The sequence below is a fragment of the Hyperoodon ampullatus genome, assembly GCF_949752795.1.
Source record: "Hyperoodon ampullatus genome assembly, chromosome: 11".
Classification (NCBI taxonomy): domain Eukaryota; kingdom Metazoa; phylum Chordata; class Mammalia; order Artiodactyla; family Ziphiidae; genus Hyperoodon; species Hyperoodon ampullatus.
Genome location: NC_136924.1, coordinates 25,044,367 through 25,188,545, shown reverse-complemented (window position 1 = coordinate 25,188,545; position 144,179 = coordinate 25,044,367). Strand labels below are relative to the sequence as shown.

Here is a 144,179-nt window from a genome sequence, read left to right as displayed (position 1 = left end):
GTCAATTAGATCAAGTTGGTTGATAATGTTATTCAAATCTTCCATATCCTTACTGATTTTTTTCCTCTGCATTTTCTATCAGTTACAAAGATTACAGAGATTACAAAGAGGAATGTCAAACTATAATTGTGGATTTGTCTGTTTCTCCCTTTAATTCTGTCAATTTTTGATTTCATGTATTTTGAAGCTCTATTATTAAATGCAGACTCATTTAGAACTGTTATGTGTTCCTGATGAATTGAGCCTTTTATCATTATAAAATTTCTTTATTTTTTGTAATCCTTTCTGGTAATCCTTGAAGTCTACTTTGATTTTAACCACACTGGCTTTCTTATCCTTTTCACTTTCAACATGTTCAATTTATCTGTGTCTTTATATATTTAAAGTATGTCTCTTTAAAGCAGCATATAGTTGGGTGCTGCTTTTTTACCTAGTTTGATGATCTCTGCCTTTTTAGTGATTAGTCCAATTTAGTAATTACTGATATAGTTAGGATTAAATCTACCATCTTGCTATTTGTTTTCAATTTGTTCTGTTTATTTTTTGTTCCTTTGTTCTTCCTTCCCTGCTTTCTTTTGGATTAAATAAGTATTTTATTATTTCATTATATTTCCTTCATTAGCTCTTTATAATGTCATGGTAAAATAACGGTATGACATACTTCTGTAATTTATCTTTAGTGGTTACAATATGCATTCTTAATTTATCAAGTCTACCACTATTATACCACTTCACGTGTAAGAAACTGTTATACCACTTCATAATGTAAGAAACTTACCACAGTATAATTCCATTTACATCCCCTCCCATCCTTTGTGCTACTCCTGTCACATATTTACTTCTACATAGGCCAGCATAATAGATTATTTAACCCTCACAATAATGCACTGGGTTCCAACTGTGGCTCCATAGCACCTATCTGTGTAAACTTGGACAAGTTATTTAACCTCCCAGTTTCCTCTATAAAGTGTAGATAATGATTTTACTTACCACATAGAGTTATTGTGAAAATCTGAGTGAATTCATGTCATGTACTTTGGATAGTCCAAGCATTTAATAAATGTTGAACAAATGTTAGGTCCTGCTTTATAATTATCCCCGTCTTACAGATGAAGTAACAAAGCCTCAAGGGAAGTTAAATGACTTAAGATCACACAGTGAGTGATAGAAATGAAGGCTTTCAAACCAGTTCTACCTGACTCCAGCCAAAGCCTTTTAACCATTCAACCAGAATTTGCTTCCTTATCTATGGAGTAAGACTGAGAACAAGCATGAGAACAAGAATTCGCTAATGGCCTTACGTCAAAGGGCTCTTGAGAGGTTTTACTGAGATAGCATAGGAAAAGAGTAGTAAACACACCCGACGGTAGCTATTAATCACACAACTGCTCCTATTTACCACACCTGGGACCTGCAGCCACCTGGCAAGTGGCAGAGCCAGGACTCAAACCCAGGTCTTTCCTGCCATGTCTGGTGCCTCTTCCCAACAAACAGGTTGTGTAAAAATTCTCCATAACAACATGGTAAATCAATTATACTCCAATAAAATTTTTTTTCAATAAAATTTTTTTAAAAATTTTAAAAAAAGGCAAGAAAATGAATTCTCCATAGGCTCTAGTATTTACTGTAATTACTGTAATAGCTCCCACCAGTGCTCACACCAATGGAGGAAACTCCTCTGACACAGGACTGGTAAAAAAAAAAGCCACCCAGCTCCACAGAGAGGCGGGGAGCCAGCAGATTTCCTCTCCTGGTTTCTGTGGAGGCGCTGAAGGAGTCCTGGTTTGTTAGTCCTGTGTTCAGAGCCATGACAGAGCCTGTGCAAGGGCTGTCTCTAGTCCTAGAACAGCTAAGTTCTGACAACCTACTGGTGTACCTGACTGCATTCTAGGCAGGCAGAGGTGAGCTAATCCACTGTGAAATTTTTATACATCTTTATCTGGAGCCCCAAGAGCAAGTATGCCTCTCCACTTCAGCCCTTCCAGCTTCAGAAGCTTCTGAACCTACACCATTCACTGGCCTGGGAAAGGGAAGAGGAATGTCTCCTCCCTCTTTCTGCGGTCATTATGCATATTTTCACTTTCTAGTTCACTAAGAAGACAGGCTTGCAAGTGATTCTGCTTCATCTCCAGGCCCTTTTGGCTAGGATTTTTTTTTTTTCCTAGCGATTTGTGAGTGGCAATTCCCTATGTTTTAACAAAATCAGTTAGCAGGGCAGATATCTTTCATTATGGAGAAGTGGCATCCCATTCCTACAGAAGTTAACTGGGTAGAGAACTGATAGGGATGGGGTGGGGAGGGGATTCTCTGAGCTCAGAATAGTTTGGGAAACTGACACATTAATGGGATCCCAAGTTACAGCTGTGTGCCTATAACAGCCTAGACGTTTCTGGTTCCAGTTACTAATCATCATGATATTTACAGTTTCTCTGTATTTAACTTTTATCAGATAACTACAATTAGCAATGAAAATACTCATTAAAAGAGAAATCTGTAGAGTGCCTTTGGTATGGTTAGAAAAGAGAGAAACCTTTCAAAGACTTTCTTCAAGGGGTTCTCAGTACTGTTTTGCTCCAGTTTTTTACAACTTTCCTATAATCTTCATTATAACCACCACGATCATATAACCTTATACTTTCATAAGATTCTGTCATTTCCAGCATTATCTCTGCTATAGTACTTTGCCAACTTTGGGGGGCAGGTGGAGGGAGCAATTCTTACATGTCTTTTGCTTTCCCACAGCAGGTGGTAAAACACTATAACACAACATAGGGCTTCAGTGGAGGTTGGATGGGTGAATGAGTACATTGTATCACAACAGCCCATAAGGCTGGCAGGGCAGGTGTTATTCCCATTTTGCCGGTGAGGAAACTGATGCCCAGGGAGATCAGAGGTCACTCAGTGAGTGAGTAGTGAGTGAGTGTTAGGTTTAGAATTGGTATCTCCTTGTTCTCAATTCAGCTTTTCAGATATCATCTCTAGGGAACATTGGCAGATACCAACTTTTTTTTTTTTTTTTTTTTTTTTTTTTTGCGGTACGTGGGCCTCTCACTGCTGTGGCCTCTCCCGTTGCAGAGCACAGGCTCTGGACGCGCAGGCTCAGCGGCCATGGCTCACGGCCCCAGCTGCTCCGCGGCATGTGGGATCTTCCCGGACCAGGGGGGCACAAACCCGTGTCCCCTGCATCGGCAGGTGGACTCTCAACCACTGTGCCACCAGGGAAGCCCCCAACTAACTTCTAATTCACACTTTAAAAAAAATTTTTGGGCACATATATACAATGGAATATTACTCAGCCATAAAGAGAAACGAAACTGAGCTATTTGTAATGAGGTGGATAGACCTAGAGTCTGTCATACAGAGTGAAGTAAGTCAGAAAGAGAAAGACAAATACCGTATGCTAACACATATATATGGAATTAAAAAAAAAATGTCATGAAGAACCTAGGGGTAAAACGGGAATAAAGACACAGACCTACCTGAGAATGGACTTGAGGATATGGGGAGGGGGAAGTGTAAGCTGTGACAAAGCGAAAGAGAGGCATGGACATGTATACACTACCAAACGTAAGGTAGATAGATAGTGGGAAGCAGCCGCAGAGCACGGGGAGATCAGCTCGGTGCTTTGTGACCACCTGGAGGGGTGGGATGGGGAGGGTGGGAGGGAGGGAGATGCATGAGGGAAGGGATGTGGGAACGGATGTATATGTATGACTGATTCACTTTGTTATAAAGCAGAAACTAATAAAAAAAAATAAAAAAAAAAAATTTTTGGCCACGCTGGGTGGCATGTGGGATCTTAGTTCTCCAAACGAGGATTGAACCCGCGCCCCCTGCATTGGAAGTGAGGAGTCCCGTAATCACGGGACCGCCAGGGAGGCCCCCACCAACTGACTTTTAAGTTTGTATTTTCTTAGGAAGCTAATATGCCAAGCGGAGGACAAAAACAAATTTAAATAGTTTTAATATGTAAAACTAGGTTTATTTTTAATAAGAAAAAAATGTTTTTAAAAAACACAAAGAAAGCATTACACAACTGCTTTTCCATGTCAAATTTTTGTTGTTGGGGTTTTTTAAAAATCTATTTGAAAATAAAGGAAGAAAAAAAGTGCATGTTATCAAAATATCATGAGACGCTAATGCCCAGATTGGATACAGCTGAAGTCACTCTGAAGTATTAACTAGTATACATTATGCTGTATAACGAATAAGATAATGCCAGTAAGAGTAGCAGGGTCTGTGACAGCTGCTTCCCACCTGGTGACATGGGGGTAATTGGGTGCTGCCATATGGACAATCAGTTTCTCATGGCCAAATGTTACAAAACTTTCAGTTTGGAAACAAACCCATCAACTTTTTTTTTTTTTTAAGTTATTTTTGGCTGCATCGGGTCTTCGTTGCTGTGCGCGGGCTTTCTCTAGTTGCGGCAAGAGGGGGCTACTCTTCGATGTGGTGCGTGGGCTTCTCACTGTGGTGGCTTCTCTTGTTGCGGAGCACGGGCTCTAGGCGTGCGGGCTTCAGTAGTTGTGGCTCGCGGGCTTAGTTGCTCCGTGGCATGTGGGATCTTCCCAGACCAGGGCTCGAACCCGTGTACCCTGCACTGGCGGGCAGATTCTTAACCACTGCGCCACCAGAGAAGCCCCACAAATCCATCAACTTTGACAGAAAGTTTTGTTCTGTTTTTAATGCTGTGGTTGAGATTAACAAAAATTAAGAGGTCTGACAATACCAACTAAATGAAGAAGATGTGAACCAGTGGGAATTCTTCACATTACTGGTAGGAGTCTAAACTGGGACAATCATTTAGGAAAATAACTAGTTATTAGGAGTATACACAAGAGATACTTTTGTACATGAATGCCAGGATATATGTAGAAAGATGTTAGCAGCCGTGTTAATAATGGAAAAGCTCTGCAAACAACTCATCTCTCTCTTTCTCCTTCAATCTATATACATATATATACATATATATATATACACACACACACACACACAGGATAGATAAATAATACATAGATATATACATATACATATATACACACTGACAAGAGAATGAATAAATTGAGGTGTGTTCACATAATGGAATAATATACAAAAGTGAAAATACAATAACACAGAAGAATCTTGAACACATAAAGTTCAGTGAAAAAATAAAACCCAGAAAAGCACTTAAAATATGACAGGATTTTTACAAGTTTCAAAAATAAACAACTAAACAATATATATATATATATATATATATATATTTTTTTTTTTTTTTGCGTTACGCGGGCCTCTCACTGTTGTGGCCTCTCCCTTTGCGGAGCACAGGCTCCGGATGCGCAGGCCCAGCGGCCATGGCTCATGGGCCCAGCCGCTCTGCGGCATGTGGGATCTTCCCGGACCGGGGCACGAACCCGTGTCCCCTACATCGGCAGGCAGACTCTCAACCACTGTGCCACCAGGGAAGCCCTAAACAATATATTTTTAATCAGCTTTTCTTTTCTTTGTTTCTATTTCTCACCTATGTATCTATGTATCTATCTATCTTTATATGGTGTGTGTGTAAACCAAGTAAATAATAAACACAAACTTAAAGACAGTGAATACTCCCGGGACGGGGCAAGCAGGGAGATCGTCTAGGGAGTAACACACCATTTATTTAAAATGTTTTAGTTTTTGGACCAGGGGATGGTTTTATAGGTGTTCATTTCATTAAAGTAAAAGCATACATATGCTTTTATGTGTTTCAAATAACATACTAAAATAGTAAACAATAGACAGAGGGAACAAGGGATTACAGAAAGGTTATCTAACAAAGCAAATGAAATTCTAAAAAAGAAAATTCTAAGGAAACAATTTTGCTTTGGGCAATGAAAACACTCATCAGTCGGTGTTATAAAATTACATTTTAATCTTTTTAATTAAAAGTTTTTTGGCCGTGCTGTGTGGCTTGTGGGATCTTAGTTCCCTGACCAGGGATCGAATCTGTGCCCCCTGCATTGGAAGCATGGAGTCTTAACCACTGGACCCCCAGGGAATTTCCCCAAATTACATTTTTAATTTTATTAAAACTCCTGCATGATTTAAATATAATCTATAAATTTATGACAGAAATAAAGAAGTATGGCAGGAATAAAGACGTATAAAATTTAGAAAACCAGTTCTGTCCCCCTCACCTCAGCCTCCAATCAATTCCTAGAGTTCTTTCTTACTTGAAGCCCTAAACTCAAATGGGAATAATTTTGCCACCAGATAACACAATACCTCACATATGAACCCCAGATTCATGGTTTTTGGCATGCTACTTTGGAAAAATATAAAAGCAGACCCACCTGGTTTTAAATACATTTGGTAAGCCATCTTATTTTGTTTAATGAGAAACCAAAGAGCTCGGTTATATTTCTTTTGCATTCATGGTGTGAATTCCCAATGTTTCTGTGGAAAAGAGGAAGTTAAGATTCAGTTGTCAGATCTTCAGTACTAGATGCTACTGTGCCAGAATGTTCATGAATTCGAGAGGATCATTATCAGCTGAGGTCCAAGTGAGAGTCTCCAGGAACTTGGAAAAGGGAAGATCTTGCTCCCATTAGGTGAAACAGCAAGAAGAATAAAACCAACCTCAAAGTCTCCTGAAAGAGAAGGGCAAGGTGGAATATCCAAAAGGAGAGTGAGTCATTCAGACGGGAGGGCTGCTACTGAAGGAACAGCCTATTCTAGAACAATACAAGACATATCCAGAAGGAGAGGTAATCCGCTTTGGGCAAAAGAATCGATATTGTGGTGATAGATGCAGGGCGTGGTAGCACATGAGTATTAGAATACTGCAGAAATCTCTAAAACCTCTTTGTTGTGAGTGCAGAGCCAGATTAAGGGTGGGCCAGGCAGGCAGGATCCAAGAACAACAACCTACAATATCTAAATCTAAAATAAGACCACAGATATACAGAGGTAAGGGAAATGTTTTTGGTTTTGTTTGTTTTTCTGGTTTTCAGCAAAATCTTTTATTTACCTCCTGTTCCCCAACTACATCACATGAACACAGGTAGCCAGGTACCTTTGTAAATGTAGAGTACTCAGTATGAATAGAAATCATGCACCTCAGTGATTCTTTAACAAGAAACTTAATGAGTAAAAAGACTTCAGGTGTGTTTGAAATGTCTGCCCTTTACTGTATTCCAATCACTGAATATTATCTGTGTCGAAATTTTACTCAAATGTAGACACGTTTTTTGTTTTTGGCCTTGCTGCGCAGCTTGCAGGATCTCAGTTCCTCAACCAGAGATTGAACCCGGGCCCCCAGCAGTGAAAGCACAGAGTTCTAACCACTGGACCACCAGGGAACTCCCTAGACACTTTTTCTTTGCACACTTGCTAGTAACTACCTAGTGTGTTTCAGATCGCGTTTACTTCTGACAGTTGTTCATCCCAGAAGCTGCTGGTCTTCTTGAGGACAGGATTGTAAGTAGTTGGGAAAAAAGGTTTAATAAACTGTGGGCTAGAGGTGAGAAGTAAGACCTCTGAGACACTCCCTCTTGTATCCATGGCGGTCTCAGAGCTGCCTTCATTTATTCCTTCACATAGATGCTGTTCTAGATGCCAGGATATATCAGTGGACAAAGCAAAGATTCCTGTCTTTGTAGCATTTCTGCAGGGGGAGACAGATAATAAACATGGGGCATGATGACTAAGTAAATTACATAGCATAGTAGACACTAAGTAGTTTATGAAAAAAAGAAAGCTGAGTAGAGTAAGGAGAAGCAGGAAGGGGAGAGGTTCCCCTTTTAAATAGGCTCATCAGCCATGCCATATTACGATGGTAGCATTTGTGTAAAGACTGGAAGGAGGTGAGGAAGTGAACTGCTCAGCAGCCAGTGAGACAGCAGGTCAAGGGCTGAAAGACAGGTTAGGACCAAGGGCTTCTTGAAGGAGGGAGAGTCACAGTTAATTACTGGGATTATATTGGTTGCTTGGGGACACTGAAGAAAGTCATCTTTATTCCACCTTTCTTGCACTCAGAACACTTCTAAATGCCTTAAATGTCACATTACTATTTCAGGCATATCGATTTGAGTGTGCACAAAATTGATATGCCTACTCAGGCTGCCCACTTGTTTCTCTCTCTTCTGATGCCACTAAACATTCAGAGTGGCTTGCTGTGGTGGTGGAGGCATAAGTTTTCCCTCTAGCTTTGGATTGAGAGCTCGTAAGCCTCTACACTGCAATTAAGTCAAAATTGGAAGTGAAATTACCCTGCTTGGAATTTTAGCCCAGTTTGTAGCTATCATTTTAATCCCTGAAATTGGATTTAGGGAATCCAAGTTGCAAATGCCCTGTGGCACTTTTAGATAGAAAATAACACAATGGCTTCTACATGGTTACTTCTACAGTGTTTCAAATATCATGCCCACAGGTATTAAAAAATCAGTAAGCCCCTAAGGAGATTAGGCAATTTGAAGGGAAATAAGTAGTAACAACAGAAAATAGAGGTAGCCACACCCCAGGACTTCTGATATTGGGGTTGTCAGCCACAGGCTTTAAAATAATTATGTTTGAGAGTGTTTAAGGAGTAAAACACAAGATTGAAAATCTCAGCAGAAAACTGGAAATTATTATTTTTGTTAATAGCAGAGGTTAGGGGCATGGCAGATGTGAAGAAAAACCAAATAGAAATTCTAGAACTGAAAAATGCAATAACCTAAAATAAGAACTCAATACATCCATTCATGTTTTCTATATTCTATAAAATACAACAAACCAAAATAATTTTGTTGACCTTTTGAAAAAAGTTTGACTTTGTTGATTCTATTGTATGCTTCTTTTCTTCTATTCATCCTCATCTTTATTATCTCCTTCCTTTCATTCTCTTTGGATTTATCCCATGTTCCTTTTCTAATCTCTTATTTGAGATACATGTCTTTAATGTTTGTTTGTTTGTGTTTGTTTTTTTAACTAATGTGAGCATATAAGGCTAAAAGTAGCTTTTTTTTTTTTTTTTTTTTTTTTTTTGCGGTACATGGGCCTCTCACTGCTGCGGCCTCTCCCATTGCGGAGCGCAGGCTCAGCGGCCATGGCTCACGGGCCTAGCCACTCCGCGGCATGTGGGATCTTCCCGGACCGGGGCACGAACCCGTCCCCTGCATCGGCAGGCGGACTCTCAACCACTGCGCCACCAGGGAAGCCCTAAAAGTAGCATTTTTAATCTATTCCACAAGTATTATTTTTTCTTTTCTTTTTTTTGTTTCATTTTTTTCTATTCTACAATAGAATTTTCTATTTTTTCTATTACAAAAGAATTTTCTATTCTTTTACTATCATTCTGTTCCAATTATTTATTAACTTTTCATTATTATTTCTTTTTTACCCTGGAGTTAATGTTTTTAATTTCTAAATACAATATCTCAAGGGCTTTTAATTTAAAAAAATAATAAATTTATTTATTTATTTATTTTTGGCTGTGTTGGGTCTTCATTGCTGCACGTGGCCTTTCTCTAGTTGCAGCGAACGGGGCTACTCTTTGTTGTGGTCCGCTGGCTTCTCATTGTGGTGGCTTTTCTTGTTGCAGAGCCTGGACTTTAGGCACATGGGCTTCAGTAGTTGTGGCACATGGGCTCAGTAGTTGCAGCACGTGGGCTTAGTTGCTCCACGGCATGTGAGATCTTCCCAGACCGGGGGTCAAACCCATGCCCCCTGCATTGACAGGTGGATTGTTAAACACTGTGCCACCAGGGAAGTCCTTTTAATATGTTTTTTGTTACAAATTTTTAACCCTGAGACCATGTTCTCTAATCATTCACTATTGAGTTAAAAATTAGTAACAAAAACAGAACTCAACAAACTTTCTCTGTAAAAGGCCAGGTAGTAAATATTTTAGGCTTTGCAAAACAATGTATAGTTTCTATGGCATATCCTTTTTTTTTTGGCCACACCGAGCGGCTTGTGGGAATCTTAGTTCCCCAACCAAGGATCTAACCCTGGGCCCATGGTAGTGAAAGCGCCGAGTCCTAACCGCTGGATCGCCAGGGAATTCCCTTCTGTGGTATATTCTTTAATGGAATGTTATGTACCCATTACAATGACTCATTTTAAAAATATCTATATGGAACTCTAAGCTACATTATAAAATAAGAAATGCAAGATGCTAGTGTATATATGATAATTCAATTTATATTTTAAAGGATATATTAAATATTATATGTACTTACATATGCATGGAATATCCTGGAAGGATACATAGGAAATTGTTAAAAATGAGCATCTCTGGGGAAAACTAGTGTTTGGGTACCAAAGATGGGAGACTTACTTTTCACTATATACTTTTAGGTATTCTGAATTTCTTTTTTACAATTTGTATTACCTAGTTAAAAAAGTATAAAACCTTTTAAAAATTATAGGCTGGCATTTTTATCATATAACATTTTTTAATATATACTTTCTTCCCTTGTCCAGAAGAAAATTTTCACAATTAGGAATAAAAGTTACTGTGCAAACAGCTAAGACTATTTCATTAACACCTAGTCTCAATAGAATAAAGAAACCCTCTTAGATGCTGACAAAACAGAAGAAAAACAAAAAAAACCTTAAGTCTGCCTTTAAAAACTGGCTGTTAGTTGCCGTTAAAAGTTATATTTTTAACAGAACTACTCTTGTCCCAAGTATATTGTTCATATTCCAGAAGAGTTTAGCTCTTTTAAACAGTTAAGTTGACAAAAGTTAAAATCTAGCAGAAAAAGTCGAAGAGTCATAGAACTTAATATGAGTTAGAAAAGTTAAACTTCAAAAGCATTATGAAAGAATCAGCAGAGGGTAGGGCAAGAGCATAAACTTTGGAAATCTTTTACCATGTAATAGCTACTGGAATTTGAATAATGGTTTACCTATTGGTTTGTTTTCTCATCTGTAAAGTTTATCAACTACCTGTCTCCTTGGCTGTTCTGGATCAACTGAGAACACACATCCCAGAGATGGAGTATTGAACAAGTGTTGATTTTCTCCCTCTTCCCTTGGTATGATGTCACATAGAAGGAAATATGATGATATAAATGCTGCTTCAAATTTTTTTTATAATTAGAAGAAAATGATAAAATAATACACTTGCTGAGCAATTTTATCTTATAAACAACTGAATGACTTATAAAAAGCAAATGATTATCAGGTGTCTTTAGAGTTGTGAAAGGAAAAATTAATAGAGTAAGAAAGGGACTAGTTGCCCTTTCATTTCTATCTCTTTACAGCAAAACCCTGTTTATTAAACATAAAAAAGAAAAAGGTATTCTAAGTGTTTAGAAGTTGGACTTTTAACATAGCAACTAGGATTGCTATTGTTCTTAGTTCATAGTTCAAGGTAGCCAGCGTTATTTATTTTTGCTCCTACATGCTGTAGACTAGAAATATATTACCAGAAAGAAAAAAGAAAATTGTGTGCCAACGTGGTTTAGAAACCAAAAGTCAGACTCTAATCTCTACATTAAGCTGAATATTGGGGAGGTATACACTCAGAAATTAAATTGTGAAAACACACACACACACACGATATTGACAATTTTCTAAAAAGATAAAAATTGCCCTATACTGATAAAAAAAGTTTTTTAACCATTCTTAATAATTTCTCCTTATTTATTGTTCTATCCCTGTTATAGACAGCATCTTCAAACATTTCCTAAAGTTTATCACAAGTTAAATATTACCTTGACATTTTTTTTCCTGTTTTTTTTTTTTTTTTTTTTTTTTGCAGTACACAGGCCTCTCACTGCTGTGGCCTCTCCCGTTGCAGAGCACAGGCTCCAGACGCGCAGGCCCAGCGGCCACGGCTCACGGGCCCAGCCGCCCCACGGCACGTGGGATCTTCCCGGACTGGGGCACGAACCCGTGTCCCCTGCATCGGCAGGCAGACTCTCAACCACTGTGCCACCAGGGAAGCCCTACCTTGACATTCTTAATATTAGTCTTCCTGTTCCACCATTATAATACTTTTGAAAATCTTCAATATTTTTCTTTCACTTTTTTCAATCATTTTCACACATCCCAATAACTTCTTTCTTAATTTCAGTCATCATTGTTTCCATTTCTTTTATTATTTTTTTTCAGATCAAGATCTGTAATTCTTTTGCATCTATGATTCAATGCCCATCCTACCATAAAAGGTCTCCTTAACTGTTCACTTCTGTGTTATATTCAGTTCAGTTTTTTAAAAAAATCAGTGTTGGGCTTCCCTGGTGGCGCAGTGGTTGAGAGTCCGCCTGCCGATGCATGGGACACGGGTTCGTGTCCCGGTCCAGGAAGATCCCACGTGCCGCAGAGCAGCTGGGCCCGTGAGCCATGGCCGCTGAGCCTGCACGTCTGGAGCCTGTGCTCCACAAAGGGAGAGGCCACAACAGTGAGAGGCCCATGTACCGGAAAAAAAAAACAAAACAGTGTTATTGAGGTACACTAAAAGATAAACTGAGGCACATTAAAATTTACAAGAGTTTATTTGAGCAAACATCAATTTCCAACATGAAAGTGGTTAGAAGATTGTTAGGAGCACTCTACCAACAGGAGCTAAGAGAAAGGTTCTTGTGGAGCAGACAAGGAAGCAAAGCAAGGAAGTTATTTGATTGGCTATAGCTTAAGCATTTGCTTGTTTTGGGAAAGGCTAGTTGCCTGTTTGTGATTGGTTGTTCTTAAATCTTGTCTTCTTGGATATGAGAGCATTTCCAACCGATTCTGGCTTAAGTTTTGGTTTGCTTATGGAGGCTACCAAGGCATTAGAGCCACCTCAGCATAAAATAGTCTTTTTGTTTAGCTATTTTAACAGATATAATTTACAGTCAATAAAATTTACCCATTTCAATATATAGCTCTATTTAATATTGTATTAGAGGTCCTAACAATTGTAATAAGGCAAGAAAGAGGAACAAAAAAATGTATAGACTGAAAAGGAAGAAGTAAAATTGTCTTTATTTGAAAATGATATGATCAGGGAATTCCCTGGCAGTCCAGTGGTTAGGACTACTAGGTTAGCTTTTACTGCCTAGGGCCCGGGTTCAATCCCTGGTCAGGGAACTAAGATCCCACAAGCCGCGCATCTTGGCCAAAAAAAAATGAAGATGATATGATCAGCTATTTATACAATTCTAAGAAATCCACTAAAAAACTGCTGGTACTAGGGAATGAATTTAGCAAGGCTGCAGAATATGAGATTAATATACAAAAATCAATTGTATTTCTATATATTGACAAGAAATTATTGGACATTAAAATTTTTTAAATATCATTTATAGGGACTTCCCTGGTGGCGCAGCGGTTAAGAATCCACCTGCCAGTGCAGGGGACACAGGTTCGAGCCCTGGTCCACGAAGATCCCACATGCCATGGAGCAACTAAGCCCATTCACCACAACTACTGAGCCTGTGCTCTAGAGCCTTGCTCCACAACGAGAAGCTACTGCAATGAGAAGCCCGCACACCACAACAAAGAGTAGTCCCTGCTCGCCTCAACTAGAGAAAGCGCGTGCGCGGCAACAAAGGCCCAACGCAGCCAAGATAAATAAATAAATAGATTTATAATTAAAAAATATATCATTTATAATAGCATTTTAAAAACATAAAATACTTAAGGGTAAATATGTGTAAGACCTGAATACTGAAGACATTCTTGAGAGAAATTAAAGTGGACCTAAATAAGTGGAGAGTTATACAAGGTTCATCGATTAGAAGACAATATTGTTAAGGTATCAAATCTCTCAAATTTAATTATAGAGTCTAGACAATGCTAATCAAAATTTCAGCACATGACTTGTAGAAATTGACAAGCTGATTATAAAATTTATATGGAAGTCCAAAAAATCTAAAAGAAAACAATTTTTCAAAAGAAGAACTTTTGTTAGAGGCATCATAAAACTACAGTAATCAATATCATAGTGTGATATTGGCATAAGAATAGGCACAGATCAATGGAACAGAATAGAGAGTCCAAAAACAGACTTACACGTGTATGGGTGATAATTTTTTTAAAAATGAAAGTGGAATAATTTCATATCCAGATGGGAAAAAAGTGAACCCTGATCTTTGCCTCATAACATACACAGAAATTAGCTGATTAGTTGATTCAAAGATTTGAAGAGGTAAAACTATAAAACTTCAATAAGAAAGCAGAAGAGAAAAATTTAATGCCCTTGTGTTAGGCAAAACAACACATGCGCCGTGTGGCATGCGGGATCTTCCCTAACCAGGGATCAAACCCACAACCCTGCAGTGGAAGCATGGAGTCTTAACCACTGAACCACCAGGGAAGTCCAAAAATTTCTAAAATAGGGCACAAAACACACAAAACCTAAAAGAATAAGAATTGATAAATTGAACTTCATCAAACTTTAAACCTTGGCTCTTCAAACAGTCCTATGAATAAAATTAAAAGCCAAGCCACAAACTGGGAGAATACATATGCAAAACCTATTTCTGATAAAAGTCTTATATCTAGAACATTAAAAAATTCTAAAACTCAATAAAAAGACTAAAATCCAAGTTTAAAAAGGGGACAAAATTTTTGAACACACGTTTCACTAAAGAAAATATATGAACGATAAACATGAAATGATGCTCATCAGCATCATTGTCATTGGAGAAATGCAAATACAAAACCACAATGAGCTACATCTACATGTACACTAGAATGGCTATAATTAAAAAGATTGAAAATTACCAAATGTTAGCAAGGATATGCAGCAATCGGAACTCTCATACATTGCTGGTGGGAATGTAAAATGGTATAGCTATTTGGAAAGTAATTTGTTAGTTTCTTATAAAGTTGAACATGCACCTCCTGTTATGACCCAACCATTCCACTCCTAGATATTTGCCTGAGAGAAATGAAAACATGTTCACACAAACACTTGTATGAAAATGATCATTGCAGCTTTATTCATAATAACCCCAAATCGGAAATAACCCAAATTTCTGTCACTCATAAATGAAAAAACAAATTGCTGTAGAGCCATCCAATGGAATTTTACTCAGGAGAAAAAGGAACAAATTATTGATATACACACGTTCAACATGGATAAATCTCAAGAGCTTTACGCTAAGTGAAAGAATCCAGACACAAAAGACTACAAATTTTAAGATTCAATTTATATGAAATTCCAGAACAGGCAAAACGATAGTGTCAGAGTCCAGATCAACAACTCTCTAGGGTTGGGGAGACTGGGAGAAGGGACTGGCTGCAAAGGAGCATGAGGAAAACTTGAGGGGAGGGGGGTTATGGAAATGTTCTATATTGTGATTGTGGTGATGGTTACACAACTCTATACATTTGAACCAATAATAATCAGAAGATATAATGAACAACTTTATGTCCATAATTTAAAATTTATATGAAATGGGCAAATTCTTTGAAAAACACAACTTACTGAGGTGACATCAATAGGAGGGTTTTTCTAAACTAAGTACATTTGTGAAAAAGAAGTTAATGCTGGCAAACAAACCAGCGTCATACATGTCAGAAGTGTGAAGAGGGTACAATTAGGACTTTTTGTTGTTGTTGCTGTTTTGTTTGTTTTGTTTTGAGCTAATATGTTGAAACCATATTTATCCCTCCATTTTTTTTCGTTTTTGTTTTTTTGGCCACACCGCACAGCTTGTGGGATCTCAGTTCCCTGACCAGGGATTGAACCCAGGCCATGGCAGTGAAAGTGTCATATCCTAACCACTAGACCACTAGGGAACTCCCTATCCTTCCATTTTCTTAGGAACTTTATCAATGAATACTATATCGCTTTCAGAAAAAATTCAGCTATATTTCTATATTTGTTTACCAGAAACCTGGAGACATGTATTGTTCAAATTAATTATAAAAGCCCCCAAAAATTAATTATAAAAGCACTAAAGAAAAACAAATGCTTAAATATATTAAGGACATATATAACTCAGTGTGAAAATAAGTATATACCCAAGATATTAAAAAATTATGATAGAAAGAACAGTCTCAAAGAATTTTTTTTCTTTCATCCTGTCTTTGCAATTCCCAGTTTGGCTTTGGTAGAAAATCAAATCTTACTTAATATGTCTTTATGAACATCTGGTAGTGGGTAAGAGAGAAAGGCAGTCTCTGGACTGAACTTTTGCTTCCTTTAAACAGAAAACTATTAAAGAAATTATACCTCCCCTATTTTTCTTATGCTTAAAAAAAGATAAAGCTAAAATTGAATCTGTGAATTATTGACCTTGCTTCTGTGTATCTGCACTCATTCAAACCCATTAACATACTATATTTCCTCCTGTATGTCTTCTCATCTATTTTTGCTCTTTCTTTTTTCTCAACTTAAGAAATCAAGAAAAATCGTTAAGAGCTCAGGCTCTTTTTAAAAAAAAATTTTACTTATTTTTGGCTGCACTGGGTCTTTGTTGCTCTGTGTGGGCTTTCTCTAGTTGCAGTGAGTGGGAGCTACTCTTCGTTGAGGTGCGCGTGCTTCTCATTGCAGTGGCTTCTCTTGTTGCAGAGCACGGGCTCTAGGCGCGCGGGCTTCAGTAGTTGTGGCACGCAGGCTCAGTAGTTGTGGCACATGGGCTTAGTTTCTCCGTGGCATGTGGGATCTTTGCAGACCAGGGCTTGAACCCGTGTCCCCTGCATTGGCAGGCAGATTCTCATCCACTGCGCCACCAGGGAAGTCCAGAGCTCAGGCTCTTAAGGTTGGGGACAGACTACTTGGGTTGAAATCCTTGCTCTGCCATTTTCCAAAGTCAGTTTTTCCTATGCCTAATATGAGTAACAATAACAATGACAACATCACTGACATTATTTATTATATGGCCCAGAGGGGTTAAGTAACTTGGCCAAGGTCACATAGCACTATCTACCTGGAAAAAGCCTCACCTTTATGGAAATACTATGCAGAGGCAAATTAATCCAGACCCTCCCATTCAAATCCGGGAAAGCAAAATTACATTCAACCCACCAGTGTTGATTGCATGTGTAGAAACAGGACAAGACTTCTGCCCTTTGGACCTTGATAGTCTCAAGAGGAGGTGAATGAGGAAAGAGTCCAACTAGTTATGCATGAGAAATGACATGGGAAAAAAGTTCGGGGAGCTTAGTTTTAAGCATGGATGTGGGGTGAGGGCCCTGAGTGAATCAGGAAAAGCCACAAAGAGGAGGAATATTGGAAAGGCAGCCTTAAAACACACTCTTCAGAATCATCTTGAACCAACGGACTCTGCCAACATCTGCTAACACAATTTTTGTAGTAGCCCTTCCAAAGTGGATTGGCAAAGCTAGTCTGGTGTACATAGGGTGACCAGCTGTCCCTGTTTGCCTGGGACTGAAGCCTCTCCCAGGATGTGGGACTTTCAGTTTTGAAACTGAAGAGTCAAAGCAACCCTGGGCAAACTGGAAGAGTTAGTCGCTGCTGCAGAAGTAAACTATAACAATGCTTGCTAACATCTGTTGATTACCTGTAATGCGTTAGATGCACACTGTTCTAGGAATTTTCCACATGTTTGCTCATTTAATTCTCCCAATAACCTCAGCCCCATTTGAATACTATCATTAGCTCCATTATGCAGTGAAGGAAATCAAGGCACAGAAATTCTCAAGGTCATGCTTCCGGGAAGCGTTGGGACCAAACCCAGACATTGTCCTGCTAGGGTTGACCTTTTTCACCATTGTCCTATCCTGGGCAAACATCAAAATAGCCAGCTGCTGAGGATCTTGGATCCCCCAAGAAAATGGGAAGGGTCAGACCTGAGAACCAAAGCATTAAAAATGTCTTTTAGTTTGATCCCAGCATTTCTCGACTCCCAAATCCATGACTCTCTAGGGCAAAATTCCTCCTGCATTGGATGAAGTTCTAGATCTTTAGGACAGTTTGCAATGGGTTCTTACTTGTTCCCAGGCAACTATGGTTTAAATGGGACTCAATCTCAACACTGCTTAGCTAATATTTTTATCTCTTTTAAAAAATAATTATCATTAGTTGAGAATGTACTATGCACCTGGCATTGTTCTGAACACCTTGCCTATATTAAATCATTTAATCCTTATTTCTTGTATTAGTCATATACATGCCTGCTGAAGAAGAGAAATTTGAAAGTTAGTTTTTCATCCTCTTTCAAAATTGGTGATGGCTAGTTGCATAAAATAAGTCCATGGGGGATGGAACATATATTGATGCTTCAATGAGTATTTCTCCTAGTATATAAGTGATCTTGTTTTCTCACAACTAATCTCTGCTTTTGCAATATTCTGATTTATAACCTATTTGTGTCCCTTTTAAACACAATTTCATTCTCCCAGTCAAAGGTCTTCTATGGAAGTGTTCTTGGTGATTTAGAAACTCGTGATCTTGGTGTAAAGGAGCTTTGGAAATGCTGTTGATTGTTTGCTTGTTCTTAAAGTTTTTATCAGGCAGTTTATATGTCCCCCATGCTTTAGGGGAGAATGAGAAACCACCAGCATCTGTGGTCTTTGTTGAAAGATTGACTTAGAGCACTAATGCTTTGAGGGAGAATGGATTTGAATGGAAGGGGCATTTTTTCCTAATTCTCAACCATCCACCAGATCCTTGGATTTCTGTTGCCAGAATGCCCTTACTTTCAAATGGGATTTCCATTTCTCCTCAATTTTTATGTTGTCATAGGACAAACAGTCATAAAAATTCATGTCCCCTGCCAACCACCTGTACAACCACCTGTATTTTAAAATAATTTTAAACTTTAAAGAGCTTCAAGAATAGTACAGCTTCAGCAATTGTTAATGATTTGCTACATTTGCTTATCTCACTTTCTATTTTTTATCTATACATAAAATTTTAATGAATCAACAAACATCATGCTCCTTTATGTCTAAATAGTTCAGTATCTATGTCCTTTAAACAAGGACATTCTCTGATATAGCTGTGAAATAACAGAAAACTTATATTGGTCTCTGCCCCCAGTTCCTGATACAGAGCTACTGAAACCTTTGTAAATTCCTAAGTGATAAGAGAGAGCACTAGGCACATCTTTTGTTCTATTGAGGTGACTCTGGGTGGGCTCCTGCATGGCTCCTAGAGGCAGGCTGTTCACGAGAAAGACCAAGCCACGATTAGAAGCTTGGAATTTTCAGCCGCACTCTCCATCAGAAAGAGGAGAGGGATTAGAAACGAAGTTAATAATTGATCATGCCTATGGGAGGAAGCCTCCATAAAATCCCAATAGCGGGACTTCCCTGGTGGTCCAGTGGTTAAGAATCCACCTTCCAAGGCAGGGTATGCAGGTTCTATCCCTGGGGGACCTAAGATCCCACATGCCGCAGGGCAACTAAGTCCATGTGCTGCAACTACTGAGACGTGCCACAGCTAGAGAGAAGCCTGCACACCACAATGAAAGACCCCGTGTGCTGCAGCTAAGACCCAACACAGACAAAAATAAATAAATAAATAAATAATAAATAGTTTTTTAAAAAGTTAAAAAAAAAATCCCAATAGTGTGGGGTTTGGAGAGCTTCCACGTAGGTGAACTCATCCACACTGGGAGGGTGACGCACCCCAACTCCATGGGGCCAGTAGCTCCCGCACTCAGGATCCTCCCGGACCTTGTTCTATGTTCTTCATTTGGCTGTTCATCTGTATCCATTATCATATCCTTTAATAAACTAATAAACACAAGTAAGTGTTTCCCTGAGTTCTATGAGCCACTCTTGCAAATTAATTGAACCCAAAGAGGGGGTCATTGGAACCTCCCATCTACAGCCAGTTGGTCAGAAGCACAGGTGATAAGCTGGGCTTGCAACTGGTGTCCGAAGTGAATATGTCAGGTCAGGGCATGGGGGGCAGTCTTGTGGAACTGAGCCCTTAACCTGTGGAATCTGATGTTATCTCCAGATAAACAGTTTCAGAATTGAGTTAAATTACAGGACATCCGGCCGGTGTCACAGAGAATTGCTTGGTGTGGGGAAAAAAAATCTCTTAGTGACCAGAAGCATCAGAAGTGAAGTGTTTTGTGTGAGTAGTGAAGGAGACTCACAGGGAAGAAACACACAGATGGAAAACTGAGTTTTTTTAGGGAGAGAAACACACAGATGGAAAACTGAGCTTTTTAATAACCATGGTGTAATTATAAGGTTTGGGAAATGTATTATAGTTATAATACTCACCTAACATATTGTTTATATTTGAATTTCATCAACTGCCCCCAGAATATCCTTCATAGCAATTTTGACCTCCTCTTCCAGGATCCAATTCAAGATCACACATTGCACTTTGTGGCTGTTCTTTTTAGTCCCCTGTTAACTTAAAACAATAAAACGGCCAGTTATTTTACCAGCAAAATGAGTTTATTCAGGAGCAACAAAGAATTGCAATTCTGGACATGCATCTGTGGTGAACCCACATGTAAGTTCGGTAAAGCAAAGAAGGGGAAACTATTTTGTAGAGGAGAAGGGGAAGTTGGGAGGGGCTTTTATAAACAAAATGTTCACTGGAAGAAACTGGGAGTTAGAAGTATAGTGGCTTTTCATTGGCTGAGTTATGATAGTCTCTCATTGGCTGAGCTCTTGCCAGCCAACGACAAAATCTTTCTTCCTTCTGCTGGTGGTAGTAAAGTAGTCACTTCCTGACAGAGATGTAAGTTGCGTCTCTTCCTGTTGGAATCTGTATTGATGTTGAGTGGTACATGCAAGAGACGTCCCCCTTCTGGTCGCCTGACTCCATTTTAGTGAGATTTCTCTTCAGTTTTCATAGCTTTTATTTATTTATTTATTTAAATTTAGTTTATTTATTTATTTGGCTGCATTGGGTCTTCGTTGCTGTGTGCGGGCTTTCTCTAGCTGTGGCGAGCATGGGCTACTCTTCGTTGCAGTGCACACGTTTCTCATTCTCTCGTTGTAGAGCACGGGTTCTAGGCGCGTAGTTGTGGTACGCAGGCTCAGAAGTTGTGGCACGCAGGCTCAGAAGTTGTGGCTTGTGGGCTCTAGAGCACAGGCTCAGTAGTTGTGGTGCACGGGCTTAGTTGTTCCATGGCACGTGGGGTCTTCCTGGAGCAGGGCTCGAACCCGTGTTCCCTGCATTGGCAGGCGGATTCTTAACCACTGTGCCACCAGGGAAGTCCCCTTTCATAGCTTTTAAATCTGCAGAAATTCCTCAGCTTTTCTTTGTCCTTCATGGCATTGACATTTTGAAGGCCAATTGTTTCATAGACTGTCCCTTAATTTGGTTTCCTCACAATTAGATTCAGATCATGCACTTTGGGCAGAAATGCTACACATATTGTCTTCTCAGTGTGTCCTATCAGGATGCTAATGACCTCAGTTTTCTCCACTATTGGCAATATTAACAATACATGCTTCTTGAACTGAGTAGGTAAATTGAGGACACATAATCATATACATGGATTTTATAATTCTTTCTTATCCTCCATTTGTATTATTAAAAACCAGTCTGTTCTTCAAAATCTTACTCTGATGAATCCCATAGGTGGGATTTAGTCAGAGTGGCTGAGAGCACAGGCTTCAGTACCTGACACATTGGTTCAAATCCCTGATTCCACTTAGCAATTGTGACCTTGAACAAATTGACACCTTAGTTTTCCTCATTTGGAAACTGATCATAATGAGAGTGTCTGCAGTTTGTTCATCTGTAATGAGGATTCAAGGAAGCAGTAAATGTAATAAAGCACTTAGCTCTTGGCTTGGCACAAAATAAGTGCTCAAAAAAACTAGTGATTGTTATTATTATAATTAACCCATACAATGGCAAGCAGAGACAGCTAGTTCTCCCTAAAAACTTCTTGACTTCTTTTGCCATTGGGAAGGGGCCATGTGATCAGTTCTGGCCACAGGACTGTAGGTGAAAGTGCCATGTGCCACTTCTGGGCTGAGGACCTTACAAGCTGGTGCTCTTCCCCTGCCACAGTGACCTTGAAGCCTGCATGTTCCAGATGGAGTAGCTACAAGGTGGAGATAGGCTGCCTATTTAAACTGGTGTGGGAAAAAAATCTCTTGGTGACCAGAAGTGTCCTAAGTGTTCTGTGTGAATAGTAAAGGAGACTCACAGGGAAGAAACACATAGGTGGAAAACTGAATTTAAATAAATAAGAAGTAAACCTTTTGTCTTAAGCCATGGATATTATATTTTACTATAGTAGAATCTAACATTTCCTTGATTAAGCCATGGATATTATATTTTACTATAGTAGAATCTAACATGTCCTTGATTAATTTTAGTAGCATGTCCACATAATGTATAAACAACGATTTGATAATTATGCAAAAGACTAAAATATACTGTTGATCCTACCTTTAATGACAGTTAAGTCTGTGTTTTTACTGATACTCATTCAACAAATATTTCTTGAGCACTAACTGCATGCCTGATTGTCCTGGCAAGTGGCAAGCAAAACCAGGCAGAATTCCTGTAATCATGAAGGTCATAGTCTAGTCAGGGAGACAGGCCTTAATCAAACAATGGCATAGGCAAATGCAGAAGTGTAACCAGTCTTAGGCTATGAAGAAGGGAGAGGACCACAGTGCTATGAGAGGCTGAAAGTGAGAAACAGATCTATCACTAGCAATGGGATCTTGGGAAACTTGGCTTAATAGCCTAGTAGTTTCCCTGTAAAATGGGTACATTGGCCTAGCTGATCCTGAAGGTCCCTTCCAGCTCTCATAGTCTATATTTTTGTGTGGATTCCTCTTTTTTCCTTGTTTGTGTGAGCATTTTTTAATTGAAAAAAAAACTAATTTAGCAGAAACATTGGCTAGCACATGAGGCAATGTGACTTCTTTTCTTACTGCTAATTTAAATCCAGTAGTGTTAGGCAGCCTCCCTCAATGTTTTTGCTGAAACTTTGGAATAATGCTGACTAATCATCTTCAGGGGAACTTTGTGAGCTATGAGTAAGCAAGTTTCATTGAGTGACAAAGGCAGGAGGCTTACATCCATTTAGCAAAGATGACCCTTTCCAGGGGTAGAATTTGAAAAGCCCCTGAAGAAATCTGAGGGTGGGGGAAATATTTCCCCCTCTAGCTACCTGAATTCCCATATATTTGTAACTTCAGAAAATCCTAGAACAACAATGAAAGTTTTTACTTGGGAACAACACTGTTCTTTTTTTCTAATGCTTCAGTGTGAATGTCTTATGGTAGCTGGAAGTCACTGAGGGATAAGGAAGGGAAAGAACTCAGAAAGATCTGGAGCTTGAGGGACTTGGCCAGAAAATGCAGATATGAGTCTGTGTGCAGAGGTCTTGTGCTCTAGGAAGGCCCTGGCTGCCAGGCTGAAGAGACCACCCACAATGAAGGATTCAGGGATAACAACACTACCTCACAATGTTGCCAAGGGCCAACAATGAGTACCTGGCATGTTTATTACCAAAGAAGTTCACTACCTTGTACCAAGCACCATAATAATGTGAAATAGTGGTCTTATATAATCTAAAGAAAGAAACAAAGTACTTTAAGTCAGAAAAATAAGGGGTATGATTTTTTTCCCCCTGTAATGACTGGAGGTCTTTGCTATGAGTTTCATAACACTTGTATACCCTAGATAGGTGTCAAAGAGGCAAACGACAAAAAAATTAGCACAAGCTTCAATTCATGTGACTTTGATTCCCACGTTGATGCCAGCGAAAAAGCCAATACATAACTGCAAAATAACTTTAAGAAAAATTACATGACTAAGCAAAGCTGGTATTAAAAGGCCAGTTCTTCTTTTTGTAAAGGACTCGAAACTTGCTAACATAATAGGAGCAGTTTTCTCATGCCCATAGAACCATTTTCACATCCCACATCTTGCCAGTTTGGTATTTCCTTCCTTTATTGCTTAAAAGATTGTCAGACATTTTGAAAGGAGAGAAGTCAATTAAAATGCATTTAGACTGTTCTTTAAAAATGCTGATAGGACAGGCAAATTTAAGATTTCAGAAACAATAAAATATGAGGGTTTTTTTTTTTTTGAGAAGGCAAGGAATTTTAATGTTCTGTATCCTTGAGGAAAAATGCTATATTTTGTTAAAAGTAAATATGTTGTTTTCATTCATTCAAGCAAAGTAATTTACTTTACTTCATATTATTGTTGAGTTGTCTCAAACATTATGTCCACATATAGCTTGTAAGTAACTCTTCCAAGGAAAAAAGAAAAAAAAAAAAACCCCACATTTCTCCATGATAATACACATATCTAGGATTCTGAAGGGACTTTGGGGACCCAGTGATTTTCACAGCTTTTTCTTTTTTAATCAGTGGAACTAGTTTCTATGTCAAGGCTCTCACGAGGAATGAAAGTCGCCCTGTTGGGAGAGGGGATTGCGGACCCCAACCCAAACTCAATCCAGTATTCATTTCAAATAAACTTTGCTTCACTACTTTATCACCAGAGTCCATCAAAGTATCTGGCAGAAAGATTTGTTGAATATATTATGCTGCCCCAGTCAATATCAAATAGAGATCATCACTTATAATACATATTAGGACATTTATAAAAATAAATAAAACCTAAGTATCCATCAGCAGATAAATGGATAAAAAAGCTGTGGTATACATAAATACAATGGAATACTACTCAGCCATAAAAAAGATGGAATTTTGTCACTTGCAGCAACATGGATGGATTGGAGGGCATTATGCTAAGTGAAATAAGTCAGACAGAGAAAGACAAATACTGTATCACTTATATCACTTATATGTGGCATCTAAAAAATACAATAAACTAGTGAATATAACAAAAAAGAAGCAGACTCACAGATATAGAGAACAAAGTAGTGGTTTCCAGTGGGGAGAGGGCAGGGGGGAGGGGCAACATAGGGCTAGGGGCTTAAGAGATACAAACTATTAGGTATAAAATAAGCTACAAGGGTATATTGTACAACACAGGGAATATAGCCAATATTTTATAACTATAAATGGAGTATAACCTTTAAAAATTGTGAATCACTATATTGCACACCTGTAACTTATATAATATTGTACACCAAGTATACGTTACTAAAAGAAAAAAATAAATTAAAAAATAAATAGTGTAATAATGGAAACTAGTGTGTTATTTTCAATAATAGTAATTGGCCAGGTAACAGCCTTAAGACACATTTTAGTACTTGGCAAAGCAAAGTGAATTCATTTTCATTTGAGAAGTATATTTTGAGTTGGAGGGACCGAAGACTTTAATATCAATTAATATCAGTCCCCTGTTTGAACACCCCAGACCCACTTCTTTCCATCTGTGATACTTAACCTCACTTTCCTCAGCTGTAAAGGAGAACAATAACATCAATTTTGATGTCCATTAATAAAACCCCCTTTTTTCCATGCATACCAATAGGGTTCACATGAGGTTAAGGGGACTCTATAGCAGTGCCTCATCCTGTGTGCTTAGGGGATGGGAGGTAGGGAGGGGGTGGGATGACTCATCTTGAGCCAATGAATAGAGTGTCATTAAATGGATTGAGACCCAACTGGGAATATTTGGACTTTAACTGGAGAGGGCCTACCAGTTTGCATGAAAGACTCAGGAGCTTCCTAAAAAGGCTCTTATTATTCCAAGGGAATTAGTTACTGGAGGAGAGAGCCAATTTCGAGTGTTGTGTGTTGTCTATCACTCAGATTTGAAGAACTTGTGCATCGTGTCAAAACCAAGAACTGGATAAGCTGTTTTGACACAAAAGTTTTAGTAGGACACGGTAAGGGAAGGAATGTCCTGTTCTCTGTAGTGCAGTGATAGTGTTACCGAATCAGGTCCGGCTGCTCGCTGCTCAAAAATCAATACAGAAAGAGAGAGACAAATGTAGGTAGAAAGGAAAGTTGCTTTTAAGCAGAATGCTGGCAATCTGGAGAGATGGTGGACTCAGTGTTCCCCAAAAACCATTTCCAAAGATTCTGCTCAGCCATGAAAGTTTTTAAAGGGAAAAAGGGAAGTAATCTCAGTTAATCATTGAGATAGGGGGTCAGAGTCATCGCCATCCCCCACTGTGTGCAGGCTTGTGTGTGGGCTTGTCAACCTGTGATTTTTCTTTAGATGCTATCTTGTTCACACAGTTTGTTTATGAGGTTACTGAAGGGGGAGCTAGGGAAGAGATCTGGTCATCTGTTAATCACTTGTTCTTCATTTCTACTTCTTTGATCTACAGAAAGAATCAACGGATTCTGTTCTGTTCTGCCTCCCCAGCAGAACATTTTGCCAATGTTAAAAAGAATGAGGTAAATCTATGTGTATTGATATAGAATATTCGCTAAGATATATTATCGTTAATTGTAAAAAGATACAGAACAATGTAAATATTATGCATCCATTGAAAATAAAGGAATTATACATATATATGCATGGAAGATATTGGAAGGATACACAAGACCATTTATAGTGATTAATTCTGAGAAGGTGACTCGGTGTGGAAATCTGGGGCAAGAGAGACTTTTCATTATTTACTCTTTTGTATTATTTGAATTTCTTTTTTTGGATATATCTACATATATATGTTATTACATATCACATATATGTAACTTTTTAAAACCTATGCATTGCAAAATATAAAATTTAAATTGAAAATAACTAAGTTAGTCTGAACTTTCTCATATTGACTATTACTATCTATCCCAAATAAAAGGAAAAGGACATACCATTTAGAAAATATGTAAATATTTTCAGGTTTCATATATATGAGAATATTTCTCATATATATGAAATATATATATATGAAATATATATACTATATAGGAGAAATATTTTCATATATATATGAAATATATATATATATATATTAATAAGGAAGTTCCTTATTTTGGGTAGGCTGCTTTCTTCCCCAGCAGCAGAACACAGCAATAGTGCTTAAGAAGTCTGGTTCTGATGTCAAACAGCTTGGGATCCAGTCTTAGCTCTGCCACTTACTAGCTATATGTCTTGGGTAACTTAACCTGTCTAAGCTTCAATTTCATTGCCTTTAAAATGTGGGAGAATAATAGTATCTACTTTTTAGGGTTATTTATGAAGAGTGAATGAAGTAGCACAGTTGAAGTGACTACCATACTGGCTGACCCACGGTAAGCACTTGATAAATATTATTAGAAAATGCATATGATGAAAATAAAGGGGACACAACAGTGAGGATTCATGGGAAGCCAATATTTGTTTTCCTTTTTGAAAAATGTGGACAGCCAGTGACAAATATGGATAATAAAACACATTTAGAGACGTTCCATTTGTGTAATTAACAATCTAGTAATTTTCAATCACTGGTTGAAGTTTAGGTCTCTCAGTGATGGCAGACCTTTGAGAGTTGAATGGGGTGTGGATAAAATGGCAGAGTTTCACAGTCAGTTTAGAAGAGACTGTGTTACCTATGTTATCTACTTGTCTTTCTGGATGCTCTTACTGTTCTTAGTTTCCCCATGTGTCATTTAACAAGGTGGAAAGAACCATGAACTGAAGAGAAAGAGAATAATTTAAGCCTGACTCTATAACTAATGAGCTGGGTGACCTCAGGGCCATATTGCCCCTACCTGCAAAACCGGGAGACTGGCCCAGATGATCACCGAGTTTCTTCCAGATCTAACAATTCTACAAAAATGCCATGCCTGCTTAGCCCTTCTGGTCTCTACTGAGTCTATATCCTGTGTTGCTCCATTCTGATGAACTCAGATTGCGAGGTGACAAGAGAGCTTTGCAAAGCCTGAACTAAAAATAACCTCCTCCATAAATATTTTATCAGAAGCTAGAGAGCTAAATAAAATAAAAGGTAATTAAAAATCAGTATTAATGTCTGTATTCTGAGAATTTCACTTTGTTATTCATTTTGTGAACAGAAGTTTCCATCAGGGGTGGCTAAACTAAATTAAGAATGAAAATCCTTCAGAGTGTAAATAAAAGAAACAGATTTAAATTACTAAAATTTACTAAGATTCATTTTGCTTTATGTCTCCCATTCAATTGATACAGTACTTTTAATAGGCGTACTCATTTAGCTCATATTTTCCAGCATTTTGCAGAAATGTTATACCTTATGTATAATAACGATTAAAATGCTTTACATTTGTGGAGCTGGTGTTTCATAGTTTACCAAGAGATTTTGTAGTTTAATAATTTACAACCGAAACGTCTATCTGGTCAGGAATTTGATAATATACAATATAGCTCTTTTCTCTTGTTAAAATGATATTTGAGTTAAGAGTTTATTTTATAAAGCAAATATTGCAAGTTGGTAAAAAAAATAAAAAACTGTTCAATAGAAATGCAAAATAGGGTGGTATGCTCTGGAATGTTTGTGAGTTAGGCAATATTCAAAGAACTTCCTTATTTTAACTTTAAAATTTAAAACAACTTCTCTATATCAATAATAAAGATTCTTTGTTTTTCACCAGGCAGGGAGGTCACTTCAATATTTGATATGCAACATGGTATTTGGTATAAAGCGTGTTGTTTAATCAGGCTATTGAAATCGCGCTATAATACCAATTCATATGCTATAGGACCAAACTTTTATTCTCTATAATGCCAAAGTTCTCATGCAAACTATATTTGTTTTTGGTTTTGGAAGTTGGGACAGAAACAGCAGCAGCAAATTTCATTGTTTCAGATACTGAAGAGAAAATTTTGAATTTTAATATAAACTCATTTTAGGTATTTTATTTTTTTTTATTTATTTTTTTTTTTTTTTGCGGTACGCGGGCCTCTCACTGTTGTGGCCTCTCCCGTTGCGGAGCACAGGCTCTGGATGCGCAGGCTCAGCGGCCATGGCTCACGGGCCCAGCCGCTCCGCGGCATATGGGATCCTCCCAGACCGGGGCACGAACCCGCATCCCCTGCATCAGCAGGCGGACTCTCAACCACCGCGCCACCAGGGAGGCCCTAGGTATTTTAATATCATTAATTTTTGAATAGATTGTTTAGATTGGACTGCCTCATTTGAGTAGACTGGGGAAATTCCATATTGCCTCTTTCCTCCATGTTCTGGAAAATGACAGTATAGAACAGTAAAGCATTTGATTTCTCTTTGGAATAATAATGCTGAAGTGAGTCATTCATTTATTCATTTATTCAACAACAATTTATTGAGTATTTACTATTGTGCTAAGCCTCACAGGAAAGAAAAAGAAGCATATAACTGGGTACTTGCATGTACACAATGATAATCAATAACTGTAGATGGGTCAAACTCGAAGCACCAACAGTGGATACTTTAATAGAGTAAAAAAAAAAAAAATTCTGGAGTAGGAGCACTAGAATAGCCAGGGAAGGCTTTGCCCGGGAGAAAGAGCCTGAAAAGATGGGTTGGATTCAAATAAGGTGAAATAAATGGAGAAAACATCCCAGGGAGGAGAAGCCATATATATAACGTTATAGTATTAGTCAGGCAGAAGGCATGTCCTGAAGATAATATTGAAGAAATAGGTCACAGAGCATAGAACTCTTTAATTACTGAAGGGGTCTGTGGACAAGTAGCATTAGCATCCCCTGGGAACTTGTAGATATGCAGAACCAGAAACTAATTCCACATATTCAAGTTCTTTGGGTGCTTTGAAGATTGGATGTCTTCCCTGATGAAAATGCAAACTTCACTCTAGAACCAAAATCTAGACATTCCTGGAAACAGTGAGTTTTCCCCCCAATTCCACAGTGTTTGCCTAATCTGGAGAGAGGTAGTTAGGTAGATATGATTGTGGAAGTATTTGACTGCTGAGTTAAGTAGCTCACGCCTCATCCACTCATGAATTCAATAAACATTTATTGAACTCCATTGTGGTAGCACTGGGGATACAGAGAAAAATAAGCCCACCTTAAGCCCTGCCCTTAAGGAGCTCACAATCTTATGGAAAAGTAAGTAACCAACAATTATAAATATCTTTGTGCAAATGAGTTTTAAAGCGTTATAATTGAGAAATAAACATGATTTATTCTGTTAACATTTACTGAATATTTAGTATATGCAAAATGGTGGTGTTCAAGCATATTTGGGGTTGGGGAGAAGCAGAGATGGATCAGTTAAGTGGCTACCATCTAAGAGTAGGAAGTAAAGGAAGAATAAATAGGGTTTGGTCACTGTGAATTCAATGGAAGGCCAGAGAAAGAAGCACGTCTGCATTACCCATAAGTGGTAAGGTAGAGTAGAATTTGGATCACTGAGCAGAGAAATGGGGAAGTTGAGAGAGTGAACCATATTTGGGGGTTTTTGTTTGTTTGTTTTTTTAGTTGGGGGAGAGATATGTTCAATTTTAGATATGTGGATCTTGAATGCCTGTTCATAGAGAACCCTCTAGTAAGGAGGAGGAGGTTCAGGACTGGAGCTGAAGAGAAAAGCAGAGCTGAAGCAATGATTGATCAGATGCTTTTTCCTCCTAACAACCCATTTGAATCACTGGAAAGTAAATAGGATTGATTGTGCAGCTTGAAGTTGTCCGTTGATGGTTAATTACATTTTGTTTATTTTTAAATAAAGCTCCAAACCTTTGTTTTCTTAGCTGCGAACAACACAAGCAAGTTTAGTGATCTCAATCATGACTATTATGTTCACTAATATGGCTTTATTTCCTTTTCCTGTTAGTGCAACAGTAACAGCAAAAAATGACAATAACTAAGTTTTTTTTTTAATTCCATTTTCAAAGTCTTACTCTAGTACATTTTGTCTGTGTGTTCATTTTTTAAATGTATTGGCTGGGACCTCCCTGGTGGCGCAGTGGTTAAGAATCCACCTGCCAATGTAGGGGACACAGGTTCGAGCCCTGGTCCAGGAAGGTCCCACATGCCGCGGAGCAACTAAGCCCATGCGCCACAACTACTGAGCCTGTGCTTTAGAGCCCGCGAGCCACAACTACTAAGCCCGTGTGCCACAACTACTGAAGCCCACGTGCCTAGAGCCCGTGCTCCGCAACAAGAGAAGCCACCGCACCGAGAAGCCCACGCACTACAACGAAGAGTAGCCCCTGCTTGCCGCAGCTAGAGAAAGCCTGTGCACAACAACGAAGACCCAACGCAGACATAACTAACTAACTAAATAAATAAATGTATTGGTTAACTTCAAAAACCACAGCTATCTTGTATCATACAAAATTTGAACTGTATAAATGGTTATTATAGTCAATGCATAGCTGAGTGGTTTAAATTCCTCAAAAGTTAATTGTGTAATTTAATTTTAATCTGTAGACTTTGTGCTATATTTACCTATTATGCTCTTGCTCTCCCCCAGCTCCTGGCAAGATTTATTGACTATTCAAACTACCAGCTTCTGTAAGCTCCTCTATCTGGCATATCCACGTGTGGCATTATCTCTCATCTGGTAGGGACTGGATGAATCTTACTGTGATAGACTTGGTGGATGGAGTGTCCAGGGGTGATACCTGGGCACTAATGCCATTTCTCAGTGGTAGATCTCTCCTACATATCTGCGGTGTTGGCTCAGTTTATATAACAGAGCTTCCATGTCGGTCTCCAAAGAGACCCTTGCAATCTAGACAAATACATTCACTTTCTAGGAGAGAAAACAGAGACTCCACAAGAGAAAATTCAGAGTTATGGTTGATGGTATGGGCTTTGGTGTTAGACTAGGGCTCAAATCCAGGCTCTGTCACTTTTAACCAGATGACCCTGGGTAAGTAGAAACAAATAAGCAAAAAAAGCCAACTAGTTTACTTTTATTAAAAGAGTAATCCGGGCTTCTCTGGTGGCGCAGTGGTTGAGAGTCTGCCTGCCGATGCAGGGGACACGGGTTTGTGCCCCGGTCCGGGAAGATCCCACATGCCGCGGAGCGGCTAGGCCCGTGAGCCATGGCCGCTGAGCCTGTGCGTCCAGAGCCTGTGCTCCGCAACGGGGGAGGCCACAGCAGTGAGAGGCCCGCGTACAGAAAAAAAAAAAAAAAAAAAAAAAGAGTAATCCATGGTATAAAATTCAAACAGTACAAAGGGTATACAAGAAAAAGTGTCTCCCTGCACTTCAGATCTGCAGTCTACTCTGCAGAGTAACCATTCCTAAGGTTTCTTGTACAAATGTTCAGAATTTCATGCATATGCATAGCATAATACAAATGCGGCTATGTAAATGTGCAAGCATATCTATGTCAATTCCTGTAAACGAAATTTTTGTCAGGGGTATGTGCATTTAAACTCTTATATGTAGATGCTGCCTAATGGTCATCCAAAGGATTGCACAGTGGATGAGAGTGACAATTTTCCCACGTGCCACTTCTTAAAAAATTTACCAGTTAGATAGGTGGAAATGTCGTCCTAATGTGGTTTCTTCAAATGTTTTTAAAAATATAACACAGAAAAACACACAAAATATAAATGTACTATTCAATGAAGTATCAAAGAAGCAAACAAATCAGGTCAAGAAACAGAATATCAGAACATTCCAGAAACTTTCCTCATGCTTCCACCTACCCACTTTCTCCTTTCCAAAAATTAACATTATAGTTCAGTTTTGCCTGATTTTGAACTTATATGCACGGAATCATACATAGTGTGCTTTCTTTGGTGTCTGCTTCTTTTGTTCAATTATGTGTTTATGATATTTCTCCAGTATACAACTGTAGTTCTTTCATTTGCCTTGTTATATAGATGTCCATCATGTTAATACATTGCAATTTATGAATCCATTCTACTATTGACAGATATTTGGGTTGTTTACAGTTTTTTATTTTTATGAATAATGCTATGTAAATATTTTTATACATGTCTCTTGGTACACATGTGCATGCATTCCTGTTACGTCTATACCTAGGAGTATGGCACTGCCATAGCCATGTCAAGATCAGTCTAGCTTTTGGGAGGATGAAAGACCACATGGAGAGAGAGGCCAACCAAGTCAGCCAATGTACCAGTTGAATATAGCTGTGTGAATAACCTCCAGCAAGATCAGAAAAAGAACTGCCTGGCCAATCCATATGATTGTGATAAATAACTACTACTGCTGGTTTAAGTCCCTACATTTTGAAGCAGTTTGTTACATGGCAATAAACAACTGACATATAGAAATTGGTACTAGAGATGGGGTACATAGAAATTTAAAATACATGGCATTGACTTTGGAACCATACTGTGGGTGGAGGCTGGTAAAATGAAGAGGCTGTTAGTGAGAGCTGAAGGACTGGCAAAAATCTTTTAGGGTAAACCGTTGTGGAACAGTGGATAAAAATGTTGCCTGTAGTAACTTGAAATATAGGTAACATAGTGAATGAACTTGCCTAGCTGGCTGAGATATTTCCAGGCAGAATATTGAGAGTGTCATTTGGCTTCTTAGAGCTGAGTATGAGCTATGGGAAGAGAGAAAGACACTACAGAACTGTTCAGTTTGTAAGAAGAATTTGGAGGAGATACAGAGAGCCCAGGCTTCCTGGGTTAGAAAATAAAATGGTTCCTTATCCCAGGTTTCTCCAGCTGGCAAGAATTTCAAAATAAGAAATGCCCCCACCTTTCTGTAATGAGATTTGAGAGGAAATAAAGCAATGAGAGAGAAACTCTCACTTCTGGTATAATAACTTCGATAGAGAGACAAGCCGGTCTTGCCCTCAGGAAAAAGAGGAAGGTGGGAGGAAGGGGTTGGGTTGGTCAAGAGGTGGTCTATAAAAGATCTGAGACCATAGACACTGGGCTACTGTGGCGTGTGTTATGTCCTCCCTAGTGAATGAGGTCCTGCTTCCTCAGCTCTCCAGGGCAGAAGACAATCACAGCAAGACACAGTTTAGGAAGAGCCATTAATACTGTACTTAATGCCAGCTACATCCACCCCAAGGGGACAAATACTGGTATTAGAAAATAACTGTGAATACCTAGTGTGTCCAGCTACTATAACTTCCCTCTTCCTGTACCCTTATTCATGCATATGGTGCATATGAAAGCAAATATGATCCTCCAGTGGACACTGTTCCCTTAGCCACGGCTGACTGGTCCAAGTGTGGGCACCTGATTACAAAGAATTTAGTGAGTGGGTGCAAATGGTAGGGATAATTATGAAACAAGAGTGGCTATGAAGTATGGCCATAAACTGATGATTATTACAGATGGGTGTTAGGTACATGGGTGCTCATTGTTAACTATTCTCTCAAAAGTATATTATGAATTTTGAAATTGTATATCAAACAAGAATACGATGGAAGTGCTGGCTAAGGGTTAAGAACCCTTAGTCTCAAAAAAGCTCAAAATATTCAGGAATTAGTTTAACCAAAGGTACAAGACCTGTACACTGAAAACTACAAAATGTTGAAAACAAGTAAAGATGACCGTAATAAATGGAAAGACATCCCACATTCATGAATGGGGAAGACTATTACAATGGCAATACTCCTCAAATTAATCTATGGAGTCAGTACAATCCTTATCAAAATTCCAACTGCCTTTCTTTGCATAAACAAACAAGCTGATCCTAAAATTCAATATGGAAATGCAAGGGATCCAGAATAGCCAAGACAATTATTTTTTTAAAATAAATGTATTTATTTTAATTTTGGCTGCGTTGAATCTCCGTTGCTGCATGCGGGCTTTCTGTAGTTGTGGAGATACCATATGACCCATTAATTCCACTCCTAGGTATATAACTAAGAGAACTGAAGACATGTATTTCCACAAAAACATGTACACAGATGTTTGTAGCATCATTATTCAAATAGCCAAAAAATGGGAACTCAAATATCCATCAACGGATGAATGGATAAACAAAACATGGTATATCCACACAACAGAATATTACTCAGCAGTAAGAAGGAATGAAGTATTTCATACATGCCACAACATGGATTAACCTTGAAAACATTACGGTAAGTGAAATAAGCTAGATACAAAAGGACAAACAGTGTATGATTTCACTTATATGAAATATCTAAAATAGGCAAATTCATAGATAGCTACAGCAAGGTTATCAGTAGCTAGGAGGGGAACAGTAGGGAGTTATGGCTTAATGGGTATAGAGTTTCTGTTTGGGGTGATGAAAACATTCTGGAATTAGACAGTGGTGACTGTTGCAAACCTTGTGTATATACTAAAACTGTACACTTAAAAAATGATATTACTGTATGTGAATTATTTCTCAATTAAAAAAAAGACCCCTTAGTCTGAAGAGAAATTCTTTGACGACAAAGTACATGTTATTGAAAGGAAACACTTGAAATACAATACGTAATTTGTGAAAATCACACACCTCGTAGTGAGAGAGTAGCACTGACATATATACACTACCGAATGTAAAACAGATAGCTAGTGGGAAGCAGCCGCATAGCACAGGGAGATGAGCTCTGTGCTCTGTGTCCACCTAGAGGGGTGGGATAGGGAGGGTGGGAGGGACATACAAGAGGGAGGGGCTATGGGGATATATGTATGCATATGGCTGATTCACTTTGTTGTACAGCAGAAACTAAAACAACATTGTAAAGCAATTATACTCCAATAAAGGTGTATTAAAAAAAAGAAAAATCACACACCTAGTTATGATTTCAAAGCATTCCTTAGTTTAAAAGACAATTATAAATACCCAGCGTTAAGTCCTTCTGAAGCTGATATTTATTATACTTATATATTTATACTTATTATATATCATAGGTTTCTGCTTCATGGAATAAAATCGGAGCAAAAGAAAGTAACGTCCACTAGGTAATGTAACGCACAGAAATGTTTACGTTTCTAACTTAGGAAACTACAGTATGGTCATGTGTTTGCAAATCGATTTACCAAATGTATAGATCACGGCTCAGTTACAGAAGGCATCATAATGCAGTTACTCCAGCCTGGAAGTCAAATGATCAGAGTTGCTGTCCTGGCTCTATCACTTAGCTTGTTTCTACTTCTCCATGGGCAATTGAGATGTTTGGAATTGAGATTCCTTCCAGCCTTAAAATTTTAAACTAATTTGATCGTATTGTGGCTTTATAGTCAAAAGAATTTTGAAATTGTGTTACTTGCTTGGACTGCATTTAAACATTCACGTTTTAAAATTTAATAAATTATTACTGGACCGTAAGATTTGAAAAGGATTAAATTATCTACTCCACTTTTAATCAATTAGACCAACTGATCTCATTCCGCTGAGAATGAACCTGAAGCAATACCACCATCTGGTGGTTTCTCTTCAAATATAACAACTTTCTTGAAGAAGAGAGCTTGGCCTCTCATATCAAATAGGACAGGTGGTTCAGATATGCCTAGTTTAGGAAACGAGTTTAATAATATTGCATAATATATGTTTAAGTTAACTAATGTTTATGTTATTGGCCTTAAAAACGTATAATTCAACACATTCTCTCAAATATTTGTTTAGTGCCCAAGTACAAGAACAAAACAGTGAACAAAATAAACAAAAATACTTGCATTCATAGATGATACATTCTAGTGAGAGGCAGTAGACAATAAATAAGCATAATAAGTAAATTATGTTTAGTGGTAACTTCTAAAAAATCAGGATAAGGGGGATGTAGAGTAGGTTGCAATTTTAAATATTAATAACATTTGAGCAAAGACTTGAAAGAGGTGAGGTCAATTCCAAATGTTAGTCTGAAGAATAAAATTCCACAGACTTATAAACTAAATGTTTATCTTTAATTCTAGCACGCTGCTATACTTGTTTCCTCAAACGTTTCTTTTTGGTAAGCAGTAACTGTAAAACCAGGTCAATAGTAACAGGAATGACTGCATTTTGAAAAATGATGTTGCCCTCAAGATACATACCTTTCCTATAGAGTAATGACTGCCTTTTGCTAGCATCGGAGAAGGTACAGGTAGAAGAAAGGAGGGAGGGACGCTAACGCTGACCCTGCAGGCCACTGCGACGCCAAAAATCTCGTTGGCGGCCTCAGTGTAAGGCGGCTCCGCATTGGTGGCGCGGGGCTCTTCCTATTATTATAAGGTAGCCCTCGTTCCTAGTCGGAGGAAGGAGCCAGGGGAAAATCGGGTCAACGCCCGCAGTGTGCTTCAGGACCAGCAATTTCTGCGGCGTCCGCTTCCAGTCAGACTGCCGCATCGAGGCCCGACGCGCATTCCCGGTTGGCGGATTCACCACTTCTTGGTGTCAGAATTTAAAATGAAAATTCGAACTTCCCTATTTCGGAGGCTTTTCCTGTCCAAGAAAACAGAATCAGGGGAGACTTGGAGTCCTTGAATTTTTTTTTTTCCCTTGCGGCTTCCGCAGTATCTACACCCTGCGCGCCGGGGACTTGCGTCGAAAGTGACGGCGCGGACGCTCAGGCTGCAGTTCCCGGCGCGCAGTCGCGGCGGCCTCGCTCCCGCCCCCGCCGGGAGGTCCGACGTGGAAGTTGCTGGCTGACCAGGCTTCCAAGGAAACCCCCTGGGAACCAGAGCCCGAGGCCGAGCCGGAGCCGGAGCCTGAGCGCAGGCCTAGGCGAGGGGAGGTGGCGGCGCTGAGGCTCGATTAGGAGTCGCTGCCGAGGCCGGGCCCAGTCTCTGCCGGTCGACGAGGGAGGACAGGCAGTTCATCATGGGTGAGGGATCTGAGAAGGGAGCCTGGGCGCGCTGAGAGGCCGAGGCCGAGGGCTGGGGTCTGGAGGAGGAGGAGAGGGGCCGGCCTGGAAAGCCCAGAGTAGCTAGCGTCTTAGGGCGCTGACTGCTGAGGACGTAACTCACCTTAGCTCTTCACCTGTGTGCGTGGACCCTGCCTCGAACCTTCGCCCCCGTCTTATCCCGTTCTCCTTTCTCCCGGCGGGGTCCGAGGTGAGGGCAGCGCGGGTCGGTGAACTTTTCCCTCATCCCCTCGGACCCAGCGCCACTTGCTGGATGGAGCTGGTCTTGCGAAGCTTGGCAGCGTGTCAGTCGCAGGTTCGCTCAGGTTTCTTGGGTGAAGGATGAGCTTCTGGATTCTCCCTGGTCGCTGGGACTGCGTCAGTTTAAACTCCAAAAGAAGGTGGTGCTCGTAATGTTTTATGGCCAGCTTGGCATTTGTCTGCTTACCTGTAGCTTTTCCTGTAGATAAGGTGGAGGAGGAAATGGGCAGGGAGTGTATTACTAGTCAGCGATGACATTTTAATCTCAATTTTTGGAGTGCTCATTGAGGGAACTACATTGTCATCACAAGCATCAGGTAGAGCTTCCCTCCCCGCTAGAGCCCAAATGAAGGTGCAGATTTCTTAACTTGTTTACAACCCCCAAATGATGCAAATTCTTTGCCTTATTTAAATACCTCAGCGATTTTCTGGGGAGTTTACTTCTTGGTCTGGAACGTCAGAAGCGCTTTCTTGTCTTTTTGCATAACCCCTTCAGTTTTTTTCTTCTGCTTCTTTTTAACCTGTAAAAGGTAGAAAGGATTTTGTCAAGTCACACCCCTTGTGTTACAAATGTTCAAGGTTCTCTAACCCATGGTGGATTCATTTTTCCAGACTTGCAGCTCTTAATTTTGCCATTTCTTGGTAAAATAACCAGGTATTGTGTGTGGCATCAGTGATTGAAGGTACTTACGATGGTACTGCTGCTGTACAACAGTAATTGCTTTTCATGTTCAAGGACCTCATTGTCCCACTGTCATTCTGATTTGCCCTTTGGTTTCTGGGGGTAGTGAGGAGATCATGCGAAGATATCCATATTCTCTTGATTAGAAAGTGAGCTCCATGAGGGCAGTGTGGTCCTGTTTCTCTTATTTTTGAGTGTATCTTCTGTGCCTGCCTGACACTGTATCCAGGACATGGTAACAATCAGTAATTACTAGTTTGATGTTGAATAATGTATTTCATTGGAAGCAAAAATATGCACCTATGAATCGAAGAAAATATTACAGTATTATTTAATTTGCTGTAGCTTTCAAAGGGTAAGATTAAATGTTTTGTGGACCTAGTTCATGAAATGATATTGAAATACATCTTTATTATTTTTTAAGGTGGCTTTTTCTCAAGCATTTTTTCCAGTCTGTTTGGAACCCGGGAAATGAGGATTTTAATTTTGGGATTAGATGGAGCAGGAAAAACTACAATTTTGTACAGATTACAGGTTGGAGAAGTCGTTACTACTATTCCTAGTAAGTGTTGGTATGATAAACTAATAATAGGGGCTTTCTCTTTCCATCAAACATAACTTTATTTCTGAATAAATATATAATGTAATTGATAAGGTTCGTAAACTTCTACTATGAGCATAATATTTATAACACTTTTTTTCATAAATTTACAGAAAATTTGGTGTAATTTATGAACCCCTGTGCATGGCTGGGTTCTGCTGTTTAGGGTTGTTTTAAAAGTTGGGTAGAGTTAAGCCACCTAATCTCATTGAGAGCCAGTATCTTTGTTGATAAAATGAAGATAATAAATATACATTGGCTTTGAGGGGAAAATAAATCTAGTATATAAAATACTTTGTAAACCTGTGTAAAGAATTATATAGATATGAAGTGATATTATTACATGTGAAGTGGGTTTTTTTCTGTATTTGTTACTATTTGATTAAGATTAGTTTCTCTTTAGTAATTCTATTGATTATTTTTAAAGATCTGAGTTGAAGAGACTGAGTGTTGAATCTGGTACTTAAAAATATCAAGAAAAGAAACACCTTGACTTTAAATCAATTAATATCCTAGAAGAATATTCTCCAACAGTCTTAATTTACTACATAATAAGACTGTTCTGTTACTTATGCTATTTTCATTTGTTGCCCTGAATTTACTTAGATTAGTAAGATTAGTACATTTAAACTAATAGTTTGTAGAGTTTGCTCAAGAATATTTAAATTATGCCTTTAAAGTTACTCTGTCACTCAAGGTATTTCTAAATTTAGTACTATTTAAATTTCCAGATTAAAAAAAAGTGTAGCTTTTATGAAAGAAGAACTTTTCAAACCCTGTGTCATCTGTTACTTCTTTATGCCACCTTCAGTAAATTTCAGTTTCCTTGGTTTTTGCTTTTCAAAATCACCCAACTCAATCTGCTACAGTTGAGTCATCGTGGCCCCTGCAATACACATAGCCCAGTGGATTGCATTTCAGCAAATGTGGTTCATACCACGCCCTTGTCCTTTGCAAATAAACAACATTCCTAACTGAGGTTGAAGACAGTGATTACCCTGCTACTTAATTCTAAGGGAGACATCATGAACTCGCGTTTTAGTTTTTCACTCAGGTTTGCTATAGTAATTTTTTTATACTTGCCATATACTCATAATCATCATTTACCAGTATAAACTTAAATCTAAAAAATTAATTGTCCAGTTATAGCTGTTAAGTCATTTTTTTACTTTGATTTTTTTTTTAAGTTTGTGAAATCTTAGTAATATTTGTATATGTAGCTCCCAAGTTTTTTTCAGTAGCCTTTCCACCTCCTTCAGATTCCTTTCAATGGAAAATAGTAATATCTTGCCTTAGGCATGTGATGCGAGAGCTCCAGCTAAGAAGGATGGCAGGGAAAAGGGATGGGACTCCTCCCCTTTGACCATCTAGCTATGACCTTATTACAGATGAGCTCTTGAGGAAGTCTTCAGAGGGTCTGTGAGATTGCCAACCTTAGAGAACTCAGCTTCCATAAAGAGGTATACAGCCATTGCTGTGCCCTTACCTACTGAAGTTTTGAGTCTATCTAGGCTTTCTTGGTTTTGTTCCCTGTTTATTTGCAACCTACCAAAATTCCATTTTTTTGTAATACAACTGTCCTTTCTAAATATAACTTTCTGAACACTTTTGTATGCCAGTACTGTATTTTGAAGGGAGTTTAACATAATAGGGTTTCCATTGAGCTAAGAATTATATAATTGCAGAGGTAGCTGGGGGTTCTTATATACCCTGAAAGTGGTGTTGATCTTGCTAATTGGTGTGCGTATGTGTGCGTGTGTAGCACAGCATACTGTCTTATCTTAAATGGGATAATATTTGAACTAACAATGTGATTCAGCAATTACTATTAATTGCTGAAACTCAGATTGGATACTTTGAAGACAGAATGTATTAGTCTACATATACTGCTATTTTGATTTCTTTTCCAGCCATTGGATTTAATGTTGAGACAGTAACATACAAGAACCTAAAATTCCAAGTCTGGGATTTAGGAGGACAGACAAGTATCAGGTATGGTGCAAAGGCCAGATCATTTTGTGGTATTGAATCTTTCTTTATTGGCTCTTTTAGGGTTACAGGAGTAAACCAAAATATGTCTTCTTTTGTAATTTAATAGGAGACACCTAGTTTAAAATGAGGTAAAACGGCCTTATTCTCTCAATTAAAATCTGAGAATTAAAGATTTTAACTAAAGAATTAAAATCTAAGGAAGCCAGTTTTTCAGATATCACTTCAATGAAAAATCTTTTCATGAAAATCTCAAGACCTAATTACTTCAGTAGTTTTTAAATAAAAAGGGTCCTCTAGTTAATTCTTGTCAGTCCCTTCCTCTGTGACAGACTGTTTTGGATTTCCTAAAAATACCTTTTGGGCCCACCATTTAGGACTAATGTGAACATAGATGCCCTCTGGAATTCAAGTCTCCTGCCCAGCATTCTGTGCTTGACATGGCAACTGTGAATGTTTAGTGACTGTCAGTGCTCACTCACTAGGGTACTTACCATCTTAAAAGATCAGTAGTGTATTCCCCAGACATCCTGCTGCCCTGTAACTCATTTTATTTCTTGAACCACATTTGAGTCAATTTCTTACTTTAGCCATTTCTACTTCGTGTCTTCAGTGATCAGTTTAATGTCTGTTACATAAAATCATATTAAAAATTTTTTTAAAAGAACTCATTCCTCTTAAGGAGTTTCTAGTTAAGATGTAACGATCAGGTCTGTGTGGAACTTTTTTTATCGGTACATTTAGTGATTTTATAGATTATAAATATATTCTCTCAGCCTAAAGTCTGAACTCATTCTGAAGCTCCTTGGTCCTGTGATTTATGTTTCTCAATATTCTTTCCACCCCATCCCATCTGAGGGATATGATATATGTCCATCAGAAACAATGAATCATTATGGCATTGATTCTGACATGGATGGGGAAGGATTGGCAAGTAATACACCCCCCCCATCATTGCCAAGTCCTAGCATATGAATTAACATACCAGTTTCTTCTTCTTTCAAATAATAATATATTCTCCCTTTCTGAATTTTCTTCAGGCCATACTGGAGATGTTATTATTCAAACACAGATGCAGTCATTTATGTAGTAGACAGTTGTGACCGAGACCGAATTGGCATTTCCAAATCAGAGTTAGTTGCCATGTTGGAGGTAAGAAAACTTTATTAAAATGTGGGTAAATCATTTATATTTGCTTGCTGTTTTTATTGTTTATTGTCATTTGCAGGAATAATTAAAAGGAAAACAGGGGTCTTTTCCCCCTATGCCTTCAGTATCATTTTCTTTTGTGCAAATTACTTTCTATTCCAAAAATACTGTTGGGGAGAGAGTTGGAGACAAAAAAAACTCCAGTCTTGTAACTTCCTTTACACTAGATTCCTTGATTTCCAGGAAGTTCTGAGCTAAACTCTTTCTAAACTGAAGTTACTATTCTAAGTCACCCCTATGAAGTGATTGTTTTAAAATGTCTTTATTCCAGTTGTATAAATTAGCTTATGGAAGCAGACTTATTTATTATATAAATAGTATAAATATGTAAATAGTAAGAAAGTATATTTGTTTGCTTTAGAAATGTAAAGTTCAGAGAAATATATCTTCCTGGATTTCTGGCACAATTCTGGCCCCTGTTTGCCTCTCCCAGCTTTCACATTCTTTACTTTTCCCTGTGTTTACAGTGCCTCAGTCACACTGATTTTTCTGTTCTTTTCACACCGAGCTTGCGTAGCTGACACCTGGCTTAGGGTTTTGCACTTGCTCCTCCTGCTTGGAATGCTCTTTCCCCAAGTCTTTGTGTGGCTACCTTCTTGACATGTTTTATCTCACATGTTTCTTCCTCAGAGAGGGGGTCTCAGCTATCTTCTAACCCTTTATCCTACTTTATTCTTTGTAACCACTTACCATTTCTTTCCATTATTTTAAACATGTTTGTTTACTTATATATGCCTCCCACCCAAAAGTGTAAAGTTCTTTGAGTTTACCCTGTACCCCTGATGTGTGGAACAGTGTATAGCTGTTAAGTAAGAACTCAATACATTATATTCACTGAGGTTTGTAAGATAATTTATTGGCTAACTGACTGAATTCAGAGGATGCATTAATTAATCAACTAAAAGTTTTTAATATCTCCATTTGTTAAATAAGCTTCTCAAATGTACTAATTAATTAATAATGAAATTGCCTTTGCTTGAGAAAATTAGATGCATAGGTTTCCTTTTCCCACCAAAACTATGATTCTGAATTATCCGATCATTGAATGTTTAAATATAAGTTCTAGGCCACTTGATTACCTAGTTAGAAGCATTCTTAGAATGCTAGAATAGAGTTCTTGGACAACTAACTTCTTAGTAGCTTCTGAGTTATAAATTGCAGACCTAAAGTTTTAAAGTTTTGCCAAATTTTTTTTTTTACAACGTAGCATCATATTTATCATAAGAGCTTCTTAGACCAAATTCAAAGTGTAAGGAGTATTAAGGGACTGGTTAATTGCCTTGGGTATAACAGATTTTTAAAATAAAAGCTTGATTTAGATGTAATTCACATGTTATAATAGATTTTTATCATATAAAGTATGGCATAAAAGAAATGGATTAACTTAAGTTCACAATTCTCAAATTGTACTGGATTGTTGTTAGGTTATTTGTGGTATTAGGATTTGACTTGTATAATCTTATGGAGAAAGAACTAAAAATTGTATTCATTCTTTAGGAAGTAACTTTTAATTGATGCAATCAATTAATATTTATGTATTAGTGATATAAAGTACATGTGGAATATGAGTCAGGACTATTATATTAAAACTTACACAAAATCAATTTGTTTTACTTTTGTACACAAAAATTCTAAATGGAGTAAAGAATTATGTAAAATGGAAGTCATTATAAGGGAATATGTTTAAAATTTCTGGATTGAGAAGGTCCTAAATCCAAGAATTGGAAGGAATTACAAAAGAAAAGATAGATTTAATTATATTAATATTATACAAACAAACAAAAAATCCACAAAGCTCAGATGCCAAACAATACAAGTTAGGGTAAAATGGGGAACCAAGACACAGTTTTACAGCCAGTGACTAAGGATTAGTGATCTTAATCGTATCAATACCTTTTGCAAATCAATAGAAAAGTGAGCAAAAGGCATGAACCTACAATTTATAGGAGAAGAATTTATTGCTAATAACATTTTTTTTTTTTTTGCGGTACGCGGGCCTCTCACTGCTGTGGCCTCTCCCGTTGCGGAGCACAGGCTCCGGACGTGCAGGCTCAGCAGCCACGGCTCACGGGCCCAGTTGCTCCGCGGCATGTGGGATCTTCCCAGACCGGGGCACAAACCCATGTCCCCTGCATCGGCAGGTGGACTCTCTACCACTGCGCCACCAGGGAAGTCCAACATTTGTATTTTTAATACCCTAATAATAAATAAGCATATCATGAAATGCTATGTTTGGAAAAATATATAGTTTCAGTTCTACCAAAGCTGCATTGGAGATGGGCACTGTCATACACTGTTCGTGGAGTTGAAGTTGTTACAGCCTCTCTGGACAGCAATTTATTAATACATGTAACAAGAACCTGAAAAAAATTTCATACTTTGATTCCATTTTTAGAGAATTGTGTTAAGGAAATAGAGATTTATACAAAGATTTCTGTATTATGATTCTGTCACTTTGGTTTCTCTAATAGTCGAGTGAAAAGAATCTAGGAAGAATCTAATACTGGAAAACAGTTATATAGTTTATGGTGCATGAATTCTTAGTGTAGAGTATAACCATTAATGTTTTAAAAAAATCTTTGAGGGACTTCCCTGGTGGCGCAGTGGTTAAGAATCTGCCTGCTAATGTAGGGGACATGGGTTCAAGCCCTGGTCGGGGAAGATCCCACATGCTGCGGAGCAACTAAGCCCATGCACTACAAATACTGAGCCTGCGCTCTACAGCCTGTGAGCCACAACTACTGAGCCCGCGTGCCACAACTACTGAAGCCTGTGTGCCTGGGGCCCATGCTCCACAACAAGAGAAACAATGAGAAGCCTGGGCACCACAATGAAGAGTAGCCCCTGCTCGCTACAACTAGAGAAAGGCCGCGCACAGCAATGAAGCCCCAGTGCAGCCAAAAATAAATAAATAAAATAAATTAATTAAAAAAAATTTTTTTTGATAGTTTGGAAAAACATCCACAATTTATTGTTTAGTTTATTTTTTAAAGCAGGGTATGGAACTGTATTTAAATGTGATCTTAAATGTATGTATATACTAAATAAACTATAAGTATCTGAATTACAAAGCAGTAGAAAATACCCAAAATGTTAAACAGTGATCATGTTTAGGAGATAGGATTATGGGTGAAGTTTCTTTTCTTCATACTTCTCTATAATTTCAAATAATTTATAATGAACATTATATATTAATAATTAGGAAATATGCTTTTAAAATAATAGATTTTTTTTGGCATTTCTTCCTAAACTCAAGGGAGCAAATTGATTAGAAGAAATCAAACCTTTTCTATGTTATTTAGGAAGAAGAGCTGAGAAAAGCCATTTTAGTGGTGTTTGCAAATAAGCAGGACATGGAACAGGCCATGACTCCCTCGGAGATGGCAAATTCACTTGGGTTACCTGCCTTGAAGGACCGAAAATGGCAAATATTCAAAACTTCAGCAACCAAAGGCACTGGCCTTGATGAGGCAATGGAATGGTAAGTATGTCTCCAGGAGCCGTTTGTGCATTTGTGTGACATGCAGCTGTGCACATACATGTGTGATTTCCCTTTGGTCTTAAGGATGAAATTCAGATTATTTATCGGTTTATCTTATTGTTCCTCCACCCTTTTCTTCCACTGGTCTTCATGTACGTCTGCTTTTATTTCAACCACACCTTCTAATTATAGTTAGATAAGCCAGCTCTCTGCTGTATTTCTAGCTTTTCCCCCTACCTCACCGCACCCTCCAATTCCTTATCCTTCAGGACTTAGGTTAAGGCTCTGTGTTTCTCAAGAGCCTTCCCTGACGTAACTTCATGCCCACTGCCTTACCACACACAGAGGTCTTTGTCACAGTTCAGTGATATAATAGTACTTGTTACACTGTCTTGTAGTTGGTTTGTGCATCTGCTCATTAAATTGTCATCTCCTTGAAGACTGAGACTAGTTTTCATCTCTGAATTAATCCACATCTGGCCTGGCTGTAGTAGTAGCAGCCTGGAAAGTATATATCTGGTGTTTTTTGATTATTTATTTATTATTTTAAAATTTATTTATTTATTTTTGGCTGCATTGTGTCTTCGTTGCTGCCCACGGGCTTTCTCTAGTTGTGGCGAGCGGGGGCTACTGTTTGTTGTAGTGTATGGGCTTCTCATTTGCAGTGGCTTCCCGTGGAGCACAGGCTCTAGGCGCATGGGCTTCAGTAGTTGCAGCACGCGGGCTCAGTAGTTGCGGCACGTGAGGTCAGTCGTTGCTGCGTGTGGGCTCTAGAGCACAGGCTCAGTAGTTGTGGCTCACGGGCTTAGTTGCTCTGTGGCATGGGGGATCTTCCCGGACCAGGGATTGAACCCGTGTCCCCTGCACTGGCAGGCACATTCTTAACCACTGCCCCACCAGGGAAGTCCCTGGTCTTTTTTGATTATTCATTCAAAGCATAGAGAAAGTGAAAGCTAAAAGACCCTCATGGAAATTGAGTCCATAACCTCATTCTTTTAATATAAGTGTCTTAGCCTTCATCATTTAAAGTGCTTTGGAATCCACCTCCAGCATAAAATTTATATAATAAATGATCTATACCTGAAAGTTTGAAGTTAATCTTATGAAACTGTTCATTTTCTCTTCACAGGTTAGTTGAAACATTAAAGAGCAGACAGTAATTCAGTCACTTCTGCTCCTTTGAAACGAAGACCACATCACATATTGCTGTGCAAACAGTTCAAGTGTGCTTTACACTACTAAATGTTAAAACTGTATGATTGTCAGCATATACCAAACTGACTGCAACATTTGTAATAAGTATTAAAAATAAGTATTTGGTTGGAAGGGTAACTCATCGTGATTGAATCAACTAAATGTGTGTTCTGTATAATGTGAAATATTCCTTCCTTGTTATCTTGTGTTAAGGTATATATTCTATTTGTATGGAATTCTTATTCAGATACAGTCCTATTAAAGAATGTACGCTTATTGAGGAAAAAGCCCTCCGATTTTAAATTAGTGGTTGCAGCTTGTTTGTATTAACACTAAAAAATATCTTAACTCAGATTTTTTTCCCCCTAAAATGAATTAAGTTTTTCCAAAGATTAGGCTCAATAGAGTAGGCTAGGAACCTAGCGTGGGTTAATTATAGTCTTCATTTGCTTAATGACCACTTTAAGCTGTTTCATTTAAAAGCTTTTGGTTATAGGCATGAAGTTGAAGTAATTATTTTGGTGGCTATCTTCACTGACTTATCTGTAATTATCATTTTATAGTATTTATGGTTGTTGGAAAATTTTTACACATTTGGGCCTTCCTAGTCAGTTTGTACAGGAACCCTGTGAGGTAGCTAGGACATCATTTTTACATCATCATTTTTATGGACATGGACCCAAAATTCTGACAGACTGGCTTGACCAGTGTCACCTGCTAGGGAAGTGGGAAGAGGGCTTAAAGTGAGACTTCACAGGGTCAGAAGCTTGTCCCATAAACTATACCATAAATTCCTGAAAATGCCAACATTGACAACACAGCTTAACTCCTTATATAAAATTAAGCTAATTGAAGTAGACACATTACAATCAAAATAATGTCTATACATTTATTTGTCCTTACTAGTAGAGGTAGTAAAAACAATCCAAAATGGTTATATTTGTTGGAATTCACAACACATTAAAGAAAATTTCACATGAAAGGAAATTTTTAAAATATTTTAAGAAGCATTGTAAAAGATGTTTTTGCTGCCTTTGATTCCTTTTATCTACCTATAATTGAACATGTAAATTTGATTGGTGAAAAGTCAAAATCTTATTGATTCTACAGGGAGAAATTAAGTATTCCTTTAAAAATTAGGCTTACTGCTGCTAGGCTGTCAAAAACAATTATATTCTAAGGGACTTTTTAAAGGAACTTTTCAAACAACCCAGTCTACAGTATGACAGAAGTAAATAAGAGTCCTTAGTAATTACTAAAATTGGGAGCAATTTTTTCATTTTTTAAGTTGGATAAGCAGCATTTAAAAAATTAGATGCCAGTAAAGAGAACTTAATACCATTGTGCCCCTCAGGTCTCAGGAAAGCTAGTGGTCATTCAGCTCACATGAATGTGACTTTCTTTTCTAATCTGTGGGACTTTTCTTATTCTGTAGCACCCATTCCTAATTTGATTTCTTGGAAATCTTTTGGAGACCTTCTTCCCGGGACAGGTGTTCCCAGCGCACCTAATATTACTAACTGAGCATATAACTAACATTGTTTCATAGCTTCCAAGGCACTCCTGATGGGCAGACTGTCTTTTTCATGTTTGTATCCCTAGCATCCAGTATGGGGCTTGGCACATTATGGCACCTCAGAATATGTTCATGGTTCAAATAGTAAGCTTTTATATTTGTCAGCTAGGAAATAGTACATCTGCAGTTTATACTTGGGTCTGGTCAGTGGCACATATCTAGTGCTGGGCTTGTACCCAAATGGCTAAATACTCCCCAGTGGTTCAGGAACACTGTGAAAGTAGAAGTCGGTGGAGGTGCGGCCCTGGCAGGCAAGTGCTGCCTGACGTATAGCCCTGGTAGCAAAGGCCAGCACTTGGATGATCCTGATCCCTCTGGTTTGTCACAAAGAATAGGATGGGATAAATAGAGCATACACTTATTTTAATATGGTATGAATTATAAGGTCCTTATCTAGCAGGAAACAACTGTACAGGTATGTTACAGTGAGTTTGAAAGTTCTCGTTTATAAAAATCTACCGAGTATTGTTTTGTGAGAAGCCTGAAAATGAAAAAACCACCAAACTTGAAATCAGAACACATGAGTTCTAGGCACAAAGGGCCACACTCCATCAGTTGTTGTTTGTTTGGTTTTTCTTTTTGAACAAATAGCGTCAAAGTTTTCTTTTAGCTCTAACATTCTATTTTATAATTCTGGTTGGTAGTTGTGCTGTGTCATGTGATTAAATTTTTAAAAATGAGAAACTGAGGTGGAATTCTATTACCAGAATACCTGAGATGCACTTTAAATTGTGGAAATGTAAGCTCCTTGAGGGCAGGGACCATACATCATGTACTGTTAGAATCCCTTGCATCTAGTATGGTGCACTTGGCACATACTAGGCACTCAATAAATATTTACTGATTAAAACAAAGCTGTGCTCAATATACTTGAGATACTTATTCTTCCTGATTTTTGCTTTTGTATTAACTTTTGTTTTCTGATTTAAAAATTTTTATAAAAGCAATACATGCACTTTAAATCACTTAGAATTGAGTCTGCCTTCCAAGATGCCCTATGTTTATCCTTTTGGCACATTGCAAACACCTTAGAAGTATAAGAACTCTTGTTTGATATATAAACTACATCAAAACACAAATTCTGAAGTTCATGAATGTTTGAACATTTGATTCCTATGCCTTATGCTATAATATTTCTAATCCCATAATTACAAATTACAAAGAGCATGGGCTTTTAATCCTGGGTTTGAATCTTAACTGCCACCAATAACCTGTGTCACCCTTACGTACATGATTTAATCCGAGATGAGATTCCTCATCTGTAAAATAATGAGTTTTAGGAAGCTCTCAGGAAGACTATGAGAATTAAATAAAATGTAAAGCGTAGGATAGATTCTCCCCCCTCCCAAATATATTGGGCACTAAAGAATATTGCTTCTACATCAAGTGTATAGAGAGGCAAAAGATACGGCTGAACAAGATAATGCCAAATTGTTTTCCAAAGTGGTTTATGAGTGCCCTTTCCTCCACCATGCCTGCCAACGTTTGGTATTGTCAGCTTTATAAGTCTGAAGGGTTCAAAATGGAATTTCATTCTGATGTTAATCTGCATTTTCCTAATTATTAATGAGGCTAAATACAGGAGGAGTGACTCAAAAAAATATTTAACAACTAGACATAGCTGATGCAGGAGGACCCCTACTAGTCCAGGTATTAGTCCTTTAATTTCTGGTGTAGGGAGACATGGAGTCTAGGGACTCATATAGCCAGGGTGGCACTTGGGGGTCTCAAGATAGTGACTACTTACTAACCAGTACATAAGTAATATTGATATAGCCATATTTGCTAAACGTTGAGGTTTAAGGGCCATTTATATTTCCTCTGCAATGCCTATTTCTCTCTTTTGCCACTTTTCCTACTGTATTATCTTTGTTGATTCATAGGTATTCATTATATAGCCTGGGTGCTACTAATCCTTTATCAGTATATGGTACATACTATGTCCCAGTTGTATCTTTTTTGTAAGTAGACGGTCTTAATTTTAATGAAGTAGAGTTTATCACATCGTCCCTCCACAGACAGCACTTTTGGTCTTATTTTTCATATCTGAGAGGGCAAGCCCCTCACCCTATTATCTTTTAAAAGCATCATGGCTATTCTCGATTTACTATCTTCCATATAAATTTTAGAATCAGCTTGTTGGGATAATATGAAGAACTCCTTTGGGATTTTGCTCAGATACGCATTTACCCAGTGGGATCCAACTGGGGATGAACTAGCAACTTATGATACTGAATCTTCCTACTCATGAACATGACTATAATTCTCCATTTGTGCAGATCTTTCTTAATGCCTTTTGATAAAGTTTTATAATTTCCTCCATAAAGGTACTGCAAATCATTTGATTTATTTATTCCTAACTTCTACATGTTGTCTTGCTATTTTAATGTGTATTTTTAAAAAGAAAAATACATTTTAAGCTCTTTATCATTAGTGTCAAATGCTTTTTAGACAGTGAAGATACAGTAGTGGTATGAAATATTTTAATTAAAAATAAGCATGAATTATATTAAACTGTATAATATACAACCTGTGCCAAAGTTTAAATTAAATAATAAAACCTATGATTTTGGACCAGCAGATACACTAGAAAGTTCATGTTTCGGGGTAAGTTGGGACACTGTATTAGCACAGGGAGCACTTTACTCCACCATTGCTAAGTCTTTCAGGCTGTGGCTCTTTTGTCTCTTGGCCTTATAGCCGGGACGCAGGAACTCGATCTTTCTCTTCTTTGCTTCCTTTTTATTTTTGTGTTTCTTCAGCTTTTTCTTGGCAGCGATATCAGGGTTAGTTACAAACTTGAAAAAAGAATAGAAATGTTATACTACTTTTAAAGTATATGTTAAACCAATAAAAATCAAATGCAGAAATGGACCATTTTGTTCACCTTAAACATCACAAATGCAATACATGCCCATTAAAGAAAATCTGGAGCCCCAGTTATAAAGTCCCACTTCTCAAATACATCCAATTCCTCTTTCCTCCCTGGGTATGTTCGACACACATGCATGCACACACCCCTGGTTAAAAATAGTTAAGCCTAATGAACATGCCATGTTTTCAAAGAGCAGGCCTACCTCCAAAGCCTTCCTCTTTTTCCGGAGTGCCCTTTTCTCAGTAGCCTGTTTCTGTACAGAGGCAAAGGCTAAGGAGAAGCTCTCGAGCCCAACCAGCTTTTTCAGTAATTCTATGATTTCCTGGGATAGATTCTTCAGTGAAGGATCTAATCACACACACAATAATAATCAGAAACACGTAGGAAAGGACACGTTTGAATATGTACAAAATTAACAACACGCAAAATTTAAACTCTTGAGGCTTTATCACTTCAACATTAAACACTGATCTAAAACTAGCCTCTTTGTTTCTGAGATGGGAGAACAAGCAGAAGTGCTGGACACAGCACTCTGAGCCACACCTCATCCAGGATGCAGCAAGAGATCAGAGACCATGAAGCAACTTCCCAAGGGAATCCCGGCTCAGAAGACATCAAAGTAATTTGAGAACTTGACAAATGTTTTGGGTTACTTTTATTAACCTGCTCAGCTCTGTGCAGATGGGGGCAAAGAAAGGTAATTGTGTTTCTCTAATTCCCGGGTCATAGAAGCTTGGCTCTGGCTGTAACCTCTTTTTTTTGGATCAAAGACTCCTTTGAGAAGCTGACAAAAAGCCATATTCTCCCACCCTTCCCTGCCTCCTCTCTCCCAAATGCAAATAGTCCAGGATTTCTGCATTCAACTTCAGGAAAGCTCATGACACCTACTGTAGATTGCAAGTTTCTTGAAGATGAGGATTGGGCCTTTTCCACCGCTGAACCCTTATTTAGGTGCTCAATAAATGTTGGCTGAGAACCAAAGTCAACCTGACCTCTAAGAAGGAAACTCTCTCTCCAGGCTGTAGGACTAAAACAGCTTCTGTTTTGACATTCACTTCATTTTTGTTTTATTTTAAAATTCTTAACATCCACTTTACTGCCTCTCTTTCCAACCCCTAATTCCCACTTTTCCTAATATCAAAAGAGGTAACTTAGGATCAGCAAGGGAAATGTACCAAATGTACCAGGCAAGAAAAAAAAAATTGGAAAATTTAAAATATTTGAACTAAAAACTATTTCATATTTTTGCCTTGTAATTTTTGAGAATATAATGACATTTGTTCATTATTTTTCGCAGCGCTATGAGGTTTAGAACCACCCCAAATTATTTTTCTTTGAATATTTAATCTATGCATAGGAGTAAAACATCATCTTTTAGGAGAGAAACGTTCACTCTTAGACACAAGAAAGCATATAGGAGAAGACAGTCAAAAATAACACAAATATGCCTTATTTGCTTGCTATTAATTGTCTTGATACCTAGCAAGTTTTCTTTCTTAAACTCTGGCAGAGAGGGAGGACAGAAAGGAAGAAGGAAGCATTCAGGAGAGAAGACAGGAATCCTAACATGCAAGTATTCAGAAGAGAGGCCGCAGAATTACCCTGGTCCGAATAGGTGCTGTTCAGTTCTCGGAACAAAGGAGCTATGATCACTGGGAGGTACGGCTTCACCTTGTCTATTCCAAGATCCATTGCTACAGCTCCGAGAAACTTAAAGATGCATATTCTCTGAAAGTACAGATCATTTTTCTTTTATACTTGCAGCTACACAGAGTTAATTTAGAAAACAAGGTCTCTTTGGGGGCAGATGTTATTGCTGCAGATCTGGGTTCAAAAGTTCCGGGTTCAAAAGTTCCTAGGGACTTAGGAGGATAACTAAAACCATTAAAATACTTAAAAAAAAAAAAGACTACTTTCAGTCATTTTGCACATGCATCGCACCTTTAACGGGTTTCTAGGTGAATAAGCAGCTTCCAGTTTTGAGATCCGGGACAACTTCCGTATCAACCACAGCAGTGTGGCTGGCTCGCTCCGCTCTTCCTTCTCATCTGCACATGCCTTGTGTTCTTCCACGTCCTCTCTGGCCATGCCATCACCTAAAACTTCCTGTTCTTCCATGTCTTCTTTTATGTTACCTTGCTTATCCCCAGAATCAGGTTCCAGTAAATGTAAGACTTTGGCTACGAACAACAAATTCTTAACAACCTTAAAAAAAGGGGGAGAGGGGAAGGGTAAGAATTGGATTCTGATTTTGCAGAAGCTAAAATAGTTATCCTACAATTAGAGAACAGAAAACTGGGTATTGCACTGTTAAACTGATGATCGAACCTTTTTTTGGATTATTCTTCAGTTTACCTTACAGTGTGTCCAAACCTATTTCCATGTAACTTTTATCCATTTGGCCTACTTCTATTCTTTAAGGTTCCACTGAGTAAATAATTTCATTCTGGACCATCCATTTACATTTTTCAAGAGAGCTCTGATCCTCATTCCATTAAATTCCTTCATCCATTCTTCACTGAAATAAGAGTTTCCCTTTATTATTTATTTATTTATTTATTTTTTTTGCGGTACGTGGGCCTCTCACTGTTGTGGCCTCTCCCGTTGCGGAGCACAGGCTCCGGACGTGCAGGCCCAGCGGCCATGGCTCACGGGCCCAGCTGCTCTGTGGCATGTGGGATCTTCCCAGACCGGGGCACGAACCCGTGTCCCCTGCATCGGCAGGCGGACTCTCAACCACTACGCCACGAGGGAAGCCCGAGTTTCCCTTTACTGATCCATTTACTGAGCACTGACTAGTTGCCTTGTATACAGCGTTCCAATTCAACTTTAAAATATCCCTATTAGGTACTATTATCAGGAGAGAAAACCAAGGCTCAGAGTTGGTAAATCTCAGCCAAAGACAAAGTGAGTGGTCAGTCAGGATTCAAAGGTCTTTAGAATTCCAGCCCAAGTTCTTAAACACTGAGCTCCTCTTTCCCGCATATACCATCTGGTCCAGTTGCCCAGGGGTGATTTTTTAGTCTTATAATAATGGACCCATTTATTGAGTGCTAACTCTGCAACATCCATGAAATCTGACGTGGGTATTTCACACCCGTTATGTGAAGGAGGAAACCAAGTTGAATTTGATTTCCTTCACTATCCTGGCAACTCTGCTAGAGGAGCTGTGTACCCAAAGTTCCCCCAAATGTGGTACTCAGAATACCACACACTGTCCAAGGCTAGCCTGGCCATCAAGAGTTAATGCCAAGATTATCATTTCCTTCTGGAAGCTGGGCCTGCATGAGGACAGTACCAGATTTGGAGGCCTTTTCTCCTTGTGGCAGCCACTTCACACTGTTAACTCACTCTAAGATTAAGGTAAAGTAAAATCCATAATTTCTTTCAACCTGGGCTGGTACTAGTAAATCTCTTCCTACCTGTCCCGAGTTTGTATGGTTTGTCATCCTCTATTAAAACCATATTGTGTAAGACCCCACCCACTGTCCACCCTGGCATGATTTCTTTGGCCTCACTTTGTTATCCATTCCCTCCCCAACCCTGCCATTTAAAAAAGTGAGAGAACTATCAATGTTCATGGCATGCCACCTGAGATCACTCTTCAGATACAACATTCACCTAGTTTCTAGTGCCCCGTCCCTTAATCTACATTGCTCCGTTGTTCATAATGGCTCACAAGAGACGTGGTCAAGTGCTTTGCTTATATCTAGATACCACATCCATGTCACTTCATCATCTACCAGCCCAACTGCTCTATCAAGAGGAAAAAGTAAAATGGAGCAGTAGACCAACTATTCAAAAGCAATTCACATTTACTGCATATTTACAAATGCTTTCTTCTCCATATTTTACTTAGAATTAAATTTTATATGAAACTACATAAAGCTTTTTAGTGATGGAATCATTTATCTGCCTTCTGTTAAGGACAGACAATTCTCAGACCACACTGTAGCATGAACATTACTGCTTTCTCTTTCGCTTCCAGGGATAAGGGAAGGAAATTCAATATTACAGTTTAATATAAAAACAATCAATCAGGGACTTCCCTGGCGGCGCAGTGGTTAAGAACCCCCCTGCCAATGCAGGGGACATGGGTTCGAGCCCTGGTCCGGGAAGATCCCACATGCCGCGGAGCAACTAATCTCATGAGCCACAACTACTGAGCCTGTGCTCTAGAGCCCGCGTGCCACAACTACTGAGCCCATGTGCCTAGAGCCTGTGCTCTGCAACAAAGACAAGACACCACAATGAGAAGCCCGTGCACCACAACGAAGAGTAGCCCCCGCTCGCCTCAACTAGAGAAAGCCCGCGCAGAGCAAGAAGACCCAACGCAGCCAAAAATAAAATAAATAAATAAAAATTAATTAATTAATTAAAAAAAACCCCAACATCAATCATTGTCCTTCAAAGCTTCAGTTGCAACATGGAGTAGGTATGTTAAAACTGAAGATGAAAAAGATAAACAGCCAGCCTCCCACTGCATCATCTTTATTGGGAATTTTAAACGGAGCCAGGAGTAATCCCGGTATGGACACCAGAGTCAATGAGATACATGTGCCTAACTGAACAGGTATTTAAGTGTTTGTTTATATTTCATTTAATTCCCCAAGCTTTAACTAGGGAAAACCAAACCAAACCAAAAACCAAACATAAGCTTATTCCTATACTGTTGGTAGAACAGGTCCCTTGTATTTAACTGGGAGGATTACAATACTTACCTGCTCTCCTAGAGACTGATCCAAGAATTTGGAGTGCAACTGATGGCAAGAGGCTAGGGAGATACTTTTCATCTGTGAAAAGAAAATGGACATTGGCAGACACAGTGCAGGGTATTTCTGACTGTTTTTAAAAACTCCAAGTAACTATAATGATACAACTAAGGTAGGAGATTTTGCTCTGAATGACCACCTGTGTCGATCTGGAGAGGGAAGGTTCATGACCAGAAATTGTGTAAATGTTCCCTTCTATTTGCCATAAGAATTTTAGCTCCAGGACATGGGGAGATATAGATCATAATCCTTTAGATTATTGGCAGACAACTTTACAACATTCAAATACTTCCCCCCCCCAACCCCGTTTTCTTCCCTTCCACTCTCTGCTCATTCCATGTTTATGGAGATCCCACTATAAGCCAGGCGTTGTGCTAGCCCCTATGAAATCGGAGACAGATAACACACGGTCCCTACCTAACATTTTCAGGACATGATCTCATTAAGTCATCAACAAGGTTATGGAGGCAGGACAGACAGTATCTTATTTGCCAGTATTGATAAAGAACTTAAATATATAATGGAAGATAAATATGCTAAATAAGCAAATCAGAAGTCTGACTAGACCAATGGTCTAAAAATTATCTTTGAAAAATCTTGGCCTTTAGGGTGACCCCTCTCTAGTTACTAACACTCCTATGGATCCACACGTGCATCAAGTTGTTGACTGTAAGAGTTTATCCCAAGGCCAACCCCAAGACAGTTACAGGAACCAGAATGAACATCTCATGTAGATGAGGGAAGGAAAGAGTCTTAGAGAAAACTTACCTTTTGGTCAAGGTCACTTGTTAGGAAGCTGACTGCTACAGGTTCTGAGAGTTTCTTTTTAGTTTTTTTGACATTCCGTTTTCTGATAAGTTCCTCCGGTTGGCAAGAGGCAAAGAGCAATCCAAAAATCTGGGCTGCGGTGAGCCAAACCCAGTTGTGCGGATGTCTCAGATGAGAGTGCACGTGACCTAAGGGAGCCAAAGCACATCCTCAGCGACGTCAAGGTTTTCCTGACTCTGTGGTGGTGAGCGTGACTAATTCAGGCATTTCTTGAGTATCTATTATGTGCTTGGATTTAGGAATCAAAGATGAACAAAATAGCCCCTGCTTCCCGGAAGTGATGTGGGGAGACTGGAAGCTACTAGAGAACCAATTCTACCATGGTAAATGATAAGACAGAGCTTCGAGTCAGCCTGAAAACAGACCAGTTTCATAAGAACTAGCTGAAGACTCAAGGAGATAAGGTAGCATTAACAACTACAATTTCTAAACTAAAATTAAGGTAAATATATACATGCGTACATATTCTTTTCTCATAACTATTGAAATCAGTGGCTCCAAGTAGCTGACTGGAAAGGTATCATTTACTGAGATGTTCTATGTGCCAGGCATAGGCTAAACGTGTTACACATATTACCTGATTTAGACCTCACAACAGTTCTGTGAGGTTGGAACTGTCATTCCCACTTTATAGTTCCAGAGGGAGCTAAGTAACGTGCCAAGATGTAACAGGCAGAACCAAGACTGGGCCCCAATTTAATCTGGCCCCAGAGCTCATATCCTTAAACATGACCCCTTAAACTATCTTAAGGATGAGCCATTAAGATCATACTCTTATGCTACAGGGCCATTCTCCACATACCACACTTGAAACGTACAGTAGAAAAACCTTGTGGTAACAGACTGAAATTCTAAATGAGCCATCTCATATCTGAGTTTTAGTCTCTGCTGCTTTATTTCATGAAGATGGTTTTACTTTTTTTTCTATATGAACCTTTGTACTTATCTCAGTGGAGCCATACCAGAGTAGGCCATATAGTAACTTAGTAACTGGATTATTTCTCATAAAATCATATGAGTTCTCTTAAAACAAGTGGGTATTTAAAACATTCATTGCAATGTCTATTTCCTACTGATTAATCAAAACTAAAATGCTAAATTAAAAATTCCAGGATCTTATTTTTCATTTAAAGAAATGAATTTTATTTCATTTTATTTTATTTCATTTAAATAATATATAACTTAAATATTCCCACAGAAGTGAAATGGTTTAGTAAATTATGGCACATTTATACTATGGATTATTTATAGCCATTTAAAAGGATATCTATTAAGTATGTTACAGTACTATAATATGCCTACTTAGGTATAAACAGGATATAAAAGTTTATATGGAATTATGCAACCTCAAAAAAAAAAAACCTATGGTTATTTGTCAAAAGGAAGACTGGATGGAAATGTATAACAAATAATCAAGTAGCAAGGAGGACTTTGGGAAATTTTTTCCCTTCTTTTACTCCTCCATAATTAATATTCTTATTTATAAATGAAATATATTGTTTATGAGGATACATATATACATGCGTATATTATTTGTTTGTTTTTTCCCCCAGAAAAAAATATTTTCACTGTAATCAATCTGCAAGGGCCTTTTAAATCTTTTTCTCATGGACTTTTCCCCTGACATTATATATTTCTAAAGTGTTTATTTTTAGATTTAAATAAAAAGGAAATACTTACTCCAGATTTTACTCAGAGTCTCAGAGGGCTTGATAAGCTGAATAATATTACATCCCTTGATGAGTTTAGTTATCAGGGTAAGAAAACTAAACAGAAGGCGATCTGCAGCTTTTTCTTCAGTCTCTTCCATGATCTAAAATTAGGAGGGATGTTAAATCAATTAAGACAATAATTTCAAAGTATTTGATGGACATTTTTACTCCAGGATGTACATCTATACCAGGGTTTCTCAACCTAAACACTGCTGACATTTTGGGTCAAATAGTTCTTTGCTTTGGCAGGCTACCCTGTGCACTAGAGGATGTTTAGCAACATTCCTGGCCTCTACCCACTAGATGACAGTAGCATCCCTCTACCCTCCAGTTGTGACAACCAAAAATGCCTCCAGACATTGCTGTCTCCTGGGGGGCTTAAGAAACTTTGATCGTCGTATACTATGGAAGATAACTTACTTTAATCTTCATTTTAAAAAGAAGATAGAACTACACTGAGTTCTTGCTTTTATTAATAAAAAAATTTTTGAACTCAAATAATATTTAATCTATTAGCTATACCACCTCAAGTAAAACTATTAAAACAAGCAAGTTTTACTCCCTAGCAAATAACTTACATTTGTAAAGTTTTCAGGATCAATTTCCTTTTCAATCACACGGAGAACAGTTCCAAGTCTTCTCTCAAAAGTGACTCCTTCACTTTCCACAAACAAGCCACAGATCAGGGCAGCTAGCTGTCTATTTAAGCTCTACCGAAAATAAAACCATCACAAGACAATATCAGCACAACCTGGGAAGCTGTTTCCAAAACTGTAAAATGAAGGTGGGCATGACTCTGTCCTCAGTAGTTCTTTATGATACCAGAAGTCAACAGAATGTGGATTTTTGGTGGCTAACATGAAAAATATAGAGAAATCGTCACCACCCAGAACAACATTAAAAAAAGTGGTGTCCACTGAATAATACATTTTTTCTCATTTTTAAATTAAAAAAAAAAAGGAAGAAGTTTCAGCCCCCCAACCCCATTCTGATTTTAATACTTAAAGCCAATATTAAGTTATGACATGAGTTGTTTATATTGCACAAAGATGGGCCAGTGATGATGAGGGTAGAGTCAGCAAGTGGTTATAATTATCGGCAAAAGTTACATCCTATAAATTGTATAAGCAAAATTGGAAACAAAGATATTCATCAATGGGGATTGGTTAAGTAAATTATAATACATTCATGTAGAGTAACTGGGTGACATTGACCTTGTAGTAGGAATACAGGTGATTTCTGTTACTCTCTGTAACTCCTTATATTTTCTGAAATTTTACTGTAAGAATATATTATTAACATAATCAAGTAAAAACAATAAAGCTATTTGGGAAAAACTAATTCAACAATGTATAATATGTATTGTTATTTAAAGTATGAACACCAAAAGCTCAGACTTTTCTTTGCAGTATGACTAAAAGCAACCCTAACCTTCTTTGCCCCAAACCAGGTGGTAACCATATCGAAGAGCCAATCTTTTTTCTCAAGGCTGATTTTACTGAGTAAGGATTTGATTGCCATGGATGCCATCTTTTTACACATGGCAGAGTCATCGTTCACCATCATCAGACAAAGAGGAATAAAGAACATTCCACAGTTCTCGTGGAGCAGTCCCTGAAAGAAAATAGACACTTATGAGCACACTCAGACTGGAATTCTCACAGATGTCCTACAAACAGAGGACCCTGGGCTCCCGGAGCCACAGCTTGTTAACAAACACAGAGTTTGTCTTTGTGATTCACGGTACCTGAGGGAATGTGTCAAAGAGATAAGCGATCATTTCCAAGGCGGACTCTCTCCCGGTCTCATGTTCATAACTAGGGTAAGAACATTAGAAGGACTTGTTAGTAACTTTAAAATTTACCAATAATTATTTTTAAGAATTTAAAATGTTGTCTCAAGGTGTCTTAATGCATGTACTTACCATGCTACTATGCAGTTGTAAATGTAATTTTGTTAGATTTTTACTGTTCTCCTAAGTGGACTCTAATGACAATCGAAGGTCAGAGTGAACTGAAAAGCAGCTTGCAGACCTGCTATATGAAGCCATGCACAGTGCTTGACAATCAAGTCAGTGATTCATAGGACAGCATCCTCAAAGGATGTGCCATTACATTTCAGCTTTGTTCTTTTCAAGACAGTCCACACATTAAAAGGAGAGAAGAACCTACCCCACTGCCCTGTGTAGTTTATGGCTTCAACTTACTTCAGTTGAGCGAGCATGAATTCCAAGTTTGGTCGCAATTTGTCACCCAGGGGATAGTCAAGAATATATTTCAGAAAAACCTAGGAACAGAAGTCACACAAGAGATTATTTGGATCCTGTCCCTCCAGGATTCCTCTTTCCTAAGCTGCTTTCTGGGACACACTGGTAGGCTACAAAGACCTTTCAGAAGGGTGATCAGTTAGGTGAAGTCCACCTCTTGAGTCAATAACTGTGCCCCTCCTCTCTCCTCCCACTTCACTTCCTCAGGTCTTGCCTGATTAAGCGTCAAGTCCTGGCCCACCATTAGCATGGCTGTTTAGGGCTCTAAATCTCAGCTCACACACTGGCAGCTCATCTCTCTGATAGGAGGCTGTGGTGAACTGAGTATGGACTGTGGTTCAACCCTGTATTTCCCCTGAAATAATAACAATAATAGAGATAATACTACTAACTTTTGCATTTACTAAATCACTTCTTTGTGTTAAGCACTGGATTAAGTGTTTCTTGGTTGGTTTTCATTACTTCCTTAGGAAGTAGGTAATATGATCCCATTTTACAGATGAAGAGAATGGAGTTGGCAAAGAAGGTAAGCAACTTGCTCAGGTGACACTGCCAGAATCCCATGCCTAGCCCATCTGCATCCAAAGGCTCTGCTTGCAAACTACTGTATTATTCAGCTTCCTTTATTAATAAACTGTGAGAACTAAGCACATCATTTAACTTACCAAGGCCTGTTTTTCCCCAACCATAAAATGGTGGTACTGTTTCTTTCGAAGGATAGTTACAAATAGAAGTCATGTATGTAAAGTGCTGGGCATGCAGCTAGTGCTTAATAAATAGCAGCTGGCCCTCCTTCTTCCTAAATGAGTTAACTTTTCCTAAAGATGGCCTCTGCAGCCCAAGCCCTCCTTTAACTTCGAGTTCATATTTCCAATTCAGACCCTTCCATTTCCCGGGTTGATATGCACTCACAAGGACAAATGTATGAACACAAATCTGCTAGTGTCACTCCTCTGTCTACTGATTTCACTGGCTCTTTGTTATTCTTAGAACAAAGCCCTAAATCTTTAACAAGACCACAAGGTCTTGCCTGATCTGGCCCCCTCCCCTGTCATTCACCTTCAACAAGCTAAGCTCTTACCCACTTTAAGGCTTATCTTCCTTAGCCTGCAAGGCTAAGACTTATTCTTCCTCCAAACTTTGCTTATATGCCAATCCTCAGGAAAGCATTCCCCCACTATTACTTTAGGGTGGTCCTCCACCATGTCATGTGCTCTTATCATATGCTCTTCCATACTTTGTCAATTTTAAGAAGCACAGTTTTCCACATTTTAACATATCTGAAATTGGGATGTCTTACAATTGATGCCATCTTACCACTGTCATAGTTTTTCTTCCTTCCTTTGAGGTATGTAAGTAATGGTGTGTCTTGTAAGTGATGAAATACAACAGTACTTTCTTCCTCCTGGCACCTAGGATGTCTGTAATTAAATAACTACTTGTGGGATTTCTGCTTTGCGCATCTCTGCTATAGGATAGACAGGGACTATAAAAATTTTGTTAACCACTCTTCCAGAAATACCAGGTACCCAGTGATACACATTAAGTGGTCAATGACTGGACCACTGGATGGAAATCTTTGCTGCAGGTTATCATGCTGCAGAAGGAAAATGTATTTCTTCATCCATCTGAAACGTGCCACATATGGGCTATATTAAAAATGTTTTTTATACTGAAAAATGGCCTTACACTTGGTATGTGAATGGGCTCCTGAGTCTTAGAATAAAGCAACAGTATGACACAAAGTCTTCAGAATTCAGTGTTGACATCTCTCTACCTAAAAACCAAACAGAGAAGGCAGGGCCCAACCCTTGCCATGGGAATAAGCTCTCTCTACAAACCTGTCTGCACTGGACTCTGACAGGTTCGTTTTGTGCAGAAATTGCCAGCTTGGACACTTTGCGCATGACATCATCGATTTCTGGAACCAACAACTTTCTTGATAAAATGGCCTAAAATACAAAAGGAAAAGACATACTTATTTCATGTTTTACTGAAGATGGCCTGTTGTTTACTAAGCTGACCTGATGTTAAAAGCAGTCACAGGCAGTTTTCAAACATAATGAAAGTATCTCCACAAGAAAAAGAACATAAACTTAAAAATGGTTAAAATGGTCAATTTTATGATACATACAAGCAGACTACATGTATTTGTACAGAATTCTCTGGAAGTTTAATATAGAGCTCATGTTCAAACATTTTAATAAGCAGATATGTTAGCTTATAATTAATCAATCAAATCATAATAATCTTTATAAATTAATTTCAGAATTATCTACAGCTAGTCAGAACACTATGTTCCATGTTATTCTAAATATCTGACATGAGGCTCATTCACTGCACAATCCAACATTCTGGTGACACCATACCTTCAGAAGACCAAATGCGGTGGCTTGTCTTGTCATATCATAAATGTCCTCCTCAGCATATGCTAGTAGAACTTGAAGCTGCTTTTCAGTTATCTGGTAAGACTTCACTTTCTTCACAAGTATGGTCACACACTGCAAGTTATAACAGTGAGGTTAACAGCCAGGACATCCCACAAATCAGTATACAGTGGAATGATAAGGACTCAACACAACAGCAATGTTTTTTCACACAGGATACCAACACTCTGGCCTTAGCAAATTAATTTGGAAGAAATTTTGACCACGACCACAAAAGATGATGAGGAAAAGTAACTTTGATGTTAATCCTGGTCCTGGCTTTTTCTAAGTGCAAGTGAAAACACCTCACCTTGAAACAATTTACCACCAGGTGGAAATTCTGGCCCCTGGCAGCCCCGAGTTTTGCATAGTCCTTCAGCAGAAGGAAAAGGTGTTTCATTAGCTGTTCCGCTTTTGTTTCTGTGGAAGGCAGGGGGAACCTCAAGATCCAGATCAGGCATTGTAAAGCACCTGTAATCACCTGAAAAACAAAGTCAGACAAAGCCAATCAATTGATGAAGTGACCAAACTCAACAATCCAGCACCTAAGGCTGTGTAGACATTGAGCGACCGAGTTGAAGGAACGAAGCGCTCTGCCAGTCCACTCAGGGAGAACTGTGCTAAAAGTGTAAGGAAATAGGGACATTTCCTCTTCCCTGTTGTAGAACTCACTGCTGCTCCATAGCAGTAAGTGAAGGTATATCCCAAGCAAGTGAGAAAAGGTGCTCATATTCTTAACCTATTATGGGTAAATGATTAGATAGGCTGGCTAATTTTAGCATTTTTTTCCCTGAAAAACACATTATAAATGCCTTTCCAATTTTCTAGAACGGTACTTCAATTTAATCCATTCTTATTAAGCTTATATTATGTACACAAGGCACTCTACAGAGTGTTAGAAATACGATGATAAAAAGGATGCCTTTCCGCATTTAAGGAGCAGATAGCTGAAATTAAGCACGGGAACTATGACCTATAATTTAATATAGTTAAGTGCAGTGCCAAAGGTATGAAAAAATGTGTTGGGACCAAGTGACTACAAAAGAATCCCTGAACCTCCAGGCCAAACCTTCTAGATTACCTAGACCAGCTGGTTCACCTCTACCTAACAGACCCCTACACTCTGGTTGCCGGGATGGCCTTATTGGGCTGGATTAGACGAAGATAAAGCAAAGAGCTCAGGAGTCAAAAAGACCAGGGCTTAAAACCCAGCTCTGCAGCTTATTACCTGTTTGACCACAGAGTTGTTAAATACTTAACCTCTTGGCACCTTTGCTGTAAAACAGGCAATCTGAGAGAGTGGGAAAGGTGCGGGCTTCGGAGCCTGACAGACTGAGTCTTACATCCTAGATCTGTGATATGGGGCAAGTCACTTAGCCTAAGGCCTGGATTTCTCATCTATGAAAGAGACACATTAATAATATATGCATCATGGGTTGTTATGAGGATTCACAGTAGTGAGCAGTAGCAACAAGGATGATGACGACGAGATGATGATTACTGCCGTGGGGACAGCACCACTCACCCTCATGAAGTTGTTGTGAGGATCAAATGAAGGGCTTTTACAACTGTTAAGCGCTACCTATTATTATTAAATTGCTGTTAAGGGAGCCATTTAATGCAGAGAACAGAGGTAGTTCATGATGTTGTAAATCTCTTTAAAAACTCAATCATCTTGTGAAGCACGAGGCTAGAAACAAGTTCTAGGTATACCGCACAGCACAGCTCCCGCGAAGGAACAGATGCTCACCTTCACGTCCATGGAACCCAGGCAGTCTATGAGGAGAGACATAAAAGGATCCAACATTTCCAGAACATGTTCACTTGAAGACTTGATCTTGGAAGTCTTCAGACTAAGATGCAACAGCTAGAAGATTTAAAAAGACACTTCACATCAGTTGCCCCTAAGACCAAATGAGTGAGGTAAAGGTGAAATGATTTTAAGAGACCAATGTGAAAGGTTAAGATGCTTCTATTTGAAATTATAAAAAGTGTGAAGAAAAGGGAACCACCTGGGAGAGTCTCAGTAAGTGAAGAAGGTGGGAGCTCACTGTGCAGCTGAGATTCGAAGTTCATTTACCAAATGGTTATTACTCAGCATCTGCTTTGATTCCAGGTACTGGCTTGGCGTGGAGGACATGGCAATAACCAAGATCAGCAGGGTCACTGCCCTCACGGATCTTAGCCAGGATGACAGACTCTAGGGAATAATTCACTATAAATGCAGGGTGCTGTGAGAGTTCTGGGGGGACCTGGGCAGAGGGAGGAGTAGATGGTGAGGTCCTGGGGTGGGAAAAGTGTGGTGACTTTAGAGAACTGAGGGGAAGCCACGTGTACAGGATGAGGCTATGCCCTTGTGGCCCAAATGAAGGACAGGGCTCTCTCCTGGGAAAAAAGGGAGCCAATGAAGGATTAAAAAAAATATATACAATAAAACGATCACATTTGTGTTTTAAAAAAATTTATAGTAGTTCAGAGGTGCACACTCATGGGCAAAGCAACAGTGAAAAAGCACTGTAAATATTAGGTCAGAATCATTAATTCTGAGAAAGTTATATCATCAAAGTAAGTACCAGCATTTCCAGCGGAAATGAGCAGTACTGGAAATTCAGTAGAGGATTAAAAGGCACAGACTCAGTGTGTGCAGCAAGTCTCACTTTAAGGTTAATTCTTACCCGAAGTCCAGACTCAATAAATATGTGCATGTTGGTTTTCTTGCTCACAACAGCTTTCTGCCCGCCTCGAACTGGAGTTGGGGGGAGCAGAAGACAACTCTGGGGTGGCAGACGTGGATCTGGTGCAGGGGCCGCTGGATTTCTGTCAATCAAGTGGAATGAAAACTAGTAGAAGGCACACTGTATGCTGCATCCCTGGAAGCTACTATGGCCCCTTCTGGTGAGGTGAGTCCAGTACCAAATAATGTGCTCTTTGCTGTGGGTTTTTTTCCCCCTTAACCACAAGACACTGAAGAGAGGATTAGGTTGTTGATCAAAGTTTCTAGAACCCCAGAAACAGAGGTCAGAGGGATGAACACACATTTAAATGAAGATGAACAGCAAGGGGACACTCCCTTCCTTTGATTTCTGAAAACAAATGCCAAGGAGTCTCTTTCAGAATACAGAAGCAAAATTCAAAGGAAGTTTACAAATAAGGTATTTAAAATCTTTGGAGGTCTAAATCTCTGATCAGAACAAGAAGTATATATTTTAAGTCTATCCCAACTTTGATTCAGTAAATATCTAAAACAAGTGGTATTAAGTAAATGTCAAAATAATTGGTTGCCTTCACAGCTACCACATTCAACAGAAACAATCTTGTGTTGACATGTATTACCTGGAAGGCCCTCAGCCCAAACACCACAAAGTAGTGCCATCTTACAACTCAGATAAATATACCTTTTTTTCCCTACTAAAGCAAATTATTAAATGAACCCACTTAAGAGTAACTGAGTACTGAATGGCTTATTAGAAGTATGAACCTAAAGGATAGTTGGTTTTTTTTTCAAACTTACTTTTCCTTCTCTGTTAACAGGGGTAGATTTTCGCTGACCAAACCATAACTAAGCAACAGAATGGATTCTGCTGTCATTTCCTGGTTTACAAGTAATCCTGCTATGATTCGACGTAAGGTTTCATGAACTTTCCGGGCCAGTTTTAAACTCGTGGTATTTTGCAAGATCTAAAGGCAGACATAAATGCATGCTGAGGTAACACAGAACTGCATTTTGATTTGTTATAATAGCGGTTTTCTTTTATATATTTACTTTTTAAATATGCTTTTTGCTAATTAAAAAAGAAACACATTCTTAATAAAATTTCAAACATAGATATAACATATAAAGTCAAATATACCCATGACCTCAGCCCCAGAGATAACCACTGCCAGCTGTGTATGCCGCTGGATTTCTTGTGCCTCCTTGGCACTCTCTTTGTTGATGAGGTCTGGGCACAGGGCTGGAGATAGGATGTGACACTTGGAAGATGTCAGCCTTCCAAGTGCATTAAATGGGGTGGTTTATAGGCAAGCACATACACATAACACAACATCAACAAAATGCAGTCACTACTCACAGGAAACCATGCTAAGGAAGTGGTGTGACGGCCAGGCCTCAGGGTTGGATATTATTTATTGGGCCAAATCAGAGGAACTTAATGGGACCCCAGCACCATCAACCCCAGTACAACCCTCAGCATGTCATAGCTATTCCCCTGCACAGGACATGGATTAGTAACTTTGATTACCTTGGAGGGACTTGATAATTTACATGGAAAATAAGTGTGCTTTGTCAACTCTTTTTCATCCTCAAAATGTATCTAACATTCTTAGATCAGGCTCAGATAAGCTAAATGCATTCTAGGAACAATTAGGGAGTTAATCTAGCACTAAACATGTGGAATTAGCACAGAGAACACTATGAAGGTAGGTAAATAACAGTCCCTGCCCAATAGGAAAGGCAGAATGAAAATGGTGGAAAGAATATGAGATTTGGATCAGAAAGATCTGGAATTAAATCCTGACTTTTCTCCTTAGCTATGTTCCTTTCTATCTAAGCCTGAATTTTCTCATCTGTAAGACGGAAGTACTGTCAATCTCAGGGGACGGTTGTGCAGATTAGAAGAGATAATGAAGCACAGTGATAAGAACATGGGTATCTGTTCAATAAATGCCAGTTCTCTTCCTCCTGGCAATCTGGGAGCAGCAGTCTGATTCCAAAGGCTATGTTCTTAGCTGCTGACGGGACCCAGCTGTATAATTCACCTGTAGTTCAATTCCTGTTGCCTTTCCTTTTGCATCTCATGGTTTATATCAGGGACTCTGATTCTTGGATCAGAATCCAAGAATCAGAATCAGCGGAACCAGAATCCACTGAGCTGCCAGCCACATGGTACTGGTGCCCTTGGCACCAAAGCAAATCATGATGCTCAAGGCTCTTTTCAAGAACTCATGATACTGTAAGGTGGGGATCCCCTTTATTACATTCAAGTCCTTACCTCTTTTAGTGGAAGGATAAGTTTTGTAACCTGATCTTTTCCTACAAACTTGCCCAAGATTTCATAAGAATCATAACTCTTGCTTCTTCGTGCCTCCATGACCTTGGAGAGGATCTGCTTTACTTCCTTTTCTTCAGCAATGGCACCAAACAACTCATGGTTAAAAATCTTTAAAAGAAAAAAAGCCAAATGGCAATTATGTGCACTCAGCAACTTATACCAATATAAGCAGTCTTTGAAAATGAGTGGTATGTCCAAGTCAAGGATTAAAATTAGACAATAGGAATTGCTATTAGATTTCACTTTTTTCAATGTAGTTTAGGGACCAATTACTAAAAAACAAATACAGAAACACTTCAAGGCTTACACCAATGGAAAACAAAAGAAAAATACCAGGTAGATTTACATATATAATTGTATAATATATAAACAGGCACTTCTTTGATATTATCAAAGAGTAGCTTAATTTCTCTTTAAGAAATTCTCATATTTGTAACTTATCAAAATTAATGCATTTAATTAAAAAAGTAGTGTCTACATTTTTAATGAATAAACAAACGATTGTGTGCCAAATTTAATGTCTTTCTAATCCTACCCCCCAAATTATATTATCTGATTTTAAATTGTTATTAATTTTTCACTATTCTAAATAAAGCTCTAATGAATATACTTTTGTACAAACCCCAGATCACACCTCTGATTTTACCAACTCAAGACCTACTAGCAATAGCAGAGTGCCCATCTCACATCACTTGAGTCTCAACTTTTTAAACCTCTGCTAGCCTAAGAGATGAGAGAGTACATTATTTTCATATTTATAGACTATTATTTCTTATTTTGTGAACGGATTTGTGTTCTTTGACCTCTTAAAAAAATTAGAATTCCTTTCTCTAAATCTTACCTCAATCATTATATCCAAACAAGAGTCCAAATTCCCAACTTTCAGCTTGTTGGTGAGGCCTTGCAGCAACATGTAAACAGTGAAAGTTAGCACATGGACCTAAAACGAAATGTATAGTAAGAATATGGATGGCTAAGAACACCAAAGTAGAAAAAACAAGATTCAGAAGTACGGCGGGTGCGCACTCAGGTTATATATCTGTAATTATTGCAGGGAGAAGCTTTGACAAATGACACATACTTATATCACTGCCTAAAATCCTTTAACCAGATGGTCCCTTTGTGGAAAAGATGCTCAGAAACACAACACCATGCTTAGGTTCTATTATTGTGACTGAATCAGGCCAATGATTTATAAAGAAGAGCACAAGTCTTGAACTTTTAAAAACCAACCTGTGAATTAAGGAGGCTGCCAACGTTGAATGTAGTCAAACCTGGTACAAAAAGTGTTATGAAGGAAACAAGTTTTCGCCCTTCACAGTGATCACAGCTAACATCCCTTAGAGCTTCCTATGGGCTAGGCACTGTATTAATACCTCACATGTACTGAATCATTTAATCCTCACCCACTCTATCTATGGCATAGGTGCTACATTATCAGCATTTTCAGATGAAGAAGCTGAGGCACAAAAAGGTCAATCAAACTTGCCCAAGGTCACATGAATAGGAAATGGTGGAGTCAGGATTTGAAACCAGGTGATGCCAGAGTATACAGAGTACACAAAAGGGTGTATTCTGTATACTGCTTCTGGTGCTGTAAGTTATCAAGGTAAACATCAGATAATGATCATTCACTAAGAAAATACACCTGGCTGTCAATATACAGATTGGATTTTAAAGGCATAATTTCATATGTATCTACTTATGATCTTTAAATACTTTTACATATATAAAATATTTGCTGAGGACTTTATATAATTTTTAAAAATCCTTTTGGAGGGGTGAAGAATGAAACTCGAAGAGTACAACTTTGGTTCTGTCTACATGATTAATACTAATACCCGAACTGCTGTTCTCTCATCCTTATTTTACTTACTTTAACGAATAATGAGACAGACTGGAAGAACAGGTGGTTAAAGAAAAAAGGGCTACTTGTTTAAATACCTCAGGTGCTCAATTAAATGTGTGAATGAATCCTCAAAGACAGCTGTACTGTATGCATCCTGGTATGCTCAGTGCCCAAGAGCACCTCACAGAAACTAGCCATGAAATACAGGCTGGTTGAAAGAATAAACATGGACACTGACAGGGGCTCCGGTTCCAGGTAAGATGGAGAAAGCACACTCTATCCTGTCTCTCCCACTGAGTGCAGCTATAAGCCCCAGACAGGATGCACAGAGCTGCAACTGGGGAAGAACACCAGAGTGCAAGTACCACCAAACTCCCAGTGCGTTTACCCGTTTTCTATACAGTTATAGACGTGGGGACTGCAGTAGCCACAACACTGCTGGGAAACCTTCCTTTCCCATTGGGACTGCAGTTCTGAGAGGATGGGCCAACTAGCTGCTTTTCTCCTTCTCTGTCTTGCCACCACTTAGCCTCTGTGTGGGTACAGCTGTGGGAAGTGCATGGCAAAGTGGGAGAAATAAAGCCCCAGCTTTCCAGCTGGAGGTGTGAAATAAGTGGAAAAATAATGTGTTAGCAAAGAATCAGAAGATATAAGGGACTAAATGGAAGCTTTACAATGGAAAAAACCAAACAGACCAATAATTGAAATAAGAAAATTTACTAGATGGGTCCAATAGCAGAATGGAGATTAAAGAGGAAGGGGTCAGTGAACTTGAAGATGAATCAACAGAAATTATGCTATCTAAACAGAAAGGAAGGAGACTGAAAAAGAAAATAAAAATGGAGCCTCAGCGATGGATGGGACCCCCCAAAAAAGTCAAACAGGAGTCCCAGGAGAGGAGAAAGAGTGCAGTGCAGAAAAAGTATTTGAAGAAATAATGGCTAAGAACTCACCAATGTTGTTGAGAAGCTCAACAAACCTCAAACAGGGTAAACCCAAAGAAATCCACATTCATAATCTAACTGCTGAAAAATAAAGACAAAGTCTTTAAAGCTGCCAGAGAAAAATAATGCATTACTTAGAGGGGAAGAGTAATTTGATTATTCATCAGAAAGGCCAGAGGAAGGCGCATGACACTTTTACAGTGCTGAAAGAAAAGAAATAACTGTCAATGCAGAAGTATATATCCAGTGACAACATCCTTCAGGAATGAAGGTGAAACAAAGACATTCACAGGGGAAGGAAAACGAAGAGCATCCGTTGCCACGACACTTGCTCTATGAGCTTGCCTAGACCAAAGGGAAATGATACCAGGAAGAAATCTGGAAATTCAGAAATGAAGGAAGAGCAGTAGAAATGATAAATATCTGGGCATATTTGAGGATTAAAAGCAAAAACTCTAACGCTGCTTGATAAGTTTTCAACATATAAGTTTTCATCAAAGTAGTACATAAACAACATAAACAACATAAACAACTTTTAAACAAAGGAAGGGTGAAGGGATCTATAGGGTAATAAGGTTTTTATATTCCACTTGAAGTGGTAAAATACTGACTCTAAATAGATTATTAAAAATTAAGTATGGATATGGTAACCTGGAGCAACCACTAAAACACTATACAAAGAGAGACAGTGACAATGAATACTGATATTTTTAGTGTGTTACTTATAACCTATAGAATAGGAACCTACCTATGAACAAATTAGGACTTGGAAGGTCAAGCTAACTACCAGAAGTCTTGGCTGGGTACTTGAGAAAAACAAGTTGCAGTGTTTCTCAAACTTTAGATCACTCAGGGATCTTATTAAGATGCAGATTCTGTAGGTCAGGTGTAGGGTCCTAATCATACTTCTAACAATCTCCCAGGTGCTGCTGATGCCACTTGTCTGGGGCCCACACTTGGAGTAGCAAGACAGCCAGGTAACTACTCAAAGAGCTTTGCATTCCTCCTGGTGCTCTTATTAATTTTATGACATGTCATACATTTCAACTCTTAAACAAATGTCTATGTTCTTTATTGTTCACATGTGTGGCCATACGTTCAATATACATTCAATAAGAATTTTATTAAGAACTCAGAGAATACAAAACTTGATATCAAGTGATTTGAGAGAAAAACACAGGTTATGAAATGCAGGTCTACAAGGATCTTTTAAAAAATTAAATATAAGGGCTTTTTAAAAAACAGATTTTTTAAAATACTGATTAAAATTTTTAAAATATTCTTGCTTGCTCTCTCAGTAGATCAACTTTACAAAAGATAGACCCGAAGTATCATGACTTAGTGTTTAAAGTGCAACTATTTGAACCCCAACCCAATTTGAATATAAAGTACATGATGCAATTTACCTGATAGCCACGCACAAGGGTAGTCTGTAATTCTTTTAAAATATATTGTAGGTAATGCACACCCAGATCCTCTATTATTTTTGCGAGAGTGCTGCGAGCAATGTCTCTGATTTCCTGTGCTCTGTTCTTGAGGAGGGCACACACTTTCAGCAAAATACTAGAACATGAGAAATTAATTGACTAATTAAATTAACAGAACCAAATAAAAATATAAATATCCTTTTGTTTCTGAATTACTCATAACCCAAATTATGCCAATTAGGATTCTAAATTACAGCAAATTGTGACAGTACTTCTCTTCCTGACAAAAGATAGAACCAATTTTTGAGTTTCACTGAACTTTTCTGATTTGTCACACAACATACCTTGGCAGATTAGCTTCCATAACTTCCTGTGGAAGGGACTGCATTAGTTTAACCATGGCAAAAGCTAAAGGAACTCGAACTACTTCTTCATCATTCACAACCTTTGATTTTATGAGTTTGTGTTCTTCTTCTCTTTTAGTCTGTAAGAAAAATTTAGGTTAAACTAAAACAAAAATAAATGGATTAGGGACCTACCAACACTACAACCTTGCAGTTGAAAGATAAGCTCTTTTGATATATCTTATATCCATTTCTAAGTTTAATGTCTTAAAAAACAAACTCAATTATACAATTTGATAACCCTCCAAAAATTATAAAAATAATATGAATAAGAATATTCTTTTCAAAGGAGCAACCAACCAATCAATCAATAAATAAAACCAAGTATTCACTGATGTGGGGTTAAGACTGCTGCTGTGTAATATTTAAAAAGTCACATAAAATTTGTGTTAATTGGGACTTTCAGGTGTTTAAGTGACATCGATGGTACATAAAAAATATGGTGCCTCAAATAAACTTTATTTACAAATATACAAAATGATGAAGTTGGTATTTTACATCAGGGGTTGGAAAACTTTCTGTAAAGGGTCAGATAGTAAGTAATTTTGACTTTATGGCCGCTATTGAAGCTACTCAATTTGCTATTGTAAGGCAAAAGCAGAATTAGACAATATGTAAATGAATGGGGTGTAACTGTGTTCCAAAAAAACTTTATTTACAAAAACAGGCTGCAAGCTAGATTCAGCCCATGGGCCACAGTTTGCCAGCTCAAGTTTTACACTGAGAAGGAAAGGCTCTGGCTTCATGAGAATGCACTCCTAAAATGTTACCCCTATTAAACAAGAAAAAGATGTATTTTTGTTTTCTTCCTTTTTTTTTTTTTTTTTTAAATTTTTTGTTCACGCTGCATGGCATGCGGGAATCTTAGTTCCCCGACCAGGGATCAAACCCACGCCCCCTGCACTGGAAGCATGGCGTCTTAACCACTGGACTGCCAGGGAACTACTGAAAAAGATGTATTTTTGAATAGCAGAGAAGTGGCCAAGAAGTAGAAAAGGGAAACATACTCTAATTTTTAATAACCTTTTTTGGAAATGGGAGTCATCTTAATATCTACTTTGGAGATAGAAAAGCATATATCTACCAGTATCAAAATCATAATGAAGAAGAGACATTACTACCTTAGCTGTACGAGATGAACCTGAAGATGATGAGATAAGAGAAGGGAGATGAACTGTGAAATGTAGAGATAAAAGAAAACCCAAAAGCTGATGTCAATCCACATAGTTATTAGGAGCCTGAGTCTGACAGGGCCCCACGGACACCCCACAGAGTCACACAGACCTGCTGGGCCCCAAACAGAATGATTACCGTAGATGCCAGACATTTATGGAGCCTGGGAAGGATGTCCCCAGTTATGGTTCCTTGGATATTTTTAATTGTTTTCTCCAATTCTTCCTTATTCCAAGGAAGGAAAGAGATGGACTTTGTGACACACTCGGATTCCTTAGCTGCTGTCCCTTCACAATCATCTGGGTCAGGGTTTTCTAGCTCTTCATGCTTGTCTGACAAAGTCTTACATCCATCTTTCTTCTCATCCTCATCCATATGCTCTAATTCCATGGCTTCATGCTCTGGCAACTCAATCTCTTCTATGGTGTCTATGTTTAGTAAACAACAAAAATCACTTTAAATTAAATAAGGAAACAACACAGTTGTGTTAAGTAGTCTTTTCTACTAACATCTAATAAAAAGTATCACTGACTATAAGGGCAAGATAAGGGTTGAGGAAACAGCAGTAAATAGAGTGTTATGGTCCTTCATTTTCTTACAGTTAGCCTAATGAGGAATAGAGACAAGTAAACCGATAATTATAAAAAAAAAGTGTGGAACAGTAAGCAAGTACAGGGTACTTTGGGATCACATGGAGAGGCTGGGGGGAGGAGGGCTCTTAACCAAAAGAAAGCTTCCAAAGTACTGTGGTTGGAGGTTTCCAAAAGCAAAAACCTACATTCATGAACATGAAAATCCTAATGGCAGCCAACAAGTCTTATGCAGAAACGTATCTTATTATAGGATTCAATTTATTAAAGAAACTGGGCAGTATTGTAGAGAAAGTCCAGACTTGGCTCTGCCAACAAGCCATGTGACTATAGTCAATTACTTAACACTCCTGGGCTTTGGATTCTTCACCAGTAAACTGTAGATGGCACCTACTTGCAAGGCTATTGCTAGGATTAAATGTGACAAAGTCTATACTGTACCTAAAATATATTTCTGACACTTCATTGACTTTCAAAAAAATGATAGCTATTAGTCTTCATTTTTTTTTTACTGGCCGTGTAGCTTTGGGAAAGTTACTTTACTTTTGAATCTCAATTTCTCGTGTCAAAAATATGCAGTAACCAAAACCTAAGGTTCTTGTAAGGTCCTTATGAGGACAAATGAGATAATGTCTATAAAAGCACATTTCACAGTAGATGCTCACTAACTGTTTCAAACTCCATTCATACCTAAGAAGAAAACAGTGAAGTGAATTAATATTTTAATTTTTTAACGTTTCTGTTTATGCAAAATTTCAAAACGCAGATTCAATTGACTGAAGATAAACTAAGGGGCTTTAGTACATTAATTATTTAAAACACAAATGGTTTCTACAAATTCAAAACAGTTTTTCTCTTCATCAGTGTGGCTCTTGAGTGATTTGATAATGAATCAAAGAATTAGAAAATTTTGAGTAGGAACACTGCAGTAATGCAAACTAAGGGCCAAGATATTTCAATGTCTTTAGCCAAAACAATTAGAATAAATACCTTGGCCTACTTAAGTGTTTATTCTTTTCCTTATTTTTCTGTGATGGCTAAATCCTTCAGAGTCTGATGTTCAATATAAGCAGTAGTAGTAGGTATCTTTACCTCATTCTGGTTTTAAAGCAAAGGCTTTTAATGTTTTACCATTGAGTATGGTGTTTCATTAGGTTTTTTTTTTTTGGCCACGCCACACGGCATGCAAGATCTTAGTTCCCGGTGCCCCCTGCAGTGGAAGCGTGGAGTCTTAACCACTGGACCACCAGGGAAGTCCCATCATTTATCTGGTTGGTTGGTTGGTTATCTATCTATCTATCTATCTATCTATCTATCTATCTATTTAGGGCTGCATCAGGTCTTAGTTGTGGCACGCGGGATCTTTAGTTGCGGCGTGTGGGCTTCTCTCTAGTTGTGGTGCACGGGTTTTTTCTCTCTCTAGTTCTGCCGTGGGCTCCAGAGCGCGTGGGCTCTGCAGTTTGTGGCACACGGGCTCTCTTGTTGAGGCACATAAGCTCAGTAGGTGTGGCACGTGGGCTTAGTTGCCCCATGGCATGTGAGATCCTAGTTCCTCAACCAGGGATCAAACCTGCGCAACCTGCACTGGAAGGTGGATTCTTTACCACTGGACCACCAGGGAAGTCCCCCATCATTAGGTTTTAAAAACACATCTTTTAACAGGTTAAGGAAATTTCTATCTATTACTTGTTTGATAATTGCTTTTATTATGAGTGGATATTGAATTTAATCACATGTTCCCCCTGTGTCTATATAGATGATCACATTTTTTTGTTTGCTAATGTGTTAAGTTCTATTAACCAATCACCAACTTCATGAGTTAGTGGGGGCTTCCTCTTTTTCAGTCACCTGAAATAGCTGATATAAGGTTGAAATGATCTATTCCTTGAGTGTTTGTAAAACTTGCCTATAAAACAGTCTAGACCTGGCATTTTCATCAGAAGAAAATTTTTAACTACAGATTCAATTTCTTTAATCATTAGAGATCTTTTCAGATTTTCTATTTCTTCTAAAGTCAGTTTTTGTATTTTATTTTTCTAAGAACTTGAACATTTCACCCAAGTATTCAGATTTATAAGTGCAAAGATTACAATGTTATTTTACCTTTTTCATTTAATTGTGATCTTTTAAAATTCCTAATATTTATTATGCCTTCTATTGTCATTGGTCAATCTTGTCAGAGGTTTGCCAATTGATGATCTTTCAAAGACTGATTTTTATTTTTGATGATCCTTTCTGTTGTATCTACTTCATATTTCATTAACTGTTGCTCTAATTTTTAATTCTTAGACGTTCTTTGCATTCACTGCTTAATGTTCTTTCTACACATTAAGGTGATATAATTGAATTTCTGTGCAAATAATCTACAGGTCAGATTTTTTCACCCATACAATTTAGTCTGGACTTCTCTACTGTTAAATAAGTTTTTTACAAAAATACTCAAACCATTCATTTTAACTTCCTCTTGACTCATTCACTGGTCACTGCTATAAGGGCAGAAAAAGGGAGTAAATTGAATTTTGCTATCTTTAATTCATGATCATAAAGTATCCAAGGATAGGAAGGAAATCTAGTTTAAGAAAGTTTAAAAAACTTACTCTCTTCCCTCTGAAGTTTTCTCATTTGTTCTTCCAGAGTTTTGTGGTCAAAGTGGAATGCTTCTAACACTATCACTAGCAAACTGTTAAAAAAATTTTCACAGAAATGTTCATTTGATTAATAATATCACTTGACTATTAAAAAGAGAGGAAAGTTAAAGACTTATAAACATTAAAATTATTTTTACCAGTCTTAGGTATTTTTTCAGTTTAACAAGTCTTAGTATCATCTCACTGATACAAGGTAAAAGTAAACTGAGATTGTACAAAGGTTGTTTCAGAAAATAATCCAAAATTTACATTTTAACAACAAAACAAAAATAAGCAGTTTGACCATACCTGACACCCAACTTTTGATTGATCTGTCCCGCCTGTAAGACATGAATGAAATGTTTCAAGTAATATATATATGCCGACCAAGAGAGATGTTTGCAAATAGCTCCAATAACCTCTGTGGCAGCAATGGTTATATTTTCATGCTGTAAAACAAATCAAGAGCATCAGTGAGTATCTGCAAATAAAGTACACAGCTAACTTGGTGCATTAAAAAGCTTAGACAGTAGGGGATCAGCAATTACAGAAAGGAAAGAATGCCCTAACTATACTCCATTGTTTTCTCCTAGCTCTAGGAAAAGATGCTGTCAATGAAAGGAATGACATCTTCCTCTCATTAAAGGATATTAACACATTTTGTTTTCTATTCCACTCAGACCTCCCTGACTGGTTCAAGCCTACAGACTGAATGAAGTAAATTCAATGTGTAGAAGTTGACAAATGTCAGAATCAACCACAGATTGCACCGCTGAGCATTCGTAAGTACGATGCAATGGAGACAGCTCTTCCAGACCACAATGGAGAACAGGAGCTGGATTTACCCTCACACCTTAAACCAGAAAAGTAGACAAAAATATATGAAACAGTTTTCAGACTTTGGACATCAAATAGTGCAGGACAGTGACTCCTGAGAGAAAGGAAACATATGAAATGAGCCGTATAGTTACCCCAATTCATTGTGTGGGGATAACTGTCAGGTCATAGCACATGAGAAGAAACCCAAAAAGGGCCCCATGTCTCCCTGAGTTAAGGGGGCAGAGTTGAGGCTGTGGAGCTAGAGTCCTCAGGGCAGAGAACCAGACAGGAGAGAGCTACACAGAGAAAAGCTGCCCAGAGAAAGAGCTCCTTAAGCTTCAGCTGAGAACTGATCAGTACACACAAGTAAGGAAGAGACAGGGAAAGAACCACCAAAAAGGAAAAGATGAAACACTCATCTAAGACCACACAGGGATGAGAATAGATCATGTTCCTATCAGCCAGAGTAAAAAAACCTCATGATACATGAAGCATTAGGTATTCAGGTACTCAGAAAGTTAGTGCCTCGATGGTGGGTTCAAATAAGCACCAGACTAAAGGCTGCTCCTGCCTAACAGAGCTTAAAAGTGAGCCTCAAAAGGACCAGACAGGACTTCCCTCGTGGCACAGTGGTTAAGAATCCGCCTGTAGGGGCTTCCCTGGTGGCGCAGTGGTTGAGAGTCCACCTGCCGATGCAGGGTACGCGGGTTCGTGCCCCGGTCTGGGAAGATCTCACATGCCGCGGAGCGGCTACGCCCATGAGCCATGGCTGCTGAGCCTGCGCGTCCAGAGCCTGTGCTCCGCAACGGGAGAGGCCACAACAGTGAGAGGCCCGCGTACCACAAAAAAAAAAAAAAAAAAAAAAAAAAGATCATAGATTTAAACCCAACCATATTAATAATCATATTAAATGCAAATGGTCTAAAACCAATTAAAAAGCAGAAACTGTCAGATTGGATTAAAAAAAACCCAAGATTCAGCTATATGCTACCTACAAGAAATCAACTTTAAAAGTAAAATCACAAATAGGTTAAAAATAAAAGACTGTAGAAAGGTATACCATAACAATACCAATTAAAGCTAAATATAATTAATTTTTTTCATCTACACCTCTTTCCTATTTTACTGCCATCTAACTCTGAGCTGCTTACTGGCTCTTCAAACTGGAATTTAGGGATACATTTTTTTATCCACTTAAGAAATTCTTAAAAATTTTTTGAATATCCTGAAGTAACAGAGGAAACCTATCCTTGAACAAGATCATATAATCAACAGTATAAATTCAAGTCACAAATCCTGATATTATCTCAGTTAGACTTAAATATTTATCAAGTCTTTACCAAGTGCCAGGCACTGTTCTTACCCACTATGAGGTATAAAAGTGAAGACATTCTGAGTTCAAATACCAGTTCTGACTCTGTATGTTTTTGAGAAAGTTCTATAACCTCACATATTCTCAGTTTACTCCCCTATAAAACAATGATAGGGCTTCCCTAGTGGCGCAGTGGTTGAGAGTCCGCCTGCCTGATGCAGGGGACACGGGTTCGTGCCCCGGTCTGGGAGGATCCCACATGCCGTGGAGCGGCTGGGCCCGTGAGCCATGGCCGCTGAGCCTGTGCATCCAGAGCCCGTGCTCCAAAACGGGAGAGGCCACAACAGTGAGAGGCTTGCGTACCGCAAAAAAAAAAAAAAAAAAACAATGATAACAGTCCCTACCCCGTAAGGTTGAGTTGTTGTGAGGATGAAATCAGATTACATATTAAAGTACTTAGTATTGTGTCTGTACCTGATATAGAGCTAAAGAAAAGGCAGCTGTTGTTTATTTCATTTCTTATGAGCCATTTGGGAAAACACTGAGAATTAAAGCCTATGATACAAAAATAATAGTATGCCATCTTAGTAACGTGATCATTTCTAAGAGAGGAAATATTCTGTGGTTGGCCTTTGTGAACTAATAATAGCAAAAATAAAATAAAAGCCACCATATTTAGAGCAAGTGCCAGGCACAATTTTAAGGGCTTTAGAACTATTCTAGGCCTGTAATTATGGTGACAATATCAGTATGGATGCCACCAACCCCATCTACACTTTGGAACAGTGTGTCATGGTACAAGGAGAAGCTTACTGGTTTCTAGATCTAATGCCCTACCTTGATCATTTTCTCATCAAAAATTGGAGCCATGGCATAAGGCATGATGTAATTCTGAAGAGATTTAGAAGACAGCACAATTTTGCCTTCCATTAGTTGTTTTGCCAATTTCTTCAAGGCTCTTGCTCTTCTGTGGATCTACAAGTCAGATAAAATATGAATTAGTTACTAAATAAACTCACCTACAACCAGCTCCATTTCAGTATCATGTTCCTCTTCCATGAAAATATTAAAAGAGTGAAATAGTCCCTGTGTTACATGAGCAAACACTTGTGCCTTGATTTGCTTTCAGAGACATAATCCATAGTATTTCTTTACCAATGGATCCTAGAGCATTTAAACTTCTTAGGAAATGGCAGGGAAAGGTGACACTATTATTGTGGTTTGTGATACCACCAAGGAAATCAGACCCCAGGAAACAATCATCTCCTATGCAAATTTGATGATCACAAAGACCAAGGAATGAGAAGCTCAGAACTTTCTGGAAAATTAAAATATATCTTTTTCTTTTTTTTCCTTTTACTTTTTTTTTTTTGGCCACACCGTGCGGCTTGTGGAGTCTTAGATCCCCGACCAGGGATTGAACCCCGGCCCTTGGCAGTGAAAGCACAGAGTCCTAACCACTGGACAGCTGGGGAATTCCCTAAAATATATCTTTTTAAATGAGACAGAACGGTTTGAAATACTTGTTTATAGACAAGAAAAAAAAAAGCAGAATTGTTTTCTACCTGAATGTGCTTCATATTCTCAAAGAAGTCCATTTCTGGATCATGGCAATCAGTTAGCTGTACCAAGTCTTTAAATTCTGGTTGATCTGGAAAGGTTTGAATTAAACAGGAAAGCAGCGTGGTATAATCTTGTTGAATACTCTGAAAACATGGAGTTGAGAAAAAAAAAATTTTTTTAATTTTAAAAAGAATTTGCTTCTTAGGTAATACAAAGAGACACCAAAAAAGTCATTACAATTTTTTAAAAAGTAAAACATTCCCACTGAAACAACAAACTATATAAAATCAGAAGTGACTACCCTCTTCTCTGTTCCTACTCCCCTGTTAAAAGTTTGCTGAATATTTATACAATCAAGTATTTTAATTAAGTGTACTAAGCCTGACTGCTTTTCTACACAACTATAGCAGAGGAAGGGAAAAACAAAAACAAAAACAAACCCCACAGACAGTAGTACTTAATTGCAAACCCCAATACCTCTGTCTGGCTCTTCAATCCTTTCCTCAATTTCTCCAGGAGTGAACGATGAATGACTTCTCTATATTCTTTCTCTGTGACATTCAAAGCAGCAAGCTTTTTGATGATATTCATCAAGCACATGCTTGCATTATCGCTTAAAGACATGTCTCCTAACTGGACACAGGAAGAAACCCAAATTATTCTGTATAATAACTATAATATTGAATATTATTTCCCAATGAAAGAGTTTATAATATTTAGCCACTGTTCTGTATAAAACTCTCTATTAAGAAATGTCCCACAGGTACTTCATACTTAAGGAAGAACCAAACATAGGGTTGTGAGGAATACAGTAAGTGACTTTGAAAAGTCATGCTTACTGAGAAGTGTCAGTAATTTCAGAAAATACTATGAGATGTACTATTTTTTTATTACTGATTTTGCCTTTATTTAGAAATTTGGTATTTTATCCGTCATGGATTTTTTTTTCTTTTTTTTCATTTTTTATTGAAGTATAGTTGATGTAGAGATGTACTTTTTAATTCGCTTTATTTCTCAAAGCAAACAGAACAAAAGGTTCACTAAAGCCAGTTTTCAATATTCAGAATCAGGTGATCACTTACAATGACACAGTTGGCTGGTATAATTTTGGTTAGCTGCTTCAGAGTTCCTGGTTTAAGGAATGTAGGTTGTGAGTGTAGAGAAACTATTCCCAACTCAGCCAACCAGGCAGTGATTCAGGATCCCTCATGGTGAAATTTGATAAGATATATGAAGAATGAGCTCAAATGGGGAGATTACTTTTTCCTATATTACTTAATCCTTAATATCAGATGAACAACTATAAAATGCCACAAAAAGATTACTGATGCCACTACATAGTTAACTATTAACCAAGGGTTTCATTTTCCACATTTTTGAGTTTTAATTCATTTTAGCAACATGGCACTTAATACAGTTGCAAACCCCTTTTATTTCTACTGTATCAATAAAAGAGGGCAAACTGTTAAATAATATAGTTACATAACTTAAAAATTTGATATTTAACTGACACACTATGAAATTCGCCCTTTTATTGTACAATTCAATGGTTTTCAGTATATTCAGAAGGCTTTACAACCATCACCACTATCTAATTTCAGAACATTTTCATCACCCCCAAAGGAAACCCATTAGAAGTCACTCTCCCCGTTCCTCCCGCCCCTCACAGCTCCTGGTAACCACTAATTTACTTTCTGTCTCTGTGGATTTTCCTATTCTAATACACAGCTTTTCGACTTTTCAAAGTGCTTCCACATATATATTATTTTATTCAAAATATCTGCCTTTCAAATCATGAGCATAACAGTATGGTCTTTGCCGAACAAAATATTCTACAACCAAAAGAAATTTTATATTAAACATCCCCTCCCCCTCCAAACCAAATTAAGAAATGAGGTCATTTAGTCATATTATCAAAACAATAAAAAAAATTCATAAATTTTTGCTATAAAAACCTACCTCCATGTTATAGAAACAGTTATGCATAACAGGAATTAGGTAGTTAACGTCCATGGTTTGCATCTCTTTAATGTAAGAGGTGATGGTCTGGAACGCTGAGAAGCGAACATCAAAGTTGATATCATCAAGATGTCTTTGATCAAAGGCGTTAAGCTATGAGAAATGCCATTGAAACCATATAAATGAAGGTATATAAATCTTAAATAAGGATAATAATACTTTGGAGGCAAGAGGCATAAGATTTTCTTTCTTACCTTGACAACATCAGTAATATATTTTAATCCACTATCAAAATCAGAAAGAGTCTAAAAGGAATGAAAGCAGTATATTATTAGTGAATAAAACCTTAACTTGTCTGCCCGCCTCCCTCTGACTCCCTGCCACACTCAGATATATATGGAAACACCAAAGCAGCACCAAGCAAGCTGCTAATATGCATTCCACATCATAGTTATCTTTTGAAAAAGGGGTGATTTTGGGGTAAAAATGAATATTACAGACCTGGAAAACTGTACAAAGCAACTGTCTTGACAACTTGTTCTTAATAACTGAGAAGAGTTTTGCTAGAGGCTTGAGGAAGCTCGTAGGCTCCAGACAATGTTTCAACAAGTTTTGTACTGTCACCAGAATATCAACCTCTGTATCCTTAAGAAAAAATATTGAGAGAAATCATATTTCAGTAATTTATAAAACTGGTCAAATTGGCTTTAATATATTACAGCACAGAAAACAAATAAGTATAAATAAGAAGTAAAAGTAGTAGTACTTAGAAAAGTTATTTCATAGTCTTTTAAAAGTTCTTAGCATTTTAACTTAACCAAAAACCTATAATAGTGTCCATTAAGAGTTTCTTCCTTTAATTCTAATAGGAAATATGCATGGTTTTGAAAAATAATTTCTTCTATTTTCTAGTTAAAGAGCCAAGAAAAATGAACTTGCTGAGGAAAAATACACACTTCTGGTTGTTCACAAATCTGTGGTCTCCTAAACTGAATTACTATAGAGTAGGAGTCATTCAGTATAACTCCTAAGGCCTTATAAATGAGTGTGCAAAATGGGAAGACTCTTTTTTTTTTTTTGGGGGTACGTGGGCCTCTCACTGTCGTGGCCTCTCCCGTTGCGGAGCACAGGCTCCAGACACGCAGGCTCAGCGGCCATGGCTCATGGGCCCAGCCGCTCCGCGGCGTGTGGGATCTTCCCGGACCGGGGCACGAACCCGTGTCCCCTGCATCGGCAGGCAGACCCTCAACTGCTGCGCCACCAGGGAAGCCCGGGAAGACTCTTTTAATCAAGACTGAACTACGGTTTGAAAATCATATCAGAAACTCTAAACTATGCCTGAATATTAAAAGTCTGACGTTTCATTCAGTTTGCCACTGTCACCATATTTAAGATCAATGCACGTCTCAGGTTGCAGATTTGTTATTGATCAAAGTCAGAGAGGGGAAAAAATCCTGAAATGGATTAGAAGCTAAACAAAGGAAAATAAAGGGTTTAAGACTTTTACTGTAATGGTAGATGATGAGGTCTCCACCTTCTCGCCTGCCCCCATTCCTCTTCCTGTCCCAATTTTTCTCCTCTGTTTTCAATTTTATGTTTCTGTATGAAGTCTTTTCACAAATACTCTGGGATAAATACATCACAGAATCTAACCAATAAAATTATTGTTTACAAATAAACCTAATAATAAAGTGCCACTTCAAAGACAAATAAATATGCTGTGAATTCATGCCTGAGCAATATTGCCACGGTGGAGGAAAGGCAGGAGCAGTGTAATGAGCAGAGAACTTTGTTCTTTTTCTTTCATAAACTTGCTGATCCTGGAGAAGGAAAAAAAAATGGAATATGTAAGGAAGATTTATAAGTTAAGAGTATTTCTCCAAGAAGTTAAACTTTTCGTAAAAAAACATCAGTGATGAAAGACCCTGGTGGCTTTTAAGTTATGTGTAAAAAGTTTAACTCAGTTATTTAGCAGTGCCCACTCTTATTTCCCTCCAACTTCAGGTTGGTGGCTACTATTCTATTGCTTTTGTAACATCTGATTGTGTAGGTGGGTTATAGTAAACTCCAATCCTATAATTAGTAATTGATAATTACTTATTTCACAAGGAAACAACATTTTAAGTGCTGAGACTTGTTTTAGGCTTTACATACAACATTTCCATATAACTCCCAAAACAGACCTATAATGTGGGAATTATTAACCCCACTTTGCCCAGAGAAAACTGTGGCTCAGAGAAGTTGATGTCACAGAGCAAGTCTTTCAAACCTAGTCTTTCTGGTGCCTCATCACTCATCATCTTCTTACTATCACGTAGCCTATGATAAAATTTAGTAAGTATGTTTCCCATGGTTTCCCATTCTGCAAAACTTAGAAATACACTAGTATAAATAAAACATTTAAAAGAAGTTCCTGGAAGATTCTAATATATCATTTTTTATTGTTGCTAAAAGTAACAGAAAAAATAAACTTTCAACAACTAAGTCCTGTAACAATTTAGATTTTAAGATAGAATCATTTTGTGCACTCAGATTTACTAACCAGACACTTTATAGAAATCACAATTGTATATTACCAGGTCTAGTAGTATGTAGAGAATCTTTAAAGATAATCTTTAAAAACCCTTGCAAGATCTTCTTGACTCTTAAAAGAACAAATACAGCAACCTGCTCTTTTAAATTATTTTTATCAATCACACTTAAAAGAAAAATCACAACTATGTGATCTCACATAACTCAACATTTTAATTGAACAAAATATGTAAGGCTAATAAACAGGCAAATCTATTAGTCTACCTTAGAATTTTGAAAAGTCTGTTATCTTTTATAATTAAGGCATATGTCATAAAAGGTTTATTCCAGCAGAGAAAGAGAATTCTACATTAACTTAAAAATGGAGGGCATTTAAAATACTGAAAACTTTTTTAGCTTATTACCTTGTTAAAACAAATGAAAAACCAAGCATAATTAAAAAAAATTAAAACTACAGGTGGTAATGTTATCTTTTAAGGACCAATGTATCACTTACTTTGAAAGAATGCCCAGTTCCTTACTGACTTGTGCTCTATTCTTCTTCTTTTTCACCTTTTCTGCACTTATTGTGGTTTTGCTGAGATACTGGAGAATTGCAGGTACACGAGGTAGAATTAATCGTCCTCCTATTGTGATAGACTCTGAAATAGTGATAAATATACTGATTTTAATTAACTACGCTCTTAAAAGCTAACTGTACAATATCTTCCTAATGACAGAAAAGGAAAGCACTCAATTACCATGAAAATTTAATAAATTTCAACTAAATATTAAATAACTTTCTTCTTAGTCAAAACATCTATATCATTAGCTAAATTAAAATTTTATATGAGACCCTTGAGGATTTAAACCATTTTGGGTAGTAGTAAGAGAACTGTTAAGATAATATGGTAAGAATTCAGAGACATGACAGTGGAAATCATCTGATAATGTCCTGAAGGAGAGTTGAGCTTTCTGGAGCGTAAATAATCCGAATTTCTACCTACTGCAAAGAAAATTCAGCTTATATAAATTGGTATTAATTCCTAGAGAAAAGAAACTCTTTTAATAGCATAAGTTATAAAAAGAGTCAGATTCTATCAACCTTTCCATTCTGAGGGCACAAATGATACCTCAGAAGTATAAGAATCGTTTGCTCTGTACAGCTTACATACCATCTGCACTTTCTGTGTATACACATCCTGTCACCGGTAAGCTCAAAACTGTTTCTGTGGGTTCAAAATCTGGAAGGCTAAGAAGGTCATCGGCTATTTCCATCACAATACTAGCTGTGGTTTCAGAGAGGTTCTTTGCTGAGAGAATCGCAAAAACATTGGTCAGGATATCACATTCCGGGTGCCCAGGTTTCTGTTTAGCCAGGAAAGGGAAATATCTGCAAGAAAAAACACTAAAATAGTCATCTTCTTTTTCAATACGTTTATTTCTAAAAACATGTTCCATACAAATTTTCATAGTTTAATGAATATATATGTGTATATATGAATGTTAATAAGATTACTCAGAAGGGAAATTACTTTAAAATCTAAAATTTGATGGATAATAATTCTAGGCACCATACAAACATTATATTATCTACGCATTTTATGTATATTTCTCATTTAATCCTCACAACATCTCTATGTTAAGGTGGTATCCTTATCTCCACATTACAGATGAAGAAATTGAGAATTGTCTAAAGCCAATGAGCTAATAAGTCATAGAGCTGAGCTGTGAACCGTGGTCTAAGCCCTAGTTCTAAAGGAAATGTATTAAAGACAGGCTATTTTTCAATTATAAGCCTTCTAGAATATGAATGTTTATATGCTCACATAAAAACCATGTACTACAACATGAAAATTAGGAGTACAGACCACAGACCAAACAAATATTTGCTGAATTAGGATATGCAACATTCAGATTAGGATCATTTGTCAAGGGAGGGAGATGAATCCATCCCCAGTAATGCAAGACTCACACGAACGATACCCCAAAAGGTAGAGAACACAAAAGCTTTCCAGCCACAGGCAAACTAGCAATTGTTTTACAGCCAGAGATGCAATCCTAACAATCAGTAGGAAGGCCAAACTGAAAAAATTCAAATAGTTTGGCTTTACCAATTCATCATTACTGGAAAAAGAGCTCAAGCACTTTAACATACTTAGTCCTGACAGACTGAAAGAAAAGTTCTAAGAGGTTATACTCATACATCTTTGTCCAACAGATACTGGGGATACTATGCGCAGGCACCAAGCAAGATACTTTACATATTATATCTCCATTGTCAACGAGAAAGAAATTGTAGAAGAGAATGAGGTGGCATCCAATGATGTGGATCTATACTTGAGTAAGGACCCAACTAATATATAAACCAGGTCACTACTGTAAAGTCTTCTTGGATGAAAGTCCTTCATGGCTTATTTGTATAACAATGACACAACTATAAAATATTTCTCAAGTATGCCTATGAAGTGCTGCTTATAAATGTCCAATGAAAAAACAAGATATGAAATTGCTTTCTCAAATTGGGAAATAAATGAAAAGAGCCCTTATGACAGTAAAAAATAAAACAGGCTTTCCTGAGGAAGACAATGGCAAGGTATTGTTTTTGAAGACTATTTAATGACACGGGGAAATGTTCATGACATAATTTACATGAAAAAAACAAAATCAAAAGCTAGCTATAAGGTATGATCCCTATTTTGTAAAAATGGATGCCAAGATTTTAACATCACTGAATCAATAATAAATACATTTTCTTTTATTCTATCTTTCATTCATCAAAATAGATCAGGGCAAACTTAAGTCTGTTTCCATCACTGAGATAAACAAAACAGGTTTCTCATATTCCCACTTTACTGAAAGTTCCCACATTCTTCAGTAAATATGCATTTGGTCTGTAACACAGCATCTCTGAACCATCAGTAGATGAAGGTTCTGTAAATGGCTCATATGTCCACAAAAGGATACTGATTTGCGACCATGAGCGCTGTATGCATATTTAGATGGAGTTTTACAAAGAACAGAAGACAATGACCTAGAAAATCCAGAAAGCTTGTGAAATTTTTAAGTGGGAACCGGGGAAAAGACAGAATGCGAATTACAAATCAGCTTTTATTTTTAAGCAAACACGCAAAATTGTAATATTTGGGTGATGATGTAACTACCTAGTGTGTTTCACATCTGTTTTTCCCTTTGCCAGGTCAAATCAAACTGCTGATACAATCACTACACATTGGAAGAACAGCCATATCAATCCCAATACTACTAATTTTCTTCTTTTTTTAAAAAATTTATTTGTTTTGGCTGCGCTGGGTCTTTGCTGCTGTGTGCAGGCTTTCTCTAGTTGCGGCGAGCGGGGGCTGCTCTTTGTTGTGGTGCGCGGGCTTCTCATTGTGGTGGCTTCTGTTGTTGAGGAGCACGGGCTCTAGGCGCACGGGCTTCAGTAGCTGCAGCGCGTGGGCTCAGTAGTTGTGGCTCACGGGCTCTAGAGCGCAGGCTCAGTAGTTGTGGTGCATGGGCCCAGTTGCTCTGTGGCATGTGGGATCTTTCAGGACCAGAGATCGAACCCATGTCCCCTGCTTTGACAGGTGGATTCTTAACCACTGCACCACCAGGGAAGCCCCTCAATACTACTCATTTTCAATTTTCAATTTTTTTTTTTGGCCATGCCACACAGCTTGAGGGATATTAGTTCCCCAACCAGGGATGGAACCTGCGCCCACTGTAGTGGAAGCACAGAGTCCTAACCAGGGAACCGCCAGGGAAATCCCTAATTTTCAAGTTTTAATGAAATCGTAAAAATAGCCAAAAATGTGTAAGTCTTGATATAATATACACTCTACAATTTTAATTTATATTAAAATGCAAAATGTTGTTTTATCTATTTTTTCCTTTTTTTATTGCTATAAGTAATTCAAACACTCCAAAGATATATAATGAAAAGTCTCCTTTCCCCTCTCCAGCTCACTAAACCTCCACATGCTAAGGTGACATTGTTTCTCATGTAGCCTTGATCCATTTTCTATTCCATTTTGTATTTATACACACATACATACACATATAAAAGCATTTTTCCTGGAACACACTACACCTATTATTCAGCAACTTGTATTTTTCTTCAAACTATGTATTTTGAGATTCAACTGCCTTATTCTTTTTAACTGCACTGAAAGTAGGTCACGGTGTGGTAAGAGCATAAATTACACTATTAGTTCCCTTGACCAGTTAGTCTAAAACACTGCCCTTTTTAAAGGCCAAAAAAAAAAAAAAAAAAGATTATACCTTGCATTTCTGCACCAGATACTAATTAGCTTCAGTAGAGGAGTAGGAGAATACTGACTCTCAGATCCAAGCCTGCTGATCTAGGACACAAAATAAAAACAGAATACAAAATAAGAACATACACAGAATTGTAGAAAAAAACCAAACAACTGAAAAGCAGAACAAGAACAGAAATCACGCCAGAGGATAAAAGAGCTAAGAGATAAACATTTAAAGGACAAACTGAGTAGTGAGCAATCTTTCCTAAAACCAAGTCTCTTCTACAATCTTAGCTATAACTACACCAGTTATTATCACCAAGTGGGGACAACCAGAGAAATCAAACAAGGAAATAAGTAAGAAAAAACCCTGTGTATTTTCCCTCATGCTTGTCAAAACCCAGAGGCATACTATGTGAGGTGCTACAAAAGTTAGGTTACATTTGCTTAAGAGACAACAGTCATATTCAAATTAGCCTTAAGTATAAACACTATGGTATTGGAGAAACTAGCTCTGGAGCTTTAGGTGGTAGTGGAGGTAAAGAAAAGTGTTCTAAAACTTGCAGAAGCAAAGAAAGGCTTGATGTGAAAGAAAAGACCCGGATTAGCATTTGTGGCTGGGTGCAGACTGTGCTGGTGAAGCAGTATTAAAAGAAAAAGCAGAAGGTATCCAGGCAGAACACAGAAATCAAGCTTTACCTGGGGCCAAACTGCACCATGAAATACAGCATCAATTTCTTCTGTTCTGAACTGATAGGACTCCCAATCCAAAAAGATATCAGTTACCATTTTGATGCCAAGACGTCTTAAATTTTTCAGTGCGTTAATAAACCTCAGCTGTATCTGTAAAATGAAGATCTTCTATTAAAAAGATATCGCTTTTATTCTCGACTCCTCAGGGAGGCACTCCTGCTCAGGTGGTGAAGAATCAAGCTGGGATCCTGTTATGAAGCTCTGATCCACATGGAAACGCCAACTGAGTAAGTCATATTGCTTTTCTTACTGAACAAGAGGGGAAAGCATACTTAAAAAAACCAAGTGGTGAGATGTGTTCTATTATCAGGCCCAGTAAAATCGCACTGTGTCCTTAGGGAAAAACAAAATCTCAGTGGGAACAGCTGTTTTGTATTCTACATTGTTTTACTTTTCTGAAACTGTACATTTTAAATTCAAGAGAATATGAACAAGGATGCCATTACTTTGCTATGCAAAAGTCTGAGGAATCATGATAGTTCACATACCCATCAAGTTTCTACCATTCACTTTTAGCTAATTACCTATTATACAAGTTACAAAGAGAGGAGATGACAGGCAAGCATAAGAAGGTGACACAATTACAAGCCATTCTGTTCTGCTTCAGTTCTACTGGCAATATTTTCATTATCTGCTAGATCACGTTTGGTGACAAATAGAAACTATTACTGATATTTGAAAAAGCATGGTATCATGATCCCCCAGAGTAGTAAGAAACTAACCTTGGCAAACATGACACCAAGTCAGACCCCTCCCTTTCCCCTATTCCCATCCAATCAAGTAGGATCTGCATGTACTCTTCTCTTTTGTAATCAGCTGCCCAGACTTCTCAGTAATTGTTGAGTAAACTGGAGAAAAATCCTGAAAATGAGCAACTGGAGACTTTAATTCCTAGAGGAACAGTCCATATGCCTGCGTGAGTTTATGGACATTTATGAATTACTTCATTTCTTAAATGTACAAAAACAAAACAAAAACAAACACAAACCAAAACGACCCTCAAGAACCCTCAAGACACCTATTTCAGTGTCAGTCAATGCCCTGGAGGATCTGAAAGATATAAAAAAGTAAATGTGTAACTTAGCTCAAACACACAAATGTAGAACTTTAACTCACTTGAGCATATTACCGTGCAATAATTCATTACAGAACCTCAAGGAATTCCTTGGACTTGTCCAAGAATTAAAAAAAAAAAAAAAAAAAAAAAGAAGAACAGAACAGAAAAGAAAGCTCCTACGTGTCTGGAAGGCTAGCACCTTGCTGTCTAATGAACTGTGAAATTGCATAAATGATCCTTTGAGTTACTGATTGTTGACTCAGGAGAAAGGCTGCATTCCTGAGTAACGTCTTCTAAGTTAACCAGAAAGTCAGAGGACTTACAGAGGGTTTATACAACCTGTAGCGTTTCATGACTTAACATAGCCATGTATAGGTAGTCACTATCCCTCACTATAAGGTAAAAACTAAAATTCTCACACAATTCTCCCTATGGCCCTGAAGCTCTCATGTAACACAGACAAAAAAACTTCTAAGACCCCTTTTCAGCTTCCACTCCTGGCCCTACACAGCCTCTTTCCACCAAGCAAAGCGATAGTTTTGGAACATCAAACTGGCCTTATCATTCCCTTGCTTTCAAACCTCTCAGAGGTTTCCGAGTACACTTCAGAGTAAATTCAGCTCCTCGTCATAGCCTACGAGGCCCTACCCACCTCTTGACCTCATCTTACACATCTTATCCTTGTGCTCTAGCCACCTCAGCCTTCTGTCTCTTCTCAGGATGTGTCAAGAATGTTCCACCTCAGGACTCTGTACTACTAGTCAGTTTCTCTGCCTGAAATGTTCTTCCAGTGGCTGGGGAGGTGTCAGCTCAAATATCACCTCTTTAGAGATGGCCCTGAACACCCTAGTAAAAGCAGCACCCATCCACCTCCAGATGGGTCACTTCCTACCACATTCCCTCATTTTATTTTAAATTCTTTACTTCTTTATGTCTTTCCCTAACATGCTCATGCTTTCCTCTACTTTTGTGAATATATGGAGTGTACTTCTAACAGCTGTTTTAATGTCCTTGTCTGATTCTACTACCTGTGTCATTTCTGGGTCTGCTTCTATCCATTGGTTTTTCTCTTCATTATGGGCAAAATCTTCCTTTCTTTGCATGCCTGGTAACACCTGACTGGATGTCAGACACTATGAATTCTAGTTTCATTTAAATCATCTAAAAGTTTCTGAACAGGGATGCAGTTAATTTATTAGGAAAAGGTTTGATCTTCTTAAGCTTTGTTAGGTGGTGTCATAGCAGCCTTTATGCTTGGGCTAATCTGGCTCTACTACTGAGGCAATCCCCTTCCAAGGACTCTCCCTGATGCCCCAGGTCTCATGAGGTTTCTGCTCTGACTGTTGGGAACATGAGCTGTTCCCAGCCCTGTGTTAGTCAGAGGACTGTTCTGCCTGCTCCTTTAGCGTGGTTTTACTGCTTCTAGTCAAGATGGAGTGACAGGGACCAGATTTTATTCTCCCCTCTCAAGACACTAAAAAGCTTAACAGAATATATGAAACAATGATTTCTGGACACTGGACAGCAGGCAACAGAGGACAGTAATCCCTGAGAGAGGGGAAACAGATGAGATGAGTCCTACACATTCCCCGGCTTCCTGCCTGCAGAGTTTCAGGCCTTGGTGTGGAAAGGAAGAGCCCAATCTTCTTAAAACGAGGAGACAGCTGTGCGACTTGGGGAGGCCAAGGTGGCTAGAAGTCACAGGGCAGAGTACTGGAGAAGAGACAGTGACACAGAGAAGGATTTTAAGAGGTCTGCAGAGGAGCCTCCTGAGTTTATTTTCCTCTTAGAACTTACCATCTGGCATTATTCTGATTATTTTTGTATTTATCTATAGTCTTCTCCCCAAGAAACGGAGTCCTAACCATCTCGTTCTCCACTTACAACAATGTCTGGGAGATAGTAGGTGTGAAATAAGTATTCACTGTATAATTAAATGGACAGGAACTTTTGTTTGCTGCTTCATCCCAATGCTTAGCACAGTGCCTGACAAACAGTAGGGGCTCAATTAACATTTGTTGAAGGAATGAATGAAAGAATGATGAAAATAAAATAGCGCCTAGCAAAATGGAAGGTATATTCTAAATCCGTAGATCTTGTTAACCAGAGAATATTATTTCATTACTAAAGCAGATTTATATCCATGCATAGCCTGGAAAAGCAGTGTAAAACTCTGGCTGTCAATTTTTAGTTATGACTGTATTTGAGAGGCAGTTCATCAGGCATATCCCTAAAACAAATGAGATGAATTTTAGCCAAATTAAAACTGTGCCTATTTGTCATTAATTGAGAATCGACAGCAGACATCTGAGTCTGGGTTTTCACTTCAAGTCCCATTTTCTCCAACAAGCCTTCAGTCAGTCCATAAAAATATTAAGTTTCCCTAAACTCCAATGAGTATACTTATTGGAGTTACTTATTGAAACATACCTGTTTCAACAAAACATAAATATATTGTCTTGAATATAATTCAGAAAACATTTCCTAAGCACCAACTCACGAAGCCTCCTGGCAGTTAGCTAGCTGACTTGTCTTGCCCGATCTTGCTACTTACCTTTACTTAAAACATTGCACTTACAATAGGCAAGCATTTACCTTTAAAAGAGGTCTGGGAAACTCTGTCTCAAAATAACAAGGACAGTGCTAAGAGTATTCTATTCATTCTCCAACCACTTTGAATTAAATGAGAGTTAGAAGATGCCCTACACTTTTAGGTTCCTGAAATTAAGATCTAAGAAACATCAGCTCAACTACCTCTGACTTTGTTCTGAGATGTATACAGAACTAACCCCCTCCCTACCATTTCACCTCCTTTTTAAATAGACACTTGCTATAATCAGCATTTTCTAGCTATTCATAAATATTTATAACAGTGAAGATTCCCATTGTAGGGAAGGCCATTTTAAAGAGATGCTTGGGCTTCCCTGGTGGTGCAGTGGTTAAGAATCCACCTGCCAATGCAGGGGACATGGGTTCGAGCCCTGGTCTGGGAAGATCCCACATGCCACAGAGCAACTAAGCCTGTGAGGCACAACTACTGAGCCTGCACTCTAGAGCTCGTGAGGCACAACTATTGAGCCTGCACTCTAGAGCCCACGAGTCACAACTACTGAGCCCACGCGCCACAACTACTGAAGCCCGCGCATCTAGAGCCCGTGCTCTGCAACAAGAGAAACCACTGCAGTGAGAAGCCCATGCACTGCAATGAAGAGTAGCTCCCTCTCGCCGCAACTGGAGAAAGCCCACGCGCAGCAACGAGGACCCAAGACAGCCAAAGATAAATAAATTAAATTAAATTAAAAAAAAGAAAGAAAGACAAATACTTAAAAAATAAATAAATAAAGAGATACTTTACATAAGAAAGAATTAACCTAGAAGGATGTTAGATATTCAGGCCCCAACCAATTTCCCAAGTAAGACACAGACTTTTACCCTAGAACAAAGTGTGTAAAGTGAATCTCTCTCACCTTTTCTCGTTGATCAAGGATGTGGGATACAGTTGCGGTCATGCAGAGCAGTATCTGAAAAATCTTTGGTAAGTATGCACTGATCAGATGACTAATGTTCTTTAATACTATCTCAAGGCTATTTAAGATACCGTGCTGACGACCCAAAGGAAGAACTTTAGACAAATCCAAATCTTCGACTGCTTGAATGACAGCAGAATGGCATTCTCCTAGTGAAACAGAGAGGAGCAGAGATAGCATGGGAAGGGAAATATTAGTTTGTTACTATTTATAATTATAGCTTCCTTTCACTTTCCCTCAATAATACAGCATTTTCTACTGTTATAATGATTTATAGATGATAATGTACTTTACTTGTATCTTTCTCCTTTTGATTCTTACCCAACATTCAATGAGCTAGATGTGATAGCTTGTACTACTATCATTTTATAGATGAGGAAACTGAGGAGTAAAGGGAAGTAAGAAACTTGTGACAGAACTAAGCCTCTAAGCCCAATTCTCACCCTATTTATACTATTCCTCAAAACCTAAGGAATTCCATTTTATTCCATCCATCAACTTTCCACACATTTTCTCCCTCTCAGCTTTCATGGACTATGCTATCTTCAGCCGTTTCAAGGAAAATGTCTTGTTACATTATAAGCTCCTTTAAGGCTGAGAATCAAGTGTTTTATTTCTCTTGCAGCCCCTGATAAATAAATAAAACAATGGTCCTTTATAAACAGGTACCATATTGATTTCATAATTTACTTAAAAGACTTGAATTGTTATTGCTTGAACTTTACTTCAAACCAACTGGTATGAGATCATGAGCTTACTGATTCATACACCAAAACAGTCTATCCATAAGGGTATCATTAATAGCTACCCTCTTACAACAGAGGCTATTACACTGAACAAAAACTCTTCTATTCATTACAGCCAACTTCCTTCACAGGACCATATTACACTGAATGAAAACCTTTTAACAGTTATATCTATCATCCCTTCCCCTCCCCCACCCCCCGAGGTGGGGGGAAAGCAACACATTACCCTATAAATAAATATCTATGTTTGCCCCAAACAAAGCAATTTTAAGACTGGAGCAGAGGTACTATGGTCAGGAAGATCTGTGTTCAAATACCAGGTTCACCATGGGCAAAACACTTACCTCTCTAAGCCTCAATTTCCTTATGTATAAAATGGGGACAATCAAGTACTGAAACCTAATGTGGCTGTTTTAACAGTCAACTGAGTTATACGTAAAGGGCCTGTCATAATGTCTGGCATGAAGTAGGAACTCAGTAGATGTTAGCCATTATTATCACTATTAATTACTAAGATCGCATACTGGAGAACATACCACAGAGCATCACAGCTCATTGTATACACTTACTAATCCACTTTGTTTAGACCGTGAGGTTGAGAGCAGAGATTATAAATCCTCATTTTTCTATATTCAACAGAGTGTCTGGGGCGCAGGAGGTATTCAACAAATCATTACGCAATAGATGAATGATTCAGTGAATGAATACATGCCAAGACAATTAAGATTAATTTTGCAGCATGCTTTAAGTTTCTAAGGAGAAACTTATTCATCATATATGGATAAGTATCATTTTTCAAATGGCCTAAATGTACAATAACAACAAAAAATACACATTTTCTAATCAGGGGCTTATTAGCACAGGGATGATGATAATCCCCAGGATCATTTATTAGCTCCACCTAATTCAATCAAAGTTTAAAAAAAACTGCATGTCAGCAAAAAGACCACCTTCGAGATTAGGAAGAGTGACCCCCTTAGAAAGATGCCCAAGAGCGTGGGAAACAGCCTGAGACAGCAGAGGTCTGAGCAGACAACATGCATGCAGAGAGGCAGCTAGTTGATAGCTACCATTCTTGAAGTGCTTCACAGGCTCAAATAGCAGGTCTAAGAATATCTGGATCTCTTCAGGCTGGGTCCCAGCGAGGAACCTCAGAATGATGGACATGCGGGTGCCAGAAGCAGATTTCCCCTGAGTTTTACTCCCAGTCTTATGCTTCATTCGGCCATACAAAATTCTAAAAAGTCCAAAGAATGTTATTTGTTTGCACATTCATCCTAAAACATTATTTATCTGCACATTAACTCTAAAACACAGTTGTTTCATTTTCCTAAAAGGCTAGAATAGTAACTCAACAGATTTAAATGGATACATTCTAAAACAAGGAAGAATGAAAATAAAAATTAGATATTTAATATGGAAATTTTAAAATAACAACAACAAACACAAGGCTAAGGGAAGCAGGAAGAAGGAAATAATAAAGACAATGGTTAGAAGGTGGTTCTTTGGAAGAGAAAAAAAGCAATAAAATAGGCAAGCCAGAGATAAGTCTAATCAAGGAAAAATGAAAACAAGAATATATAGATTAAAAGGAAGTAAAATAAGAGCATAACTATAAGTAAAATAAGGAAACTGGAAAGATTTCAATTAAATGGGTAATTTTCTGGAAAAAACACACATATAAATAAGCAAAAGGAACTTAAGAAACCCTGAATAAATCAGTAAACTTGGAGCTCACATAGTTTTACAGATGAATTTTTAAAACTTTCAAGGAAAAACAATCCCCGTGATATAGTTTCACAGCAGAGAGAAAGAAGGAAACAGTCCTTTTTCATTTATGAAGGTGGTATAGTTGTCATATCAAGATGGATTAAGGAAGAGAAATAAACTACATACCAATATTGCCTAGAAACAAAAAACACAACATTTCTAGCAAATCAAAACCACAGTGAGGTATCACCTCACACCTGTCAGAATGGCCATCATCAAAGAGTCTACAAATAATAAATTCTGGAGAGGGTGTGGAGAAAAGGGAACCCTCCTACCCTGTTGGTAGGAATGTAGATTGGTGCAGCCACTATGGAGAACAGTATGGAGGTTCCTTAAAAACTAAAAATAGAGCTAACTTATGATCCAGACATCCTATTCCTGGGCATATATCTGGAGAAAACTCTAATTTTTCTGAAAATACACATGCACCCCAATGTTGATAGCAGCACTATTTACAGTAGCCAAGGCATGGAAGCAACCTAAGTGTCCAGCGACAGATGACTGGTTTAAAAAAATGTGGTGTGTGTGTGTATATATAAACATATATATATATATATATATATATATATATATATATATAGTGTGTGTGTGTATATATATATATGAATATTACTCAGCCATAAAAAAGAATGAAATAATGCCACTGGCAGCAACATGGATGGACCTAGAGATTATCATACCAAGTGAAGTAAGTCAGACAAAGACAAATATTAAATGATATCACTTGTATGTGGAATCTAAAAAATAATACAAATGAATCTATATACAAAACAAACAGACTCACAGGCATAGAAAACAAACTTATGATTACCAAAGGGGAAAGGGAGGGGGAGGAGGATAAATTAGGAGTTGGGGATTAACAGATACACACTACTATACATAAAATAGATAAGCAACAAGGATTTACTGTATAGCACAGGGAACTATATAACTGAATCTCTTTGCTGTACATCTGAAACTAACACAATATTATAAATACTTTAGTAATAATAAATAAATAAATAACTGGGGGAAAAAACCCCACGACATTTCTGAAAACAGTACCCAGTGCTGCATTAAAACGATATTAAAGCTGAATAAGGATTATCCCAGGAAAGCAAGAAAGAATCATTAGTAAAATCTATTAGATTAATACAGATCGATAGCTCATAGAAAAAGGTTAATATGATCATTTTAATACATAGTTAATAGTCATTCTAATAAAATTCAACATCCATTTAGCAGAAATACTAAATAACATAGTAATAAAAGCTACTTTCTTAGCATGATAAAACTACTGACTTAATATTCAAAATTTAAAGACAACGGTTTTCAAACTCTTCAATATTAGGATCCCTTTTCAATCTTAAAAATTATTGGAGAGCTTTTGTATACGTGAGTTTTATCTATTGATATTTATCATAGCACAGGTTAAAACAAGTTAGCAAAAGTAAATTTCTAATAAAAATTAGCTATATATTCCAAACCTGTCCCTCCTAAAATTAGTGAGACTAGAGGCATTGTTTTACTTTTTTTTTTCCTCTGAATTTCTTTATTGCCTGGCTTATTAGAAGATAAATGAATTCTCATATCTGCTTCCGCATTCAACAGTTGCAATATATTGTGGTTGAAGAAAATCCAGCCTTACACAGATATGTAGTTGGAGAAGAGAAAAATGTTTTATAAACTTTCAGATAATTCTTTTCAGATAATTGTGGATATTCTACTTTGATACTACACCAAACCTCAACAGGAAGCAGTTTCTTAAAGGCTGGTTGCAAGGTGGAATCTGAAACCATATCAGTGAACTTTGTGAACTCTGTTACATTAAAATCCATCTGTCTATCTTGCACTTTGAACAGATCTTTACCCATGAATGATCCTGTAACATGCATCAGTTACTTGGAAAACATGAAAAAAATTCCATGGGAACAAGTGAGCAGCCCAAGTGTCTTATGCATACCTCCCATTTTTGCATATAGAATAATAAAAAGACAAGTACTCAAGGCTCAAGATTCATCTAAGGGCATTGAATGCAACCAGCTTTTTATTTTATTTTTTTAAACTCCAGGTCTGTGGCGATGAAGAATGGCTAGCACAGTGGGGAGCCACTGTCCTGATTCATGCTAAGGCACCCGGAGTTTTACGCATCATTGCTTTTGCCTGGTGAGCACAAATGTTAGCACGATGGAAAAGGTAATGTCTTAGTAGTATTATGAAAAAAGTTTTAACCTCGTGGACCTCCTGAGAACATCTCTGGGACAGCTCCCACCAAGAAGGAGCAGCCCACACTTTAAGAACGACGCTTTAGAAACATTACTGCTAAAGCCAGTAGCAAGACAAGGATAACCCAAGCACTAATACCACAGTTAATTCTTCTAGGCTCTGTAAGGAATCCGTAAATTAAAACACAGAAAAAGTGGGATTTATATCATAAAAGAGAACACAAAATTCATTTGACCACTATTTACTAAGAGCCATGGAGTCCGCCTTCTAGCAGGGGAGATACACAATAAGAAAAGAGGCTACGCTGGATGACTAAGTATTGTGAAGAAAGGTTGTGCAATGGGCTCTGAGTGGGGTGGTAAATGGAAGAGGTGCCGTTAGAGAGGTGGGTCTGGCCTAGGTCATACCAGGCCCTTAAAGGCGTAGTAAGGATTCCCTCTGCTACTCTCAGTAAAATGGGGTCTCAAAGGGTTTTGAAACAGGGGACTAACAACCTGACCGATGACTGTTATTCACTATTATTTTTTGACCCAGAAAATCCAATGAAAACTATGAAAACTAGTAATAAAGTTTTGTAACGTGGATGGTTAAATAAAACAGATCAATAGTTTTTATATATCATAATTAGTTACATACCAAACAAATGAATTATTTATACTATTTCTCAATAGCAAACCTTAGAGAAATACTGGATTTAATTTCAACACTATTATTAAAATAACACCATGGCAAGATCCTTCCTCATGTTAGGGACAAAATATTTAAAATAAGTCTCTATAACAATTTGACTTCCCCAAAAGACCAATTTTAAAAGTAAATAATTAAATAAAATTCAAAATGAAATATTCCATAACAATTGCTGAAAGAATCATAATACGATACTCACAACTGTTTTTGTGACCAACTTTTAAAAAATCAGTTTTGAAAGTGTATAAATACCTCATCAGAATAGGAAACAGATCTGCTCGGTGGGCTGCTTTCACTACTGTATTATCTTCAGAAATGCTAAAATGCACTATCTCTTCCTTAAAGCTTCTGTCTTCAAGCAATCTTTGTAAGTTTTCCCTTTAAAAATAGAATTCAGCACAAATCATCACTTAATCAATAATACTTTTTAAAAAAATATAATTAATAGAGTACTATACATAAATGAACTATAAATGAAATAGGTATTAAGAATAGTTTATACTGTAGTTGACATCCATAAAGGAAAGTCTTCACACAAATACCTTCCAAAATGCCAAGTTTTCAAATTTTAAAAGGTAAAAGGGATTATAAGGGGTTAGTCAATAATTCAGCTGTTTATAAAAGCATGATATGAAAGCTTTCTTCAGTTCTTAGGGTGTGATTATGATGACCCCCTAAGTAATCACCAAGATTTTATGACATTGTATAAGCAAGAAGAAATGATATAGCCACCTCAACACATACTTTTCAATTAATATTCTCTCTCCTATCTTATTATCTATGGAGAAGCACTCTTAACAAACAAATATACTTCCAGTTTTCACTTCTTACCTGAAAATAGCATTATGATCACCTTAGAAAGGAGGGAAATTTCCTAGGCCTTTATAAAATTACTTTATAAGAAGATGTCTGGTAGAAAGATTAAAAATCAGCCCCCCAAATATTTCTTTAGCTTCAAATAACTTACCTGTAAGGGAGGATATGTGGATGTTTATATGTCATTATGCAATCCAGTGTTATTTTTTGCACCATTTGATCTTGGTGTAGCAACAACTAGGAATGATATTTTATAGAATAAATTAATGGAGTCAGATATACACATACCATGGGATCATAATTTACTTGTACTAATTTGCTCAATTAAAATTCTTAGAATCTAAATTCTTAGATGTGGGTTAAGGATGATTCCTGATAATAGCTTTACATTTTCCTGGAGGTAAAGGTAGATAAACAGAATATATGCAAAGAACAAAACAGAAACACAACTCTGACACCTGCCTCCCACATGCCAGATTCTCAGGTCTATCTGTCTTTTGGCCAAGGCCAATTCCCTACATGAATCTAGGTTTACACCAACTGGGCTGGTCCTGTGACGAGACAGAGCTCTTCTAATACCGTGAAGGTAAGAGCAGTCAGGAAGATGCCAGGAAAGAAGACCTGGCTCTGAAGCCTCTCTGATAAGTCAGTTCAGAATTTTGTTTCCTGTGGACAACTGAGAGTTTTGAGCTCTGGCTCTATAAACAAGTTATATCTGAATTACGGGCAAAACAAGGACAAATTCTGATGAAATAACATGTTTCATTTAAAAAACATCCAAATGAAAAGAGAAAATCTCGTTTCCCCAGATGGTTTAGAATGACATCCAATCTGCTTCTGACGTTAATTTTTTTCTGCAACATTTTTTGGAATTCAAGGTCATATATTGTGATTTCCACGGACTATTATTCTATCGTTTTTCATTCAGTCGAAAAGATCCTGAAACCCTGGTGCTCCATAAGGCTAACTTGCCTAGCAGTGAAAAGTAGCAGCTCTCTCAGCATAAACCCTCACTCCCTTCTAAAAACGAATTCTCACTAGAAAACTAACGCTTTGTTATACTCACTGTTAATACAGCTGATCAATGTTTAGTCACCCCAACTTTCTTTAAAAATCCGCTAAATTAGTACTGTCTAAAACTGTTTCTCAAGATACAGAAAATATCTGTTAATTAAAAAAAAATTAGACTTAAAAGTGTAGATATGGGCCCTATTCCAACAATCACGGAAAACCTAGAAGTTATTTTGGCAAAGAAAAAGGGAGAGGAAAGTTCACAAGTAACTGTAGTGGCAGGAATTTATTTTACTCACCTGAAGATACAGCTCATATAATTTGGATTCCAGATATAAGGCTCGTGGATTTGAAAACTTAGAGAAAACTTGCAAATGAGCAATTAACTGCCTAAAAAACAAAAAACAAACAAAAAAACCCCGAGAAAAAAGAAAAAAACAGAATTAAAGAACAGACATTATTTTCTTGAGATGACAGTACCCACTAATTTTAGTCTCTGACAGGTACTCTGAACACCTTGACTATAGTTTCACTGTTAATTACACAGACAAGTTTTAATTATTTGCATTTAGGAAATCATTCTCCAGGAATTCCAAATCTGAGGCAGGTCCTCCCCTGAAATCCAGGCTCCCCACCCCAGAAAATCATTCAGGATGTCCTCAGAATAAACCATAAATTAAACCAAATGTAGAAAGAAAGTAATCAAAATGGTAATACGTTCCAAAATTGAACACAGATAATTTTTGGAACGATTCCTTATCTAGTTCCTATGCAGTAGACAGGAAAGTGGAAAAATATACACTTCCTCACTTTTATATAACATAAAAACTGATGTCAGGCAACAGAGGTCCAAGTTTGGGTAACCATGGCTCTTGCTTACCAAGAAGGAGGAAGAAAGAGCAATGTTCTGTGGTAAAAGTTAAATCTGAAGATGGGGTTGCCTCGAACAAACCCCATCATCTACCAAGACGAACAAGAAGAGCGCTTCTACTGCATTTACATGCTCAACATTCTAATCCATAGACTCTAGGAGGCTTTAAAAATACTTAAGCAGGGAGAAGTGAAGAGAGGTGGGAACCAAGCTGCATGTGTGGTTCTGCCACTCTGAGCTGCTGACTTTGGGGAAAGTCGCTGAATGTCTCAGAGTCTCAGGTTCCTCATCTCGACAAAGACAAGACCTCCCAGATTTTCTGCGAGGATTGAATGAAAGACCACAAGTTGTGGTGCTTCAGCTCCCAAGGGTTTAGCAAACAACGCATTTCTCTGTTTTAGGCAAAAGAAAGCAAAACTCTGAAAGCCCTACTAGTTAATATAGAGAAAAATGGCTGGAAATTATGACCTCTTTAAGATACTGTAGAGAAATAGGGGTAAGGGAAGCACTATTATTTATATTTAGCTTAAATGCCTGTGATGATTAGTCTTATGTGTCAACCTAAGTTGCAGTACCCAGTTATGTAACAAAACACTAATCTAGGTGTTGCAATGAAAATATTTTGTACACGTTGTTGACATCTACAACTAGTGGACTTTAAATAAAGGAGATTACCCTCAATAATGTGGATGGGCCTCATCCAATCAACTGAAAGCTATAAGAGCAAAAACTGATGTTTCTCAGAAAAGGAATTCTGCCGTAAGACTGTCACACAGAAATCCTACCCTTTGAACTTCACATTCAAGACGACAAGCATCAAATCCTGCTGGAGTTTCCAACCTGCTATCTGCCCAACAAATTCTGGACTTGCTGGCTCCTATAATCACGTGAGCCAATTCCTTAAAACAATACTCTCCACACACCCCCCCCCCCATATATATCTCCATTCTACTGGTTCTGTTTCTCTGGAAAGCTCTGACTGATACAATGTCTCTGTAATTACTTATCACTGAGCCTTTGCAGTTTTACAAATAAATTTTTAAAATCTTCTATTGAAACATACACTCCTTCCCTCAACATTTATTATTTTTTATGTGCCATGTAGCCTTCAGGAGACAAAGAGAACAGGAGCTAATTTTCACATTCTCATTAAATACTTGCCAGTGAGGAACGTGTTCAATGGATTATAAAATTGGGCTATGAATATACTGAGATGGCCCCAAGAATGTGATTATCCATTTCCTTACATTTTCAGTGATGGCGAATGCTAGCAACATTCTAGGTTTGGCTACAGGGGGCAGGAAAATTAATTAAGACATGGAACTTATTTTTAAAGAGTTTTTAATTTACATAGATGATTTATAAAAAAAAATTAGTACCCAAGGCAAGGAGCAGCACCTGATTAGAGGTATGAACAGCTGTTATCAAAGTTTGAAGGTGGGTAAGATAACTTCTAGTTTAAAAGACAGGAAGAGCTTCAGTGAAGAAGCAGAATGAGAACTGTGCCTTGAAGTATGACTAGAATTTCACTTGGCAGCAATGAGGCAAGGGGACTGCAGAAAGAAGGACACAGCAAAGGTCCAGGGGTGAGAATGGAAGAGGTATGAATGCGTGAATTGCTTATTCATTTATTCAACAAATAAACACAAGGACAAACCTTTGGATAGCTGTTATGCTGAAGGATACAAAGACGAAAACAGCAATCTCTGTCTTAGAGGAAGTAGTAGGGGATAGAATGCTCAAAGTTGTGAGAAGGTAGGAGCAGAGAAGGAACTATGGTTCCATGAAGCTTAGCCATGATCTTAGTATATAAACTCCTGTGCTTTATACACTATTTCCATTAGCTGGTAAGCCCTTCTGTGCTTGGCAAACTTTTGTCTTGCAGCTTCAAAGGTGCCCTCCCCTTTGTAAAAGTCTTCCCTTTGTGATAGAATTAAGTCATTTTTTTTTACTGTGCTCCTGTAACTCCTTTAAAAATACTTCCGTTAAAATATTTCACCAGGCATGAGACTGAGCTTCTAGCTCTGCAGAAGCTAGGTACCATTCATCTCTGTTGCCCAGCACTTAGCAAAAGGACCTCGATACAGTTGCTGAATGATGAGCTAACAAATGGCTCATGGGAAAGACTCAACAAATGTGCATATCAGATTGAGATGTAAAGTGTTAAAATAACACAGCAGCGCCAGTCTCGTGGATCTCTGACACCCCAATTCAGACAATATTCAAGTAAGCTGGAGTACCTTCTGAAAGCAGAGTCACTTCTTTTTTCTAATGTTTCTAACAATTCAGGTAAATGAATAATCCAGAGAGTCAGAAAGAGAATGTAACAGCATGGAAAAAAAGAAAGCCAAAAGTAATCAGGAAAGAAGTCAAAAGGCAAAGTTAAGAGTGCTGATGCACTTATTTATAAGGGAAAAGATGTTCCATTCTGTGTTGCCCCAGCACACGAACATAATGTCCCGATGCTATGAAAGTGAACGACAAAGGTCAAGGGCATTTAACTGCTCCAGGCCCCAGTGCTCTCATCTATAAAAAGGTGCTACAATCAGATGACTCCAAAGTCCCCAAACTCTAACATTCTGTGGCTAAACAAGAAAAAATAAACAGTAAGCAAGCGAAGAAAAAACTCAGAACACTGGCAGTTTTCTTCAGGTTGTAAAAGAAAATCTCAGGAAGATTCAGCACTTTGGTAAATAATTATCTGAGTAATTCATCTTGTCAAAGACTATTTCACAGGAGGTCACAAGAGGTCTCTTCCCGCTCCTCCTGGATCCGTGGATCTGTAACCTTTCAGCAACGCTGAACTTACTTGGCCGCAGCTCTTCTTGTCTTTTTCTTTTGTGAGGGTTCATCTTGGGGCGCCAGCTCTTCCCCCAACTCTTCATCCTCTCCGGCAACAGGTTCCTCTTCTATTTCCTCTGCCCCCAGCCCTCTGCCTTTTCTTCGCAGATCCTGGGTTGGTGCAACTTGCAGATCTGCTGGGTAATACTCATTGCTACAGTGGAAAGAGAGTAATATGAAACAGATGAAGCTAAATATCCTAAATGTTTATGACAGATGTATGTCCCCAGTTCACAGACTCACACACAGAAGAGACATCAGAGGCACCTTAGTCAAGCATCTTCTACAACATTTAAACTCAGCCCCTCTTAAGTACCTAATTTGACAAGTCAATCACTAACTGCAGAAGACAGCCACTTCATTGTTACACTGTTGAAAATATTTGAAATGTCTACTTTGGACTAAGCTGATATCAGCCTCCCTGTCTCTGGAACCACAGCTTGGGGAGGAGGGGATAGGGGTAGATTATATTAAAGTATAGTATTCAGTCCTCCAGGTATGACCTGGTAAGACAGGTGGGACTATCAATTCATTGCTTTTGAGGGAAGTCACAACATGACACAGACTCAGACTAAATGTCCAGGCAATGAAAATCAGTAAGGCTTTATGTTGTGGCTCCTCTAAACTAAGCTTGTGCAGTTGGTATTCACATTTGTTCCTACTGAATTCCATCCTTTTAATTTTGGTCCATTGCTGTAGGTAACTAATGTTATCTTGAAGGCTATCATTCAGTGCATTAATTTTGTGTCACTTTGGTTCATTCATCCAACAATTATTACTTTGTTGTCTGTTTTGTGCATGACACTGGGCTATAGATATAAGGAAACCGATCAGATAGACTTTAAAGTCCTCACTCAAAAATACACTGATAGGGCTTCTCTGGTGGCGCAGTGGTTGAGAGTCCGCCTGCGGATGTAGGGGACGCGGGTTCGTGCCCCGGTCCGGGAGGATCCCACATGCCGCAGAGCGGCTGGGCCCATGGGCCATGGCCACTGAGCCTGCCTGTCCGGGGCCTGTGCTCCGCAACGGGAGAGGCCACGGCAGTGAGAGGCCCGCATACCGCAAAAAAAAAAAAAAAAAAAAAAAAAAAACACTGATAGGGACTTTCCTGGTGGCACAGTGGTTAAGAATCCACCTGCCAATGCAGGGGACATGGGTTCGAACCCTGGTCTGGGAAGATCCCACATGCCGCAGAGCAACTAAGCCCGTGTGCCACAACTACTGAGCCTGCACTCTAGAGCTCATGAGCCACAACTACTGAGCCGTCGTGCTACAACTACTGAAGCCTGTGTGCCTAGAGCCTGTGCTCCACGAGAAGCCACCGCAATGAGAAGCCCGTGCACCACAACAAAGAAGAGCCCCCGCTCGCCACAACTAAGACCCAACGCAGCCATATATAAATAATAAATTAATTTTAAAATACACTGATACAATACATATTTGAGGATAGCATCCTACCAGCACACCTGGAAGAAATACACTATAGGTTAATACACAACACTATACCTAGAGGGCTTAGACACTACCATACTCAGTGCTGTACTCTTAGCTAGCAGGATCTTACCCTTAATAAGTAAAAAATAAATGAATGAATGAAATGAGCAAAGTTGTCCTTTACAAACTGCACCATTATCCATTTAAAAACGTGTGTACTATACTCTCAGCCCTCAATTAACCACATGACATATTAACCTTTACCTCCATGCACAGCATGTTCACTCAGTCATTTATTACATAATTCATACAAAGCACTTATAAGAGTGTCTAACACACAGCAAGTACTCATTAAATGTCACCTATCATTGAGATACTGTTGCTATTGTTGGTCATTCATTTCTGCTTCTGGTTTGGTTCTTCTCAGAGAATGTTTACAAGGAATTCACAATTAGTCCTAATATCAAATTATTTGAAACACATTTAGAAGTATAAATCTATAACCCCCCAAATTAAAAGCCCATAATATACTTCAAAGTCAGAATTAAAGGTGACCTTTGGGTTTTTCATTAGTTTGGATCATTTACAAAAGTATTAGTTATAGGTAATCAGTACCAAATAATCTTCAACATTTTTTAAAAATTGTGTCTTTTCAGTCTTTAAGTTTTCTTAAACTCAGAGACTCACATGCTGTTACAGGCTCTGCTCTCCATCCACACCTCACAGCACCTTGTGCTACGAGAGGAAGGTCTTTACATTAAGCTAAGGAGTAATTTATTTCCTTGGGGAAAAACTTGAAAAATTAACATGATAGGAACTTCATATCCTACTAACACCTTTAATACTAGCTTGCATATGTACAGCCCCTTGCAATTCATAAAACAACTGATAAACACTACATGATCTTCAAAACAAGGCAAGGAAGCTGAACGTCACTGCTCTTGTTTAGATATAAAGCCCAAAGACCTATGTGAAAAAAAGAGAAAATCATTACTCTTCCACCACCATATCTACTGACCTGGGTGCATCTTTGCTTGTAACCTTTCCCAGAATGAATTATCCATGCAAACCTCATCGCTTATGCACGGAATCCTGTCTCCTCCTGCCTATTCAAAGGCAGGGCTCTCGCGATTTTATCCCCTCTCTCGCATTACCCATTTCCCCTCCTTTCTGTGTCATTCATGCTAGCATCGCCTACACACAGGCTGTTTGAGCTCAACGTCAACCCAGACGACAACGGCTCCCCTTCTGCTCCCACACCTCCTTCCACCTATGTCTACTTCCTTTTTCAAGAACTGCCCATACTTGCTGTTTCCATTTTTCTTCTCCATGTTCTCTTAAGCCATTTAAATCAGAATTTCATCCCTATCAGGTCAACCAAAACAACTCTTGTTAAGGTCACTTCCAAAGCCAATGGTTAATTATTATTATTTTTTTTAATCTATCATGACAAGTAAGGTTTATTCCAACGATACAAGAAAGGTTTAACTTTCTAAAGTCAATCAGTATAGTTAGTTACATTAAGAGAATAAAGAAGAAAAAAGCATACAACTAACTTATTAGATACAGGAAAATAATTAGAAAATTTTCTCACAAATTAATGATAACCGTTTTTTTTATACAGCAGGTTCTTATTAGTCATCAATTTTATACACATTAGTGTATACATGTCAATCCCAATTGCCCAATTCATCACACCACTCCCACCCCGCTGCGGCTTTCCCCCCTTGGTGTCCATATGTTTGTTCTCTACATCTGTGTCTCAATTTCTCCCCTGCAAACCAGTTCATCGATACCATTTTTCTAGGTTCCACATATATGTGTTAATATATGATATTTGTTTTTCTCTGACTTACTTCACTCTGTATGACAGTCTCTAGATCCATCCACGTCTCAACAAATGACCCAATTTCATTCCTTTTTATGGCTGAGTAATATTCCATTGTATATATGTACCACCTTTTCTTTATCCATTCATCTGTCGATGGGCATTTAGGTTGCTTCCATGACCTGGCTATTGTAAATAGTGCTGCAATGAACATTGGGGTGCATGTGTCTTTTTGAATTATGGTTTTCTCTGGATATATGCCCAGTAGTGGGATTGCTCAATCATACTGTAATTCTATTTTTCGTTCTTTAAGGAACCTCCATACTGTTCTCCATAGTGGCTGTATCAATTTACGTTCCCACCAACAGTGCAAGAGGGTTCCCTTTTCTCCACACCCTCTCCAGCATTTGTTGTTTGTAGATTTTCTGATGATGTCCATTCTAACTGGTGTGAGGTGATACCTCATTGTAGTTTTGATTTGCATTTCTCTAATAATTAGTGATGTTGAGCAGCTTTTCATGTGTTTCTTGGCCATCTGTATGTCTTCTTTGGAGAAATGTCTATTTAGGTCTTCAGCCCATTTTTGGATTGGGTTGTTTGTTTTTTTAATATTGAGCTGCATGAGCTGTTTATATATTTTGGAGATTAATCCTTTGTCCGTTGATTCGTTTGCAAATATTTTCTCCCATTCTGAGGGTTGTCTCTTTGTCTTGTTTATGGTTTCCTTTGCTGTACAAAAGCTCTGAAGTTTCATTAGGTCCCATTTGTTTATTTTTGTTTTTATTTCCATTACTCCAGGAGGTGGATCAAAAAAGATCTTGCTGTGATTTATGTCAAAGAGTGTTCTTTCTATGTTTTCCTCTAAGAGTTTTATAGTGTCCAGTCTTACATTTAGGTCTCTAACCCATTTTGAGTTTATTTTTGTGTATGGTGTTAGGGAGTGTTCTAATTTCATTATTTTACATGTAGCTGTCCAGTTTTCCCAGCACTACTTATTGAAGAGCCCATCTTTTCTCCATTGTATATCCTTGCCTCCTTTGTCATAGATTAGTTGACCATAGGTGTGTGGGTTTACCTCTGGGCTTTCTATCTTGTTCCATTGATCTATGTTTCTGTTTTTGTGCCTACCATATTGTCTTGATTACTGTAGGTTTGTAGTATAGTCTAAAGCCAGGGAGTCTGATTCCTCCAGCTCCATTTTTTTCCCTCAAGACTGCTTTGGCTATTCGGGGTCTTTTGTGTCTCCAAACAAATTTTAAGATTTTTTGTTCTAGTTGCGTAAAAAATGCCATTGGTAATTTGATAGGGATTGCATTGAATCTGTAGATTGCTTTGGGTAGTATATTCATTTTCACAATACTGATTCTTCCAATTCAACAACATGGTATATCTCTCCACCTGTTTGTATCATCTTTAATTTCTTTCGTCAGTGTCTTATAGTTTTCTGCATACAGGTCTTTTGTCTCCCTAGGTAGGTTTATTCCTAGGTATTTTATTCTTTTTGTTGCAATGGTTAATGGGAGTGTTTCCTTGATTTCTCTTTCAGATTTTTCATCATTAGTCATTTTTCCCTTGTTGCTTTCAATAATTTTTCTATACCTTTAATTTTTGTCAATTTGATTACTACAAGTCTCGGCGTGTTTCTCCTTGGGTTTATCCTGCCTGGGACTCTGTGCTTCCTGGACTTGGTAGGTTATTTCCCTTCCCATGTTAGGGAAGTGTTTGACTATAATCTCTTCAAACATTTTCTCGAGTCCTTTCTCTCTCTCTTCTCCTTCTGGGACCTCTATAGTGCGAATGTTGTTGTGTTTCATGTTGTCCCAGAGGTCTCTTAGGCTGTCTTCATTTCTTTACATTCTTTTCTCTTTATTCTGTTCCACAGCAGTGAATTCCACCATTCTGTCTTCCAGGTCACTTATCCATTCTTCTGCCTCAGTTATTCTGCTATTGATTCCTTCTAATGTAGTTTTCATTTCAGTTATTGGTCATCTCTGTTTGTTTGTTCTTTAATTCTTCTAGTCTTTGTTAAACATTTTTTGCATCTTCTCGATCTTTGCCTCCATTGTTTTTCCGAGGTCCTGGATCATCTTCACTATCATTATTCTGAATTCTTTTTCTGGAAGGTTGCCTATCTCCACTTCATTTAGTTGTTTTTCTGGGGTTTTATCTTGTTCCTTCATCTGGTACATAGCCCTCTGCCTTTTCATCTTGTCTATCTTTCTGTGTCGGTCAATTCTTATTCTTCATTTGACTGATGTCTCAGACACATTTGATTCCACTGTTTACTCCTTCCTTGAAATACTTCCTTCAAGGGACATTAAGTGGTCTTGGTTCTTCTATCACTCTTTCCTGGCCTCCCTGGCTGATTCCTTTTCTTCCAACCTCTGAATATTGCTGTCAGTCCTTGGAAATTTTCCCTCTCTATATTTACACCCCCACGTGTGATTTCATTCCCTGTCTCTTAATTTTAAAAACCATCCATATACTGATGAGTCTCAAATTTACTATCTTTAAACCAAACCTTTCCCCTGAACCTTAAACTCTACATTCAACTGCCTACTTGAGATCTGTGCTTAGATGTCTATTCAGTATCCTAAACTTAACATGTCTTTAAAAAATGAACTCTTGATCTTCCTCACAAGTCAGCATACTTCTGCATTTCTGCCAATCTCAGTAAATGGTAACTCTGTTCTTCCAGTTGCTCAGGCCAAAACCTTACAGACATCTTTGATTCCTCCCCTTCCTCCTTCATGCACCCCCCAAACCCCCATCCCATGAGTGATCTGCTCGTCCCACAGGCTAATCTAGTTGTAATTCTTCAAAAATATATCTTTTTGAATTGAAATCCTTCAAAAGGTGTTCAGGATTCAACTACCTCTCATCACCTACACTATTCCCACCTTGGTCACCATCACTTCTTGCCCAGATTTTTGCAATCTCCTCCCAACTCTACTCTGCAGTCCCTCTGCTCTCACCACTGCCATCCCACAGTCCGTTCTCAACATGGCAGCCAGAAAAATCCTCAAGAAAACTTAAGTCATGTCATCCTTCTGCTTAAACCTCCCAATGGCTTTCCATTTCACTGACAGTAAAAACCAAAGTCCTTAGTATCACTTAAAGGCCCTACACATGTTCAGTCTCCTGTTAACTTTTTGCCCTCAACTCCAACTACTTTTTTCCTGGATCACCCTGCTGTAGCCACGAGACTCCCTAGCTGTTCCTTGTACAAGCCTGGCAGGCTGTGGTCTGTAGCCTGCCTAATCTAAGTCTACAGCATTTTCCCATGTAATGAAACGATTCCAGAAAACATAACTTTTATTAATTGACTTGCAGTGTTCTATATACCACATCCCTTATCTTTAGAGTTTTAAAGCAATCTGACTCTCACACAGCATACCTAGTCAAAATAAAACAGTGCTCCAGAAAGTTCTTGTTATTCTTTGAGAGCACATTCCTTGGCATCATGGGAAACAGTCAAGAGGTTCAAAACAGAGTGGCTGAGGTTGAGTTACTGGAAAGTACCTTTAAGCCCCAGGCAGGCAAGAAAACAACAATAGGGCAAGAAATAACAAGGCCACTGTACACTGATCTAACTCAGTACGGCCTTTCTTACTTTGAAACCTGCAATTTTTTATTAACAGCATTTGTGGGCTGGTTAAATTTTGATTCATGTAAGATTAAGTGGTAAACAAAAGTTGTTTAGTTGTTATCTGATGGAGCCAGTGCTTTAGAGAGGTGCCAATGATTTGAAAAGATGACAGATGTAAGAAAAGAACTCAGCCAATCTGGGAATTTAATACTTTGCACCTTCTCTTCCTCACACTCTACCAGAGACATATTCTTAGGCAAGAACACTTACTTGATAAATCTCAAGAAAAGCGGGGAAAGCTCCCTGGACCGTGGCTCTACCCTTTCTGGGAATTTTGCCAGAGCTCGCCAGAGCAAAAACCGAAAATTGGTATGGTCCAGTCTTTCCTGAAGGTCGGTTTTCAATGCGAACTGCTCATGATAAAGAGTTCCAACGTTTCCTTCCTGAGTCTGCTCCGAACTTGCATCTCCAATGGACTTCTCCTCATCTCTTGTGTCATTTTGCAGTTCTTTCTCTGAAAGAAAAAAGGTCATCATAACCACTAGAGAAATGTTAACAACTACCCTGTGTGTTTCTGCCCGTAACGGCATTCATTTCTCTAGTAATACAAGCAAACGATAACAGTATCCAAAGGTTATCAAAGATAATACATTTCTCATTTCCGCTTTCCAATTTCATGTGTAATTACGTAGTAGAAATTAAATAGTTAAACAACCATTTCCCCCTGCAGCCCCCTCCTTCATATCCCTTTACATACCAGCATGTGTAGCTGCTTTTTCTAGATGTTCATAGTAGACTTTCCAAAATTGCTTATTTTCCATTTCGTGTGCATGAGAACTAAGAGTAAAGATCATAAAACAAAACATGTGGTATGGACCCTATTTTGAGACATCTCATACAAAAAAAAAGTGAAAGGCTATAACTGAAGTACTAATTAAGCTATCCCTGAATGTGGGGTAATAAACAACTTTTGTACTTTATTTTTCAAAATGCCTGTTCTGCTAAGGTCTAATATTTAGGGTTTTGAGAGGCCACACATAATATATTTCCAATCTGACAAAAAGCCAGAGTAGGCCCTCTGAAGACAAATACCTGCAGAAAGACAGTTGTCTATAAATGAGGCACAACATATGTATTTTTTATGTGATTATGAAGGTCCTTTTTAGAGCTAAAGGGTTTTGGATACTAGACAACAAGGGTTTTAAATTAAACTTTTAATTTTTAAATTGAAGTTTGGCTCAGTGACTCAATATATATAAATAAAATTATACAATTATTATACAGTACTTATTACTGTAAAAAAATTCAATAATACAGGTGTATAAAATAAAGTGAAAAGAGAAAGTTCTCCAAAGTTATTTCAAAGTACAGAGAAACATATATAAAACACTTGAATTGTCAAAAACTTGGCACCAGATAGAATAATTAATGTTTACTTTTTCTTCACCTTGTCCCACAAAGGCTTTAAGGTAGCTATAAATACCATACACACCCATTCACTTAAATCACACCCCAGAGTATAATACTGGCTCCATCATCATTCTGCAGTAGTGAAAGCACAACAGCTTCATCCATTTCACCCAGGCTTACCTTATGAGTTCAATAACAGGATCCCAGAGAGCACTGAAGTTAACATATAACATGCCTAACAGATAACGAAGTGGTATCTGCAAGCATAGGAAATTAGTTTAGATCAGCACCAAAATGCAAGGATCCTGACTTGGACAACCTGAGGTTTGGAAAGAAGCTTCTGCTTTAAGAAAAAACTTGCAGATGCCAATCCAAAATTCAGGTACAGTCATTTTCCTCCTCTCCCCAAAATGTCACTCACTATTTAACAGAGAAGAATCACTTAAGAGAACATAGTATTCAAACTCACTCCAGACGTTCACGAATAAAGGATATATTTGAATAAACAGATTTGACTCATGATTAAATTCACTCCTAACAAATACTGCCATCACCTGACAAGACAAAACTTGAACGGTAATCAGTAAAGCACAGGTGCCAAAGAACCCAGCAAAGCACTATGTGAATGGCAGCTGAGGCTTTATAAGCAGGTGTGTGAGTTCTCAAAACTAGGCATTAAAAGAGTTCAGTTCAGAGGGTCTGAAGTTTTCAGTCTCCTTTTGGAATGACAGTCACTGTCACTAGCAACCCCATTCGCTCAGGAAACATCAGGTAAAGTGGTAGTTCTATTATTATTTGGGGGTGGGGTGCTTGTGTCTACCTTAGCAGCAGAGCCCTTTTCCAAATGGAACATAACGCAGGACGCTGATACACAGAACAGGTTAAGAAAAGAACTGCTCTGCTTGAAAGGGGAATGCCTCCACTTGGCCTTCTTCCCAAAGGGATAGTGATGTATCCTCAAGGGTCATGGATGGAAAATCCCTGATACAAAAGGTAGAGGGCTGACGTCCTGCAGCAGTGAACAAATCTGGAGACGAGTATCAGTCTGTCAACTTGACCTTGTTCCTCCTGCTGCCACCTACTACCTACCCTCACACACTACACACATACTCAGGAGAAGGGAGGATAGTAAATTATTTCTACTGTTGAAAAGGCTGCAGAGCCATTTAACTCAAAGCACTGAACAGAACTGGGTATTTACTTAGTTTTAATTTCTTTTTTTTAATAATTCTTGCTTTTAAAAATTCTTTCTCTCTGTCTTTTTCTTTTTGGTGACTATTTAGTATGCTTCTCTTTTTTCAAATGCCAGCTAAACAGACTTTAAAGTGTAAACTGAGTTAAAAAAAAAAACCCCAAAAACACTGTTTTTACCTCCTGTAACGGCCCATCAGGGACTGCAGTCTGTACCACATCATGTCTTAGTTTTCTCAAATGAAGAAGCTTCTCTCTGTAATCATTCACAGTTGCTGGCACAAGTTCTGCCTGGCGTAATATAGCAAAGACAGACTGACGCTCTGAGAGCCCGTCATCCTGAACAACCAGAGGAAACCAGGAGGCAGGTCAGTATTTTGATTTTCCAAAAAGAACATTAAATGTGAACAGAAGTCTAAAAAAGAAAAACTGGCATATATTAACGTTTTAAATTAAATAAGCAACACATTTTTTGAGTAACTGATTCATTCTTCCTCACGTCATTTACTTTTCGGTAGATAATCTAGGTTTAGTGTCTGGCATAGACATGACAAGCAAAAAACAGGAAAGTAATTCTCAAAATCACTCAAGTTGATTGGCAATATTTTTTGAAATAAAGAAAATGTATATATACTTTCACTGTACAATTCTACTTCTAAGTAGAAGTAATTTCTACTTCTGGAAGTAGTCATTTGCATTACTGAAATGTTTCCCTGAACAAAGATATCTGTGTAAGGATGTTCACGGCAGTATTATTAGAAATGCTGAAAAACTACCAACAACCCACCTAAGCATCCATCAAGAGGGAACTGGTTAAATACAATATTTTAAACTGTGGGGCACTATTCAAACTTCAAAAGAAATGAGGTAGGGCTAGAGGTACGGATATGGAAAAACTTACATGACACCATTTGTTTAAATGATGTGTGTATATACAAAAAGTCTGAAAGAACAGTCACCAACTAACTGTGGATTTTCAGTGGTGGCCTTGCTGAGGGGATGGGAATAAGAATTGCAAAAAGTTTTTTTCAAACTTTGTGATAGATATTTACACGGTATTTGAATTTTCTGTAAAATTATCATTTTGGAAAACAATATGTCAAGTTACATTTTTTAAAAGTTACCCAAAATGAACAGTTAAAATACCTCCATTAATTCCGGAAGCCGAACCTCAAAGTGGTTTAGGATCCTTATTGTCAAAAGCCGAATCTAGAGAAATTAAAAGGCATGTTTCAAACTCCAACGTTTAAACATAAGAAACTGATTAAGAGTCAGTGAGACCTAAGTTTCATGGAATTATGAAAGATATACCACTTGTCAGAGTAATACATGTTTATTCTATTCCTTATTTCATATTCAACACCAACCGACACCTTATTCAAATGGTACGTGGAACAATTAATGACCAGACTAGACTGAGAAGATAAGGTTGCTCATAAAATGGTGTTGCTTCTTTGAACTATGACACTATAAGCATCTCTGTAAATAAGCGCAAAGAATCTGATTAAGCTTACAATTCCACTGAAATTAATGATTTTTCTTTCTAAATAACATGTTCAGGTATTTCTATACACCTGAATGAGCAGCAGAATCACCTACAGAGCTTTGAAAAATCATGCAGATACGTCACTTCCACCCTATGCCTGCAGAATCAGAATGTGAGGGTGTTGGAACCCAGAATTTGTATTTTTAGTAAGCGCCCCAATTAATCCTGCTGAAATCAGTTTGTAGGTCAGTGTTTAGGAATCACTGCTTTAAATAGAAACCACCCCACAGCAGCATTTTCTGATTAAGGAGCTCTGACAACCACTGGCAATACACGTATAAAACAGAAGATGGGAGGCAGAGAACACACCACGAAGCCGCAGTACCTTGGATATGCCCGTTGAAATGTTGGCTCGTAACTTGGGAAATAATTCCATTAGAGCTTCCTCTGAAAGTGGCCCCCTGCAGCCACATAAGGATAATCTCTGATAATAGAGATCAGCCAACAGCAACACGGATGGTTCCAAAGGAAACGCTCTGCAATGAGATATTTATTAGGCCCAAACTGTACCATACACCACAGAGAACTTAGGCTATACTAGAAACCACAGAAAATTATCACTGATGAAGGAAATGTAAGAGGGAACAGGTGAAAGTTTTACATGGACATTTAGCATCACTTGAGACATGAAGAAGCTGAGGTCCACCAACAGTGAGCCACACACTCAAGGAAAGACACACAGCCAGAGGCAGAGGCAGAGGCAGGATTATAATATGGTATTTTGACTGACGTCAAATGCCGTCTTTTCAATCCACATACTCATAAGTGACAGTGACATACGGGGGGATATATAATATTCACTGAGTGTTTTCCATGTGCCGGGTACTGAGCTATGAGGGAAGCAGTACAGAGCAGGGGGCCGGCACATCACCTCTGGGGTAGGGCAGCCCAGGCTTGAAGCCAGCCCATCATCATCATCATCCATGTAACCCTGGACAAGCCACTTAACCACTATGTGCTATCCTCCAACAAATATTTACTGAGTACCTACCATGTACCAGTGACTTTTCTAGATACTGGCTATAGCAGGAAACCAAGGAAAAAGTCCCTATCCTCCTGGAGCTTATAGTCTAATAGGGGAAGGTCACCCACATGTAAACCATAAATAATGACAGTGACGAGGACAATGGAGAAAAGTGAGTCAGGAAAAGGAGGCTGGACTGAGAGACTGGTGCGCAGGGGAGAGGGTGAGAGGGCAAGGAGGTGGAGAGGAGTGCTGTGTGATATGGGGGTGGTCACGGAAGGCAGAGGCTGAAGGAAGTCAAGAAGTGAGCCAAAAGGCACCTGGAAGAAAAGCATTCCCGGCAGAGGGAGCAGCGATGCCAAGTCCCAGACAGGTGTGCTTGCCTATGTGAGGAGAATCGAGGAGACCAGTGCAGCTGGAACGGAGCGAACAAGGGGGAGTGGCTGGGGGTGAGGCCAGAAGCCAGGGCCTAGATTACACAGAGCCCCGAGGAACATGATGAGGACTGCGGGTTTTATCCCGAGCAGGCTGGGTGCCGCGAGAGCAGGGTTTCTCATCAGTGGCTCTGCTCACGCGGGCCAGGCGACTCTTTGTTGTGAGGCTGTCCAGTGCACAGCAGGGCGCTCCTTACCCACCACACTCCAGTAGCAGCCCCCAGCTGCGATGACCAGAAACATCTCCAGAACGGCCCGTGGTTGAAAATCACTATTTCCGAGGGTTGTTGGCTAAAGAGTGACATGTTCTCTTTCACGGAAAAGAATCATCCTTGTTGTTGGGTACAAAACAGACAGCAGCAGGGCAAGGATGGAGGCAAGGAAACTCGTTAGGCGGCTACTGCAGTCATCCAGATGAGAGATGGAGGTGGAGACCAGGGTGGCAGCGGGTGCTGAGCAGCTGGGGTTCTGGATTTATTTAAGAACTCGAGTTCCCCCTTCTACAATGTTAACAGTACCTATACCTCAGGGAGTTGTTGTGAGGATTACAATAATAACGTAATAATAATGTACGGAAAGTACTCAGAAGAGTGACCGGCACATAATAAAAATTCAATAAATGCAATTTGTGTATTGTTATTACTGCACGCACAGTCTAATTCAATCTCCACGAGGGAAGTACTGCTACTCCCTTTTGAGAGAGAATAAAGTTGAGATTAACTAACTTACTCAAGGCTATCTAGCTAGTAAGTGATGAAGACAAGGTTCAAATCCGGGTTGTCTTGGCTGTGAAACCTCCGGCGTAACCAGTAGCTAGTGCAGCACCCAGCACTGAGGCCTGCATCTACAACTTTCACAAATGAAAACTTGCACTGCCACCCTCCAAGCCGATTCGCTCCTATTAGAGGTTTCTGGGCCTCCTAGGTTAAAAGCACCTGCCCGGGATGCCAGCTGGCCTTCCACAGGGGACAGACAAATCCCACTCTGTTATGCATGCTTTTCTGTTTTAAAACCTCCACAGATGCCTTAAATTGTTCCCACCAAAGAATACAGTGTGAGAAGTTTAAACAGAATGACTTAAAAAAAAGGGGGGGGGCTTCCCTGGTGGCACAGTGGTTGAGAGTCCGCCTGCCGATGCAGGGGACACGGGTTCGTGCCCCGGTCCGGGAAGATCCCACATGCCGCGGAGCGGCTGGGCCCATAAGCCATGGCCGCTGAGCCTGCGCATCTGCTGCAGTGAGAGGCCCTTGTACCGCAAAAAAAAAAAAAAAAAAAAAAGGGAACACATACGGATTACCGTAAGTAGGAAGACAACAAAGAAAAACTCCTCCTTAAAAAAATTTAAAGCAATTCAATTAACAATAGAGAGACAGTGGCCTTGCCCAGATTGGGGAACGTACAGAGATTCTGGATTACTGCACTAAGTCTTTTAACTGGTCTCCTTTACCCTCCTTCAGTCTCTTCTCGATATAGCAGCTTGAGTGATCCTAGTTTGGCCTTCGCCACTCTCCTGCCAAAAACACCTCCTGTGGCTTCCCCTTTCACTCACAGTAAAAGCCAAGGCCCTACAATGGCCAAAGGTCAAACGCTGCCTGCCACCACGCCCCCCATATCCTCCTCTCTCCTCTCGTACTACCCTCTCCTCGCTCTACTCAGCTACAATAGTTCCTTGCTGCTCAAGCAAGGCACCCACACAGAGCCTCGGCACTCACATCTTCCCTGGGTTTGGGACAGAGTGCCCCAGGTCCCAGATATCCCATCCCCAGGGCTTACTCCCTTGCTGCTTCTGGGTTTCTGCTGAAATATCTCCTTGGTGAGGCCTTCCCTAGTTAAAACTCCTATTTGTCCCCAGCCTCCAGACTCTCGCTGTCCCGACTTTACTACTGTCTAACATGCCATATATTTTACTTGTTTATTTTGTTTAGTATATCTTCTTGCTAGTGTGTTAGCTCCATGAAGGCAGGGAATTGTGTGTTTCATTTACTGTGTCTCCCAGTGCCAAGAATAGGGCCTGGTACATGAGAAAAGCAATGAATACTTATTGAATGAAGTAAATGAGCAAATCTGTTGTTAAAAGCATGTAAATAAAATGTACTAGACTCCAGAAACAGAAGCAAACTACTACTTCACAAGATTTTTAAAACGCCTGACCTTTAGAAAGGGTGCTAAACCGAGCAATGAATGGCTCCCAGTAACGGCCCTGTGCTATGACCCAAATCAAAATAAACTTAAAAAAACCCCCAAAACTGGATTGTTTTGGTATGTAGTAAAAGGACCACAGGAAAGTTTTCTGAAGTGCTAAGTTTGTCAAGCTGAGAAACACTGTGAAAGCAGAAACGTGTATGTTGGAGCCACGGTGCCATGTCATGTGACCAGCATTATACACCCACTTCACTCTGCAACACTAATTTACATACACAGTAAAATACCCTTTCACAAAGATGAATCTGTATTTAAAGACTGTATCCAAAAATGTTCTTATTTTAACTGGAGGATTTAAATCAATAATAAATTTCCTACAGGAATACAACTCAGGTAAAAAATAGATCCAAGATTTTGCCAACACAGAAGCTTTTATATTTCATTCATTATTAAGCTCAATGTAAGATATGTTTACTCACAATACTAAATTCTTCACACGTTCCACAGAAACCAGATGAAGAAGTTCAGAAGATTCTTCCAAACTTAGCAGAGTATTTACAGCTTGACAAAGAACAAATAAGTTTCCTTAAGGCAGAAAAACAGGAGAAAACCCATTACTTCTTTGACACAATAACTATAGACATCTCATTTTATCTACCACTTGGTATTTATACAGAGTTCTTAAAGTGAATCTGTGCCTTCTAAAGGATTATCTGTCAAATGTCAGAATATAACAGAAAGGAACTGAAAAGGGGTTCCAAGTCTTATATTTTAACTTTCTTAAGAGAAAAATATATTCGGAAATAGAGAATAAAAATGTACGTTCCCTTCAACTGAGATGAGGAGAAAATTCAATGGTTCTACCAACTGGTATTATCAAAATTAGAACTTTTGAGAATAGACTTAGACTTTTCAAAAGCTAAGAAATTATCTTTGTGTAAAACTCATGTTGATTTTATGACTCCAATTTATAAGAAATCACATATCCAATGGCTACTACCTATAATTGACTCAATTTATATTAATTAGATAATCATTTAATCCTAGACCAGAGGTTGGCAAACTATGGCCCATTAGTCAGATCTTGCGGGTAGTCTGTTTTTATATGGCCAGCAAACTAAGAATGCTTTTCACATTTTTAAAGGATTGTTTAAAACAACAAACAAACAAACAGAATATGCCGCAAAGACTGAAGACTGAATGTGGCCCACAAAAGCTAAAATATTTACTGTATTGTCTTTTACACAAATATTTTGCCAACACCTGCTCTAGTTAGAAAAGGGCTATCCAACAGAACTTCCTTTCTGCAGTGGTAGAAAGGCTCTATATTTCTGCCAAATGTACTCACAATCCAATATGGTAGCCACTAGCCACATGTGGCTACTGAGCACTGGAAATGGGGCAGGTCTACTTTATTCTCTAACATGTCTGTTTAGTATCTAACACAGAACCTAGCAATTAATATTTAAATGAATGAGTACTATACACATGTGTTAGGGAAAAAAATACCATGCTAGAATAAAACAAAACACCTATTATTATTTATTTTTGTAGCAAAATTTTTTTTTTATTAATCTTATTTTGATCAAAATACCTACTTTTAAATTGCTGTTCTCAGATAGTTGGGGGAGATGGACAAGTATACAACAGGAAATGGTGTTTGGGGCAGGGCAGTCTAATTCTGCCTGTATGAGTCACGAAGACCTTTCTAGAGGTACTGTGTTTGAGCTGAGTTTTTAATTTAATTTTATTTATTTATTTTTGGCTGCCTTGGGTCTTTGCTGCGCGCGGGCTTTCTCTAGTTGCAGCGAGCGAGGGCTACTCTCTGTTGCGGTGTGCAGGCTTCTCATTGCGGTGGCTTCTCTTGTTGCGGAGCACGGGCTCTAGGCTCGCAAGCTTCAGTAGTTGTGGCTCGTGGGCTCTAGAGCACAGGCTTAGTAGTTGTGGCACACGGGCTTAGTTGCTCCGCGGCGTGTGGGATCTTCCTGGACCAGGGCTCGAGCCCGTGTCCCCTGCATTGGCAGGTGGATTCTTAACCACTGCGCCACCAGGGAAGCCCTGAGCTGAGTTTTGAAAGCTAAGTATGAGTTCACCAAATGATGAAAGACCTAGAAAGAACTCCAGGCAGGAGGGACACATGTGCAATGGTAGCCAGAGGGACATACAAGAAAGTGTCTTGCTCTAGGTAAGCAAATGCCTGTAGCACAAGTGTATACCAGGGCTAGACTGGGCGTGGAAGACAGGAACAAGACACAAGCTGGGACTCGAAGTTGAGTCTGATTTCTTAGACCATGGCAGCCTTCTACTACTTCACCTTTGGACTCAGCAAGTGTTCAAGCTGTCCTGACTTTGTCATCACATTATGAGGTACAAGGGTAACGCCTCCATCTCAGTCTTTTTTTCCTATTTACATACAGGGGGTTCTGCCAGAACACAACGGCAGTACTATTCTCTGGTATCTGTGTGTTTACAGTTACTCTGGGTGTGCCAGAAAAGACAGACAAGAGAACAAATGGTGATTGTAACTGACCTTTTCCAAAGCTCCCTCTGTCAACAGTCATGAAGAGTGACTCTATGAAGCAGGTGACTAGGGGTATCACCTTCTCTTTCTCCAGGGGTCTGTCCAAGAAGTGGGGAGAAAAAGGGAAATGCTCAGACTAGCATTCAATGGCTTTTTCATGAAATGGCAAAAAATGGCTAATAAATGTTTTCATCAGCTTGCTAAAACACCTTTCACAATTAAACACAGTTGATTTTCTCACCTAATATGAGGTAACACGACAAGGGCCGCCCAAGACCATGAAAGGTAAGTAGTCTCTTTATTTGGGGGTAACTGAATTATAGATAAAAGATGATCTAATACTGAGATCTGTTCCTTTCCTCCCTTGGATCTGGTCTTCTTCTGCCTTATATTGGATCTGAAGGAAGAAAAGAAACAAATATTTAAAATAAGAGAGGATATAATCGCTCTTGCCCTCTGAAGTTTGAAATAAAATTGGTTCCTTTCCATGCATGGAGCATTAGCGGGAAGGAAGGAACTGGTGGTGACAGTTGAATACAAATAACTAAACAAAAGTGACTCATTTACTGATTTTTCAGCGACAGACTTTTTCAACCCCATTAGTTCTACTTTCTTCTATTTTCTATTTTAATTTGCTTCATAACTAAAAGCAACTCTCTTCCAGTTTTAGGTATTATTTCTGAATTTTGTGCTGTTGGACACGTGTTTAAGAACTGGAGAGGTAATTTATTGGCATGAACTGACTTCCTCCATCCCCCCTTTCCTTTCTGACATGAATTTTACTGCTTCACAAATGTGGAGAATGATGTTGCAAAGGAATCACAGTGAATTTGACAAATGTCGCTAAAATGATTATGACTTAGAAGTAACTTTTGGACTTCCCTGGCGGTCCAGTGGTTAAGACTCTACTCTTCCACTGTAGGGAGTGTGGGTTTGATCCCTGGTTGGGGAAGTAAGATCCCGCATGCCGTGTGGCCAAAAAAAAAGCAAGAAGTAACTTCCTCTGAGGCTTTAATCTGATAAGTGGTTACTCAACACTATTTTCTAATATGACATTCAGTTTTAGGTATCTGTTACTTTGGTGGTATTCTTGTTTGCCTCTATTTTTGCCAGTGAACTATACCTCAGTCCTATGTAAAAGACAGAAATCCAGTGGAAAGAAAAGTCATAGAAACAATAAGTAAATTGATCTGTTTTTATAATTAATCCTCCATGTCCAGTTTGGTTAACTTATTATGGAATAGAAGTAGAATATCAGGTTTTTATTCCTATACCTTTTTATCATTAAAGTTAACCAAAAAAGTGGCATTCTCTTTTATTTCATACTTATCAGGATACTGAATGCTTGGAAATTATGAGAGATAACTAAGTTAATTTTACTGGTAATTTCTAAAAGTCACTATACCTTGATATACAGTCTTTCTAGTATTAACCATAACTCAATAATCGGCAAAAATCTTACAAATAAAATATTGAGATGCTTTATAAAGATGACTCATTAGCTGCCATGTCATTCCCCTGCTTTGTCACACCTGCCAATGAGCTCCTCCAATAAAATCCATACTCACCTCATCCTGTAAGGCCTTGGGTGATACAACCCTCTCCTCCTTCACTCACTTCCTCTCATTCCACTCTCCTCCTTACTCAATGCTCTTTATCCACACAGGCTTTCCTTTTGTTCCTCAAACACACTGGGCTTATTCCCAGCCCAGAGCCTTTGCCAGCATGCTTCCCTCTGCCTGGAAAGCCTTTCACCCAGCCTTTCTTTGCCAGGTTGGATCCTTCCACCATTACAATTGGACCAAAGGTCCCCTTTCTAGACAGGAGTAGTGCTGCCTCTCTATCTACTCTATCTCAAAGCCCTGTTTTATTTTTCTTTTTATCACTATCTAAAATTAACTTGTTTATCTGCCTCACATGCCTGTCCCCCCAAGACTGTCATCTCCCCCAAAGAAGAAACCTTTTTCTTTTTCATTATTATATCCCAGTGCCTAGAACAGTGTCTGATACAATAAATATCTGTCAAATGACGGAATAAATTTATCTTCTCAAGAGTCTTTTCACATCGATTATCTCCTTTTATTCTCACAATAAATCTGTGAGATAAGTGGATGGAGTGTGATCAGGAATATTCAGACAAAGGTGACCATTCACGTATTATTCTACGGGGTGATGGAAGTTTTCTTAGACAAAGAAATACAGAAACTGTGGCACTCACCTTAAGTTAGTATGCTTCCATTTATTAGGAATGATAAGGGAACTGGTTTCCTGATCTATAAATTCTAGAGGCACACCCACTCAACTATTTGAAACATAGTAAGCAGAATCCTCTCAAATATTTACATAAACTTTGTTTCGACTTCCAAAGAGTATGTACTGTTTTTAATGAAATTGAGAAAGTAATCCATAGACCTTTTAACAATTCAAACAATGCAAAGGTTTATAATCTGAAAGCTAATAGTCACTTCTTTCTTCTCTTTACCATCCTCTTGTCATAAACAAAGGTAACAGTTTTGTGTCTCTTTAGGGGGTCGTCAATTCTCCCCAAATTGACCTATAGATTTAATGCAATTCAAATCAAAATCCCAGCAAGGTGTTTTTTTTTTTGTAGACATAGACAAGTTTCTTCTAAAATTTATACAAAAGGGCAAAGGACCAGGAATAGATGAAACAATCTTGAAAAAGAAGAATACAGTGTAAGGAATTTTTTTTAAGATTTCCAGATTTATTTTATGCTATAGTAACAAGATTGTGGCATTCAAGGAGGACAGACACATAGATCAATGAAACAGAATAAGAGCCAGAAACAGTCCCACACACTTGTGCCCAGCTGATTTCTGACACAAAAGCAAAAGCAGTTCAATGAGGAAGAACAGCCTTTTCAACAAATGTGGCCAGAGCAGTGGACATTCAGAGGCAAAAAAGGAAACTTGACCTAAACTTCACACCTTATATAAATATTAACTCAAAATGGATCATGGACTTAAATGTAAAACATAAAATGATAAAACTTAAAAAAATAGGAGAAAATACTTGGGACCTATAGTTAGGCAAACAGTTCTTAGACTTGACATCAAAAGCATTATCCATAAAAGGAAAAGTTGATACATTGGACCTCATCAAAATTTAAAACTCTGACCACTGAAAAATCTTGTTAAGCAAAGGAAGACAAGTTACAGACTGGGAGAAAATATTTGCACCATCACGAAGCAGACAAAAGGACTTGTATTAGAATATATAAACACTCTCAAAACTCAACAGCAAAGAAACAATCAAATCAGAAAATGGGCCAAGGAAATGAACAGATATTTCAGTAAAGACGACATGCAGATGGCAAATAAGCACATGAAAAGATGTTCAACATCCTTAGCCATTAGGGAAATGCAAATTAAAACCACAGTGAGATAGATATCACTATATCCTATCAGGCCGGCAAAAACAAAAAAACAGTGAAAATAACAAATACTGGCAAGGATGCAGAGAAACTGGATCACCCATACTGCTGCTGGGAACGTAAAATGGCACAGTCACTCTGGAAAACCATTTGGCAGTTTCTTATAAAACTGAACATGGGGCTTCCCTGGTGGCGCAGTGGTTAAGAGTCTGCCTGCCAATGCAGGGGACATGGGTTTGTGCCCCGGTCCGGGAAGATCCCACATGCCGTGGAGCGGCTGGGTCCATGAGCCATGGCCGCTGAGCCTGCGTGTCTGGAGCCTGTGCTCCGCAACGGGAGAGGCCGCAACAGTGAGAGGCCCGCCAAAAACTGAACATGAAAAATAAAACGAAGCAACAAACAAAACTACAACAACAACAAAAAACTGCAAAACAAAAACAAAAGCCCCAAAACTGAACATGCCCTTACCCTATAACCCAGTAAGTCCACTTTGGGGCATTTATCTCAGAGAAATGGAAAGCTGCGTACATGAATGTTTATAACAGCTTTATTCATACGAGCCAAAAACCAGGAATGACCTAGTTATTCCTTTCAACAAGTGAATGTTTAAACAGACGGCTACATCCATTACCATGGAATACTACTCAGGAATAGCACACAAAGACGCTCAACATAAAAAGGAGTGGATTACTGATGCACACAACAACTTAGATGGGTCTCAAGGGAATTATGTTGAGTGAAAAAAAGCTGTACTGCATAATTTATATAATATTCTTGAAATGACAAAATTGTAAAAATGGAGAATAAGACTAGTGGTTGCCAGCAGTTAGGGATGGAGTGGGGAGTGACAGGGTGAGTGTGGCTATTAAAAAGTAGCACGAGGGATCCCTGGTGGCGCAGTGGTTGGGAGTCTGCCTGCCGATGCAGGGGGCGTGGGTTCGTGCCCCAGTCCGGGAGGATCCCACGTGCCGCAGAGTGGCTGCGCCCGTGAGCCGTGGCTGCTGGGCCTGCGCGTACAGGGCCTGTGCTCCGCAGCGGGACAGGCCACAACAGTGAGAGGCCCGTGTACCGCAAAAAAAAAAAAAAAAGAAAAGAAAAAGAAAAAGTAGCACGAGAGATCCTTGCAGTGATGGTACAGCTCTGTATCTTGACTTTGGTGGTAGTTGTGAATAGACATGAGATAAAATTGCACAGAACTATATATCCATATACATACAAACACAGAGATGAGTGATGTAAAACTGGTAAATCTGAATAAGGTTGGTGGATTGTACCAATGTCAATTTTCTGGTTGTGATATTGCACTAAGCTTTTGTATTGGGTTGGCCAAAAAGTTCATTCAGGTTGTTCCGTAACATCGTGCGGGAAAACCCGAACGAACTTTTTGGCCTAGTCAAATAAGATGTTGCCACCAGGGGAAACTAAGTGAAACGTACATGGAAGCTCTCTGTCCTATTATAACCACACATGAATATACAATTGTTTTAAAATAAAAGGTTAAGAAAATTAATAGTGACCTCTTTCTTTCACTTACCACACTCTTGAAGTTAAATAACCTGTTTCTGTATCCTTTCACACGTGTTCCTATGCTTATATATACTTTTGGTTTTAACTTTGCAAAATGGGATCACGTACTCTTCTACAACTTGGTTTATTTATTTTTTAAAATTTATTTATCTATCTATTTTTGGCTGCACTGGGTCTTTGTTGCCGTGCGCGGGCTTTCTCTAGCTGCGGCAAGCGGGGGCTACTCTTCGTTGCGGTGTGCAGGCTTCTCTTGTTGCGGAGCACGGGCTCTAGGCATGCGGGCTTCAGCAGTTGTGGCATGTGGGCTCAGTAGCTGTGGCTCGCGGGCTCAGTAGTTGTAGCTCATGGGCTCTAGAGAGCAGGCTCAGTAGTTGTGGGCCACGGGCTTAGTTGTTCCACGGCATGTGGGATCTTCCCGGACCAGGGCTCGAACCTGTGTCCCCTGCATTGGCAGGTGGATTCTTAACCACTGTGCCACCAGGGAAGTCCTACAACTTGCTTTTTTCACATAACAATGTATCACGGACATCTTTCCAGTTAATACATGTAGATCTTCAGTTTTTACAGTATTCTGAATGCATTATTTTTAAATGCGTAATCCTACCAAGAATACAAGGAATAAAGACTTAGAACTTACCCCACTGTCTGTTCTGAGAAAAGCAGAGGGTACTTCTCAATCGCCATGGAGCCAGTGGTGGGAGGTGCTGCTTTGTTCAGAATGAGTTTGGCCAAAATGGCCAGAGCTTCATCTTTGCCTGCAGCGTCATCACTCAGGAAGCAATTCTCAATATACAAGAGAAAGCTGGGTAGAAAAAGCTAAAAATAAGAAAGAAAATCACATTTATTAACAACAGATATAAATTTCAGAACACCTAATGAAGAGAAGATTCTAACACTTCCACAGAGAAAAAAAGAGATCATAGATAAAGGCTCAGGAATTGTAATGACATCAGACCTCTGCAAAGGAACAGTGGAGGCCAGAAGACAATGGAGCAATGCCTGAAAAACTAAGGGAAAATGACAGAATCTAGAATGCTGTACCCAGCGTACTGGTAATGTAGTTTGAGGAGAGAATAAAGACACTTACAGATGCACTAAATCTCAAAATTTTACTTCCATTCAACCTTTCTCAGGAACCTCTGGAGAATGTGTTTCACCAAAATAAGAGGGGAAACTACAATAAGAGAAAGAGACACGGGACCCAGGAAACAGGAGAGAGGCAAGTCCTAGTATGACATCTGTGCAGTGGGCAGAGAAAGCAACCTGTTCAGACTTGAATGGCTCTAGGAGGGATGTCTCCTAAAAAGAAAATAGAAAAACAAAGAGCTGCCAAATGATCTGCCAGTTTGCCACGTGAAAGGCATTCTATGATGCTGTTGGCAGACTCACCAGCAATTTCAAGTTTTTAAAGAATGAGGCAATTGGTAACTTCAGGAAAAATGAAAGGGTATACAAAAAAGGAAATGTAATTATAAAATACTCCTTGATTATAGGGATTAAGTATTTAATGAATATGAATTCAACCAAAATTTATAATGTAACTTTGTTGAGCAGATGAGAAGCGTAAAAGAACCAGAAATCCACCTACCCAGGAGGAAGCCTAAAGATGAGGACTAAAACTAATGAGTCAAGGAAAAGTAGTATGTTCAGATGATTTTAAAATATAAAGTAAATACTAGAAAAAAATAGCTAAAAATCATTAGATGTGCTTGTTCCTGGTGAGGAAGATGGGAGTGGGAATGAAGTGAGTGCCTCTTAGCCCTGTGCAACGTTTTAAACAACATACATAGAGTACTCTGATAAAAATAAGTTTTTTAAAAAAAGATCACAGGGACCAGGGGAGACGGAAAAGATGCAGCTGCTAAGAAAACCAGAGAGAAATAAAGAGCCCTCACTGGGCAGGAAGCAACAGGGCTAGGACATGTATAAAGAAGTGTTTTTCTGAGACAAATGAAAATATATATTAAAGACTAAAGGGAAAAATGAGAGAAGAGATACAGAGATTTCCATGAAGTGTACTGTAGAATCACCAGTTAGAAAGAGTGGCAAATGTTTGATGAGGGTGAGGGACAAGGATAAAATAAACTCAGGATTTGGTGAGAAAGATTTCTACCTCATTCTATCAGGGAGCAATTCATTCTGTAGCAATGAAATGAATTCATAACCCTCCTCCAATGCAAACTGTTTCAGAAACTATTTTCTATGCTTCAAATTCACAGTTTAAGCTCCTTAAGCCATTTTTTTTTTCAAATTTATCACATGGTTCTATAACTTCCTAAAAGATTATTAAAAAAACAAATTGGTTACCTAGTATCATTTAAAATGCTTAGCATGCGGAATAAAGTTTCACATGTGACCTAGAACTGGAATATAACTGCTTTAAAAAAAAAATACATGAACTAAAACATCAAATACTTATTCTATTCCTTTCAAAAAACAAAATCATAGGATTTTTAAATTGATTATATTATCATGACAAATTTAAAACAAACAAATCCAAGACTTAATATCTCACTCACCTGCTCAAACTGCTTCATAGCAAACATGACTTCCGAAAAATCCAAAATTAAGCATCTTTCAAATCTGCTCTCAAAAATCTGTGGACCACAGGCAAAGAATAGTAATGTAAATACAAAGAGAGTACTTTCCCATTCCTGAAAATAAAAACATCTGAAACCTTCAAGGTCCTCTAAGTTGCAAGCAGGAAGTGTGGGATGCTTGATACAAGTTAAAATAGTCATGGAAGGCAAAAAGAACTGGATTGTTGAATTTGCCACTGTGCAGATGGACACACCAGGCGTGAGACACAGGCACTGGGCCTTCCTCCTCGGGAAAGAAGCTACTAGAGTAAAGGTACGGTGGGCACACTTCAACCAGTATTCTAAGTGCTCGGCCTTCTCAAAAGGGACTTACAAATGTGAAGGGCTGTGTTTCTAGTGATTGCCTAAGAGCTGCTCCATTCTTTCCCAGCTACAGAGAATTACAAAAGGGCAAGTAGCACGACTTTACACCTTCCTCTAAACTTTATACTGTTGCACTACATGAAGCTAGGAAGAACCTAACTGATCTATTTTCAATTCCACTTCCCTCCAATTCATCTTCTAAACTCACTAAAATGCCAATCTCATTAAATCATTTCCCTGCTTAACATTTTTCCAGGGCCCTCCACTACTTGGAGGATAAAATCCAACCTAACTTTTCAAAGCCAGGCAAAGCCTTGCTGATATACATCACACTTCATGTGTCCATGTGCCCAGCAACATAGATTTTTGAACATATTTTTGCCATTCTCTCTCCTAGAGTTTTTAACACCTTCTCTGACTGGCAGACTGCTATTTAACCATCAAGGACTATCCAAAATATTAGTCCTTTGAAAAGCTTTCTCTGTCCCTCAACCCCAGACAGAATTAACCTTTATGTTACGACGTGACATAAATAGATTGACTCAACAGATTTTAACTACATACTCCCAGGGCCCCACTTCACTAACAATAAAAAATCACAGGCAGGACTTCCCTGGTGGTGTAGTGGTTAAGAATCCGCCTGCCAATGCAGGGGACATGGGTTCGAGCCCTGGTCTGGGAAGATCCCACGTGCTGCAAGCAACTAAGCCCGTGTGCCACAACTACTGAGCCTGAGCTCTAGAGCCCGTGAGCCACAACTACTAAGCCCGTGTGCCACAACTACTGAAGCCTGCGTGCCTAGAGCCCGTGCTCCGCAACAAGAGAAGCCACCGCAATGAGAAGCCCGCGCACCGCAACAAAGAGTAGTCCCCGCTCGCCATAACTAGAGAAAGCCTGCGCGCCGTAACGAAGACCCAACGCAGCCAAAAATAAAAATTAATTAATTAATTAATTTTAAAAATAAATAATTTTTTTAAATCACAGGCAAAAATAAATAAATAAATAAAATAAAAGTGTCCACTCTGCAATATCTAGTCCATAGCCTGAACTTGGTTAAGTGAATATTTGTTTGCTGAATATCTGCTGAACAGATTTAGCTTTTATCACATTTCGTTTTGCTTATTTCCATTAAAGCACGCGATTCACATCTCCTTAACAAGATTATAAATTCCCTGAAGACAGAGCCTTTGCCAAGCTTCATTTATATTCCCCAGAAGGCTTACTCAACGCTAAACACAGTATTAACTACTCAGTTAATATTTGCAAAAGTCAATTACTTTTTCTATGGTTTCTTCGATGAGGGTCCCTGGCAAGGAAACATTTTCACCTAGGATCAAAGCAGAAATTACATCCAAGAGGGTTGCCCGGCAAGATGTGGAGAGATGGGCTATTTGTAACGTTTGAGACAATACCTGTAAAATAAAAGGAAAAACAATGCACACTTAGCAATCAGCCTCTAATGAATAGGCTCTAAGCAAATTAAGTTGGGAACTCACTTTACAAACGTCAACAGGTTTGGTTATCTTTGATCCATTTCCATGTTTTACAAGTATCAGATATGTTTCTAACAACCTTTTAAACTGTTCAGAACTTTCCCCACAGTTAGTCTTGGTTACTTTCGTATGTAGATCCAGGAGTGATTCCTGTAAACGAAGAATTTATAAGAAAGAATAATTACCAAAGATCAAACTCATCTGTTAATTTAATAACGAAAATATTGTGTGAAGCAGTTCAAATTTTCACATTCTTTTTCTGTGAAAGAAAAAGACACAGTTACTGGGAGTCACTGATGATAACCGCTAACATTTCTGAATGCACTGTTGTAAGTTCTTTACAAGTATTTCCTCATAATCCTCACTGGCAGGGAATACTATTATCCCCATTTCCCAGATGGAAAAACTAAGGACCAGAGACTTAAGTTTTCCCAAGTCACACTAGCAGTAAGTGACAAAGCCAGGATTCAAACAGAGGCCTCAAGCTCCAAAGCCTGTGCTCTTAACCACTATGCTCTACTGCATCTCAAGCTATCAAAGCAAGTAAAAATAGTACAGGGGACAGAGGTAAAGGAAAATCCTAGTAAGTATATAAAAATATGATGACAACAATTATAAAATACAATATCCAGGAGTGATCTGCTTAATTAAGAACAACAATCAACTCTTAAGACTCCTAATTACACACAAATACTTAAAAATCAGAACTCACTTGCAAACATTCAAAAAATATACCAAAATGTTCTTTGTAGATGTAGAACGCTGTGGATTTGACCATGTTTTTGAGTGTTTCTCCAACTAAAATCCATGGAAGTTGAGTTTCTGTTTCAGTAACTGGTCCTAGCTTTTGCAAAATTAGCTTCACTGCCTGTGGGAATCCAAGAATCATGAAAATGAACATGCACACTCTTATTCTCAAGTATTACATTGGTATTTCCCTCTCTGATTATTCCCCACTCTGCTCAAGCTACCTTAAAATCTGATCCAGGATAATCAAGGATATGGCAGCTCTGATGGTTAACTGCGTGTCCCAGAAGAAATTTCCAAACTACGATGGGGAATTTTATCACACAATATCCCCCAGTCCTCCATCGATCAAGTTATGTCACCTTCTAGCATCCAGGATGAAGAGAGCAGTGATTTAAAAAATTTTTTGATTGACAGATTGATTTTTTGGCCATGCTGCATGGCAAGTGAGATCTTAGTTCCCCAACCAGGGATTAAACCCATGCCCCCTGCAGTGGAAGCGCAGAGTCTTAACCACTGGACCACCAGGGAAGTCCCGAGCAGTGATTTTTTTTTTAAATGAAAAATACCTAATGACCCAGGGCCTACAGTAGGTAAGCATTGTTTTTAAAGCCCTAATGCGCCCCATTGAATGTTTTCTATTTATTCTAGGCAATCCTCTCTCCATGTCGTCTGTGTAAACCTTAACTATTTTCTTTTAATCCCTTTCACATAGATTCAAGGAACTCCTCCCAGTTATTTACCGTCTCTGTACAGGAGTGAAACATATTTCTAACTCCTTTGCACATTTCAAAGAGCAACTGTCCAACTCCTTCTACTTTTTCCGGATGTTCGTCAAGATCAAGAAACATTAAATTGAAAAGTGCATTTTTATCAGAAACCTAAAACACAAAATGCAAATGGAAAACTGTATTTACAACATAAACATATCCTAATGAATAATTATGATTTGCTATTCTAAAGATTCATATTTAAACGTAATTAGGATAAAAATTCTAAAAGGAATAGTGACACTTGCAATGATTTCAAACTGTTGCAAGAGTATATTATCACTTGTAATGTCACACAAAAGAGTGATTAATTCATTGGTATAACATGAAGGTATGTACCAAGAAAAACTACATAAGGCAACATTCTATCTTTTAAAGTAAATAGTATGCTTATATTTTATGAGTATAAAAGAAATTTAATAGCAATGTTTTTGTTTTATTACAAAAACTCTATTAAAAACAAACACAAATGACACTATACTATCAGTTCCTTCCAGGAAATTTTTATAAAAATTTCTGTTAATCTCACTGTTCATGCATAGACTGACTTGAATTAGAGAAATATATATATATACACTAAGTAAGAATAAAAGAGTAACCCCAATTATTTCACATTAGTAAGCAAAAACCACCTTATGGTGAGATAAACTCAAAACAGTAACAGGTTTCTCTTTATATAAAAAATATTAGTCCATAATAACTATATTATAAAAGATATCTGCTTCCGTTCATCAGATTCTTGAGGATTAATGAGCAATAAACACATAAATGATCAAACTAACCTTTCTCATCAAAAAAGTAAAGCTTTCAGCAGCAAAATTTCTTATATGTAGTTTTCTATGAGCCAGGAGTGTACTATACATGCTATAAATGAGAAAATAAGACATGTTTAATTAATCATCATTTTAATAAAGATGTACTACATGTTAACTATATGCCCAACACTGTGCAAGGTATGCAAGAAAGATGTAGCAGCTATAATAACACAGACGTTTAAAATCTCATTCGATTACCACGATACCCACATGTCAAACAGAAGACTGAAGGTCATAGACATTAAAGAATCCTAGGATTGGTGGCACTGGTCATATAGGAAAGACTATGAAAAGATGAAACTTGTAGTGATCCCTGAATGACAGGAAGAATCCAGGTGGGGACTGGAGACCAAAGATCAAAGCAAGAGCAAACACGGGGTGGGCAGAAGTGATCACAGTCAAGGGATAACAGAGAGGGACTTCCCTGGTGGCGCAGTGGTTAAGAATCCACCTGCCAATGCAGGGGACACGGGTTCGAGCCCTGGTCCGGGAAGATCCCACATGCCGCAGAGCAACTAAGCCCGTGTGCCACAACTACTGAGCCTGCACTCTAGAGCCCACCAGCCACAACTACTGAGCCCACGTGCCACAACTACTCAGACCCGCGCCTAGAGCCTGTGCTCTGCAACAAGAGAAGCACCGCAAGGAGAAGCCCAGGTATCACACTGAAGAGTAGCCCCTGCCCGCCACAACTAGAGAAAGCTCATGCACGGCAACGAAGACCCAACACAGTCAAAAATAAATTAATTAATTAATTTAAAAAAAAGAGAGAGAGATATCAGAGAGGCTCGTCTGTCTAAAGGAAGGATGATATGGGTGGGGAAGGCAGCTCCAGATAAAGGTGCTCGGGTCAACAGGTGGCTCTGAACACTAAGCAAAGGAGTGGGGACTCTAGCTTACATTTAAGTAAGCACTTACTATGTTACTTCATCTAATCAGCACAACGACTCTGTGGGGTAGGAACTATTATCCCTATCCTATAGATAACGAAATAGGGGCAGAAAGGCTACGCAACATACTCAAGGTCATACAGCCATGCAGCTATAACTAAATAATGACTCATATAATCACATTGTTTAAACTGGTCTCCCAAATGAGAGAAGAGCATGGAATACATCTCTCATATTTCTGCCATATCTCCAGCCCCTAATTGTTCCTTGGTCATAGCAGGTACTAATAAGTGTTGGCTGAATAAGAAATGAATAGTTTCAGAAAGAGAAATTGGGCACCAGTATAGGGTGATATAAAGGAAGAAAGAAGAGGCTGGCAGTCCAACTAGGGAGTTATTCAAGTCATAAAAGCTTGGGCAAACAAGGGCATGACAGAGGGCCAGTGGCAGAGGGAAATGGTAATGGATGAACCCAAGAGACATTTCAAGAGTCCCTGCAATGAAACCAAAGACCTTATAGTATCCCCAAGGCCCGTTATGGCCAGGCCCCCTACTACCACATCTCTGACATCACCTGATTACTCTCCCCCCATACACGCTGCTGCACCACCCAGGCTTCCTCACTGTTCCTCGCTCATGCAAGCCCCATGCCCAAGATGTTCTCCCCCTGATAAAATGTAAACTTCTTAAGGGGGATTTTTATCTGGTTTATTTGTGAGTACGTCTCAAGCCTGATACACAGTGTACAATAAGTAGTCACTGGATTGAGTACGTGAATAGCAGAATCAAGAAAATGTGAAGTGTTTGAAGACAACTGGGTCAAAGATGCCTCTAAGTGGCCAAATCTCAGTGATGGGAAGAGTGATGGTATCACCGTTAGAAACTGGGCGACCAAACAAAGCCTGGCATTGAGTACATATTTACTGAACACACAAATGAATGAGAAGAGCTGGCTTGAACAGGAATGTGCAGACTTTGATTTCAACAACAGTCAAGTGAAACAGTCAAGATGTCATACAGAAAGCAAACAAATTTATAACTGGAGAGCCTGACTCAGGAGATATAAAAGTAACAGCAGAAGTCATGAAATCAAAAAAACTATATATCCCCCAAGATCTTGCTGGTCTTTAATGAAGTAATCTCGGTAGATTTTACCAAAATCTTCATAGAGAACTAGTAAAGGTCAGAAAAATAGTTCTTTCTCATTCCGTGTTCAAAGAAGGGTAGAGTGAAGGGAGGTGGTACACAAACAAAATCGACAGTCCTATCCCATATCCATACTTATACTGGGTTGGGGTAAAAGGTTAATCTTACGTGTTCCTGTGCCAATTGAAGTATGTAGAAGTAATCAGGACGCCAAGTAGAAAATTCCATTAAGTCCCAGATTGAAATAGATTACAAACAATCTTTGCCTTAGTTTAAACAAAAAGCTGGTACAGAATTCATTCTCTTTCCCTGTCCACACTTACTTACAAATACTGAGTGTCTCTTTTGTCTTAATCAGTATTTTAGGGGCTAGGAAAATGCAAATATTTAACATGGGGTTCTTGAAGAGTTTATAGGTTTGCAGAGGACACCATTACATTAGAACAAATGATTATAACAGAAGCCATGTGACATAAGTGGTAGAGAATGCCAGACGTGTTCAGAGTACAAAGCTCTGATTTCTGGACAAGGTGCCCGGGCATGTATATGGAAGCTATGGATTCAAGTCAGGCTTTGATAGTGGGGGGTCTGATTTCAATAGCTGGAGATAAGAGAAGGTCAGGTCAATGCAGACTGATGGAACAGACTATGGACCACTTTGGCTGGAGAACCAACTTTTTATAAGGAAATAATTAGAGACTGAGCTTGAAAGGAAGTTTGGCGTCAGACTGAAGACAGGGAAAAGGCAATTAAAGAACGTATTAAAGTTAGGTAGCCATGTCAGCGGGTGCAAGTGACAGGTATTATGCGTGTTTTCATTAAATACAGATGGGAGTCAGAAAGTCTCTGCTGGTTGTCAGTATCAATAAAAACTGCCCTTGACCAAAAAATTAAAAATTAAAAACTTAAATGCTAAAAAATATCATTGTAGAAGAGGATCATTCTACTTAGGGGCTTCAAGCACACAGTTGTTTCCCCAGAGGCAATCTTGACTATTCGATATATGTATATTGCTTTTGCTTTCAAAACTGATGCAGATGGGGAGCAGAACTGACTGCAAATGGGCATGAGAAATCTCTTGGAGATGATGGAAATGTTCTTAAACTGGATTGTGGTGATGGTTGCATAACTTTATAAATTTACTAAACAGCACTGAATCATATATAAAATAAAATAAAATTTTAAAGCAAAAAAAAGAAGAAGAAGAAAAGAAAAACCCATGTGAGAGAGAGAAATGGTCACCTGTATATATTGGACATGTCCTTCACCATTAGTCTCCACAGGTACTTGTACAGATAGGACAGTGAGGTGAAAGCCCATTCTAACAACTCCGTGTCCTGAGTCTCCAGGATTGAAGTGATAGTCAGGAAAAAATCCTGAAAATGGGGATAGAAGTCCGTCTGCAGATCTCGTGCCAACTGTACAACTAAACTGGATGAAAAAAATAAGGAGAGGTAACTGATTCTGATACATGTAGATCAAAAACCAAATACTACAAATCTGTTTCACAAATGACAACCTATCGCCTATGATGAAAGGATTAATTAAAGCTACTAAACCAAGTCTCAAGAGAGGTATAAAATTTTTCACGTTTTAAGAGTTGAGCAAAGAAATCAGGCTAGAGCTTGTACCTTCCATCACAAGTTATAGTCAATCATTCCTATAGTGTCAAAGAAAAATCAGGTTCTTGTAAAAGTATAAAAAGCAAAAAAGTATACCCCTAAGATTCTGCTTTACAGTAATGTACTAATATTTTCATCTAACAAAAAAAGGTAAATTCTTGTTTCTAAATTACAAACACCAGATCTAAAGCATATGTAGCTATAAAACAACCTTTCTTAAAATTCAGATAAATGTTGTTGCCTTTCTTTCAACATGCTACTTACTCCAAAAGGGGTTGATAGGCATAACTGTTCTTGACTTGCAGGTGAGTCTTCAAACTCTGAACTATCTCATTTTGATGATAGACTAGCTGATTGAAAGACTGGCATTTGTGAATAACTTCTTTGTAAAATTTCCCTGGGTGGGGGGTAAAAAAAAAGAATAAGTTCTGCTTTTCCATCACACCAATATTTAGCTGTTTTGACCATATATAGTACAAATGATGGGTGAATAAAATAGAAATAAAATAGAAAATACCAAAGTGCTCCGTAAGGTTCAGTTCTCTCCACTTCAGTAGACCCTCAAAAAAGTAGGTTTCAACTTCCTGCCAAGATTAAAGCAGTTCATTAATCAGACAACTCAAAGAAAAACTATAATCAAAGTAAATAAGAATAATGATATATTAATACCTTAAGACAGTGATGATAGTCAAGAGTTGAAAAACTCCTCTTAGTTTTTTTTTTTAAACAGGGCATTAACTAACACATCTAAAAAAGCAATCAGGTGTAAAATATGGGCAGAAGATTTAAAACTATGTAATAGTCACACTAAAAAAATTTTTTTTTCTGTTTTTCACAATTTTAGGCCAAGAAAAATGTTGACTCTTACAGTTCTTTCATTCTGCTTTTGGAAATATGAATTGCTACAACCTTATAGACAAGTAATCTGGCATTTCTATTAAAATAAAAAACAGGTATGTCCTTTGATCCAGCAATTCCCTTTTTGGAGATATTTCTTATAAAATTTGTAAATATACAAGTATAAAGACATTCATTCAGCTTTATTGTAGTGGGGGGGGACATAAAAAAGCCTAAATATCCAACAAAAGGAAAATGGTTGGTATACATATTATGGTCTCTACATAATAAGGTATATTATGTGGCTATTAAAAAGAATTATATCTATTATTAAATTACAAGGATGTTGATAGTATACTTTCAAAGTGAGAAAAGCAAGTTTCATAGTGAAGTAAATGGTAGGAACCAATTTTTCTTAAAAAAAAAAAAAAAAAAAAAGACCTCTATAAGTGTTTGCACATATTTATATGAGAGAAAAGTTCTTACTTAGATGACTACCGAATCATCACAACTGGTTACCCTGACTCCAGAGCAACTGGTTGTTCTTTCCTCCACATTAAAGCCAGAGAGAGATCTAAACTTTACAACTGATCATGTCACACATTCCCCTGCCTTATAATCCTAGAATGACTTCCCATAGCTTCAGGATAAATCCAAACTTAGCTTGACATATGAAGCCCTTCATGGTCCTTGATTATCTCTTCAGCTTTATCTCTCACCAGCTACCCCCTTCGCCCATCTGCAGTCACCATCAACATAAACAAACATCCCACATGCAATTATAAGCATACTGAAATGCTTTGGCGTTTCTTGAATGTGACATGCTCTCTTTAGCCTCTGTTCCTTTATAAAGGCTTCTTCCTCAGCCTGAAACAGCCTTTCCTGTTCTCTTTGCCATGCTAAAACCTATACAAACAAGACTCAACTCAGCTATCACCTTGTCTACTTCACCTTTCTGGACACCTCACCTTACACCCTCACAGAATCTAGGTTAGGATCACTTCATGGTGAGTTCTCAAAGCATTATGTGCCTACCTAGATAACATCATTAACACACTGAATTCACATACTGGAGACAAGGCATTCAAAGAGATAGTGAGCGGAGTCTGACTAGAGTCAAGTGAAAAACAGTAAAAACTGACCTTGAATCCCTAATTTAAAGGCATGTTATACAGGACCTTAAAAGGCTGACAGAGAAATAATGACTTGATGCAGCGAAAACAAGATTTTTGAGTAGAGGTGTGACTGAGTTACAGCATGGTTAGAACTGGAAAAAATTATGTGGTTTAGCTCCCCCATGTTTTTTAATAAAGGAGGAAACTGAGCCCCAGGAAAGTGACTTGCTCAAAACCTCTTTAAAATTGTAGTTTCAGGAATACGAATCTGTAGCAGTGCTCGGAATGCACATGGGAAGGGAGTGGTTGGAATCAGAAGCCACCTGAGAATCAAGTAAATTTTCTAACACCACATCACCCAATAGAACTTTCAGCAATGATGGAAAATGTTCCATATCTGCACTTGGTCAGTATGGTAGCAACTAGCCACATATGGCTACTGAGCATTAGAATTTTTAATTTACTTTACTTTAAATCTAATTTGTTATGTGTGGCTACTGTTTGAGACAGCACAGGTCTAATGCATTTCATGTTCATAAAAGAATGGCTTGAGAAACAATTCACTTCAAAGAGAATCTAAAAATCCAACTATGAATACTTGAAGATCAGCTCATTTAACATTCTCTTACCTCATCATAGCTTGCAGTTCTATCAATCCGGTGAATAATATCGATATTCACATTTCCCAATCGTTCAGCAAACGTAAGAAACTGTGGGGGAGAAGTATATTTACAACACATCCACATTTTATACTTATCATATCTTGAATATCTGTTTGAGTGCTGTATAAAAATCATATGTGGACAATGTCCTTGTGGCAGTATAAAGTTTAAAGGTTCAATGTGCCTCCTTACGTTCTATCATTAGAAATAATGTTATGCTTCGCTTACAATTTCAGAGTTGTATTTTCAATCAATCGTAAAATATATAACTGAGTTTTACAACTAGAAGTAGACATCACTGATAAATCACAAAAGTTAATTTTAAAAACAAACTGAAAGACAAATGCACTGCACTACTGTACGAAGATAATGAAATATTTCTATGGATATATTTGCAAAATGTCATTTCAAACAAAATTTCCATGCTAGACTGATGGATTGACCTAGGTAAAAGCTAGCAACGTGGCCTCGCCAGATCTACTGCTAGGTTTCATACCCTGCTGCAGGTACAGGATCTGGCTAAGTCGTGGCAACAACAGTGTTTTTAAACATATACAGACCTACGGCTGTAGAGTAACAAAGAAACCCTCAAGGAGCAAACCGGGAAAGTGGTTAGTAGCCAGTAGCTGGAAATCACTCACCTCCTCCCACCGGCCCGCCCCCCATTCGGTCTTCAAGGATAAAAGAGCAGGAAAGAATTCCTAAACAGTTAGTTTGTGACACTGAATTTAACTCTGGCCTGAAGAGAAGTCTCAGCCAGGCCAGACGCCACAAAACATGGGCGAAATCTGCAGTTGAAGCTTCCTTCCCCATCCCATATTTACTACACCCGGAGAGAGAGAGGCTCTTTTGCTAGAGCCTCCGGACAAATGACTTCCCCTCGGCCCAGAGCACTGTAGCCCCGGGAGTCCCGCTCAGAACTAGTCCCACGGCCAAGTTTCTTCACTCACCCGGTAAGTGTTCTCGATCTTGTGAGAAACTGGCTTTGGCTTCATGGTTGCAGAGGGGCGGCGGCCCGCGAGGATCTCGGGAGGAGTTGAAGGGATGCCACTGACTGCAGACAAGGGAAACTGGCTCCCACACTTGCACTCCCACGTACTCAGACTCTTTCTCACGTGCGGCTTGAGCCCCTGGGCGCCGCCATGTTGGAGACGGGTAGCCGGCTGAGCGGGTCACGTGGGCGGAAGAAGCGGACGGAGCAGGCGCGCCCGCCCCCTGCGGCCGGCTGGAAGCTGGGAGGCTCTGGCTGAGTGGGTATGTGGGCGCGGCGTTTTTTGAACTCTCTTCAGTAAAGGTTTATAAGAAAAATGTGTATTTTTATCATAAAAGAAAACATGCCTGTCATCATTAACAGCCAACAGCTACTACCTCTCACTGTGTATACTGCACCAGGCAAAGTTCTTTACATTCATAATTTCACAGTAAAGCGCATTGTGAATGTTGCATGACTACAGATGAGGTACATATTTCTAAGTCCCTTTGGCATACGGAGAAAGCAAGGATGTGCAGCCGGTAAGTGGCAGTCTGGCAGAGGTCACTGAGTTCCAATGTCTGATATTCTTTTTTTTTTTTAACATCTTTATTGGAGTATAATTGCTTTACAATGGTGTGTTAGTTTCTACTTTATAACAAAGTGAACCAGTTATACATATGTTCCCATATCTTCCCTCTTGCGTCTCCCTCCCTCCTACCCTCCCTATCCCACCCCTGCAATGTCTGATATTCTTAACCGCTATTTTTCCATTTAAAATTGGAAAGGACTTTTAAAGAAAACTCATGGTTTCATGCACAACCAGTTAACGTTTTGGTATTTTCCTACCATTCTTATGTCCTGTTAAGCGTAATTATACAAACAGGGGTGTGTGTGTGTGTGTGTGTGTGTGTGTGTGTGTGTGTGTGTGTGTGTGTGTGTGTATGTTTTTTCACTTACTCATTCAACAAATATTTCTTGACAGTCTGCTATGGGCCAGGCTCTGTTCTGTGAGCTGAAAAAGAGACTAATAATATTAATAATAATTTTGTTTGGAAATGTTCAGTCTGAGGTGCTTACATCTTAGATAGCCAAGAAGAGATATTCAGTAGACAAATTGAATATATTCCTGCCTAGACCTCAGTGTAGAGGTCAGGGCTGGAGGTGTGACTTAAATACACTTTACAGAAAGTGTGAAGTTATTTAAAGCCATGGAACCGGATGAGATGTTTTAGGGAGAGAGTGATGAAAAGGAGGACAAAGAAGAGAAGAGGACCCAAGTTGAACGTTGGAATGCTCCAACATTTAGCAGTGACCAGAAAGGTTACTGGGAAAGAGAGCCAGTGAGGTAGTAACAGACTAGTCCTAGCCTGGAAGCAGAGCCAGTGGCCAACTATTGTGAAAACTGAGGAGAGAGAAGTAGCTGCTGAACCTGACAAGGTGATGGTCACTGATGACCTTGACAAGTATGGTCCGGTGTAGAGGAAAGGAAGCAAAATATGTATGGATTGAGGAGGGAATCAGGTGAAGAAGTAAAGTAGATAAAACACTTTCATATTGTTATTGGCATTACAACATCAATGTTTTTATGTTATCACAGGGTTGCTGTAAATATTTTTAATGGATTCATAGCATTTATGGATTTTATTTTTTAATAATAAAATATAGAAGTGCCCAATGTTTGACTGGCTTCCAGTAAGCTAATTGGCTTTTTTTCTTTTTTTTCCCTTAGGTGGTTCTTCACCTTGTTGGGTCACAGAGCCTTCAAGGAGTCTAAGAAAGCTGTAGACCTTCTCTTCAGAAAAATACTAATAAGCTCATTCACACTAAAATGTAGATGATTTCAAAGAGAAGTCTGCAGTTACCTGAGGGTAAGAGCCCCTACTCTAAGCAATGTTCCCAACCTATTGCTAAAATTACCCCCAGATAATTGTGTCCTTTTGCTTCTCTGTTATTTATTTTTGGTAATGGAGTTAGTGGGACAATAAGGAGTAGAGAGAAACATGAAAATCAAAAAACTGACACAAGTTATATATTGCATTGTTACTCATTATATGATCCGTATAATATCGACAGCTCTGGTTGAACAATTTATCAATACAACATGGTGGTTAAGAGCATAGATGCTAGAACCAGATTGCCTGGGTTTGAATCCTACCTCTGCCATTTATTACTGGTGTAGTCTTGGGGAAGTTACTTACCCTCTCTGAGCCTCAATTCCTTTTATGTAAAATGGAGCT

At 38.4% G+C, this 144,179-nt stretch overlaps 2 protein-coding genes across 3 annotated transcripts; one reads left to right on the top strand and one right to left on the bottom strand.

Annotated features, from left to right (window-relative positions):
* Nucleotides 1–38,760: 38,760 nt before the first annotated feature.
* On the top strand, nt 38,761–47,060 carry ARL1 (ARF like GTPase 1; the record flags this gene model as incomplete). The annotated part of the gene is made up of 5 exons (XM_079715848.1): nt 38,761–38,851; nt 40,801–40,882; nt 41,920–42,031; nt 45,391–45,569; nt 46,699–47,060. The coding sequence occupies 5 exons, from the start codon at nt 38,761–38,763 to the stop codon at nt 46,727–46,729; spliced, it is 495 nt and encodes a 164-aa protein (XP_079571974.1). The 3' UTR covers nt 46,730–47,060.
* A 3,748-nt stretch (nt 47,061–50,808) lies between these two features.
* UTP20 (UTP20 small subunit processome component) lies at nt 50,809–141,964 on the bottom strand (the record flags this gene model as incomplete). 2 transcript variants are annotated; one of them, XM_079715022.1, is made up of 62 exons in its annotated part: nt 50,809–51,137; nt 51,417–51,562; nt 52,816–52,942; nt 53,156–53,419; nt 55,936–56,007; nt 56,755–56,942; nt 58,495–58,627; nt 59,105–59,236; nt 59,958–60,140; nt 60,274–60,343; nt 60,733–60,812; nt 62,634–62,744; nt 63,162–63,293; nt 63,529–63,699; nt 64,969–65,085; nt 65,894–66,035; nt 66,730–66,896; nt 68,210–68,377; nt 69,111–69,209; nt 72,469–72,625; nt 72,834–72,973; nt 74,205–74,494; nt 77,254–77,336; nt 77,593–77,732; nt 80,252–80,389; nt 80,980–81,120; nt 81,455–81,610; nt 82,937–83,089; nt 83,191–83,241; nt 83,438–83,581; nt 84,669–84,756; nt 85,965–86,129; nt 86,619–86,840; nt 89,729–89,808; nt 90,406–90,549; nt 94,984–95,192; nt 96,860–97,026; nt 100,704–100,829; nt 101,419–101,504; nt 102,578–102,668; nt 105,959–106,144; nt 113,112–113,355; nt 113,599–113,678; nt 114,432–114,508; nt 115,623–115,781; nt 116,589–116,651; nt 117,314–117,464; nt 121,008–121,113; nt 123,059–123,147; nt 123,291–123,446; nt 128,608–128,786; nt 130,490–130,567; nt 132,151–132,285; nt 132,370–132,516; nt 133,079–133,234; nt 133,857–133,994; nt 134,666–134,747; nt 137,976–138,164; nt 138,620–138,752; nt 138,873–138,939; nt 140,937–141,017; nt 141,920–141,964. In XM_079715022.1, 62 exons carry the CDS (start codon nt 141,962–141,964, stop codon nt 50,982–50,984), a joined length of 8,370 nt encoding a protein of 2,789 aa, XP_079571148.1. In that variant the 3' UTR covers nt 50,809–50,981. The 2 variants fall into 2 exon arrangements, with proteins under 2 accessions (XP_079571148.1, XP_079571149.1); XM_079715023.1 differs by having other exon boundaries at nt 85,965–86,109; nt 86,623–86,840.
* Between the last annotated feature and the right edge of the window lie 2,215 nt (nt 141,965–144,179).